The sequence below is a fragment of the Ornithorhynchus anatinus genome, chromosome 17 (genome assembly GCF_004115215.2).
Source record: "Ornithorhynchus anatinus isolate Pmale09 chromosome 17, mOrnAna1.pri.v4, whole genome shotgun sequence".
Taxonomy (NCBI): domain Eukaryota; kingdom Metazoa; phylum Chordata; class Mammalia; order Monotremata; family Ornithorhynchidae; genus Ornithorhynchus; species Ornithorhynchus anatinus.
This window is the reverse complement of record NC_041744.1, coordinates 32,583,599-32,706,782: the sequence shown is the minus strand read 5'-3', so window position 1 is coordinate 32,706,782 and position 123,184 is coordinate 32,583,599. Positions and strand designations below refer to the sequence as shown.

At 43.4% G+C, this 123,184-nt stretch overlaps 1 protein-coding gene across 1 annotated transcript; it reads right to left on the bottom strand.

Annotated features, from left to right (window-relative positions):
* Positions 1-12,229: 12,229 nt before the first annotated feature.
* Positions 12,230-109,062, bottom strand: COL8A1 (collagen type VIII alpha 1 chain). Its single transcript, XM_039914523.1, is given in 8 exon segments — positions 12,230-12,475; positions 12,477-12,523; positions 12,526-13,891; positions 13,893-14,329; positions 16,208-16,511; positions 47,495-47,623; positions 108,371-108,578; positions 108,974-109,062. Coding segments are annotated over 5 exon segments (2,274 nt in total). The 5' UTR covers positions 16,509-16,511; positions 47,495-47,623; positions 108,371-108,578; positions 108,974-109,062; the 3' UTR covers positions 12,230-12,352.
* Between the last annotated feature and the right edge of the window lie 14,122 nt (positions 109,063-123,184).

Sequence of the window (123,184 nt, the reverse complement as noted above, 5' to 3'; positions counted from 1 at the left end):
AAGTGAGGTGGGCCAGGCAACGCAGACGTCAGAGTTTTAACAGATAGTGCAGCTTGAACTCAAATCATGTGTCCAGCATGACAGGTTGGCCCGGGATAATCCTAATTGTTCTCTTGGAGTCAGGATGGCAGAGTCAGAAACCCTGCTCAGTTCTGCACAAAGAAATGCCAACACAATTGGGGGTGGTCCTAGTGGGAGAGGCTGTCTGGGCAACATCGGGGCTCAGCCAATGCTGGCTAAACTTACCGGGAGAACCAGAGTTCTTCACTTAGATGCCCTCTGCTCTGGGGCGGACCCTGCCTTTGGAGAAGCCGTTTTGTATTACGCTCTCTCAAGTGCTTAGTACAGTTCTCTGCACACAGGAAGCGCTCAATAAATACCACTATTTGATTGATGCTTTAGCTCAATTCCCTTCTGCCACCGTGTTTGTTAAATGCAACCCCAATCTTTCTGTTGATACTGATCAGTAGATTAGGGCACTAGAGAGAGCGCCAGCATAAACTTCAAATGCGAAGAGTGCGTACATATATATGATATACAAAACCATTCTTATTTAAAAGTGGGGAGGAGGACGAGGATGGGTGATATTCCCCCTTGACCGCATCAGCTTGTGGACTTACTAAAGAATATTGCTCCCACCATGCCAACAGTGCTTTACAAGCAATCAAAGCCAGGGCCACAAGAGCTAGAAAAGAGAGCCAAGCCAGGCCTCTCCTCTTGCCCCCTCTTGGGAAATCCTCCAGGACAACCTTTCGCTCCATCCTCCCCATCTACTCACCTAGCTAATTCCTCCCTCTTGCCTTGATATTTTCCTTGCCTATGATACATACTCATTCAAACTAAGAAAGATAGAAAACAACTTTTTCAGAGAATTAATTGCCTTTTTTGCATCTGACAAGAATCCATCCTGCTTCTGCGAGTGTTTTACTGCTCAATTTTTTCTTGTGCATCTGTTCTGAGTGTGGTGGCCTGGATGGTGGCAGAATGTACACTTGATGAGGACAAGGTGAAGTGCCTTTTCGGTACTCTCCAGGCTGTATCTAGGCACCCAACAGGAGTGCCATGCGACCAGTGGATGCTCAATAAATTTTCAGTGTTGAAGCCATTTGCTTTCATTTTATGTTCTTCCATTTGCCATAAAAGATGACAGTATACTGCCTCCAGTAATACAACACTTTTCAAATACACTCAGTTTTCATGTACATGCTTTAGTACATGTTTTGGGTAGATTGTGATTAGGGACCTAGGGAACATTATTCCGACACGTTTGGACTAGGCATACCACATATCAAAAAAACCACTCGTATGCATGTGCACAGAGTCAAACGGAAGAACACCAGAGCATGGGTTTACCTAAAGGCAAGGTTTTGCAAAAATGCTACCTGTGTCTTACTGCTCCACGAGAAATCTTCATGGTGCTCATCAGTGATGTTTTCACTGAACTCAGGACAGCCCCCTCCAAGCAAAGGAATCTGAGAAAGTAAACCCTCTAGAATGGCCTCAATTCTTGGAGGAAAACAGTGTGAATGTTTAAAAAGCCTATCTGAAAAGTACCACGCTAGTAAGGATGTCATATCAATACTAAGTGAAATCTATTGATCAATCAGTGGTATCTACTGAGCACTTACTGGGTGCCAAGCCCTGTACCAGGTGCCTGGGAGAGAACACTACAGTAGCATTAGCTGACACTTTCCCTGCCCACAAGTTGCTCACCTTAACACTAAAGTTTTAACTTCGACATGAAGAACTTGCCAGAATCAAGTCAATAAAAATAGGCTAAATCGTAATTCCTATGAAACACTGAAACAATGCACCGAGTTCAAACGTAGTACATGTAACGCTTCTGGACATAGATTGTTTTGGAACAGAGCCCTCTGATGAATTAGTACCAACAGAGAGGTAACAGCTCCCTAATCACCTGAGCTATTATCTGTCGAAACCATGGAATTTTCACAGCCAAGAGTTGCTAATCTTTTGAAAAATAAATGTAAAAGCTGGAGAGAAAATGTTGGTGAAAATCAGAGATTTACAAATCTCTTGCGATAAGAAAAACCAGAAGAGAATGGAAAACATGATCAGAGTGCGGTTCTTCTCCTTGCTTTACATAATCTTTTGGAAACGGCTCTACTGAAAAACATCAGAGGCTGGTGAGGATGAACAACCATTACTGAGGAGTTATGAGCAAACATTCCGGGAACAAAATACCAGGGGCAGGAGAATAAAGTTTCAATTTCTCATTTGCAAGATCGGGGCTGAAGACCAACTTCTGGGGCAAAGAGCTTTGACGATGATCAGTTTCCCAAATGGTTCCCTGGCTTCTCTCTCTCGACCCACTGATCATACCAAACGTAACATCCAAGGCGGTTAAGACAATCACTCATTCAGAAGGTGCCAGATCTAGGCTCAAGCTATTTCTGTTTTCCTATATGTGTGAGGAGTGAACACTGAGGGTATCCTAGGGGGGCTCAGAACTTCTTGGCTATGTGAACTAGAAAGTCTTAGACTTAGGACTTGTGTTCCTGAGGTCACATTTTTGTCCACACTTTCCTCGTAAAAACTCAACGCAAACCAGGGAAAAGCGATGAGTGAGCAAACTGGAGTGTCCATGGCCCCTCCAAGACAAATTTCAGCAGGGCAGAGTACTAGGCCACTGGATACAACAGAAAATGCTCATCATGGAATAGCTACCTGGAAGCCAAGACGTGTACAGTAAACCGTAAGCGCTTAACACGTGCCATCCTTATTTAGTATTGCCCCAGCGTTTAGAACAGTGCCTGGCACATCGTAGACGCTTAACAAGGACCATTATTATTATTATCCTCTCCAGTGCTTAGAACAGCGCCTGGCACATCGTAAGCGCTTAACACGTGCCATCATTATTATTGCCCCAGCGTTTAGAACAGTGCCTGGCACATCGTAGGCGCTTAACAAGTACCATTATTATTATCCCCCCTAGTGCTTAGAACAGTGTCTGGCACATCGTAGGCACTTAACGAGTACCATTATTATTATTATCCTCCCCAGCGCTTAGAACAGCACATGGCACGTCGTAAGCGCTGAACAAATGCCATCATTATTATTGCCCCAGCGTTTAGAACAGTGCCTGGCACATCGTAGGCGCTTAACAAGTACCATTATTATTATCCTCCCCAGCGCTTAGAACAGTGTCTGGCAAATCGTAGGCACTTAACGAGTACCATTATTGTTATTATTATCCTCCCCAGCGCTTAGAACAGCACATGGCACATCGTAAGCGCTGAACAAATGCCATCATTATTATTGCCCCAGCGTTTAGAACAGTGCCTGGCACATCGTAGGCGCTTAGCAAGGACCATTATTATTATCCTCCCCAGCGCTTAGAACAGTGTCTGGCACATCGTAGGTGCTTAACAAGTACCATTATTATTATCCTCCCCAGCGCTTAGAACAGTGTCTGGCACATCGTAGGCGCTTAACGAGTACCATTATTGTTATTATTATCCTCCCCAGCGCTTAGAACAGCACCTGGCACATCGTAAGCGCCGAACAAATGCCATCATTATTATGGCCCCAGCGTTTAGAACAGTGCCTGGCACATCGTAGGCGCTTAACAAGTACCATTATTATTCTCCTCCCCAGCGCTTAGAACAGTGTCTGGCACATCGTAGGCGCTTAACAAGTACCATTATTATTATCCTCCCCAGTGCTTAGAACAGCACCTGGCACACCGTAAGCACCGAACAAATGCCATCATTATTATTGCCCCAGCGTTTAGAACAGTGCCTGGCACATCGTAGGCGCTTAGCAAGGACCATTATTATTATCCTCCCCAGCGCTTAGAACAGTATCTGGCACATCATAGGCACTTAACAAGTATCATTATTATTATTATTATCCTCCCCAGCGCTTAGAACAGTGTCTGGCACATCGTAGGCGCTTAGCAAGGACCATTATTATCCTCCCCAGCGCTTAAAACAGTGTCTGGCACAATCATAGGAGCTTAACAAGTATCATTATTATTATTATCCTCCCCAGCGCTTAGAACAGTGTCTGGCACATCGTAGGCGCTTAGCAAGGACCATTATTATTATTATCCTCTCCGGCGCTTAGAACAGCACCTGGCACATCGTAAGCGCTTAACACGTGTCATCCTTATTGAGTATTGCCCCCGCGTTTAGAACAGTGCCTGGCACATGGTAGGCGCTTAGCAAATAGCATTATCATTATTATTATAAAGAAGAAGAATTAGAGAAGCAGCGTGGCTCAGTGGAAAGAGCATGGGCTGTGGAGTCAGAGGTCAGGAGTTCGAATCCCAGCTCTGCCACTTGTCAGCTGACTGTGGGCAAGTCACTTCACTTCTCTGAGCCTCAGTTCCCTCATCTGTCAAATGGGGATGAAGACCGTGAGCCCCACGTGGGACAACCTGATTCCCCTGTGTCTACTCCAGCGCTTAGAACAGTGCTCTGCACCTAGCAAGAGCTTAACAAATACCAACATTATTATTATAAAGCATTTAGCTTTGGGGTGAAGATCAGTTACCTGGGCTGCTGCTGCTGCTACTGCAGCTGCTGCTGCTGCTGCCGCCGTCCGGTCCTGCAGGCTGGGCCTCCCACCATCGATCCCCGAGCTGGTCTGCCATGTCCGGCCCGGTCTCCTCTTCCTTTTCCTTTTCCTCTTCCTTTTCCTCTTCCGCTTCCTCTTCCTCCCCGCTTCCTCCTCGCGCGCCCCCGAGACCGCACACGCGCCCCCGCGCGCTCCACGAGGACTCCCGGGCAACGAGCGACCCAATCAGCGCTGTCCTTTCCTCCCCCCTCCCCTCCCTCTCGCAGCGTTCCCGCCGGCCGCACTTTCGCCCCGAGAGGCTACCCCGTCGGCGACGGAGATCGAAGCCGCTCGCCCAGGATACCCCCGGGAAGAGGGATCTCCTCCTCCATATCGTCTTCCGATGAGGGGGAGAATTTAGGGGAAGGTCCGGGGGGTGTCTACGGGGGGGGGGGTTAGAAGGGTGTGTCGAAAGTGCCGAAGGGGAGGGAAAGCGAGGTTATGCTTAGTTTGGCCACGCCCCTTTCTCGGGGGGGCGGGGGGAGGGGCGGGTTGTTAGGGCAACAGCCGGGCGGGCCCCTGCGCATGCGCAAATGTGTGCTGAAGCCACGTGGGGAACAGAATGGCCTGGTAATAATAATAATAATAATAATGTTGGCATTTGTTAAGCGCTTACTATGTGCAGAGCGCTGTTCTAAGCACTGGGGTAGATACAGGGTAATCAGGTTGTCCCACGTGAGGCTCACAGTTAATCCCCATTTTACAGATGAGGGAACTGAGGCACAGAGAAGTGAAGTGACTTGCCCACAGTCACACAGCTGACAAGTGGCAGAGGTAGGATTCGAACCCACGACCCCTGACTCCCAAGCCCGGGCTCTTGCCAATGACCACGCTGCTTCTCCCGGGTCTGGGGGGGGGGCGGGGGCGTCGCAGGATCTGGGTTCAAGTGTTGCCTCCGCCACTCGTTTGCTGGGTGATTGTAGGCAAGTCACTGTAAGCCTGTCAAAGGGCAGGAACTGTCTCTATGTTACCGATTTGTCCATTCAAGCGCAGTGCTCTGAAATACTACTGAATGAAAGTCACTTGCAGCGTGGCTCTGGAAAGAGGCCGGGCTTGGGAGTCAAAGGTCATGGGTTCTAATCCCGGCTCTATCACTTGTCAGCTGAGTGACTTTGGGCAAGTCACTTCACTTCTCCAAGAGGCGTTCCCAGACTGAGCTCCTCTTCCCCCTCTACTCCCTCTGCCATCCCCCCTTTACCTTTCCGCAGCTAAAGCCTCATTTTCCCCTTTTCCCTCTGCTCCTCCACCTCTCCCTTCCCATCCCCACAGCACTGTACTCGTCCGCTCAACTGTATATATTTTCGTTACCCTATTTATTTTGTTAATGAATTGTACATCGCCTTGATTCTATTTAGTTGCCATCGGTTTTTACGAGATGTTCTTCCCCTTGACGCTGTTTAGTGCCATTGTTCTTGTCTGTCCGTCTCCCCCGATTAGACTGTAAGCCCGTCAAACGGCAGGGACTGTCTCTATCTGTTGCCGACTTGTTCATCCCAAGCGCTTAGTACAGTGCTCTGCACATAGTAAGCGCTCAATAAATACTATTGAATGAATGAATGAATTCTCTGAGCCTCACTTCCCTCATCTGTAAAATGGGAATGAAGACTGTGAGCCTCACGTGGGGCAACCTGATCACCTTGTATCCCTTCAGCGCTTAGAACATAGTAAGTGCGTAACAAATGCCATCATTATTATTATTAATTTCTCTGCGCCTCAGTTCCCTAATCCATAAAATGGGGATTAGGACTGTCAGCCCCATGGGGGACAGGGATTGGGTCCAACCTGTATCTGGATTTTTCCTGTTTGGGGAGATGCCCTTGATTGATTGATTGATAAAAGCTTACAGAAGATGTATTTTCAAATATCCATTAAACAACTGTCCCATAATTCATTTTCTGCCTCTAAAATCCACACAGATGTGAAGCAAAGGCATCTGGAAATAGTATACTGCATGTTTTATGCTGACCACTCTTCTATTGTGTGTGACTTGCCTCAAGAATTTAAAAAATATGAATAATGATAATATTTACTAAGCACTTACATGTTTCCAACCCTGAGGTAAATATAAAACAATCAAAATGGACAAATTCCCTGGCCTATACAGGACTCACAGTCAAAGGGAAAAGGAGAACAGGTATTTCATCTTGATTTTACAGATGAGGAAACTGAGGCACCAAGACGTTTATTTGTTTTATGCTGCTTGTTAAGTGTTTACTATGTGTCAAACACTATTCTAAACTCTGGGTTACGTACAAGTCAGTTATGTCAGACATAGTCCCTGTCCCAGACAGGGCTCACAGTCTTAAATGACATGCCCAAGGTCAGGCAGCATGCAAGTAGTGGAGTGGGAGTGTAAAATGGAAATTAAATTCTCCTCCCCTCCAACTAAAAGACTGTGAGCCTTAAATGGGACAGGACTATCTCAATCCCCTGATTATCATGTATCTCACCCAGTGCTTAGAACAGTGCTTGACACATAATAAGCGCCTAACAAATACCTGAAACGAAACAAACTGCACAATAGCCACAGCTCCCTTTGAAGGATCATTTGGGGAACATAGGTAGGTGAGGACCCAATCAAGTGAAAGTTTTCCATTAAAGCAGCCACCACTTGACCAAGGTAATGCAAGGGAACATCGGGTATAGGTATTTGTTCATTCATTCAGTCGTATTTATTGAACACTTACTGTGTGCAGAGCACTCTACTGAGTTCTTGCTAAGTACAATTCAGCAATAAAGAGAGATGATCCCTGCCCACACCGGGCTTAAGAGCTTACTGTATGCTAAGTGTTGAGAAGCAGTGTGGCTCAGTGGAAAGAGCACGGGCTTTGGAGTCAGAGGTCATGGGTTCGAATCCCGGCTCGGCCACTTGTCAGCTGTGTGACTTTGGGCAAGTCACTTAACTTCTCGGTGCCTCAGTTACCTCATCTGTAAAATGGGGATTAAGACTGTGAGCCCCACGTGGGACAACCCGATTCCCCTGTGTCTACCCCAGCGCTTAGAACAGTGCTCGGCACATAGTAAGCGCTTAACAAATACCAACAAATGCCAACATTATTGTTACAGGATAATCAGATGGGATCAGATTCCTGCAGGTGGCATTGAAGGGAAGATGGGGGACGGGGAGAGTCACTTTTAATTTGGACGAACAATTACTATGAGTGTGCTACTGGAGAAACAGCATGGCTGCCAACTGCTTTTGTCCATTCCCCTGCCTCCTCATCACTTTAAAAAGAATGAAAAGCAGATGTGCACCTCCCCACCAACTATTCCCTTGTTTGTCATGGGGGAGAGTTCATCTGGTCCAGGCCGTCCTGAAGTTAATTTTCAGTTTGGGTCGTTTAAACAAGCCTCGTATGCAGGTCTCAAAGAATTTGCAAATTTCATTTGAATTTAGAAGAACATTTCATGAGAATAAAAAACATTTTTACCTCACCATTAGACAGCAAGAACATTTTCTGGAAAGACTTAAGATCCTGGACTCCTTAAAGGAAATTGTGAATTGTGAGTTTGGGTCGTTTAAACAAGCCTCGTATGCAGGTCTCAAAGAATTTGCAAATTTCATTTGAATTTAGAAGAACATTTCATGAGAATAAAAAACATTTTTACCTCACCATTAGACAGCAAGAACATTTTCTGGAAAGACTTAAGATCCTGGACTCCTTAAAGGAATTGTGAATTGTGAGTCCTGGGTTTCGGCAGGACATTTTAGAAGCTCCTGGAATAAGTTGTAAAATGGGTCATTGTGCCTATTTAGGAGGGATTTTAATCCCACTTAATTCAATTTTCTCTAGGAAGTCTCCAATCAAATTTCCTGGTAACTGACGAGGATAATTTAATACGAGGCAGACTGGTTTTCAAGCTATTCTCCCTTGCCCCATAGGAATAGGGCACTAGATAAGTTTATGACCCGTATTTTTATTTTAAACACCCAGCAACTTCATAGGGTCTATGAATTTCCCCAAAGAAACTATTGTGTGTGTTTCTATGTCCTTACAACACCTTTATATGACATAACATCAACTGTTGGTGCCAAGTCATGAGAATGGTTATCTTCTCAATTTCCTTGGGGTTTTTTTCTTTCTTCTAAATGGTATTTGTTAAGTGCTTACTACGTTCCGGGCACTGTAAGTGCTGGCTAGATAGAAGCTAATCAGGTTGGACAGAGTCCCTGTCCCACAATAATAATAATTATGGTATTTGTTAAGCGCTTACTACATGCGAGTCACTGTACTAACCGCTGGGGTGGATACAAGCCAATCGTGTTGGACACAGTCCCTGTTCTGCATGGGACTCATGGAAGCAGTGTGGCTCAGTGGAAAGAGCCCGGGCTTTGGAGTCAGAGGTCATGGGTTCGAAGCTCCGCTCTGCCACTTGTCAGCTGTGTGACTGTGGGCAAGTCACATCACTTCTCTATGCCTCAGTTACCTCATCTGTAAAATGGGGATTAAGACTGTGAGCCCCACGTGGGACAACCTGATTCCCCTGTGTCTACCCCAGCGCTTTGAACAGTGCTCGGCACATAGTAAGCACTTAATAAATACCAACATTATTATTATTATTATGGTCTCCATCCCATTTTACAGATGAGGTAACTGAGGCACAGAGAAGTGAAGTGACTTGCCCAGGGTCCACCAGCAGGCAAGTGGCAAAAGCCGGGATTAGAATCCATGTCCTTCTGACTTTTTTGGCCCGTGCTCTATCCACTAGGCCACACTCAAAAACTTATGAATGACATCAGCAATGGACCAAAAGTACAAACACGTAGTTATTCCCATAAAGGAAATATGGTTTTTTGTTTTAATATTTAATAGGTATTAACATAGTTAAATAAAAATAATAATGAAATATGGTTTTTTGTTTTAATATTTTAATAGGTAATAACATAGTTAAATAAAAATATAAGGGGTGGTAAAAAGGTGCCCAAGATTGTAGTCTCTCAAGCACCTAATACAGTGCTCTGCACATAGTACTCAATAAATACATTGGTTGATTGATTAATGTCAGTCTCTAACTGAAGTATCAGTTTCTGCATAGTTTCAGTGCAGCAAAGATTACTGAAAAGAACAAATCAGGAAGCAGAAGACAGTAGTGTCCATTCCTAGGTTAGTTTCTTCACTTCCTCATAAGCTCTTGAAATTCCTAGTCCCAAGTGGGACATTCATTCTTCCTTTCTCTTCCTTGGTTTCTGTGGTAGAGCACCGGGTGTCAGGTTAAGTTAGTGAAGAGTCATTTAGCAGAATTTTGGGACAATGGGTAGATGAAGTCTTGCTGTTGTTTTTTTCCCTAATACAAGACTTCCCTGCCTCCTTTCTCTCCCCACTTAAGTCCATACTTCACTGCTGCCCAGATCATATTTCTACACAAGCTGTTCAGCCGTTTTCCAACACTTCCCAACAGTTTACTCTCCTCACCTTCAAGGACTTATTGAAGGCAATCTCCTTCAACGAGGCCTTCCCTGACCAATCCCTCAAATCCTCTTCTCCCACTCCCTTGTCACCCTTGCCCTTGGATTTGCACCCTTTATTCACCCCTCAGCCCAGCAGCACTTATGTACATATCTGTAATTTATTTATTTATATTAATATCTGTCTCTCCTCTAGACTGTAATCGCGCTGTGGGCAGGGAACGTGTCTACCAACCTTGTTATACTGTACTCTCCCAAGAGCTTAGTATACACAGTAAGCACTCAGTCGAAAGATTAAACACAAGAATTGTTGAAAGATGTTTTCAAAGTGTTGCAATTCACACTCTTTATCTGAAAATCACCAGAACAACTTTCCTATCATGTGGAATGAGTTCAAATATTCCAATAGTATAAATACCTTTTCTTAAGACAAGGAACACTTTTAAGGGACTATGCTGCTTCAGTTTTTTGCACCAGTATTTCAGAAGTAAGTCTTTTGAATATAGAAAATTGTTCCTTATTTCAAGAATGGGTGTGAACCCCAAAAGAACTCAACTTTCTCGGGTTGGGCCACCAGATACCACCTGGACAAGAGAATAGAGAGTTGAGACTGAGCAGGAATTTGGGGGGAGGGGTCTTCCGAAAAGCAGCATTGAGTGGAGGTGATCATCTGGGAAGAGAATTGTCAAATGCTTGCCTTGGTTGGGCGTCCTTCAGTCAGGAGATTTTATGACACGGAATTCTCGGAAGTGTTGCTTGCTGAGATGAAAAAAAGAGAAAAGCAATACTTTTAAAGATATTTAATAAGGTATTTTTCTCCAATCAGTACAAAGATTTAAATACAAAAATGATTGCTATTGATGAGTCTCAAATCCATCATGGAAACTCAATGGAGTTACCAGTCTGTTCACGCCACCACTCTGTGTAAATGATTTGAGATTAGATGCCACTATAAATTGATGCATCCCACTAGGGGACACAGAACTGCATTAAAATCTGTACTTAAATAATGGTAATGCCAGTTTAGTCCACTTTCATAAGAACAATTCTAGTTTGGAATTAAATAAGGATTTTCACAAGACTTAAACATGAGAACAGATGAGCTTTTGTTTTTACATTCTTGGGATACTGTGACAGTCAAAAGAGGAATAGACATAAAGATAACTGACTTAAAACTCCTGTTAAAATGAAGTGGAGTAATTCATTTAGCTCTGAGATTAGCACCATAGTTGAACACACAGTATCTTGCATAGACTTTGCTTCCCCCGACCGACCCTCTGCCAGTTATGTCTGCTGTTACATACATTGAGACAAATTGGTAATCTGAACAACGTTTGGAGTTGGATCCTTGGCCAATTGGAATTTTTTTTGGCAGCCAGAGATGAAATTTCTGCTCCCTCAGTGGTGGTAAAAGAGATATGGTGCTCATTTCATAAATGAGCAGACACCTGACACCCAGCTCTCTCCCTTGGTTCCAAGGCTCATTGACACGCCCCTGTTTAAAAATATGGACTATCATTCTCCATTCCATCGGTATCCATCAGATGACCAGGCAACATCCCCACCAGATTCATTATTTGGGAGGCTAGACACATGGATATTAGGCCAGAGCTCTGTCCGACCTGCATATCAATGTTTGGGCTTTGACATTTGGCTGGGAGCGGGTGAGTTAGCCTGGGGTAATTGATTCATGTCTGTTCAGTCCTTTTAAAATGAGAACCTGAAAAAATGGAACTGCTATAGCGAACAGGCCTGGACCCTTTCAGCCAGAGTGATGCTCTTTTGTTCCCGGTACAGAGTGGTCAAATGTGCTCAAAAAAGCACCCCACGTGGGAACAAAGACCATTACTCTAGATTGTAAGATCCCTGTGGACAGGAATGTGTCTGTGAATTCTGTATCATCATCTCCCAAGCGCTTAGTAAGTGCCCTGCACACAGTAAGGAGCTTAAGAAATACCACTGATTGATTGATTGACTGATTACACTCTGAATTCCCAACTAGTTTTCTTTCCCACTTTTGATGTTCATTTTTGGGCCATTTTGTTAAGAAAACAGTAGCGAGTGACATGCGTTTGAGCTGAGCTCTTAGGCTGAAATATTTGGACCAGCTCATAGCAGGAATGGTATCATGGAAACGCATGCCCAACACCTGTTAATATGATACCCTGGGAAAAACAACCGTTGGGAACTTGATCCGAATTTGGTCCGTGTCATCATTTTCAATGATTAGTGGGGCAGAACGTCAAAACCTTGCCTTTTTTTATTATTTTTGTACACCACGGTCCAAACTGTCATCCGATACAACTTTTCAACGGCATAAACTCTCTGAAGCAGCTACTCGTTTGGCTCCTTCCATAGTGATGTTTAACTTGTTCTTTTGCCTACTCGTAAGGGCCGGGGGAGGGAGCGGGGCCGGAGGGCATATTCATCTCTACATGGGATACAATAAATACCTGAAAAAGAGGAGTGGACATATTGGCCCGCGTAAGAGTCCGGCGGCCTGTTCTGAAGGCATCTGGATATAAACCTGGTCTCCGGCCTGAGCTGCAGCACGGCACTCCCTGACGCCTGATCCAGGAAGCCCTTCTTGTATTCGTCGTAGGTGTACATCATGGGCTCGTTGTTCTTGAATAAGGCGACCCACACGCTGCCCCCTTTGCAGTGGACATGGTAGGCAAAGTAGTAGACCCCCGGGACCTCGCAGGTGAAGATGCCCGTCTGGGGGTTGTAGTTCTGCCTGCCGTTGTAGAGCAGTTTGTCAAACTTGACGGGGGCGCCGACGGGCGGGAAGGGAGTGGTCAGCTCGGCCGTGAAGGCGGGCACTTGGTAGGCCCCGCCTCCGTTCTTCCCCTTCTTGCCCCCATAGGCGTAAGGGGTCTTCATCCCTTCAAGGCCCGGCTCCACCTCGGGCAAATACTGGCCGACGGCCGGCGGGGTGGGAGGCCCCTCCAAGGCTGGGGGGCCTGGGGGCCCAGGTGGGCCTGGAGGGCCCGGGAGGCCGGGTTGACCTTGGGGGCCGAGGGCGCCCGGCTTGCCCGGAGGGCCGTGCAGTCCTGCCAGGCCGGGCTTCCCCACCCCGGGAAACCCAGGGGGCCCGGGCATGCCCGGTTCGCCCTTAGGGCCCGGGAGGCCGGGGGGTCCGATGGGGCCGCTGGCTCCCCCGATCCCGGGGATGCCGGTGGGCCCCTGCAATCCCTGGTTCCCAGGGGGTCCCGGCTGCCCCTTGGGGCCCATCACACCGGGGACCCCCGGCAGGCCCGGCAGCCCCTTGTGTCCAGCTTCCCCTTTGGGCCCGATGGGGCCTGGCAGGCCTCTCATGCCCGGGGGTCCTACCTCCCCCAAGAAGCCCGGTTTCCCCGGAAAGCCCTGCAGGCCCGGCTCCCCCTTGGGGCCCAAAGGCCCCGGCAGCCCAACGGCTCCACCCTCTCCCTTAGGGCCCGGGAAGCCGGTGACCCCTGGAGGCCCCATGGGGCCGGGAAGCCCCGGTGGGCCCGGCTCTCCCGGAGGCCCGCTCATGCCCGGGGCCCCCATGTGCCCTTTCTCTCCCCTGGGCCCCTGGGCTCCGGGAACTCCCCCCATGCCCCGGTCGCCTTTTGGCCCGGGGAAACCCGGCTTGCCCACCCCCGGCATGCCGGGGGGCCCGGGCGGGCCGGGCAGGCCCTGCTCCCCCTTTCCACCGGGGAATCCCGGTTGGCCGGGGATTCCATCTTGGCCCGGCTTCCCCAACCCAGGCAAACCGGGCGGACCCTGGATCCCAGGGACCCCAATGGGGCCCTGTGGGCCGGGTTCGCCCTGAATCCCTGGTTTCCCCAGAGGCCCCTGGGGCCCCGGGAAGCCGGTCAGTCCCGGTTTGCCCATCCCCGGGAGGCCCACTGGCCCGGGCTGTCCCGGTATTCCCGGGGGGGCCCTTGAGTCCCGGCAAGCCCGGCATGCTGATCCCTTTTTCCCCTTTCGGGCCCTGGAGGCCCGGGAGGCCTGGCTGCCCTTTCAGGCCCGGTTCTCCCTTGGGCCCCGGTTGCCCTGGCAACCCCTGAACACCTGGCTTTCCTATGCCAGGGAGGCCGTGTGGCCCCGGGGGGCCCTGAGGGCCCGGCATCCCCATGGGCCCTACCTCGCCCTTCGGCCCGAGGTCACCCTTGATCCCCGGCAGTCCCATGCCGCCGGGCTTCCCGGGCATCCCGGGCATACCTGGTTTGCCAATCCCGGGGTAGCCTTGCGGTCCAGGCTTTCCTTTGATTCCAGGCATCCCATGGCCCGGTAACCCCGGGGGCCCTGGGGGCCCTCTGGGCCCAGGCTCACCCCGGGGGCCTTGCTCTCCTCTCAGGCTGGCCATCGGGATTTCTATTTGAAAGAAAAAGATGAACACAAGGACAGCCATTAACTGAAATGTCACCAGGCCAAATCACTTTCTTCATCTCCCTTCCCGTTTACATAGTGGGGATGGATAGGTCGGCTGGCCACCAAAGGCCCCCATGGATCCCCGAGCCAGGAGATGTCACTCAAGGTGGTGTCAGATCCGCAGCTGGGGGCGTTCCCACAACATAATGTCAATCGTGCCATTTTGTGCCCCTAGGGTATTATTTCTCCCGGAGAACCCTTCTTCCTTCCTGAACTTCCTTCAGAGCTATAGCATTTCTATCCGGGCCCTATTTGATTTGGTCTCCCACTCTGAGTCTCCAATTTTTTTTTTTTACCATATTTGATAAGCGCTTATGCATCAGGTACTGTACTGAGTCCTGGAGAAGATACAAGCTAATCAGATTGGATGCAGTCCCTGTCCCGCATGGGGGTCACAGTCTAACTTGGAGAGAGAGCAGGTGTTGAATCCCCATTTTACTTGTGACGAAACTGAGCACAGGGAAGTTAAGTGATTTGCCTAAGGTCACCAAACAGACCAGAATTAGAATCCAGATCCTCTGACTCCCAGCCCTGCACTTTTTCCACTAAGCCATACTGCCAACTCAGTGGCAGCAGCCGAGGGCAAAGCAAAGCTGGATGTTGAATAAAAATTTTTTTTTAAATCGGTCATAAAAGCACCCAGTGCCACAAGTGACCTGGTCGGGGGTAGACCAGCTACAAATTGGATTGTCTAGTATAAAAGCTGATAAATGGCCACCCTGTGCTGCCTTGTCTTGTCTTGTCTTGTCTTATGCCGTCAAGTCGTTTCCGACCCATAGCGACATGCTGCTAGCAAGGCTATATTACACAATGATCTAATGCCGGGGCTCTTAACTTATCAGGGTGATACTTTTCCAGCCTATCTGATGCAGTCTCTTATATTCCCTTTTCAATCTCGACTACGGTAAAGGCCCTAAAATAGTGATAAACACGGGGGCCAATTTTTCATTTTGAGTGCAGGACAGTTAGGAAGATAGGGGTTAGAAGGGGCAGAGAGGCTTCATCAAAGAGTCGGCACAACTTTAGGACCTTACAGCCCAATTCAGAGGCTCTCTGAGCTAGTCAGAGGCCTGGGATGTGCAAGGCTGTGAGTCCAGTCAAATAAGCAATCGATACTATTTACTGAGCACCTACTGTGTGCAGCGCACTGTCCTTAGTACTTGGAGAGCACAATAGAATTACTGTACATGATCCGTGCCCTCAAGGAGTTTACAATCTTAGCCCAACTACCCACATATGGGTGAAAACAATGGCTTCGCCCCCATAGCTGGAACCCCACAGGGGACAATGGCCTCCAGGGCCTGGGGTTACTGCCTTCTGAGGCATTTTTTTTAGATGGCTGGGTGGGGGCTAATTCTGGGGTGGAGCTAGAGTGGTAGAAGTTTGATGGCCACCTTCACCACATGGATCAAGAGCAGAAGATGACCCCATCCCTGTGCTTGCAGCATTAGAGGTTTTCCTCTGTTCCCGTTCCTAGAGATGAACATATACGCATCGCCATAATCTCTCTTGTGAGCCCAATGGGTCATGGGTAATGTCAACAGGCTAAGAAGAGCTTCCTTCTGCTCCATTGGAACGTCTACTTCCTCAGTTGGGTGTGATAAGAATCAGTCCCAACCAGGAAGAGTAGAAGGGAGCCGGGGCAGGGGGATGGTCCAGACATGAGGGCTACAAGGGTGCAGTCCGGAATACACCTTCTTTTTCCTCTCTGCTCCCCAATCCCAATTCCGGTCGATGCCCAAGCGTGGCAGCCCCACCCAGTGGAGGGCCAGAGGTGGAGGAGGGGACGGGGACAGGAAGGCGTGGTCACGTAGAATTTACCTTTGTTTTTCTTGGCAGCAGACTCCTTGCCCATCCTTGGCACGGGCGGCATCTCCTTCATATACTGGGGGATGTGCGGGTACTCTTTGACATATTGCATAGGGGGCAGCTCTTTGCTCATGGGAAGACCATCTTTGCCCAAAGGTATGTGAGGTACTTGTCCCAAGGGCTGGTACGGTGGGATCTGCGGGGGCAGTTGCTTGATCCCATAGTAGGCCCCACCCTGGACGCCTCCGATGGAGCCCAGATAAATGGCGACCGCCACTCCCAGCAGCCAAAGAGGGGCAAGTGGTCCGGCCATCACCTGGAAGGGAAAAAGGAAAATGCAAATGTCATAAACACCCTGAGGGTCAATGGTTTGAGTTTCCAACCCTGAGAGCCTGTGGGAGAGAAGCCAGAGTTGATCCATCAACTTTGTGCTAAGTGCTTGGGAGATCTCGATACAACAGGGTTCATAGATATGTTTCCTGCCCTCAAGGAAATAGAATCTAGAGGACTGTAGATTATGGACTGTTCAGTCTAGAGTTGAGGGGGAATTTACAAATGGAGGCTGATGCCAAGGGGGAAATTTAGGTTGCTCAGCTGTTAAGGGCTCCGGGGCAAAGGGAGAGCATACAGAAAGGAGAGAGAATGTATTAGGGCAAGGATTGGTAGAAGAAGAGTCCATCAGGATCCCGTGCTAAACTATATTCTCATTGTTATTTTATATTATCATTAATAACAAGAAGTATTGGCCTTAAATTATTATTATAGTTCTTAAGCACTTACTATGTTCCAAGTAATAATGTTGGTATTTGTTAAGCGCTTACTATGTGCCGAGCACTGTTCTAAGCGCTGGGGTAGACACAGGGGAATCAGGTTGTCCCATGTGGGGCTCACAGTCTTAATCCCCATTTTACAGATGAGGGAACTGAGGTACAGAGAAGTTAAGTGACTTGCCCACAGTCACACAGCTGACAAGTGGCAGAGCTGGGATTCGAACTCATGAGCCCTGACTCCAAAGCCCGTGCTCTTTCCACTGAGCCACGCAAGTACTGTTCTAAGTACTGGGGTAGAGATGAGGTTATTGGTTTGGACAAAGTTCCTGTTCTGCATGGGGCTCACAGTCTAGGTAGGAAAGAGTAGGATTCAATCCCCATGTTACAGATGAGGAAACTGAGGCACAGAGAAGTTAACAACTTGCTCAAGGTCACAGAGCAGACAAGTGGCAACTTGCCCAAGGTCACAGAGCAGACAAGTGGCGGAGCTGGGATTAATAATAATAAAATAATAATACTGGGATTTCTTAAATGCTTACTGTGTGCCAAGCACTGTTGTAAGAGCTGGGGTAGATACAAGGTAAGCAGGTTGTCCCATGTGGGGCTCACAGTCTAAATGCCCACTTTAAAGATGAGATAACTGAGGCATAGAGAAGTTAAGTGGCTTGCCCAAGGCCACACAGCAGACAAGTGGTGGAAGCGGGATTAGAACCCACATCCTCTAGAACTCTGGTCCTGTGACTCCCAGGCTCGGGCTCATTCAATAAAGCCACATTCCTTCCTAAAAAAAAATAATTGTGGTATTTGTGAAACATCTACTACATGCCAGGCACTGTACCAACTGCTGGGGTGTATACAAGATTATCACTTTGGACACAGTCCCTTCCCATATGGAGCTCACAGTCTTAGCCCCCTTTTTACAGATGAGGTAACTGAGGCTCAGAGAAGTGAAGTGACTTGCCCAAGTACACTCAACAGACAAGTGGCAGAGCTGAGATTAGAACCCAGGTCCTTCTGACTCCCAGACCTGTGCTCTATCCAATAGACCATGCTGCTTCTCTTAAATGTGACCCAAATGTTAGAATCCGATCACAGACTGGCTGGGGAATTGTCCTCGGGCTACATCATTTCCTTCACAGAAAGCAGGAAAGATTAATGGGCTAAGGACCTACAGAGCACTAGGCATTAATTGGAGAAGAGGCGTCCAATTAAAACCTCTTTATAATAAACCAGGAGGGACAATTTGGGTCGGGGGGAGAGGGCGTCCTTGGCTCCTGGAGTCGGTCATCTGTTATTTGTATTAAGGTCGTCTATCCAAATTTAATTGTGACTAACAAATCAAGGTCAGTCCTACAGTACTTTTGTTGTAAAAGAGTTCGAGAGGAAGGGATTTACTCTTTCCATCTGCAAAGTGCTATGGCAATTATCATAATTATGGTGACAGTTTGACAGTTTTAGCTGTGACTGATGTAGTGTGAAAGCTAGAGCGAAATATTCATTGCAGTGCAATTCCTATGAGAGCTCACTAGATGGCAAATAAGGTACACATTTGTTCAATCCTTTTAGCAGTGAAAATAGTAAGTATGCAGGGAGACAAATGGTTTATTTTTGATAACTCTGTTTATCCCAAATCAAAGTTAATGAAAGAAAAAACAAAATGCATGGGAGAGGGATTTATCTGGAATTCATCTTAAAAAAAGAATTGCAAATAAAATCAGACCTTAAATGCTAATGCCGCTGAAACAAAACATATTGTGCTTCCACTCAAAACAGTGCTTAATTCCAAGCGGAGGAAATTATTTTTTCTGAAATAAAAGCATGAAGTTTCACTTTTAAATTAACTTAATCAAATTTAATTATTCTCAGACAAAATAAAACACTGGAGAAACAAAAGAAAGTGTTTTTTTACATTGGTGGTATTGTAAACACCTTTCATCAAGACGTTGGGAAATGTAAAAATAAAACAAACAGGAAACAACAGAGTTGAGGAAGGAGCAAAAGTCTATAGCAGTGATCCACAATACTCATAAAAATAACCTATGAAAAAGATCTCCCAGCACAACATCCTTGTTTTCACATGGTCCATTAGCCACTTGTCAGGTGTGTGACCTTGGGCAAGCCACTTAACTTCTCTGTGCTTCAGTTACCTCATCGGTAAAAATGGGGACTAAAATTGTGAGCTCCATGTGGGACAATCTGATTCTCCTGTATCTATGCCAGTCCTTAATACGGTGCCTGGCACATAGTAAGTGCTTAATAAATGCCATTAATATAATAATAATAATTTCCCAAAGGAGCCTCCATCTCTTCCAAGAAAACAGAAGATTCCAACAAAAGGAGAGCAGCTCTCATGAACACTTTTTAGCTGGTTGAGTTTATGGAGGAGATTTTTTGCAGAATTTACTATCACCATTGGAGACCATGGGCCAAACAGAAACAGCTAGAGTCCTTAAACGAGTCCTAGTCAGAGATGCCATTTTAAGAGGGGGGAAAAAGCTTTCCTGTTCCAGCTTAACTTATTGATCCAGGAAGTGTAGGCTGTCCTGTTGACAGGTTAGATTTAGCCAGCTGGTGTTGCACCACCTAGTTCTCTCAGAGACAAGATACCTTAGGGCACATATAAGTGTTTTTAAACAAACACCACTACATCTGGAAGTCTCCTTTCATTTGAACGACCTTTATAGCTCAATTAACTTTCCATGTGTCACTCTTGTAACCTTTGAATTTTGCCCATGTGGTCTGCCTTCACTTTCAAAAGCCAGACTAAAGGAAAGTGATCCATGTGTTCTGTCTGTGGGACATTTAAGTACATTCGGTCCTTGAAAAATAGCCATCTTTCAAATGCTCCTGGTCAGGTAAGAGTTGATTAATATTAACAATACTTGTTAAGCGCTTACTGTGTGCCAAGCACTGTTCTAAGCACTAGGTTAGATACAAGTTAATCAAGATGGACAAAGTCCTTTCCCACATGGGGCTCCCACTCTTAATCCCCATTTTACAGATGAGGTAACCAGGCCCAGAGAAATTAAGTGACTTGCCCAAGCCACTCGGCAGACTGTGGCAGAGCCGGGATTAGAACCCAGGTCCTTCTGTCTCCCAGGCCCGTGCTCTATCCACAAAGCCACCACAAAGCCATGCTGCTTCTAATTATTATTATTAATAATAACAATAATGATAATTATGGTATTTGTTAAGCATTTACTATGTGCCAAGCTGTGGTCTAAGCGCTGGGGTAGATACAAGGTAATCAAGTTGGACACACAGTCCCTGTGCCACATGGGGTTCACAGTCTTAATCCACATTGTACAGAGGAGGTAACTGAGTCACAGAGAAGTTAAGTGACTTCAATGATGTCAGCAGGGGAAAGTCATCAAAAAAACTCAGTTTCCAAACAACCATAGCAAGGCTAGAGGTAGAGTAAGAGAGGGTCAGAGTTAGGATCTGGGATTAGGTTCCGGGCTGAGGCATAAATGCAAAGGCAGATTGTTTGGTCAACGTGGCGTATCAGTCAATCGATGGTATTTATTCAGCACCTATTGTTTGCAGAGCACTGTACTGTGCACTTCGGAGAGTACAATATAACAGAGTCAGTAGACGCGTTCTCTGCCCACAATGAGCTTACAGTCTAGAGGGGGAGATGGACATTAATACGATTAAACAAATAATGGATATATACATAAGTGATGTGGGGCTGAGGGAGAGGTGAATAAAGCGTGCAAATCTGAGTGCAAGGGTGATGCAGAAAGGAGTAAGAGAAGAGGGAAAAAGGATCTAGTTGGGGAAGGCCTTTTGGAGGAGATGTGCCTTTAATAAGGCATTTGAAGTGGAGAGAGTGATTGTCTATCAGATATGAAGGGGGAGGGCGTTCCAGGCCAGAGGCAGGACATGAGCAAGAGGTCGGTGGCGAGACAAATGAGATTGAGGTACAGTGAGTAGGTTGGCATTAGAGAAATGAGTTGTGCAGGCTGGGTTGCAGTAGCATCGGAGACAGCGTCTGAGGATCAGGTGTGTCCAGGTTCAGTTACCTGACTGTCGGTGAACCAGTGACACCGGGGAAGAATTCTCCCTTTGGGACCGACTGGACTACGACACGGTTCCATGGGGACGGGACAGCCTCAACATGACCAGAAATGGGGACAGGTTAAAATTAAGAATGTTAGGCCGTTGAGTCGGAGAAACCAGGACAGAGCAGTTACAAAGAGGACGGAGTGACTTCAATCTCCAAGAGTGAGGGGAGATGGATTGATGGCTTAAGTAGGTTCAGAGGATCAGAGCGGGATCCGGTGGGTTGGGGTGGAGGGGTAGGGTCAGGGAAACGGGTGGAAGTGGTGGTTCTGCAGTGGGAGGGTGAGGGCAGCCTCCACGATCCACTCATTCATTCAATCATAGTTATTGAGCACTTACTGTGTGCAGAGCACTGTACCAAGTGCTTAAGAGTACAATACAACAATAAACTGACACATTCCCTGCTTACAACGAGCTCTATGCCTACGGTTTCTCCATTCTGAGCTTTTCCCAGTAGCCAAGGCTTCAATGCTCTCCATCCTAACATTGGCTGTTGTGTGTGTTTGATTCATCAGTGGCTGCTTACACCAGCCGGCTGTCTGCTTTCCTGCCAGATGTGGAGGAGATGGCAGGACAACCAAGGACCAGGGTACTCAGCAGGCCTGAGGTAATATTGTGGAGAGCAAAGAACTAGAGGAAAACATGCCCATTACGGTGCTTAATTAGAGCTGCCTGTATCTGCTTTACCCACTGGCGTATCCCCAGGGCCCTGGCAGCCCCCACTGGAAACAGTTAGGATTAGGCCAGACATCTGATTGCAATCTGTGCGCTCCATGAGGGAAAGAGGCTGAAGATGGTAGAGAGCCCATAACCCAGTAATGACACACACAGATCCTCTGACAGTTCCGATTCAAACAACTCCAAGTGAATTACTTCTTTAGCCTTTCTGTGAACACTTCAGATGTGAAGGACAACAGTGCACTTAATAGTCCCTGGTCATGCAGTCTCTGAAATCAATCAATTTTCCTCTTTTGCCACCTTCCTTATTAACTGTGGCCACGCACTGGGCACAAGGTCACTGTTAACTCATATTAGTGACACATAGGGGGGAAATTAAGGACTCTATGTATCCATTTCTCCTAGAAAATAAATCCTCTCCCAGTGTTGTTGTGGAAGGTGAATTGAACATAGCCATCTATCTTCATCTTAGAAACTCAGAGGCATGGAACCAATTTATCAGCTGGAGACAGACTCCTGGAATGGGAAGGGACCTCAGATGACATTTGCTCCAGTCCCCTGCCTTGAGGCAATTCTGCCCTAAACCTTCCAAGGAAGGTGCAATTGATCCTAGTTTTGAAGCTCTCTAGGGATGGAGTTCTGTCAATCTCCCTTGTTAACCTGTGTCAGCGTTCAGTTTTCTCTCACAGGTAGGGAGCAAAGTCAGTGACAAAAGAGGATCTTCATGTATTTCACCAGAAAACATTTATAGAGAGTTGACTTTCTGTTCCAAGACAACACTGCTGACATGGAGAATGTAGCCATGCATGTGAATCATGTTAAGACAGAATTTCTTGCACACTAGGCCTATAAAAAATTTAACCGGGTACCTTTTCTGGCCCCTTGTCATTCAGGGTGAGCGGTCCTCAAACGCCCAAAATTCTGTCAAGTAGCATTGCTGTACTCTCTCAGCAGGGAAGTCAGACTGGGGCTGCCTTTGTTTCACGGGGCTTTATTGGGGCTGGGAGAAGATGGGGAAATGGTATATCCTGCCAGAAAATCAGATGGGCAGGAAAGTAGATTTCATTCATGAGTTTAATGACTGGTGCTGTTACTTGTTACGAAGAGAACCCAAGCGCCAAACCTTTTAGCTTTCCAGCCTGCATTACCCCAACCTGCCACAGCAGGAATAGAGGAGCCCCTGGGTTTGGATGGAAAAAGGAAAAAAAAGGAATAGAGGCTGAAGGGATTTCGGGGCATTTTGACCTTAGTTGAAAAGTGTGCAAATTTCACGGGGAAAAGCGTGCGAATTTTCTGAGTCACCCACTCAGGCACTTTTCAGATTAAGAGAACGGTGCTATAGATGATCCTAGTTATCAATCTGCTTCCATTCTATTGATGTTTATTATCAATGTTTGTTTTTGCTTGTAGTTTGGACCATTTGCTCCTTCCTTTTGGGGAGGATCCTGGAATGAGCACTGTTTACCCTTCATCCGGTTAACCAAACGGTTGGACTTTGACAACTTCCATTACCCAGGACAGTGGATTCTCATGTTCAGGGCCAGATGATCTCATTTAAGGCTTTTCCAATTTGGGTGATTTCCCCTTTGATTATTTCCATCTCAATGCTAAAAAGGCCCTATGTCCTTAAAAGCAATACCTGTGATGACAAACAGATGCAAAATAGACTAGATGAGAAGATGGAAAGAAAGCTGGGAAAGGTCGGAGGGTCTGAGACACCGACATCCTGGGTCCTGTCACAAGGTTTTTTAACTCTTTTTTTGAATTGCCTGTTTCGGGTAGAATGGTTGTACCCTTTGAAAAATAGAGTTGGAAGGAATCCAAATTTTATGAAAAACAACCACTGGCCCATATTAGAAATTTGTGGGTGAGTGGGGCTAGCTTTATCATACATCAGCTGAAAGCTCGAAAGGCCATCCACAGTCATGCTTCCATTTGGATGTCTTTGGCTTAGGTCGCTCCAGGTTGTCAGACCTCTGCCCTACCCCTTGCAACACAAAAAGGGAGGGGTATCATAGCACTGCTTGGTAACTTGTTCTAGTTTCATACAATCTTCACCACCTTTTCCATTTGTTTAAAGTATTGGTTAAGCTCTTACTACATCCTAGGCACTGTACTAAATACTGGGGAAGATACAAGCAAATCAGGTTGGACACAGTCCACGTCCTACATTCATTCATTCAATAGTATTTATTAAGTGCTTAGTATGTGCAGAGCACGGTACTAAGTGCTTGGAATGTACAATTCGATGGGACACAGTCTTCATCCCAATTTTGCAGATGAAGCAATTGAAGCACAGAGAGGTTAAGTGACTTGCCCAAGGTTGCACAGGAGAGAAATGGCAGAGCTGGGATTAGAACCTAAGTCATTCTGACCTCCAGACTCCTGCTCTAACTGCTAGGCCATGCTGCTTCTTTAACAGAAATCCTTCCCATTTAATTCAAGTCCAGTGCTTTTTATTCCTCCCTTGATAGAGAGAGAACAGCTGGAGAACATTCTCTGGCAAATAACTACTCCAATACAGGAAAATCCCATCTGAAGAACCTGCACACATATGCATGTGTATATAAAACCACTACATTGAATCACTCAAGAGAATAAGATTGTTTTCCAAGGTCCTGGCTGAATTCCATTCACTTCAATATACTTATGATCCCATTACAACACAGCGCAAGACTCTAGTAAACAAATTTTCAAACACAAGTCAGGCAATCCACAATTAAGTGTGATTCTTTTTCTTATCTTGGGCCACCACTAGTCTCTCCTGCAGTAGCCTAGAGATGTCTCCAGCACAGGGAGAAAGCTCCAAGATGGACACAGAGCTTCCCCTCTCCAAAAGGTCAATCAATCAATTGATCGTATGTATTGAATGCTTACCGTGGGCAGAACACTGTACTAAGCACTTGGGAGAGTACAATGAAACAGAGTTGGTAGACACATTCCCTGCCCACAGTAAGCTTACAGTCTAGAAGGGGATACAGGCTTGAATATAAATGAAGTACATATACATAAGTGAATTACAGGCATATATAGAAATAGAGAAGCAGTATGGCCTTGTGGATAAAGCACAGGCCTAGAAGTCATAAGGACCTGGGTTCCAATCCTGACTCTGTCACTTGTCTGCTCTGTGACCTTAGGTAAATCACTTCACTTCTCTGGGCTTCAGTTCAACCTATCCCTAGTAACACTAATAATAATAACAATAAATTATGGCTATATACACCTAGGTTATTCAGGGCTCTGTTCCTTTGGGCCATGACAGTGTCTTTTGCCTGACCCAGATCTTCTCCATAGGCGCATGAGCCACAAGAGACTGGAGCCCCCTTTAAGCAGGGATGGTCTCTCTTTGTTGCTGAATTGTACTTTCCAAGTGCTTAGTACAGTGCACTGCACACAGTAAGCGCTCAATAAATACCATTGAATGATTGAATTATTGAGCCCAGCATCACGTCTGATCTTACTCAGTGAAGCCTTGCAAGAGCCAAAATTACTTTGACTGACCTGATCTACCCAACGTTAATTGGTTCCTTTGCCACGAAATCCATCCTGGACTTGTGTTTAACTAGTAATGGCTGGATCCAGTCCGTTTGTGGGAGCGCTGTCACGAGTGCAAAGAAAATGACTGTATGAAAGGACCAAGTCACTGGACAGGAATAAGGGCTCCGCCCATGGAGAGAAAGGCCCAACCCTCTGTGCAGATTCTCGGGCTTGAAGTCTCAGGAGGAGGCTCTTCTGTTGTCCTTGACGGAGCCTCCACGAACAGCAGGAGAGTTCAGGGAGACTGCTAGTCTGTCTTAGAGTTCAGGGAGACTGCTAGTCTGTCTTCTGGGGATATTTGGAAAGCCAGGTCTTCCCTTCTAATCATTTTTCGGTCATTGGCTCTTGCTTTCTATGGACAGGATGGAAAGGGAAGGACCAGAAGACCATAAGGAACCTTGCCTGGTGGCAGTTCTGGCCCCAGTAAAATATGCAATCCTAACAAGGAGACAAACTTTCCTGCGCAGGAGTCATTTTCACCCTCATCAAAAACCAATCCAGAATGGGAGATTTACTACTACCCTGTGAATAAAATAATATTCAATCTAAGACTACATTCCTGAAACCCGAAGAGTCCATCACTCCAGCCAAAGCCATCCGGCGAACACTGATGTTACGATTCCTATAGTAACAATCATTTGGCCAAATCACACATGATGAGCATTTCATAAACAGGGAAATTTTCAAAGGTTACCCTTCCCAAGAAAAGTAAGAAATCCTGTGTGATATGGCCAGGTTTCAATTGCTTTAAGAGTTCTCCCCTTCGAGAAAAAAGGCAAAGGCTCCAGCCCTGACCTCATTATTGTATTAGCCAAGTTTATATAATCGGCCATCAGATCTGGCAAGCCGGATGTGCAGTGTGTGGCTAGTCCAGCCTCTTGCACCTCCTTTCCCAGTGTCGGCTGGAGCCTGTCCGGGGTCCGTCAGTGGTCGCAGGCCTGAGTCTGTGAGGCCTGGTGAGGCGTGCACAAGGCTGAATCCACCGGGGCGGGATAAGGTGAAGTGGTCCACCTGAAGACTTCCGCTGGCTCAAATCTGGAGTTAGGGTGGTTGTGGCAGGACTATAGAGGCATTCTGGGGACAAAATTCCAAGTGTACCAGGCCTCACTTTGGGGGTGACACTGCACTGGGGGAGGGTTTTTAACCCATGTAGTTCAAATCCAGCTCTGCCACTTGTCAGCTGTGTGACCATGGGCAAGTCACTTAACTTCTCTGTGCCTCAGTTACCTCATCTGTAAAATGGGGATTAAGACTGTGAGCCCCACGTGGGACATCCTGATTCCCCTGTGTCTACCCCAGCGCTTAGAACAGTGCCGGCACATAGTAAGCGCTTAACAAATACCAACATTATTATTATTATTATTAATAATAATACTAATGATAATAATAATTCTGGTGTTTGTTAAGCACTATGTGCCAGGCTCTGTACTAAGTGCCGGGGTGTATACAAGCAAATCGGAGCCCCCCACGGGATGCTCACAGTCTCAATCCCCATTTTACAGGTGAAGTAACTGAGACACGGAGAAGTGAAGTGACTTGCCTAAGGTCACACAGCAGACAAATGACTGAGCCAGAATTAGAACCCATGACTTTCTGACTCCCAGGCCCGTACTCTATCCACTATGCCATGTTGTCTGCCCCCAGCCCTCTATGATGTGCCCCTCTCAGGCCCGGCAGCCTTCCAGGCTGAGGGATCCCCGTCATTTTCACTGGCCGCCCAGGCTTATGCTGGTCCAGCTTGGGCCTGGAGATGCCAAGAAAGTTTTGGCTGGATACTTCACTCAGGCCAGGGCTGGGTTGGATGAGGCTGGGTCAGGGTATCCGGGACCAGGAAGGACCTTTCTCCTGCTCCAATAATAGTAATAATTACTGTGGTATTTGTTAAATGCTTACTAGGTGCCACATACTGGGCTAAGCACCGGGATTTAGATTAAATACTATCAGAGCAGACACAGTTCCTGTCCCATGTGTAACTTACAGTCACAGGGGGAGGGAGAACAAAAATTTTAACTCCACTACACAGATGAGGAACCCGAGGCACAGAGAAGTGAAGGGACTTGCCCAAGATCACGTAGCACGAAAGTAAAAGCGACAGAACTCAAACCCAGGTCTACTGACTCCCAGACCTTTGCTCTTTCCCCTAGGCCATGCTGACCATCCTGTTTCGTTTAGCTCCTGCCTGCCCATCTTGGTCTGTCCTGTCCTTAATTTGAGTCTTTGCCCTAGTTGGTCCCACTCCTTGCTCCTGGACTCCACCAATACCTCACCACCTTACCCTTAACTGTAACCAAGAGTTGGAAGGCCCCTCATTTTGATACTTGTTTTAATAAACAGAAAAGCATGTAAAGAAGAAAGGTTCTTCAGTTGAGGACCGAGTAATGCAATTATTTCAACTGGTTTTTTTGAGTCTGGTAACCTTAAATGACTCCACGCTGCAAATCAAGTAGTGAAGTGCCTACTTCACATGAACAAAACTTGTTAATTCAAGCCATCATAGCTTGGGAAAATGATTAACTGACTGTAGTTCAAGTTGGCCCCCTTTCACTTCTCCCTCACTTAGGGCCAGTGACCTGCCAACTCCAGGTTATTTAACTTAAGCTATTTTGGAGTTCCACAAAAGCAGAAAAACATCTTGACCATATTTTTGATCAATGAAAACAGGTAGTTTTTTTTTTTTCTCACTGGCACCACACATGGCTTCAGCTCAGCGGAATCTATTTGGATGAACCTTTCCACAAATACAATAATAGGAAATAAAAAAAGCTTTTTAGTTAGACCCAGGCATGGAAATTTTCATTCCTGAAATGATTTTTGGTGTGTTATTAGCAAGAGGATGGAGGCAACTACAAAGCATGCCTCTCTTCAAATCTCAGCTGCGGCAAGATTATTACCTTGCACTGTAATTGCATTGCATTGCATTCTGCCCATACAACACAAATAAACCTGAAAAAGGAGTGAAACCACAGATGGAGGTCCTGTCAGTGAAAAAATGCTAAGGTTTTCACAGTTGATCCATTGAACCTTTTTTCAAACAAGTGGGGGAGGGTTGTGATGGGAGCAAGGAGTATAAAGGTCAAAGAATTAGGCCTGAAGCATCAGTTCATGGGGATTTAGCCAACCAAGGAAGCTGGGAATGTGTGAGATTTTATTTTTCGAATGGGTGTGACGTCCTACAAAGCCCATGCATTAAGAAAAATTCCTCTAATGCCACTGACAAAATCCATTAAAAAATGAAAGACCTTTTAAGATTCTGCAACAATTATTAACCCTCTTTTCTGGAGTGCTCTCCAACTCATGGTAGCACTTCCAGCATTTAGCACAGTGCTTGGTGCATAGCACTGAACAAATACCAACATTTTAAATTAATTAGCCCTGGTCTTTGGAGTAACCACCAAGGGAGTAACGGATCTGATAATGAAAAGACTTGGTTCAAAGAATCTGGAGGGGATCTTCTTCCACAAAACTTGTTTTTTGGGGAAGAAATCAAGAACTTGAGAGAGGATAGCGATTTCTTCCCCTGCTGCCCCAACTCTATTTGGACGAGTCTGACCCTTAAGCCTCTGCCTTCCCTGTGAATCCGGAGCCCAGGGGAAACAGCACAAGTTCCGGGTGTTGGTTCTTATTCTCCAGTTCTGCTCTGAAGATGTTCTCCTCCTTCCTCTTCCCACCATTTAAGGGATCCAACACTGACCTACATGGTGTTAGACACCTCTGGAGACTGCACACTAGTGGGACCTTAAGGCAGAGTAACCATGTGTGATTTGCAGTTTCCTGTTTGATATGGCCAAGTTTCTATTGCTTTAGGTGTTCTCCCCTTTGAGAAAAAAGGCAGCGATCTTGTGGAACTTCATAATGGGCTTTGAAATTTCCTTTTTTTCCTCTATGTTAGGGTCTCAAATGGACTGATGATTTACTTGACTCTGTTACTCTATGACTAACTCAAAGCTGTTTGGCTAGCCCTTATTCTGGTACTGTTGGAGGTCCACTCACCCCCTGCCCCCAACTCCTTTATTCAGAAAACCAAGTGCCATTAATCCAGAAGAAATGGATGGCTCCAAAAGCTGGCCCAAATGCTGTCTCTCCTCACATAAAATGGGATGAGTTCAGGCCACAGGGGTGGGAGCAAGATTCCAAAGCTCAGGAATATGAAGTTGGAAAGTCAGATGTACCACATTCCTATTTCATGGGACGCAGCCTCATTTTGACATTCTCTCCAGCAACTTTGCTGGAAAATGACCAATGATATGCTAGCAACAGACTACTCTCCTCCTGATGTGAAATGGGCCCTGAAACCTTTTTCCTTAGACCTCTCTCCCCCTCCAACCTCTTCCTGGTGTTTCACAACCTCCTTTGATCTTGGAGTGATTTTTATTTGATTTTTATCTTGCCTATCATTACCGCTATTCAGAAACTCAGATATCCATCCCAAAAGAGCTTTGCTAATGATAAAAAATGTCTGGGAAATATTGTTAGAAGACAAACTTGCAGTCTTTCAGACAAGTTTCTATTGGAAGGGTATTTCTATTATAAATAGGAACAAGGGAGCCTGTGGGTGCTTCAAATTCCAGAAAGGGATCTGACTTCCAAGAGACAGATTCAGATCTGATTCCACGCCCTAATAGCAAACAGATTAGGAATTGGTTATTATGATAGCATTCCTGCTCGGTGTGGATCACAATTGGTTTTTGGCTTCTTCCTTCTGTTTTATTTTATTCCCATTTTAACTCACTATGTCATGTCTCTATTCCCCGCCCACCCACCTCATGGAGCCTAATGTTTCTTTCAAGGCTGAATCACTTCATGTGAGAGGCAAAGAGTTGAAAACTGTGAGATCCAGGCTCAAGATTCTTTCTGTACTGCTTGTGGGATTCTGGGAGGGGGGCTTACCCCCTTGGGACAGTTAGAAATTGAGATTAGGTACTGGCATATTGCTCTGATCACTTGCAGTAGGCACCATGATGGTTATCATGGAAACGTGACAAGATGTGATTTTTGGGGGTGGTTATTATTTTTTTTTCGGTGGGATTCATCAAGCGCTCTACTAACCATTGTGATAAATACAAGATAATCTGATCGGACATATCCCTGACCTGCGTGGGGTTCACAGTCTCAGTAGGAAGGAGAACAGGTACTTAAACTTCTAGGTTGTAAGTTTGTTATGTGCAGAGAACGTAACTGCCAATCTGGGGTATTGTACTCTCCCAAGTGCTTAGTACAGTGCCCTGCACATAGTCAGTGTTTAATAAATACCACTGATTTATTGATTAAATCCCATTTTACAGATGAGGAACCTGAGGCACAGAGAAATAAAGTGATTTGCCCAAGGTCACACAGCAGACAAGTGAAGGATCCGGAAATCGAATCCAGGTCTCCTGACTCTCAGGCTCGTGGTCTTTCTAAGCTGCCTCTCAATTAGCTGAGATTATTTGCTTTCCATTGGCACGGGCATGGGGACCACTGCCCAGTCTCTGCTCGGCCCCAGGCCTTGCCCCCTTTTACCAGAGCTAGCCAAGGGGATGTGTGGCTGCAGAGCCTATGTGGAGACTTGTGTGTGCTTGCGTGCTCAGGGAGGAATGTTTCTCCCTCACTGGTTGTAGCTGACCTTTGTGCAGATGGGGAGAGCTGGACCGAGTAAAAATGAGAACTCAAACCCTGTCAGTTTTCTCGAAAATCTCAAGGTCCATCCATGAGTCAACAGGTGATCCTGTTCCTGAGAAACTTAGGAATTACTGCCACTGGGTACTCCAGTGAAATGTTTCACCAGATAGAGTACCCAGTGGCAGAAATTCCTAATGAGGGACAGTGTGGCACACGAGAAGAGGCGAGGTCTGGTGGACAGAACACAGGCCTGGAAAATGGAGGACCTGGGGTCTACTCCTGGCCCCGTCACTTGTCTGCTGTGTGATCTGGGGAAAGTCACTTAACTTCTCTGTGCCTCAATTACCTCATCTGTAAAATGGAGATTAAGACTGTGAGCTCCTTGCAGGACATGTACTATGTCCAATCTGATTAGTCCATACCTATCCCAGTGCTTAGAACAGCGGTCTGGCACAAAGTGCCTAACAAATACCAATAAAAAAAATAATCAAGAAGTGTGAGGAAACCGGGCTCCCACTTCCTGCAGAGATTCAGCACTTTCTATTCTTTCTTTCCGAGAACTTTGTAATCTTCAGAAATAATTACCTCCTGAACTCGAGAATGAATCCAAGAAACAAAAGAAACACATGACACCCAGAATGTAGTTTAATTTCGTAAAAAGAAAACATCAAAAAGCTCATTGAGAATTTGTTATTCTCATTATGAAAGCTGCTCCAGAGCCTCTAAAAGACAAGGAAATAATCATTCCTTTCCCTTCTAAATATTCATCTACTGGAGTAAACAAAATAAAAATCTGCCAGAACAAAAAGGGTTCCTGTAGGCTGGGCCATGTAGCTAACCATCTCAGCCTTTTCCTCAGTGGGATCGGGAATTAACCTGGTGTTAACATATCAGGAACTATCAGGGCTTTGTTTTTAAACGAGGGTCCTGGGACACTCCACTTCTGGATCCTGGATCCAAGCTTAACTGAGAAACTGCAATGGGCTTGGGTGGAAAGTGAAAGAAATAATAATAATAATGATAGTAATAATGGTTATTGTGATATTTGTTTGTGATATTTGATATTGTGATATTTGTGATACTTGTTAAGCGCTTACTAAGTGCCAAACACTGTACTAAGCTCTGGGGTCAGGGGGATGCAACCTAATCAGGTTGGACTGAGTCCCTAGCCCACAGCAGACTCACAGTCTTAATTCCCAGTGCCAAGCTCTGTCCTAAGCACTGGGGTAGATGCAAGGCAACCAGGTCCCATGTGGGCCTCACAGACTAAGTAGGGGGGAGAACAGGTATTAAATCTCCATTTTACAGTTCAGGGAACTGAGGCACAGAAAAGTTAAGTGACTTGCCCATGATCACACAGCAGACATGGCAGAGGCAGGATTAGAATCCAGGACTTCTGACTCCTAGGCCTGTGTTCTTTCCACTAGGCTATGTTACTTCACAGTGGATCAATCATAGATATTGAGTGCTTACTCTGTGCAAAGTCCTGTACTACGCACTTGGGAGAGTATAATAAAACAAAGTTTGTTGACACATTCCCTGCCTACAATGAGCTGTCGTGTTGGGTGGGACCAGGATTGCCAATTGCTGAGAAAACTTTACAAACAACATGAATAAAATTTACTGGTGTTTAAACTTTTTTTTAACAGAAGAATCAAAAGCAGTGGAGCAGAGGCGTTCCCTGGGTTTAGAAGAGGGTAGCAGCTGTTCATGAAGGAGCAGCCAGCCAGAGTCACGAAAAACTCCACATCCAAGGTACTCGCCAATGATCTTTTAGGGTTTTATGGATGTGACCAATTTTAGTGCGATTTGATGGGCAGTTGGCCACTCTGGGTGGCGTGAGTGGTCTGTCCACCTCAAGATTCTGTGCCTGACAATGATGCCAATCAATATTTGGAGATACAGATGGTCCTCATTGATATCCAACATCCCAAATACATTATAGGTCACTCATCTCTGAATTCATCCCCAAGCCTCCTCAGACCTACTAATTTTTCCTGCCTGAACAACTTCCTCTGTAGCGACTCTATAAAAACATTGCAGCTCTTTTAGAGTCCCCTTGTTTGCTATGATTTAAATTGGTTGAATCTCATAAAACCTCACTTCCAGTCCCTTTTTTAAGACGAGTAGAGGAGAAGCAAGTGTCCTTGGCTTGTAAAGTGGAGAACACTCAGATGGAAATATTTTATTTCACCCTTCCAGTCATCATATAAACTTCTATCTATGACATCAGTTAAGTGGTTCTGTATTTTAATTATGACCAGTGGACTTTTTTTTGGCCTCAGTGAAGTTTCACTTGAGAGCACATGCATTTCCAGTGAAGAGTATGTCAGCCGGCGGCAATCTCCTTGTACTATAATAAAAAAGGGGGAAAGGTCATTCCTTTCATTATTTACCAGACTGCCCAAGTGCCACTTGGTGAGTGGTTTTGCATGCTAATATAATCTCTGCTTTCCTTCTATGGCTTCATATCCTCGTTTGAAAGATCTGTCTAATTTTCTCTTTTTCAACTCTCTTTCCTTAAATATCTGCCTTAGCTCATTTAAAACCTTCCCTCCTTTGTCTTTTTCCTGTAAGGGGATACAGAGACTCTAAGGAGGTATTTATTCTATTCTGACTTACTTTTTGAATTGAATTGAAGCAGTGATGATGTGTTGCAATGTATTTAGGTTGGAACAAAACTTCACCATAATGAAATGAGACTACATGAAAGAATTTCTCTTAATCCTTGCAAGACCTGAGCCAGGTCAGCAAGGGCAAATTGGAGGTATATAAAGGTTGGTGTTTTTTTCCCCAGAAAAACACATGGGGTCCACCAGCTGTTACCATGAGTATTAAAAAATATTGTCAGGTTAGAGTTATTGCTGTTCCTGAAGAAAAGACAAATGCGTATAGGTTTTAATCTGGACACTTGAGGGTTTACACAAATATTGCTGTAGAGTTTTCCTGGCTACTTTTCCTCTGTACTTTCCAAGTTTTGGACTGAAGCAACGTGGAAATGTCTCTGTGCCAAAGTGAAGTATTAAATGAAATCCCTATGTCCACTGCGCTCACAACATTCTAGGACTGGGTGTGGAGAAGCAGGTAAGTTCCTAAATTAGATAGAAAGAGGGGTACAAGGGAAATGAGCCTCTACTGTAAATTCTGTGGTTTTCTGATATATGCACCAAATGTGGAGATTGAACAAGAGATTTTCCATTTCGTTAATAAGACCCTAAGCAAGGCCACATTGGATCCAACCACTGGTCCATCTAGCCCAGTCATTCATCTTTGACAATGACAGTAAAGAGGGAGAATGTGATGGTTGTCCTTCCTGGCATTCATCCTCAAGGTTGGGAATGGACCACCTAACATCACTAATGTTTCCCTCTAACAGTCATTTGTAGACTTATTTATCTGCTCTGGGGTCTTCAGACATCCCTGACTTTTCCCTCTAATACCTATGGCTCTCCAGTTCCTCAGTGATTCCCAATTAATTTATCACATCTGCTGTTTGCACAACTTCCAGTAGTATTGAATTCCATGTGTTCACCATCCCCTGGATGATACAGATTTTCCTTTTGTTTGTTCTGAACTTGCCATTTTCAAGCTTCAGTGGTGGTATGGAATTTAATGAAGAACTAATACTGTGCTGACCCCCATTCACATTCTCCAAGATTTTGTAAGCTGTAATCACATCTTCTCTCAGTCTCTCAGTCTTTTCCTTTCCAGTCCAAGGTGTCTTAATCTTTTCAGTCCACACTTCACATGAAACTTATTCCACCCACTTCTCTGTATCTTATCCAACTCCGTTAGGGCCTTCTTTATCATCTTCTGTCTCAAAAAGACTGACAGCAAGACCATCCCAGGAGACAACATGCTGTTGAAGGATTAGTACCATTAATTTAGAAGCTAGAGATTTGATTTTTCTTTCCCCTTCCCTAAGCAGGGTGCTCCATATCATTAAACTGGTTGACTGGTTGACATGAGACCCATGTTAAATGCAAGATATCAGAGAAGCAGCATGGCCGAGTGGAAAGGGTGAGGACCTGAGAGTCAGGAGAACTGGACTCTAATTCTGGCTCTGCCTCTTGCCTTCTGTGTGACCTTGGACAAATCACTTAACTTCTCTGTGCCTCAGTTTTCTCATTTGTAAAAATGGGGTTGTTACCTGTTTTCCCTTCCTTTCAGGTGGTGAGCTCCATGTGGGACAGGGACTGTGGCTGATCTGCCCATATTGTTTCTGTCCTGGCACTTAGCACACTGCTTGGTATACAGTGAGAGGCTGGTGGGACATCCACAAGTCTTTGCCACCATTACCCTTCCACTTCTTTCCTCCACTCCTGGCTATAGTATCTTACTCTTCTATTTTATACCCCCATAAGACACCTGAGAGAGGGACATCCTGGGGGAGGGAAATGAGTAATTATAAAGTGACAAAATAAAAAAGAAAGGCAAATGAAGTGAAGAAGTGATTTTGAGCCACAAAATAACCTGTGGAGCTTCCTTTGCCTTGTGGGATTTATAATGGGCTTTGAAGTGTTCTTTTTTCCTCTACGTTAGGGAATCTACTGGACCATGGTCTGATGATTTACCAATTGCTCTGGTAGATGGGAAAGGGAGAATATATGTTTCTTTTCTTCAGTGGCAAATACTGACATGTCAGAAAACATGAGCAGAGTTAACTGGGGTTGTCAGGTAAAGTAGGAACAAAATACATTTTTTAAAAAGTTAAATCTTCTTGGCCAAGGTGGTCAGATGATGGGGAGATGGGATGCCTACATCTTTGCTCCTCTTAATATGTCTGTTCTATAGAAAAATCTGCAGCTCTGTCATTGACTTGTTGTGAGGTCTCTCTGGGTCTTAGGCAATCATCTTCAGATAAAGAGGACTTTACCTATATCTGAGTGCTTCCAGGAATTATGAGGGGATCAAACTGTGAAGCACTTTCAGTATTGTGGAAAAAAACTCACTGTTACTCAGCTGACTCAATCTTCCATGCTGTTAACCCTGTATCCTTTAAAAATGAGGTTTCAATTAAATTCAAAGTCCATTTCCCATCATACTGCTTATCCCACCAGTCTCTCCTGTTTTGTACATGAATCCAAAAATTCTACCAGCTTTTCTTACCAGATTTATCTGAACCCTGTCTACGTCTCTGTATAGGGGTATCGAACACTATGCCTACTTTGAACAATGAGTCTTGGACGTAAAGTCTATCAGGAAGGCCAAACTCTGGAAAGGATGGTGTCTGACTGTTTTTCAGCTCCTTTCTAAGGAACTCCTGAGAAAACATGCATCTGGGTCCCATTTCCTGCAGAAGTTTGCTTATGTGAAACGTTCAAAGAAATCAACTGATCAGACTTCAAAAGACTTGAGTATTGCTGGAAGAGGAAATGCAAAATTCTCGGTTCAAATCACTCACTTGCTTGGATATCACCTTCAGGCAACCCGGTTCATACCTGAGGGGAAGGCTTCCTTGCTGCCCGCACTCCCCGTCTGTCAGCCAAGTGTCAGGCCATGACTTGAGGCAATAAATCTTTGGGATTTTAAATATTTGGAATTTCTCTTGTTGCTTTGTAGAAGCAAACGATAGAGCTGCTGAGCTCTCCATGATTGCATTGATTTGATCCTCTAAATCAAGATTAGTAAGGCAGATGGAGAGAAGAAAGTCTTTCTGTAAGCTAGGTCAGATGGCTTTGACAGTCTGGTTAGTTGGATGATTATGGAATTACTTTGGCCCAACAGCCTGACATCCTTTTTGTACTTTCCAAAGTTACTAGGCCCATTCTCTGGCTGTTTTAGCAGTGAATTTTTCCCAATGATACATCCAAATCAGCCCTCTATGTAAAATCTTCTGAACTAGATAGTAATATAATAATAATAATGATAATAAAATACTGACAATAATCATGGCATTTTTAAGCTTTTACTTTGTGTCAAGCACAGTACTAAGCACTGGAGTAGAAACAAGATAATCACTTTGGACACAGTCCCTGACCCATATGGGGCTCACAGCCTAAAGTATTGAATGCCCATTTTGCAAATGAGGAATCAGAGGCCCAGAGAAGTGAAGTGACTTGTCTAAGGTCACAAAGCAGGCACATGGCAGAGCCGGGATTGCACCCAGGTCCCCTGAATTCCAGGTCCCTGCTTTTTGCATTAACCCAAACTAATTCCCATCTAAACCTTGATGAGGATAGATTTAAATCTTTGCTCGGGAGGATGTCTTCAGCCCACTGGTAAACTGCACGCAGGATCTAGTCTTCACTGACAAAACAATCAATCAATACTATTGGGCCCAAACAATCAATAATGCTTACTGAACACCTACTGTGTGCCAAGCCTTGTACTTAGGAGAGGTCAGTAGAGTTAGTAAATACACTCTGTGCCATCAAGGACCTTAAAGTCTGGCTGGGTTTACAATCTAGATTCAAGAAAAATTGCTTTCTATCTGGGGATCTGAATCTGATTCTGACGAACCGCCTAATCTCAATTTCTCCAGTGACATGTATTTCTTAGAGGGAGGTGACTCCAGATTGGTCCATACTGGCATCCCTGGGTGGTGATTAGGCCAGGCCCCAACCTCCCCTGTCCCATTCATGCCCCTGTCTTCAACTACCCTGTCTTCTCATCCATTCTTTAAACTTTCCTACCAGCCCACCTCCTTGCCCTCCACCCACCACAAACTCCCATTGTGTTTTTCCTCCATTCCCAAATCTTCCCCCCAACAACTGAAGACCCACACACTTCACTCCACCCCCATGCCGGCCTTTTTGGAGGTCCCTTATTCCACAGCTGCCAGTCCATTCCCAGGCTTGCATCTTCCACTTCCGGGACCAACCAAGCTGGGGGGAATTCAGCCAGATTGAGGTTAGCTAAGAGGGGACAGCCATCGCTCTCTGCCTCATCCTACCTTGGTCCAGATCAATCCCTGTGGCTTTGATGTTCCCGAAAGAGGGATCTGCGAGCTGGGGGTGGGAATGGCGATGGCCAAATGGAAAAAAATTGAATATAAAGAAGGCATACTGGATGAGGTCAGTTTGCCAGCTGGGAGAAGGGATGTGGGGGATTGTATCATTCGGTAAGAAGCTTTGCTAGGAAATGAGGAATAATTTTTTAAATCCTTGCCTTAGTCCTTCTGGGGACTTTTGCCAATTGCAGCAATTAAGCCATTTCAGTGAGCCACTATGAATATGGAGATCTTCAGAAAAACACAAATCACTCAGCGAATACTTGGCTAGAGAACAGAAACCCCAAAGGATGCTGGGAAGATGAAGATAAGGAATGGTGGTTAGGGGAATAAAAAAGACGTGAAAAATTCAGCACCCCCACCTGAGCCCCTCCTACTCCTTTCCCCAAGCCCACTGGGAAGGAAATCAAAGGGATCACGGACTGTAATGACAAGATTTTAGGGGCTCATCATCCCAGATTTGTTTCTGAAAATGATGGCTGGTAAAAGTCTATTGTTTTCTTGGTGATCATTCTAGTGCCTCTTACAGCAATTCTTTGCTCTAAAGCTGTTCAGGGCCCTTGGCAACTGTCCCCATTTATTGGGACATCAGCCAATGGCACATTAAAACAATGGGATGGTGTTTTAAGTTGCCCCGCTGGATTGCTCCATCCTTACTCTGGGTGTTCAGGTTCTCTATGCTGCTGACTCAGGTTTGGAAGATGTGCTCTGTTCCTTTAAATCTGCCAGATTGCCTTTCAAAAGGTCTTTGTCAGAGGCTCTTGTGCTCTTTCGGGGGGGGGGGGGCGCGGGGGGACACCACCCCGACAGGACGGAACCGGATTCTAGTCTCAGCCTGTTTGTGTGATTGTGAGCAAGTCTCTTAACTTCTCTATGCCCAGTGTCTTCATTTGCAAAATGGAGATACTAATAGCTGCCTTGCCTTAGCTCATATATATCCCGTGAAGATAAACATGAGCTAAGGAATGTGAAAGCACTTTGGGAATAAAAGAGCTTTATAAAGTCAGAGCATTATTATTAGTCCTGTTGAAATTCTACCCCCTGAACCTTTCCCACTAAATCATAATATCATAAATATGAGAGATGGAAAAGGTTATCTCTCTAGGAAGTGATGAAGTGCCCTTCTGAAATGCCCTCTAGCCGAGCATGTCAAAGTGCATAGGAAACCTAATAATTCATAAAACATTCCTGGCTCTTACCAGAATTACGCTCTTGAGTAATGTGCTTTGAGGCTCAGAGAGGTTAAGCATCTTGCCCAGTGTCACACAGTGTCACAAAGACAACCCCCAAAGTAAGCTGCTACCACCTCACATCAAATGTAAATAGCTGCTGGATTCTGCGCCTACCCAAAACTTCTCTGCAGAAGTGGTGATACCAGAGGGAGTAGGTGAGGCAGAAAGGGGCTCTTGTTTAAATTGCTGCTGAAGATGAACTTTCTAATGTTTGGGTTTAGCTCCAAATCACCCTACAAGGCAACATCGAGGTCAGTGGTGGGATCATCAATCAATCAATTATATTTACTAAGTGCTCACTGTGTGCAGAGCACTGTACTAAGCACTTGAGAGACAGAGTACAATATAACAGAGCTGGTAAACAGCATCCCTACCCATGTCTAGAGGGGAAGACGGACATTAATGTGATTAAATAAATTACTGATATAGACATAAGTGGTGTGGGGCTGAGGGAGGGATGAATAAAAGGAGCAGCATGGCGTATTGGATAGGGCACAGGACTGGGAGTAAGAAGGTTCTAATCCCGGCTTCACCATTTGCTGTGTGACCTTGGGCTGGTCACTTCACTTCTCTGTGCCTCAGCTCATCTGTAAAATGGGGATTGAGACTGTGAGCTCCATGTGGGACAGGGACTGTATTCAATCTGATTTTCTTGTAACTACCCCAGTGCTTAGTACAGTGCTCAGCACATAGTAAGAGCTTAACAAATATCACAGCAACTGCAAGCGTAGGAGCCCTGGACTGTGAGTCAGAGGGCCTGTGAGCTAATCTCTTCTCTGCCTCCGTTTTGCTGGGTGACTTTGGATAAGTCATTGGCCTCTCAGTGACTCACTCTGAATATCGTTCCATTACCTTCGTCTCAGAGATGCTCTGACCATTCCTCCCCCTAATCTTCAGGGAAACTGACTGCCCAACAGCAGCCTGACTCATGTAAAATAATCTTTGGCTCATCTGGACTCATTTTTTTTTCCTTTTCCATAGAAACGTGCTTTTACTTGGGAGCAGAAATCTCAAGCTGCTACTTAACATTCCTTTGGAATTGAACCATGGATTTTCACCTTGTAATTCTTTAAAGGGTAGAGAGAATAAACTTCTAGGTTCCTTATTGGAATCTCATTTTAGAGAGGGAAATGGCTTCATTGATCTCCAACCTCAGGATGCTGAAATTCCTCTCACCCTCATGGATACATCCTGAAACAAGATCATCTTGCTCTCCCACTGTTCATCGGTTCCAAGAGCCAGGCTCTGTTCTCGGTTTCGGAAAACTGCTCTCATGATTCTGAAAGTCCAATCCAACTGGAATACACGATCTAAATAAGTACTCTCCTTCAAGAGTCTGGGGATTAAATGCGCAGCCAGCATGCTGAGTCGCACCTCCTCAAGGACAGATGCCAAAGCCACAGAGAGGGAGCGTTCAGGGCCATCTGAGGGTAGGGTGACCATTGATGGAGCTCATGTGATATCATTATGCTGGGCACCTAGTGCAATGTGATGACATCACAGGCACCATTTTGCAGAAGTGAGCCTGAGTTTGGCCGATTCTAGAGTGTTTCTCCTTGGATCCCTGAACCTCCTACTTCCTCTAGAACCACTGCATTCCCTTGCCAGGTCTCTATGTACTCTAGTGCTGTGTCAGAGCCACAGAACTGGAAGGTGGGAGCTGCTGAGGAGAGAGGCTCAGCTCTCAAAATTTAAAAAAAGGACGCTACAGCATCTCGTTCTGTAGCGGTCCCGGGCAGAGGACGGGCCAGCTGAAAACCAGGGAACCCTGTAAAAAACCAGATGAAGAGTCACTCTGTCTGAGGCTGGTGAGGAGACTGTCTGCAGTGGGCTAATGATCCTAGTCTTAGTTCCTTCAGAAAGGGGAGAAGTTGGACAGCTGGAAAACTACCACAGGGACTGTCTGAGCTGTACCTGTTCTGTGCCTCTCAAACCCATCCCTGGCCCGAAAGAACGGGTCACTATCGGAAAGTGAATGGGCATTAGTGCCTTTAGGAAGAATGAGTAATACCGTAAAATGAATGCTTGCATCTTAAATCGTACTTAGCAAATATGAAGCTTAACTATTTACATATTTAATAGTTATTTTATGTATCTCTTCTGAAAGATGACTTTTATAAACGTTATATGTTTGTGGAGAAAAAGAATCATCCTTGCAGAACTAGAAGCTCCTTGGAGAAGCAGCGTGGGTCAGTGGAAAGAGCACAGGCTTGGGAGTCCAAGAGACCTAGGTTCTAATCTCTGCTCTGCCTCTTGACAGCTGTGTAACCTTGGGCAAGCTGCTTAACTTCTCTGTGCCTCAGTTACCTCAACTGTAAAATGGGGATTAAGACTGAGAGTCCCATGAGGGACAACCTGATTACCATGTATCTACCTCAGCGCTTAAAAGAATGCTTGGCACATAGCAAGCGCTTAACAAATACCATAAGTATAATAATTAACTAGTTGTAACAATGATTGCATATTCCAAATATGATAGATTTTTCTGAAACACCATTTTTAGGTGTGGAAGTGTTATCACCGGCAGATGAGGATAGGGCGTATCATGGATCCTTACCTCTGAGATTACTCTACTTGAACTCCTTTTTGTTTAGAGTCGAATATGACCCCTCCGGAGCCAGGATTCCCATCTATTCTGGGATTCAGAAATACACAGTAGTGAGGTTTCTGTCCACCACTAGATGGCAACTGTGGTTCATTCAACTGCAGGAGGCAATCAGTTCCTTTCTGGAGTTGGGTCTGCAAAGGGTAAGTACAATTTTTGCAGACAAATTTCTGAGAGGAAGAAAAATTTGGGCTTTGATTCGGCAAAATCCCTTTTCACACCAGCTTTAACGCCAGAAAGGTTTGCACTCTGCAGATAAGAACTGTACTCTAAAGCAATGAACCACTAGTCCAGTCTCTCCATCTGTCCCAGGAATCTTTGTGAGGGACTGAGTCAATGGGTGAATAAACTGCATTTCAGGGTTCTGAACCCCTTTTTTGACCCTCGACTCTCGACCCTGATGTCACCTTTGATGGATGCAGGTCAATCCCTAGGGACTGGCAGACCGGCAGAACAGAGGGAGGGAAAGTTTAACACTGTGCTGTTAATCTGAGGAAGAATTAAAGAAAGGGAATTGTAACCCCTACCTAGAGAGACGATCCTCATTGTACATTCTCCCCAACAAGCAATTTCTTTTTCCTGCTGTATTTCTGTAATTCTTGTTAAATGCCTAGACAGGTATGTATTAAAGGTAGATGAAGATTTCATCTTTAATGGAGGTAGACAGATTAAAGGTAGAGGGAGAACTCAGCAGGAGAGCTTTTTAACCAACATACCTTAGGTGGTTTTATGTTTCTTTAGTTAAGTTTCACAAAAAGAAACCACATTAAGCCACAATGTCCGGAGAGACTGTAAAATTCTCTCAGAGATTTTCCGGCATGGGTATTCTCTTGGGAAGAGCCTCAATCCCTGGGGGAAGAAGTGCTACTGAGAAGAAAAGGATGCAAATTTCAATTCTTTTCTTACCGGTAGACCTCTCCAAGGCAAGGTAGCTGAATTTTATGTAAAAGAGCTATTTTTCACAATGATAAAAGTTCCTGAAATAATCAACTTCCAAGTTTGAGCCTGGCTGCAAGAAGGGGAAGGACTTGTTTAACTGCTGTCTCCACTGATAGCCACTTTATAATAATAATAATGTTGGTATTTGTTAAGCGCTTACTATGTGCAGATCACTGTTCTAAGCGCTGGGGTAGACACAGGCTAATCAGGTTGCCCCACGTGATGTTAACAGTTAATGCCCATTTTACAGATGAGGTAACAGGCACAGAGAAGTTAAGTGACTTGTCCACAGTCACAGAGCTGACCAGAGGCAAATCCTGGATTCGAACCCATGACCTCTGACTCCCAAGCCTAGGCTCTTTCCACTGAGCCACGCTGCTTTATCTGAAGAGGTGTTTGGTGGCTGGCAGGGAGCCTTTTAAAAATCCTCCTTCCTCTACTTCGTTTTTTCAGGCCTGGGTGTTTTGCTCTCCCATCTGTCTCCTCCCTTTGTTGCGGCTGATTTACTGATTCTAGCAGCTACTAAACAATTTGGTTGCCTTGTGGGCTTCACCAAATCCCTCAGGTTACTCCACAACAGTAGAGTCAGTTAAGTCACAAGTGCTCTGGTCTGACCCATTCCCTAGGACTCTGACAGTAAAGCAGGTGTAGTTCTAATCTATTCTGCCTTGCTTGAAGGACCTGGAAGATTGTATCAGAAGATACTTTTTTTATGGTATTTGTTAGGCACTTACTATGTGCCAGGTACTGTTCTAAGCGCTGGGGAAGGTACAAGCTAATCAGGTTGTACACAGTCCATCTTCCACAGGGGCTCACAGTTTTGTTCCCCATTTTACAGATGAGGTAACTGAGGCACAGAAAAGTTAAGTGACTAGCCCAAGGTCACACAGCAGGCAAAGGGAGGAACCGGGTTAGAACCCAGATCCTTCTGACTCTTAGGTCTGTGCTCTATTCACTAGTCCATGCTGCTTCCAACCCGCTGAGGAACTCTTCTAGCTCACGAGACTGTTAGTTTCAGCAAAAGACAGCCAGTCATCCAGGAGCTACTGACTGGTAAAATGACTGGGCTTTGGAGGCAAATATGCAAATATGGCGATATCAAGACTTGTTTTACAGCACCTCTGCAGCACAGTGGGTGGACAGTAAACCTGAAGGTGATTAAGGTTATGAACCAGCCTGCACAAGGGAAACCACACGCCCAATCAAAGATTTTCTTTGGTAACTCAGATCTTAATGCTGCCACTTAATTTTGCTACCTATGGGGTATACTATGTAATGAAGCACAGATAAACAGAGAAAACCACTATGTTTCTTGGGAGACTGACAAAGTGTGGTGAAAATGAGACATGAAATTAAAGGTTTATAAGGCTGAGTGAGCCCTCTGAGGGAAAGAGACTGTGTCTATTTCCTTCCTGTGTATTCTTTACCAGAGCTTTATAGAGTGCTCTATGAACCGCATTTAATAAATACTCTTGCAACTACCAACAATATTCTTGTCATCTCCAAACCACTTTTAAAATAAAATATCAAGGCAGACTCACCAATAATAAACAGTCAGTTAGGCAGCACTGACCTCACTGCAACATAACCTTTCTGGGTAAATTGACCAGATTGTCACTGTTTATTGTTGCATTGTTCTTCCCCAAGTGCTTAGTACAGTGCTCTGCACTCACTCTAAACTAACACTCGTCTCTTTTTAATGATGGATACAGCAAGGCAGAAGGAGATTAAATGGTTTGCCCAGAAAATTGCTAGCATCATTAGTCAAACTTCAGGTCCAAGATGGTGCTAGAGTGCCCACCTTGGGCTGGCTATTATTATGTAATAAATCCTTCGATTCAGCCTTATATAGTGGATTTGAGGGGGGCACTGTAATAAGAAGTAAAGCATCTACATTAGCCAGTTTGATGAAGGAGAATAAAGGGGATGGGTTCTACTCTGACCTAAAGCTGCCAATAGTGCATGTCTATAAACTCAGAATCACAGCCATCAAGTATTCTTCTCTATTACCACAATTTAATATTAGAAAAATCCACATTCTTCAATGTTTCAAACAGCTCCCACACTGAACTGTGGTTTCCCTCGTCTGTTTATCTCCAACATACAGCACAACCACAAAAAAGTCCATTTCGGTATGTGCCTGATTAATAGAACAGATACACTTCAGTTCGGCATATTTTCTGTGGATATTGTGGGCTACAGATGTAGCTCATTAATCCTGATGTGTGAGGTGCCATCCCGTCAGCATATTTCAAGAGACACATTCTCCCCCACAAAGGGAAGATTACTATTATTAGTAGTAATAATAATACCGACAATAATAAAGGTATTTGTTAAACGCTTACCTGGTGTCAAGCACTGTTCTAAGCGCTGGGGTAGATAAAAGCTCCACATGGGGCTCACAATCTTAATCCCCATTTTACAGATGTGGTAACTGAGGCACAGAGAAGTGAAGTGACTTGCCCAAGGTCACCCAGCAGACAAGTGGAAGAGTTGAGATTAGAACTCAGGTCCTTATGACTCCCAGGCCCATGCTCTATCCATTAGGCTATGATGCTTTCCTGAATGAGGACTGAGAAAAGAGGATCTCTGATTCTATCTAGCTAGCATTCAGGAATTTATGTACACTTCCTTGGCATTCCTATCTATTTGTCTCTCTAGCTCATCAATTTATTTTGACCACTCTAGCTGTAAATATTTTTATATTTGACTCCCCAGTTAAAGAATAAGTTCTTTGTGAGCAGGGAATATGTCTGTTTTTTTCTTTATTTCCCAAGCCACTAGCACAATGCACTCTACTAAATGGGCTCTCAATAAATACTAAGAATCCTACTATTACTGGAGCTTTGGTAAATACCAATAATTTTAAAAGGCCAAAGTATATTTTTGACCATGAAAATTATTGGTTACTTTTCTGATGTCTTCCCCAGTCTACGACTAAGAAAACCATTTGCCACTATGGAAGAAGGAAGTAGGAATGGCAATTCTAAAGTAATAAATGGGAAAATATGCTCTATATAGTTTCATTTTAGCATTACTGTGCATTTATAGCTGCCAGTTCTGTGTATTATGAGGCTTTCATATTACAATACTGTGGGGTCTTTCTGCCAGATCATTTTTCCCCCCACTTTTTAGATGGTATTACAGTGTTCACTTAAGGCCTTAGTTTATAAGTCAAGTGAAGTTAAAACCATATGGAAATGCCTATAACAAGTCAAGCCCAAAGCAACTGAGCAACATATACAAGTATGTTAAAATATTTATTTCTTCCTTTTTAATCACTCTAAATTCTTATGTCTAAAATGATTGTCAGTGCTCATTTTAATTTCAAGAACTGTCAAGACTAAAGCTTACCCTAAACTGATTGTATTTTGAACACCAAGAGTTCAAGGCTGTTTGGGTTTTTATTTTTTTACAAGTTTTCCTTGTTAATACCCACTAGTAGTATTTTAGGACATCCTTCAGGATCTAATTGTCTTTATGCCCTGAGGCTTTACTTAAGAGTGCAGGGTTGTTATTTTTTTAAAATTTAAGAAAGGATAGATTTGCTTTCCTTTCAGTGACTTTACAAGCAGTCTCCCGCTCCTCAGTACAAAGGGATTCAAGGTTGGTGGATTTTGTTTGATGTAATATTATTGTAATTTTTATTACATGTTCTCCTCCCAAGCCTTTGGTGCTGAGATTTTGTTCCAGGAAAACAAAGACAGTGAGACTGTCTCTATTTGCAGCAATTAGGATGTATCTTTGGATTCAATTCCAAACTTTGCATTGCTTTTATAAGCACAAGTCCCTCCAATGTCTGTTCACAACTGGCTCTCAGACTTGTCCTCAGTTCAAAGCCTGCAGTCTTATATATTTTCAGTTGCCAGCGTGCTGGGGGATGGTGGGTTGGGGGAGAGGAGCTTGGAATACAGTTCTAAACTCTTTCTTCTGCCCCGTTAGTAAAATCCAAACGGAAATAACTAATGTTGACTCCACTGGTCTCGTGTAAACTGAGATGCCCTTAAGGAAGCTATTAGATGTATTTGTGGGGAGGTTCCACTTTAGATGACTCTTCTAAAAACCAGATGCTCTGCTTTTCAGGTTACAAAGGAATGTCCCTCTCCAAGGGCTCAAAAATCTCAAGAATTTTAATTATTCATTCTACATAAGTGCTGTATGCTTTCAAATCACAAATCAAATTAAACTGCTGTAAGAAAACCATTGTATTGCAGCATATGAAGCAACAGTGTAATGAATTATTCTTCCAAAGCTCACACTTTAGATCAGACAATAGCTAAAAGTGTAAGATGACTATAAATGCTATGAGAGAATGTCTACTTGTCAGAAATGGACCTGTACAATCTGTATTTTCATCAAGGTTCCACATTTATGGATGAATTTGATATGTTTTATTACTTCCTCTGAGAGGTATCATGGATTGGAAAAGATTCTGCTATGAGATTTTTTTAAAAATAAAAGGTATATTGGATTTAATTTACAATAATATGAATTTCATTAATCACTGCTGTATGTCAAAATCTCTAGCTCTGTCCCCATGCTAATTCACTCAGTCAAAAGGAATTCTTCCCTCAATGAAGTCCCATAATATTTATTTAGAAAATGTTAACTTGAGAAAAAATTGCCCCAGCAATAATATATCAAAGGGAGGAGAAAAGTCTAGAAATGACTGAGAGCTACAAGATTCCATTAGCTTTTTCTTTGCACTGGAATAGTTCATTTTCTAACTCTGTACTTTTAATAGTCAAATGCCCAGTGCCAAAAATGAAGTGTGGCCTCTGGAACTCTATCTCCCATTGGTATCTTAACCAGCCCTGCAGGACTGATTCTTCATAAAACTCTGTTGGTACGAATGGGTTTATGAGTCCATGTGGCTCAGATTTAGTCTGTATGTCAGCGCTCGGATTTGAGGAAGACACTTACATTTAGACTGCGGGAAAGGGCAGCACGATGGATTGACACTCTGACTTTGTGCCTTTGGGAAGTGGGTCCCAAGCCGGTGTCTGACTTGTTTCAACAGCAGGAACAGTTTCGCTGGTTCTCAGTTGGCCTCTATAGAAGGAGACAAGTTATAAATTCAGTGTCACATTGGGCTATTGAACCAAATAGCTTGCAGGGCATAATGTGCTTCCTTCTATATTTTGAAGATATGTATATTCAAGCATACAGAGTTTGGGAGGTCAACACGGTGGTGATTTGAGTGTTTTAATTGGCCCTTTCTTCTGTATCACCCCACACATCAGGGCTGATACACCCATGAAAAATGAACTCAATTTAACATTAGGCCATGGATGAAATCAACAACAAAAGTAGGGATGCTTGGAAACTCCTCAATTTGAAAACAATCTTCTTGCCATTTAGAAACTCCTGCTTATATTCAGGAGAATGATGCCAGTACCCCCTGGACTCCTTCAATCAGACTGAACAGTTTAGGGCTTTAATCAATTGAGTGCTTAACTGTGTGCAAGGCACTGTACTAAGCACTTGGGAGAGTACAGTCCAATAAAGTTGGTAGACATGATCCCTGCCCACAAGTTACTTACAGGGGGAGACAGACATAAAAATAAGTTACATATAGGGCAAAGATAGAGTGTAAGGATATATACGTAAGTGCTGTGGGGCTGGGGTGAGTATTAAAGGAGTACGCAGGTGATGAAGATGGGATGGTGAGTAGAGTGGGGAAATGTGGGCTTTGATCTAGTGAGGCAGTCTCCAACACTGGACTGGCTCCGCTGCCTCCCACGAACTTTTATCAGTGAGACGGCTATCTTCAGGAACATTCTTATGTAATGCAAAGGAAATTGACTGTGAAGAGAAGTCTAGAATGTAAGCTTGTTGTGGGAAGGGACCATGTCTATCAACTCAGTTTATAGTTGTACTGTACTCTCCCAAGCGCTTAGTACAGTGTTCTGCACGAGTCTTGCACGTGTCGTCACAAGTCGCCTACCTGCCCCACGAGTACCGTTCAATAAATCCACTGATTGATCCAAACAAAAACTGAAACACTGGCTGAGTGGTGATCACTTATACATTAAGCTTGGCGCACTAACTACACTGAGGATACACCAAATACTGAATTCCCACAGACCATAACTTTCATTCAAGTTGTGGTCCAGGCCGATTCAGAACGCTTGGGTTGGGACTCAGCCTGAGAGCTAGGAATGGGAATAGAGTTGCAAGGATAAATCAGAAAGCCCTTGTTGGTAGGTGCAGCTAGAAAGTGAGGGTGAGACAGGAACTCTGAGCAAGCAAGAGGGAAGGGAACTCAGGACTTGGGAGGGGGGTTTAGTTTGCTTGCTCAGACTTAAAACCTTGGGGATCGGGGGACTGTGATTGAGATCTATTTTATAAGGAAACAGCGGCAGTGAACCTCAGAGCCAGTGTCACAAAGAGCTCTGATAGTGAATACACATTATATATGAAGGTTTAGTCTTTTGAGAAGCGAGAAAATGCATATGTGCACTTTTTGGAATGCACCCTCCGTTGCTTTTTAAATCACACTTCCCACCCTGATATAGACGTCCTCCGGACATGGTCCAGAATCAGTCGAGCACTGTGTAATTCACTTGCCTTTAGGAATGAAATTATCCCTTAGGAATCACATTATCCTATTATGCTTTTTACACCTCAGGTAGAGTTGGGAATCAGGGTATACAAATCCATAGGGCTCTGAAGGCCCCTTATCCCACCCCCACCCCGCCCATCCCACCGAAAGATCTAAGGGCGTTTGGAGGTGCAATTTTCCCCAATGTTACTATGTTTTGACAGCACTTTGAAGGGCTGGCAAAGTATCAAGGAGCAATTTGGGTTTAGATTTTGCATTCTTGTATTTGAACCAGTACGAGGAACTAGCCAGCCAGAGGGAGTAGCATTTTGTATGTTTTTCTTCTATAAAAGAAAATGTTGATTATGTTGGCCACCAAGGCCTTCATAATAGTCATAATGGTTCTGATGCATCTCAGAGGTTTCCTTTGCTTTTCAAGTACCCTTCAAAAATGAAAAAGTAACCACAACCAAGCAATGGCAATTCTATCCATTAAGTTCGATAGCTTTCAAAAGACAGCCCTTCAACAAGGCTCTCTGCTCTGAGTCAGAGGATGCTCGCGTTTCCCCACTACAGAACTAATGTTTTACACATTGCTTACAGGTAAAGGATGAGGCAAAGGCATTAGTAAAAGACACATCATCACGAAACAGTGTTGACAAGAAGGTGCTATGTTCTGGGGCTGTGCTAATGTTCACTGCTGGAACAAGAGATTTGTTAATGGTGCCATGTGGAATGGTTAATGAAACAAAACTGTCAGAAAGCTGCCCCCCCCCCCCCCATTATATGAATTCTGTGTTCTGTTGCCAGGTTTTCTACTCTGACCTTTGTAGCTGTGTAAACGTCAAACAGGATAAAATTCTGATTTTTGAGCATCTTTTTAAAGCATATGGTGCACACTTGACTCTTGACATAGCAATCTGGCTTCACATCCCCTCCCCATCATGACATATCCTCAGTGAAGCAGCAGAATACGGCAAAAGATGGCTCTCAGTTGTAAAAAGTCAAAATATTTTCTAACCAGGATGCAATAGCAGGGGGAAGGAGAAGTGCAAGGAGTTTGGGAGGCAGGTGCGAATGGTCCAGAGAGAGGCAATTGGGGGGCATCTAGAGGAACTGCACTGGATACACAAACTCTTTTGTTTCCTGGAAAGGAAAAGAAGCTTTGAAAGGTCAGATGGGACATGGCCAGAACTGGTGGTAGAGAAAAAAGAGGGTTGGCCCTCTTAGGAAGGGGGGACATCTAGAATTCCTTGTCTGCCCCTGGGCTCCCCATTCATTTCAATCCTTCAATCATATTTATTGAACGCTTACTGTGTGCAGAGCACTGTACTAGGCACTTGGGAGGGTACAATCGAACAATAAACAGACACATTCCCTGCCCAAGTGGGACCGGCCCCAGGGAACTGATATAGCCAGGGGTCCAAATTGCTCCTCTGGGGCCCTGCACAGGGAGGGGGAGCCTCAGGGTCATCCCCCCCCCCCCAGGGCAGTGGCCCAGATTGCCTCTACCACAAATACTTCCCCCACTGACCTGGGACCACGTGGCCTCAGGTGTCGTTTTCATGCTGGAATGACCTTTTGGGGACTTTTTCTTTTACCATAACTATATTGCAACCTGTTTCCCTTTATGTCCAACCCTGAGGACACTTTCCATTTGATATTTGTGACCCTGTATTTATTCCCATCATATCATTACAGCATTTAAAGATTATCCTGTCTCTCCTCATTTCATCCATACTTCACTCTGATTCCCAAATCGTTTTTCTTCAAAACCATTCAGTCCATGTTTCCCCAGTCTTCAAGAATCTCCAGTGGTCATCTACTCCACATCAAGAAGAAACTCCTTCCATTGGCTTCAAAACACTCAATCACAATGCTCCCTCCTTTCTTATCTCTCAGATATGCAAAGAAAGAGAGCTCCAGGCCAGAGGTAGGACATGGGCTAGAGATCAACGATGAGATAGATGAGGTCAAAGTACAAGGAAAAGGCTGGCATTAGAGGAATGAAGTGTGCAGGCTGGGTTGCCACCTTGCCAATAGTAACTGAAAACTCCCAAATCTTACCAGCTAATAGTCACAGAATAACACTCAGCGACAGGAACATACAATGGTACCATTGCTCCTTAGCAGGGAAAGCAGTTGAGGGCAGGAAGTAGGAAAAAAAAGGGTTGTGGGAGTGTTGAATTTGTCAGAAGTCCCTGGAGACTGTAGAGGAAGCCTTGCTGAGGGAACAAGGGTCAGAAACAGGATCCTCACTCTGCTAGTGCAACCGGAAAGCATTCCTTCTCAATTTCTGCTGGAAGGAAACTGGCCTCCAACTGGGTCTGTAGCCCTATCAACCCCAAATGACAAGCATCTGTGGTTGCAATCCCTGAGAAGCTCAGAATATTGTCCCCAAGGCACATGAGGGAGCTTTTGTTGACATTATTCCTTTACCCTGGCAATCGCTTGATCAATGCTAAATGTGCTGGCAAAGCAGAAAAGAAGCCGGGATTCAGTTTGCTGATCCCATCAGCACAAGTGTCACTATCAGGGGCTGGACAGCTACAGTGATGAGTGAGAAGACCAGTTCTGATGAGGGGGAAAATAAATCCAGAGGGAATGAAATGGACCTCAGCGCACAGGCAAACACAAGTCCATCAGCCCTTGAAATCCAAAGCCTGGGATTATTTCTCCAAACACTGGATGGACATAGAATTTGAAAATGAATTTTAGGTGAAAAATGTTTTTATTCTTCATTTACTCCTGCGAACCTTGACTCTCATAAAACCAAGAGGAAGCCTCTGGAAAAATTAAACCACAATCGAGAATGTGGGTGGCTACTTTTTAGGGGATTCATTTTATTGAAATCCTTTTATATTTTTTGTTGTTGTTGTTTTGGACAAGACTTAAAATGCCATGAACTCTACAGCCATCGGTATTTAGGTCTGGTGCTTCAGACCTCTGGGAGGCCCAAATTGCTTCTGACTGCTGACAGGCCGTTTTTGCTGAGATTCCAAACAACTATAGTCTTCTTATTAGCCATAGAAAAGAGGTGAATAAGGCAAACCCCTGAACGAATATGGCCTTGTTCCCTCTGGATTTGAGGCTCCTGGTTGATTGGATTATACAGACTTGTTGACGGGATTTTACGAAGATTTTTCTCATTCCACCAATTAAAAGGAAAAAATCCTGCCTCCAGATGGTTTTCTCAGTCCATGCTGCTGCCAGAGAATCGAGGGATAAATCGGCTGTGTTTGCTGCTTCCTGGTAAACCAATAAGATTCTTTGGGCCAAAAAGATGCCAGATCTCAGCATCACCATGCTCATTATCATGAAAAGCATTTCCTAAGTGTCAACTTGGACAAGCTAGACAGACACAGCAAATCAAGCTGGCACAGTCTCTGGCCCATATGAGCTTGTGATCTAAAACAGACAATGATGATGTGGACAAGAGTATTAAAGCACCTTAATTCTGTGCCTGTTCAGAAAAGTCACTGAGCACAAATCTCTCAGTGACCAAGCTTAACCCCTGTTGGTAAATTAGACCCCCTCTAGAGTGTGAGCTTGCTGTTGGCAGGGAATGTATCTGTTTATTGTTGTATTGTACTCTCCCACGCGTTTAATACCATGCTTTTCTCCCAGTGAGCACTCAATAAATATGATTGAATGAATGTATCCCTGGTTTTGGTGGGGCAGGGAAGGGAGGTATTCACTCTTTCCAACTACTAGGAGATTTTAGTTGCTGCTGGGACACCCTAATGGCCTGAAAAGGTTCCTGCCTCTCTCAGAGGGCCCAAATTACTGTCATCCAGTAACTTTAGGAACTGGGATATTGGACTCTTTTTGCATAAATTACTGGATAGGATGAAATCCAGAAGGGAATGCTGGGAGTTGGAGGTGAGGTTGGGGGTTAAATAGGAGGTGGTAACCTTATTTGTGGTTAGAAGGTGAAAGAGCTTTGTGAGGGAGGAGAGATTTGCAGTCCACCTGTCCCTACTGGTTAGAATGGGTGGGCCTTGGCCGGCCTCTGGGATATTGTTTGAAACTAATTGGCAGAAGCAACTGAGATTATATAGGGTCCAGGCTGTGTTCACAAGCCTTCATTCCCCTAGTCAACCAGAAGTCAAGAGAGAGTAGCACTAAGCACAGTGTGGCCAAGTGGAAAAAGCACAGACCTGGGAGTGTCTGCCAATTGCTTGCTGTTCAACTATGGGTAAGCCACTTTTCCTTCCACACTGGCCTACAGGCCGCCACCGAAATTGTTCACCCTTTTCACTAACCACATCACCCTACAGTGTTTTGAGCACTTCCATCCTCTTCCTGCAGGAATGCCAAGCCCTTCCTCTTTGTTTAAGTACTTCCACCTCCTCCTATTCCCTTGCCTTCTCTTTCTGTTCCATCCATGTTTAGACACATCATCTCCTCTTGTAAATATCTCCCATTCAACTCACATCCATTTCATTATCATGAAAAGTATTTCTTAAATGTTAACTGGGGCAAGCTTCCATTCCAAGCTTCCATTTCACATCAGTCACATTCTCCCCACTCAAATCTCTATACACTCCTTTTCTGCATTCAAAAACAGCTGGAAGACCCACTTCTGGGTCCCATAACCTTCCTTACTCGACTCCTTGTATTCTTTCCAGCACTGCCCTCCAACAGCTAGGACTAATTTCTCAATTTGAATTAATTTCCCAGTTATTATCTGATCTCTGTGGTGTTCTGAACATAGTAATTACCATTTGCTTGAGATTATAGGCTTTAGATCATAAAACTCTGAAGGACAGGTGCTGTGTCTGCTTGGAGAACTGGTTGGCAAACTCCAGCCTCATCCCAAACAACTGGGAACACAATCAGGTCTGGGATGCCCAGGGCCACTGTAGCATTGGCAAGCCCAAGGGATAATAGGGGCAGTACCATCTGATTAAGTTGCTGTGCACAGCAGGCTGCTTAATGTTGAGCACATGTCAACCCTTATTGACACACTGATTTCTTCCTGTACACCGTGCGTGGATGAATGCCCTAAGAGAGCAGAGACTCCCACTGTTTGAAGTGGCCAGCACACAGTGAAGACAAAATGTCCATTAACTACTACTCTAATAATAATTATGGTATTTGTTAAGGGCTTCCTATGTGCCAGGGACTGTAGTTAGAGCTGGGGGGGATACAAGCAAATTGAGTTGTGAGCTTTAAAAAAAAATCCTGAAAGCATTTCATAAGAAGCCAAGAAAAGGAGTTTGAGTAACTTTGGAACAAATAAGCTGTGCCCAGTGACAGGCTGGGAGGTTAGTTAATTTGGTTTCCCCCAAAATTAAATGAACATGGCAATTGCACTGCATCAACTAATTATTTGATGGAAATAAAGTAACTTAGTGAAAGGTATAAGGGAAGAAAAAAAGGGCTTTAAACCTATTTACCTCAAGGAAATGCCAACTCTAACTCATTATACTAATTGGTTTCTGCAGGGGAAAAGAGTCAGGTCTGTCAGCTCTGTATAAATTGCGTTAATTTACAACCACTGCCCTCACACAAAAACCTAGAAATCATTATTAGCATCACTCAAAGCTTCCCCTAAGTACTGTATTAAACACCTCAAGACTCTGGAAATAAGATCAAGTGTTGTTAAAGATCCTTGGTAAAATTGGAATCTAAAAATAAATTTGAAATGCAAAGCCCATAAGCATCTATAAGGGGAAAATCCTCTTTCATTCTGGGGACTAAAAACAGATTGATTGGATTGGATCAGATCCATGGAAGCAGTACGGAACCTGTGCAGCCATATCCAGAGGGATCATACACCTCTTTCGCAATAACTTTTGCAGAAAGAAATTACCGGAGAAATCAGAGTCTTGGCACTCAAGACATTCAACAGCAAAATAAGAGGTCTGAAATTGGCAGCACTTGCAAGAGAGCCATATGCTAGAAATCCCTCTGCCTCTCTTACCAAGTGTAAACTGGCCTAGTCTAGGAATCCATTTCCCCAACACCTTCACAATTAGGGTTGCCACAGACCTCAACAGCCCCTTCCCCCCACCCCCCCATAAAAATGATTATCAGGCTTTCACACTCAGGCAAATGGAAAACCTCAATACTATGGTCATACTGAAGTTGGTCCAATTTCAAATAAATGTCAGGATGGCAGAGGCTAGTGGCTTTGGGGGATCTGGGAAATAACCTTGAAGATGGGGCCGTGCAGCATGTTGGGGCTTATATCATGAGAATGTGGCATTCTGGGAAAATATCATGAGGCTCAGTTGGATTCTCGGTGCCATTTGCTCCTAGAAAACCATAGTCATTCATCCATAGTCATGTGGATTCAATAAACATTTTTTTGTCTTTGGAAAATGTTTAGTTCTGAGGGCAGTTCTTATTGCCAGAAACCAATGCTGCAGAAGTGGAAATCTCATTTAGTAATGAATACAAGTCACGTGTGGAGTGATCGGCTTGTGTGATCTCATTTGAAAGATTCCATTTTAAAGCAGGATAGAGCATTTCCCCCACTCTGAAACTCATTTCCTCTTACATTTCCTCCCCTTTTCTCCCCTTCAGTTGCCCCCAAACTAAATTTTTCCCTTTTTGAAAACTCTCTATTTACATCCCTTGTGGTTGAGTTAAAAATGAGAAGAAGCAGGATGAAGATACCATAAAGAAGGTCACAAGGAAAGGTCTTTTGTCCTGACTCAAAATAAGTAACAGTAACTGTAGGCCAACAATAAAGGCTTAGAAATGTTGGGGTTAATTCTGAGATGCCTGGACTAAAGCTTCTTACCTTGAGGATCTGGCAACCAACAAGCCTCAAGGGTAGTGTATTACTGATCACATCTTTGGGAGTCGTGATGGTTTGCCACAAAGACAGCAAAATTTTCAAAGATTAAATAGGATGATCCTGACTGTTCTCCCTCTTAGAGATGAGATGTCTAGATCGGCCACTACTTTCCATAGTACTCTCAAGAGACAAATCAAAGACCTGTCTAAATTCTTGGTTAACCATTTTGGAAGCTGCAGATGAACCTCTGCCAAAAGGGAACTTCAAGCCTTGAGCAGACATGTGTTTTCCACATGATAAAACATGTTCAGAACAATGGTTCATTCAGGTCAGAAATCTGTCTCTGATGGTGACAACCCAGAATGCTACCTCAGAATTGAAATGCATGTAGTCATTCAAATGTTCTTCTAGGAACTTAAGCTGGGAAACAGATATAGCTTTTCATGGACCCGATTTCGCAGTCACTCACTGAGCAAGAAAGGACAAAGAAGTGGGCATTACCTGAAGTCCAATTTCAGTACTCTACTTGCATTAGAGTCAAAAGGTATGGCCAGAATTTAAAAGCAACTGGACAATTTAATGACTCATAATAACATCTGCAGTTATGAAGGCAAAGATAGAAGGGGAGCAAATGTCAAGCTGAAGAGGCAAATGTTAATTGCTACATTAGGGGCAGGAAGGTATTTTTCTCTCTGGCTCCACCTCCTACAAGGACATTATGAGGCTTGGCTGCCTTTCACCCCCACTTCCTGGCTGAAACTGTTATAGGACTTAAAAAATTTAGACTGCCATGACCAGTTAGGCAAAAAAACAACAACAACAACAACAACAACAACAAAAAAACCTTTGAAGCCCTCCTCCCTTTTTTCCCCCTTTTCATTTTACTCTTTCTCTATTAACACTATTATCATTTGTTGAGAAGGAGGGTCATCTAAAAAGCCTTTTGGTAATACAAATTTAGAATGCAAATATGTATTCCACTCTTAGGGCTGCTATTAGATCTAGATGTATTATCTTTAGGGAGTTGGTGAATTTGCCTTCTGGTGTGGAGCAGAAATGTTTGTCTCTAAAGTATTTTTTCCCAACTCCATGCCAGGATGGGTTGTTCAAAGCTGGCCCCATGGATGAATTTACATGGGAATTTTGATCAGCTCTGTGCTCCCCATTTACAAACGCTATCAATAATGAGGCTTTTATGAAACACCTGGGGCAATGCTGGCCCACAGATTGAGGCCCAGGGAATAGTAATTTCATCTGTTGACAGAATTACTGCTTCACAGCCCTTGATGGGCAGAGAAGCCCTAAGAAATGTTGCATCAGATTATAATTGTGGCCTTGTATGTGTAAACTCGCATAAGGTGGTTCCCAAGAGTTTAATTTCACACTCAACTGAGCAAACTAGATCATTCTCCTCCCAGATGAAAGGTGCCCATTCTGTACATGCAAACTGAAATTAATAAAAGCAACCCAAAAGGACCTCCCCACACACAGTGCACTCAATGTAAAAAAGGCCACTAACTCTTACACACACAAGTTTAATAAAAATATCTAAAAACAATGGGTTCTCTAGTGACCGACTTTTCCTGAATTTCAGTACCTAAAAGAACACAACCTGGAAGGCATTTGCTAGCTAAGTTTGCTGCTTTCTAGATAAGGACAATAAACTTTTCCATTGTCTAGTTCATTTGCTGAATTGATAGATTAAATAATGGTTAATAAACTCACTCCTCTATGACCTGTCATTTTTGGCATCACAGGCTGTGGATTTCAGCAAATAGTTCTTTCCTTCAAGGAAATTATCTAAATAAGATTATATATATGAGAAATATATACGGTTGGAGTTTTCACAACACATGGAGTTAAGGAAAGAGTATTAATGGTATTCGCTAAATGCTTACTATGTGCCAGGCACTTTACTAAGCACTGGGGTAATGCAAACTAATGAAATTGGACACAGTCTCTTTCCCACATGTGGCTTATAGTCTTAATCCTTACAAATGAGAAAACTGAGGCACAGAGAAGTTAAGTGACTTGTCCAGTGTCACACAGCACAAAAGTATGGGAAGGACACAAGTAAATGCCTTATTTTATTTCTCACTATCAGTCCAATGGAATTAAAAATGACGTGGAATTTGCATACACACTTGGCAAACGTGAAGGTATTTTTCCAGAGAGTTTTTGCCAACTGCAATGAACGTTTGACTATGTTGAGCCAGACTCCGTAAACCAGCACTGTATAAGGCTGGCTAACCAGTCACGAACCTCCTTCTCCATGACGTTGCCATTCTTAAAATGTTGCACACATAATTCAACCTTTAGTTTGCCAAAGAGGTGCTTTGGAGGGTGCAAAATCTGGGCTAGGAATAGGATGCTCTGCTCCAAGACTCCATCCCAAAGCAGAACAGAGACTGTGTCCAACTTGATGGTCTTGTATCTGTCCAAGCGCTTAGTATAGCACTTGGTACCTAGTAAGCACTTCATATATACCACAATCATTACTATTATTATTATTACTATTTTTAATATTTCAGTTATGGGTGTGACCCAGAAATGTCATGGAGGAGTTCTTCCTATTTTAGTTAGGATGCAAGTCAGAGAAGCAGTGTGGTCTAGTGGATAGATCACAGGCCTTGGAGTCAGAAGAAACTGTGCTCTAATCTTGATTCTGCCGCTTGTCTGCTGTGTGACACTGGGCAAGTCACTTAACTGCTCTGTGCCTCAGTTACCTCATTTGTAAAATGGGGATTAAGACTGTAAATCACATGTGGGACAGGGACCGTGTCCAATTTCATTAGCTTGCATCTACCCCAGTGCTTAGTACAGTGCCTGGCAAATAGTAAGTGTTTAACAAATACCAATAATAATAATAATAAAAAAGAGATCAGCATAGGCAGGCTACAAGTTTCCTGAATGTTTCCATGTAATCTGGGCACTTTTTTGTGAAGAGCCCACAAGCAGGACTTCTTTTCTGCCCCAAACACAGAAACTGTGTCTTTACCATTAGAGAACCATCTTCTGAATGTCTTCTCTGGCGATGTCTAATGGCGACCCTCCGCTGTTTCCCGAAAAGGTGAACTTGTGTACTGTCACCTGTGATGATGCCCGATAGAAATGTCACCTTTGCTTTCTAGTGTTCTAAAAATTCCATTCAGCTGGGACACTGATTTTCTTTGTGCTCATTCATCAACATTCTTGGGTACCACTACCCATGGCTAAAGATATTGGAGTTACTGCTTGCTGCTTACAATTTCTGGTTTTCCAGTAACTATGGCCTCTCACAATTCCAGCTTTCTTAACGAGCATCACTCTGACTCTGCTTTCACATACAAATGTCACATGCCTGAAATATTTAAATCATCCTCCAAAGAAAAAGGAATTTTCAGGTCATAATTCTTACTGCATTACTCTTTCTTTGTAGAGTGGCAGTAGCAGCTACCACAATCCCCAAAGTTGAAGTCATTGACCTCACCTTTGTTTTCATTCTGGTAAACTTTTTCCCCACTGTCAGTGGAATAAAGCAGGCACTCTGACTCAGAGGAGATTAAGCATTCCTTCTAGAAAAGAAATCATTTTTTTCTGTGAAGAATGATGAATTTCATAGAATTCTAGCCCTGCATGGGACCTTGACAAATCAAATGGTCTAGCCCTTGCCTCCAAGCAGGTAGACAATTAACTCTCTTGGGATAGATGGGCTGCTGCTCTTTTCTTAGATATTTACAGAATTGGAGAAGGGCTGGTGTAATGATCCCTGCTGCACTATCCAGACCCATTTGGGGAGGAGCGGAAGCCCCTCTTCCTCTAAGGGCCTGCAGTGAAGGTCTTCAGGGACAGGCGATCCTGCTTGGCCCAGCCTGAACAGGACACTGCTTCTCCTCACTCCATGGACAAGGACAGGTTTAGCTGTGTGTAGTATTATTTTTATTACTGTATTTCTTAAGCACCTATTATGCATATAAGCTCATTGTAGGTGGGGAATATGTCTGTTTATTGTTATACTGTATTCTCCTAAGCACTTAGTACAGGGCTTTGTACACAGTAAGCATTCAATAAATGATTGCATGAATGAATGAATGAAACACTGTTCTTAGTGCTGGGGTAGATACAACTTAAATCCATTCAATCATTTATTCAATCGTATTTACTGAGCACTTTCTGTGTGCAGAGCACTGTACTAAGCACTTGGAAAGTACAGTTTGGTAGAGCCAATCCCTACCCAAGAATGGGCTCACAGTCTAGAAGGGGGAGACAGACAACAAAATAAAACAAGTAGACAAGCTAAGTAAGTGTGACTGGGTCTATGGCCTGCTGGGGGTCATGGTTCACCTATTTCTTCACTGGCAGAGGATCTCGGGCTGGTTGTCTGTTTTTGACTCCTAAATGCAGCAGATGTGCTGTGACCAGTAGTAGCATCATGTGCTGTGGGGTGTTCGGTGGGGGCGCCTCCCATAGCTGTTTCAAAATGCCTATCCCACCCTTTCCAAACACTTGCCCACTCCCAGCCTGACAGTCATATTTGGTTCCAAGAAGAGTCAGATATGGTTTCCAAACCACAGGTTGCCAATCCCCTGGAGAGAAGGAAAAATTACTTCCGTTTCTTGTCTGTTATCAGTACCATAATGCTTTTTCTCTGCTATGTGACAAGGCTAAAGCCAAAAATAGATTACAATTATATGGGGCCTCACAGGCAGCTCTGACAAGCCTGTATCTTTTTTTTTTTTTTTTATTTGTTAAGCGCTTACTATGTGCCGAGCACTGTTCTAAGCGCTGGGGTAGACACAGGGGAATCAGGATGTCCCACGTGGGGCTCACAGTCTTCATCCCCATTTTACAGATGAGGGAACTGAGGCCCAGAGAAGTGAAGTGACTTGCCCACAGTCACACAGCTGACAAGTGGCAGAGCTGGGATTCGAACTCATGAGCCCTGACTCCAAAGCCCGTGCTCTTTCCACTGAGCCACGCTGCTTCTCCTAAAGTGGGACTTCTATCTAAAGTGGGACTGACAGAGAAGCAGTGTGGTATAATGGATAGGGCAAAGGCCTGGGATTCAAAGACCTGGGTTCTAATCCTAGCTTTGCCACTTGTCTGCTGTGTGACCCTGGGCAAGTCACTTCATTTTTCTGTGCCTCAGTTATCTCAGCTGTAAAATGGGGATTAAGACAAGAGCCCCACTGTGGGTCATGGACTGTGTCCAAGTTGATTAGCTTACATTTACCCTAGTGCTTAGTACATTGTCTGGCACAGACTAAGCTCTAAATGAATACAATAAAAACAAACAAAAACTCTCAATTCCAGAACCAGGCTCCTATTTCCAATTGACACTCAGGACCTCCCTTAACCAGTTTTTTTTCTCTAGTCCCTGACTATCAGAAGCTTCAGAAGCTATGGAAGCAAGAGCGAGGTCCTTTACCAGCCACCTGGTTCTAATACTTATGGCTTGCTTGGGCTGAAGGACTCCCATGGGGGAAATGAAACTTAATATCCTGGCACTTAGTTGGGGTTTGGTCAATGCTTTGAAGGGGCTGCTTGGGTCTAATGCCAAACCAGATGGTGTGGACACAAGAGAGAGAAGCTACTTTCTTTTAGGCTGCAGGTATGTAAGGATGGTCCCTAATAATCATAAGCTATTCTAAGGATCCCATCAAAAGATGGGAAGATGGAGACTGTGGAAGAGAGAGCCATGGTGGCACTGGGGGGAGTCGCTCTGCTGGTCTCCCAACTGACTTCCTACATCCAGCTCTCTTCCTCGCCTTGCTAAATGCTCCCCAATCTGGCTCTCAGCTGGGCCCTTTGATGGAGCAGTTATGCTGACACATCCTCAGGAGTTTCTGCTAACACCTCAGATCCATGCTGCAATATGTACTCCTTCAGACATTTTAAGGACAGCTTTAAAATGGAAATCACTTGCAAATTTGAAATTCTGGAGGATTTCCCCCAGCATCCTGGTGTATCTATGGGTCTTCTCACAATTGGATGCCTTTAGTGTACATCTTAATTTAAGGAACAAGCCAAAGTCACCAAAGTCACATACATTCTTCCTTTTATTCCACCATTCCCTCTCTCCCCCCGCCCCCCAGCTCTTTGTCATTCCATTTTGGTGGAAGAAACCTAACGAAATTTGCTCCATTCCCAGCCCTGATGAATAGAATTCTACCACTACGCACTGGAAGCAGTGGTGCCCTGCCATCAAGTGTAACCATGTCTTCTGAGTTTCAATAGCACACTGTTCCACTTTTATATTCTGGATTTCCTTCCCAGATCTACTCTTAGAGCCTATAATACTCTTGAAATGCATGCCAAAACATTACAGTGGTGACCTTATTTACACACCACCATCACCACTCCTTTAGTAAGGGATTAAACCCGGCTCTCCGGCTGCTGTCTGGTAGGGTACTTAAATCAGGAAAGATTGTGCCACGCCCAGGATAAACTACTGAAAGAATGCTTTAGAAAGCAGAACTGAAGGGCTGAGCTGCTGCAGGGTTTCCTTGTGTTAGGAGTTCTGGCCAGCCTGCTTTTGTTTCTTTAGAAACAAGAGGATGCTTTTTTAGGAGGTGCAAAACCGATTGTCACTTAACAACCGCTGACTGATTTTATTGGTTTCTGTCTTTCTTGAGGGTGCATCTGGCTTCTAGCAAGCAACTAGCTTGTTGAAAGGAAGAAATGCGTACTGTTTTGATTCTGACCGTGACACTCAACAGAGTCAATGCAGAGGCATGATGAGGCTTGGGATTTATGAAAGAACTGCCCTCGCATCACTCCACCAAAACTCTCTTGTTGATCTTCACATAGTCCAGGTGAGGTGCCTTCATTTCCAGGATTATTATTTCCAGTTTACCAAAGAGGAACCCAACAAGGAATAAAGAAAGCAGGTGAGATCAGGTGGTCACTTAGCCATGACCACTCTTGTGCCTCACTGGGACTGCAGTTTAGATAGGTGTCCTTGGGGGAGCAGACTTGATCCTCTCACCCTCAAGAAAATCTACTTGCCTCTAGAGAGCCAAGACAGAATGCAGGCACAGTTCCTAAAAGCCAAAGAGGCACCAGCCTTCCCTAAGCCACACAACGCTGTTGTTTGAAATTCAGGGATTATAAACCAATGAGTTTGGGAAGTGGAGTGTGGAAAGAGAACGGCATAAACTGAAATGACTTCTGCCATCAGCAGTTTGCTCCCCAAAATGCTGTTTTCTATCCACCTTAGCTTGTTTGGAAAAAGGAAGTCCAACCTTCCTAGTCCCAAGAAACCCTAGCCTGGCAAGACCTCAGGTTGGAGTGGTGAGTTTCAGATCTGGAGTGGGCGGAACAGGGGCATGAAAGGAAGGAAAGCAGGATTGAGCTGACTCCCTCCACACTCTTCGAAATCCCCTATTCCAAGGCACCATCAAATGACATATCCTCTTGAAGGCTATATTTACTGTATTCTGAATATATTTGCCCAGGCACCAACAAGGAATGGACTTCAAAATATGCTGAAAGCCTTAGCTACTTCAGTCAAAAATGAAGCTCTTCACTACATTTAGATCCAGCTCTACCTCTTGCCTGCTGTGACCTTGGAGAAGTCACAACTTCCTGGCCTCAGTTTCCTCAACTCTAAAATTGGGGTGGGACTCAATGTCTGTTCTCCCTCCTAGTTAGACTGTGAGTCCCACGTGGGACAGGGACTGTGTCTGAACTGATTAATTTATATCTATACCAGTGCTTAATATTGCTCGTGGCACATAGTAAGGTCTTAAAAAACACCATAATTATATTATTGTTACTGCAGGGAAACTGCCCCACAAGAAGAGACTTGCAATTCCTATGGGTCATTGAGTGGTAGCCAAAGTACCAGACAATATTTCTTGTTGGTCTTAAGATATTTCTCTGAGGTAGTCAGGTGGGAAATTTTCTCTCCATTTTCCAGATTCTTGTAAGAAAATACCCCAGAACACATGCTCCTTCCTCTCCCACACCTCCCATCTCCCTTGCCTCATTCCCTCAACTACAATTGTAAAATTAACCTCTTTTCCCTGTCATGATCAGTTTGTGCTCAACCCCAGGTGCTGCCTTATTAACTAAGATCTAATGGAACAGGCAGAGTCTCTGCAAATTTCTTTTAGCATTTATCAGCTGATGAAACCCCTCAGGTATTAGATCACCTCCATTTGTTTGTCTGGACAGAACTGGCCTCAGTTTGGGAGGGTCAGGCCAGATTGGTTCACCACCAGAAAGTGAACCTGGAACTGATGCTGCTTTTGCAGATGTGCAAAAGAATCCCCGGAGTTTTGTGTGTTTGTGTGAGTTTGTATTTTAAGAAACAGGAAACAAAGTGCTTTGAGAAGAAAATATGACAGAAAATAAAAGAATTAAAGAAGGTCTAAGTCACCTGCACTATTACATTCACTACAAGACTCTGTTTTCTTTTTGCCTTCACTAACTCAGAACATTTCTAAAACTTTTTTTTTTAATTCTAGCCTAGGATTGGGAGTGGAGTATTGGGTGTCTGTGTGATAAGGTAGACCCTGAATGGCAACCACTAAATTATTTGCAAAATCCAAAACCTTTAAAGAAATATGATCCATAAGCAGCTGATAGGTGGTGGCAGCTATCAGTAGCTACCAGTTCTTTTACTGAAATGCAGCAAAGAAACAAAAGCACTAAGTTGAAGTCATGTTGAGGGAGCTCTTCCTTGGCCACCATGGCCCAATGGAAAGAGCACAGGTCTAAGAGCACAGACCTGGGAATTAAGCAAATCAAGTTGGATACGGTCCCTTTCCCATGTGGGGCTCACAGTCTCAACCCCCATTTTACAGATGAGATAACTGAGGCACAGAGAAGTGAAATGATTTGCCCAAGATTACACAGCAAACAAGTGGCTGAGCCAGGATTTGAACCCACGACCTTCTGACTCCCAGGCCTGTACTCTATCCACTATGCCATGCTGAAATGAAGGGAGACTAGGAGTATCAAATGAAAATACTAGAAATAAAGGCATTTGGTGCCATATCTGGATAGTACAAGGGCAGACCAGCTGAAAAGCAGTGTAAAACTGGAAGACTTCATGGGGAAAGGACTTGAGTCTGGATTTGGCAGGGAGGGAAGTGGTCACTACCCAGGTCCACCTGGTCTTAAAATGGTCCTAGGGAAATAGAGGGCCAACAGTCAAGTTGTCTCACCCACCCCTAAAGCAACTAGAACCACATCCCCGGCTTCTCTTTTGCCAGGGCCCTCCCTGTGGCTGCAGGAATGGGTGAGCTCTGGAATTCGCAGGTCTGGTTTTTATTCAGAGGCTCTAAATATTATAAAATATTGGGCATGGGAAGACCAGAGAGGGAAATATGCATCGTGGGTTGAATTCCATCCTCAGACGCTCACCCACAAATCAAACCGGAGTCAGTGAAAAATGCACTCAAGAGCACACTTCAGTGGCACAAATCACAAAATTATCTCTTCCTAGAACATTTTGTTAAATGTTGCTTGGAGATGGCAGAGGGTCTTTACATTTTAGGGCTATCATCAACAGCAATCAAACGACATTCAAAACACAGTGTGGGTCCAAAGAGCCTCTTGGAAATTTCAAATATGTGAAAGGAGTTTTGTGTGCTTGCCAGGTCGGGTCTTTTAAACTATGAAATTGCCTGGAGTTCAAAGCAAGGGGAGGAAGTGGGCTCAAACTGGAGTGGAAGATGTTTTATAATCCTAATGATTCAAATTGGTGGTGTTTTTAGTGGGGAGCTGATTCGTTCCATAGGGAGTGTTACGCGGCACACAGTTCAAGAGAAATCAGGAAGAAGGCACAATAGGGAAGCCCCCCACACTCACCAACACTACTCGACACTATATTGTGCATAGGTCCATCTTTTCCTGGGCATACCTAGGCAGAACAATGCTGCCTACTGAAACCGCATTGCCTAGTAGAAAGAGCACAGGCGGGGTTGGAGGATGTGGGTTCTAATCCAGACTCCACCACTTGACTACTGTGTGACTTTGGAAAAGTCCCACCTTCTCTGTGCCTCACTTTCCTCATTTGTAAAATGGGGATTTAATACCTGTTCTCCCTCCTACTTAGACTATGAGCCTCATATAGGACAGGGACAATCTGCACTGCATCTATTTCAGCTCTTAGTATAGTGTTCGGCATATAGTAAACACTTAAATTCCAAAATTATTTATTATTATATTTTATCTCTGCAGCAATCCCCATCCTTTTCTGAATCGGTGTTGCCCAATCGTTATGTATCCCAAACCAGGGAGATGAAGGACTTGGGCTGCCCAACTCTAATCATCTAGGCAAGTCAGGGTATCAGAAAGTGGCAAACACCATCCATATCAACAACTTCTCCTGTCCCCGCCCCAGCCAGTTGCATGAAAAATAGAAAATGATCACAGTTGAGAAGTGTCATGACTATGGACTCAAAGTGATGATGAGCAAACAGAAAACCTCATTTGAGCCTTACTGGACAATTGGTTTTCCTACTGATGTAAAGCAGTAAGTTCTGCCCCCACTAGGGTATCGTCCAGAACAACATTCAGACGTCCATGTGATTCTCTACTGTGTGTCTCTAAATGAAGATGGGAATACCCACCTTAAAATCATTTTTATACTCAGAATATTGCCTCTAGGACCATAAAATTAGCTGGGAGCCTTCCTTGATTGACTGAGAATCCTCCCTTATGAAAAAAAAAATCCTTGTTTTTTGGGATTCTGTGGAAACTCTAACCTAGTGGAAAGAGCATAGGTCTGGGAATCAGATGTCATGGGTTCTAATCCCAGCTTCACCATTTGTCTGTTGTGAGATCGTGGGCAAGTTACTTCACTTCTCTGGGCCTCACTCTCCTCATTTGTAATATGGGGATTAAGACTAGGAGGCCCATGTGGGACACTGATTATGTCCAAACTGATTATCTTGTAACTATTCTAACACTTAGTACAGTCCCTGGCACATAATAAGCATTTAAATACCATTAAAAATGAATAAAAACAAAAAAACTCAATATTACTCCTAAAAACCCAAAATGGACATAAAGTTACTACATTGCTAATTCTGCCAAGAGGGGGAGTTTCAGAAGGTCATGTTTTATGTGGTCAAGCACTGATTAACTGTCTTAAAAGAGAGTTTGAAGAAAGCAGTCTAGACCTCCTGAATTAATATTTGGATCATTTTGTCAGGTGGAGGAGGAGGAGGCTGGAGAGACTGTGGCTTAGCATTTCAAAGTTTTCATCCTGGGAAAACATAAAATATATTCAGTAGGAGTGTGAGATCCTTGGGCTGCAGACATACTTAATATTTGTGGTTTCTTTGCAAAGTTCAGGCCTTTTAAAAACATTTCTTCTCTTGAGTTACATATTGAGTGGGTGAGGTGATCAGAGTTAGAACCTTTCATTTCAGAAAACCGCTACTCATACCCCTGCATGGGCTGTTTTGAGAACAATTCCAAAAGGCTTCTGGAAACAAGACTGACCAGTAGCCATTGTGACAAATGTCTCAAATTACTCCAAAATTAGAATTGGAGAAAAAAATCCATTTCATTCTGTATATTTAGATTGTGCTCTCTCTCCCTTCAGTGCTAAAATTTTTCCCCAAAGTCTTTCCCTCAGGGTATTCCCTCTTCTTTCCCATAAATATTGATGTTTGAGGATTTCCACTCCCTTGTTCACTCATTTATTCATTCAATCGTATTTCTTGAGCACTTACTGTATGCAGAGCACTGTACTAAGCACTTGGAAAGTACAATTTGGCAACAGATAGAGACAATTTGCTACCCTTCATGCCTTATGAAGGGTTCAGGAGGCTGTAACAATTAGGTCATGGAAAAAGAAATTTGTTAAGCATTTAGGATATCAACAGAAAGAGAACATCATACATCTGGTCTAGACTGAATTAGACCAAGGCATATAGTGCCAAATTATTTGGCTCAAAACATGTTTCATCATTTTTTAATATCTGTCTGCAGGGATGCAAGGTGTGTTAAAATGAGAGAATTGAAGACAAACAGGGGTGGGTGGAGTTAACCAGCCCAAGTGTGGTGGATTTTCCCCTTTATATCCTATTCCCAGTTCAGATGGCAGCACAAAAGAAGCTCAGACAGCATCTAGAAACAAGGTTTGATTGAACCATTCTTGCTGGTTGCTGTGGCAGGACATACCTACTTAACATGAATTTTTTGATGAAATGTCATGGTGAAAAATCTACAGGGTAGTTAGTCTCTTGTTCCTTGGCAAAGGGCTTGCCACCATGAAGACCCAGTTGAAAGATTATCAGTGTTTAGTGGGAATGAAAATACACTTTGTCCTTCACCTAAGCAGTATGGGAATAATTTCAAAATACCTTCTAATTTACTTATTCCTGCTTCCCACTAAATTATCAGACAATATTACAGAGGAACAGGGGTAATTTTATACTGGCTTTTCTGCAGAATTTCAAGGCAGAGACTGCAGTTTATTCACAGCTTTATTTCCTTCCATCAGCCTCAATGTGTATAACCTGACACTCTGCCATTTCCCTTATCTGTAAACTGATTTTACTGTCAGTCTTCCCCTCTAGACTATAAGCTTCTTGTGGGCAGGGACTGTGTTTCCCAACTTTATCGGATTGTACTTTCCCAAGAGCTAAGTACAGTGCTCTGCACATACTAAGTGTTCAATAAATACCACTGATTGATAGATTGATTCATCAGTGATTAACCTTCTTTCCTGGTGGGTTCCAGCATTCAGTCCTTTAGTTGAGACTCTTTGCCTGTAGTCTTGGGAAATAGCCCCTACCTATAACATACTTCACCAAGTAATGAGAGAGCACAGAAAAAGGAGCTATAGAAATTCAATGAAGAAAGAAATACCTGTGATATACTGGCATTCAAGTACAGACCAAGCAGGATTTACTGACTGAAGAGATAAGGTTCCAGGTTGGAAAGAAAGGGGATCAGGAAACTGGTCAGTGGTTAAGCTGAGACTTTACTCAACTTGGCAACCAGCCCTAGTATTGTAAACTTCTTGGAGCCTCTACCAGTTCTCCCTCTCCTTTAGCTGAGCCTTGGCTCAAGTTGCAGCCTCCCTCCACCTGTCTGCTCTACCACTTCCTTCCCAAGCGGGGCACCTCCTCCAGAATTTATTAATCCACTAGTACTTGTTGTATATGCTATTCCAAGGACCCCATCAAATGAAGAGGGTGAGCTATGGAAAGGTAGGGGGAGCGGGGAGTGAGAGAAGGAGCTGTGATGGATATGGCCTCACTGTGGCAGGCACAGTGGGCGGTGGTAGCTGGAAGCTTGGAAACTCTAAGCAGTAGAGATGGTGAAAGATCCAGCCATTGGGAAGTTTAGCTCTGTTGACCTCTTCCCATGGCTAGCAGTCTCGTCCAGTCTCTCTGAACTTAAGGAGGAACAGACGGACAGATGTGGAGAGGATACAAACACTTGACACATTTGCAAGAGCTCCTGAGAAACAACCAAGATGCTTGCTAATCCCAGGGAAAACGTGAACAATTATGCTGAGTTAAATGATTTGACCAATGACACTAACCGGAAAGAAGGTCATTTCCTCTCAAGTTCCACTTTTAAAAATTGCACTTTTGGCTCTTTTTTCTCTGTTGAGTCCTACCCTGAGCACTTCAAGAAGGAAGTGGGATGTGGTGATTTTGGTGAAGAGGCAAAGATACACATCTTTAATAAAAGCATCCTTCCAGTAAAAGGAAAACAGGCATGCACAATCACATACCTTACAATGGTCAATGACACAACCCAGCTAGAGCGGTTGTACTTTAGGGCTTTGCCAGCTTCTGTGTGGCTACATGGGTCAGTGAGAACTTGTATGTCTTGACTTATTATTATTAATTATTATTATTATCAACTGTTCGACCACAAACTGCAGTACAACCTAGGTGCAGAGAGATTTCCAATGTCCTCCTGCCCTGCCAAAGCTTGTATTGACTTGGAAGCTTTTCTGCATTAACTCCATGAAACAAGCTTTTATCTTTCACTGGTCAGGGGGCTGCCAGCACCTTCAAACAATTTGCTCCTTTCCTCCCTGTTTCCTAATCAGGTTAGATTTGGCCTGGTTCCTAAACTGTTTGATTAACAGATGTATTCACATTAAAGGCTTCTTTATGGCACCTCCTCCTTTGATGTCTTTTATAGTCAACAACAACATTTCCTACCTAAGCCAAGGCACCCACTTTGGAATGGCCTATTTAGATGCACTTTTAGCACACTGGCTGAACTGCTGAATGTTTTCCCTTTAAACTTGCTTTTTAAAACCCAAGAACTGCTAGTAAGTGTAAATTTCAGCAAATTAGAACAAGGACAACAGTATCTAAGTACTTACTATATGCCAAGCATGGTACTAAGCACTGGGGAAGATACAAATTAATCAGGTCCTAAATGGGGCTCACAGTCTAAGTGGGAGAGAAGACAGGTATTGAATCCCCATTTTGCAGAAGAGGGAACTGAGGCATAGAGAAGTTAAATGACTTGCCCAAGGTCACACAACAGTAAGTGGCAGAGTCAGGATTAGAACCCAGGTCCTCTGACTCCAAAGCCCATGCTTTTCCTACTTGGGCAAGCAGCACTTCAAACTTTAAAGCTGAGCTAACATGGCAATTCATTCATTTTAGTATTTATTGAGCGCTTACTATGTGCAGAGCACTGTATTAAGCGCTTGGAATGTACAAATCGGTAATAGATACAGTCCCTGCCCTTTGACGGGCTTACAGTCTAATCGGGGGAGACGGACAGACAAGAACAATAGCAATAAATAGAATGGAGGGGATGAACATCTCATTAAAACAATAGCAAATAAATAGAATCAAGGTGATGTACATCTCATTAACAAAATAAATAGGGTAATGAAAATATATACAGTTGAGCAGACAAGTACAGGGCTGAGGGGAGGGGAAGGGAGAGGGGGAGGAGCATAGGGAAAGGGGGGAAGAGAGGACTTAGCTGAGGAGAGGTGAAGGGGGGGGTAGAGGAGGAGCAGAGGAAAAATGGGGAGCTCAGTCTGGGAAAGCGGCTCTTGGAGGAGGTGAGCTCTAAGTAGGTTTTTGAAGAGGGAAAGAGAATTAGTTGGTGGAGGTGAGGAGGGAGGGGCATCCAGGACCGCTGGGAGACATGGCCCAGGGGTCAACGGCGGGATAGGCAGAAATGGGGGACGGTGAGGAGGTGGGCGGCAGAGGAGCGGAGCGTGCGGGGTGGGCGGTAGAAAGAGAGAAGGGATGGAGAGCCTTGAAGCCCAGAGTGAGAATAATAAGAATAATAATGTTGGTATTTGTTAAGCACTTACAAAATGCAGAGCACTGTTCCTAAGCGCTGGGGAAGATACAGGGGAATGAGGTTGTCCCACGTGAGCTCACAGTCCCCATCCCCATTTTACACAGATGAGGTAACTGAGGCACAGAGAAGTGAAGCGACTTGCCCACAGTAACACAACTGACAAGGGGCAGAGTCAGGATTCGAACCCATGACCTCTGACTCCCAAGCCCGGCTATTTCCACTGAGCCACGCTGCTTCTCTGAAAATTGTGATGGCCCTAAATTCCCACACAAATCATGGCTTCAGGGTCAAAAGGAAGATGCAAATTCAGGGAACTAGCTAGAATATCATCTATCCCCCGGAGCAACTCTTTTGCTCTAATGTTCAAGAAGGCCCGGAGAAGAAGGTTCCATTATAAAGCGCTGCATAAACCCAGCCCAGCCCAACTTGATCTGATCCTGACCAGGTCCAAAGAAGTTTCACTCTTTCTCTTCCCAATGGGATGTGACTGACCTTTTTGGCTTCAGTGTTTTCCATTATAAAAATTATTAACAAATTCTCCCTTGTGTTTTGAGTGCTTCTTTTGGGGAAAGTGCTATATTGGGTTCCAAACATGTTCTACTAAGTGGTAAAAACAAGTTTACTGATTACAGCCATGCTACACAAATTCAAATCTTCCTCATTTTCTCCCTGAACCCTGTGCAAAAATGATGTGTATGATGAATACTTTACATTTCTACCTGCCTTCCAAGAAATAACTTAAGTCTCATCTCATTGAGGCTCACAAAATCAGGAACTTTCTATCTTGCCCTGACATGGGAAAGCTGCCTTATTTGCATTAAATTATAGCAATGGATTAAAAAATTTCAGGAAGGTCACTTGTGAGGCCATGCAGTGTGAAGTAAGTCACTTGTATCAGAGGAGCTAGATACCGACACGGGGCTTTCTCCTCACAGGGAGGAAGCAAAGGAGCTTTCCTTCCTTCCCCCTTCTCACTCCACAAGGACACCACCTCTTGAAAACCTGGGTAGGAAATCATTTTATCGCCAAATGGCAACAAAATGGGTGGCAGCTCTTTTCCTTTGCTCTTCTATCATTTGCTGAATTAACAATCAGCACCAGAAGGTCAGTTCTGAAATGGCATGAGATGATTCAAGAGGTCCACAATAAGAGGGTCCAGGAGAAACAACCTGTAGCAGCCTAAAGTGGCAAGGATCTCTCTCTCTCTCTCTCCTCTCTTTTGTTCTTTCTTTCTTGATCTCTTTTGCTCTCTTTCATTCTCTTTGCAGAGATAGTCAGGAGTGAGAGAGGAAACATTTTCTCCAACCCAAGCCTTTCCATCCATAATAATAATAATTATTATGGTATTTGTTAAGCACTTACTATGTTCCAAGCACTGTACTAAGCACTGGGATGGATTCAAGCAAATTGGGTTGGATACAGTCTCTGTCCCATGTGGGGCTCACAGTCTCAAAACCCATTTTACAGATGAGGTAACTGAGGCCCAGAGAAGTAAAGTGACTTGCCCAAGGCCACCCAGCCGACAAGTGGTGGAGCTGGGATGAGAAGCCATGACCTTCTGACTCCCAGGCCCACGGTCTATCCACTTGGCCACAATGCTTCTTTGTCCTTGTCCAGTTTCTGCAATTCCAACCCTCCTGTCTCTCCTCACCTCCTAGTCTGGGGGTAAAGGTCCCTGAAAAGAGCTTTTGGAGCAGTTCTTTTGGATTCTCAAATGTGGAAATATCCTAATTCAAAGTGGGGTGGATTGCTTCTTCCAGATTTCAATTTCTGACTGGGCCCGCTGTTTAACCTTTGGCAATCACCTAACCTCTTCCTGCTTCCCATACTGTCCCAGACACCCCCCTTGGAAGGGTATTTCATAGATGGAAGGAAGAAACAACAAGATCATCTCTACCAAGGGAAGAAATCCCAGTGAAAAGAGAAAAAACATTTTAAAAAGTGCAGAGTATAGGAAAGCATGAATTCCTTCAGAGAAATAAATTGTTCCTGAAATTAATCTAAATGTCTTTGACAAGGTCTTCAGAAGGCAACAGCCTTCTCCTGTGAGGGAGGAGGGCAAAAAAAGAAAATCACTGGGCTTTCCAAGTGCTTCCCATAACATCATGTTGTCATCTTCCAGTTGTTTCATCTGCCTGGGAGTTTCATTCATCACCCAAACTAAAATAGCTTAGGAGATACAACTGAAAAATGCATCAAGGTTCATGGAGTTCCTTTTGAATCTGAAAACCTGCTGATACCACACACAGTGTGACTTGAAGCGCCCAGCAGGTTTGAAACTGGGCTGTCTCATTCCGTGCCTGTGGTAAGTTATATAATGCATTAATAGAAGTATTATTCACTTTTCTTGTAACTCCCTCCTGTTCTTGTGGGCAAATCTGACAGAACACTACTGCTGGAGGAATAAATGATGCAAAATCCAAGACTCAGTCCCATACAGCTGAAACAGAAATCAGACATACACACATAAGAATTATGGACTGTTTTCTGACCTAGCTGACTTACTCTTAGCTTGAAAAGTTATATGGGCTTTTAATTAGCTTGAAAATTTATAGAGCTTTGCAATTCTGCCGGTAGCATAAGGTATACCCGTCCTGAAGGAGTTGTGATTTTTCTAGTACGGGTTTGTGGACAACCTGGAATATATCATGTGGTTTCTGGGGTTATTCCTAATTAAATTAGAAGTGATGGTAGTGGTGAGGGTGGGAGGAAGTTGGTGGAGGAGGGAACTGGGGGTGGGGGGTGGGGAGGAGTGAGTATACTGGCAAGGGAGCAGAGGGTGTAGCTCCCTGGAGGAGGAATGAGGTGCCAAAGAAGCTGCATTCTTCTCTTAAAACCTCCAGGAACAACATCATTTAATTTAGAACAGTCGTTCTCACCGACCAAAGGAATACACTTTTCCACACAAATACAGAAAAGATTACCATTTGTTCATTTGTACCTTAACATGATACCTCTCCCTTTCAGCTGGGTGAAGTTGCCTTGGCACAGTCTAATGAAGTGGATGGGAGAAATGATTGTTACAACCTTGCACTTGGGTGGTGCTTTTCCTTCTTGGAGGCCCACAGAGAAACTTCTTGCAAGAAGGGTGATAAATATTGGGCCAAACTGGGGGTATAGGAGGATGAGGAATGTGGAATATTAATCTTGGGAGATGTATACGAAATGGGTATGTCGCCTTATAATAATAATAATAATAATAATAATAATGGTATTTGTTAAGCACTTAATATGTGCCAAGCACTGTTCTAAGTTCTGGGGGTAGATACAAGGTAATCAGGTTGTCCCACTTGGGCTCACAGTCTTCATCCCCATTTTACAGATGACGGTAACAGCCCTGAGAAATTAAGTGGCTTGCCCAAGTTCACAGCAGCAGACTAAATGGCAGAGCTGGGATTAAAACCCACATCCTCTGACTCCCAAACCCATGCTCCTTTCCACTAAGGCATGCTGCCAAATGACCTGAGCAGTTTAATGATTTGTTTGCCTGGAACCAGGGTCCAGTTCAGAGGGTGGGATGAGTTCCCTCTTGGCTCTTAGAATCCAAAAAGCACAAAGAGGTACAGAGAAGTTAAGTGATTTGCCCAAGGTCACACAGCAGACAAGTGCTGGAGCAGGGTTTAGAACCCAGGTCCTCTGTCTCCATGTTCTTTCCACTGGGGCCCCACTGCTTCTCAGTAGGGCCAGACTACTTTTTCTCAAGGAAGGTAGAGAGCAGCATGGTTTATTGGAGAGACCACCGGCTTGGGAATCAGAAAGTCCTGCTTCCACCACATTTTTTGTTTCTTTGTTAACAGTTTTGTTTAAGCACTTACTATGTAACAGGCAGTGTCCAAAAGTGCTGAGGTAGATACAAGATAATCAGGTTAGACACAATTCCTGTCCCACATAGTGAGACATTTTATTAGTGAGGAAACTGAGGCACAGAGAAGTCAAGTGACTTGCCCAAGGTCATGTATCTGCTATGTGACTTTGAGCAAGTCACTTAACCTTCTCTGTGCCTCAGTTATGTCATCTCTTTTAATGTGAAATAACTTGTAGTATTTCTAACTGATTTTCCAATTGTAGAAGTACATGCAGAAATTTTTTTTGATGTTTTAGAAGAGGCTTTTAAAAATTTCTTCCCTCAACTTTCAAGATGCAAACATAACATTACTTATTCAAAAGTCATTTCCTTTTTAAATCTCAATTCTAAAAATCTAGATTGGACAGAATGGTCTTGGCCTCTCAGGAAAACTATTATCACCATCAAACAGTGGTATTTATTGAGTGCTTCCTAGGTGTAGAGCACTGGACTAAGCAGTAAGGAGAGTACATGATAACAGAGTTGGAGGACAACATTTCCCTTCCCACAACAAGCTTACAGTCTAGAGGGGAAAACAAGACATTAGACGAAACAGACAATGATATAAATATTATTATTATTGCAGAGTAAAAGAGAATTCTAAGGAAAAAAGGGAAAATAGGGAAATTGCAGAAGACACTCTTCAAGTACAGTTCGAATCAAGGAAAGGTTACAGGTTTATGCTTGCTGGAGTAAGAGTGTAATCTGGGCAGAGGATGATGTTGTCAGGAGGACTGAACTTCTTTTCTCCATTTTCACCTTGGTGGGTCTACTAGCCAAATTGTTTAATTGTATGGAGAAGCTCTAGAGGAAAAGAGAATGAGGATGTTAAGTGGTACTGAATCAGCCACCCAGGACCATCTGACTTAATTGGTCTTTTCTCTCAATTTATGTGGACCACTCCAATTCCCAGAGCTCTGTAGAAGTCGCCTTTGGATTATTTCTGGATCTGCATCACCATGGAAATATCACAGTCTAATAGAATTTGAAGTTCATGCGTTGAATGAAGCTGAATTCATGCGTTGAATGAAGCTGATAGCACAGGGCCTTCCAGCCCCTCCCCTCTGCTTCCATTGTGAATATAATCCATAGCGCACTTAACCAATCACTGATTTCCTCCAGTTTCAATGTGAAATGATCTGCACCATTTCTAACTGATTTGCAATTATGTACACAGATGTTGAAATTATTTCACATCTTTGAACTTTAAAACCATTCAGAATTTGATCCCCTAGAATTGACTACTTCTCGGAAGGAGGCCCTGAAAAGTAAGCAGTGTGACCTAATAGAAAGAGCACAGCTCTGGGAGTCAGAGGACCTGGGTTCTAATCTCAGCCCTCCCATTTGCCCACTGTGTGACCCTGGGCATGTCACTTAACTTCTCTCAGCCTCAGTCCCCTCATCTGTAAAATGGGGATTCTCTCCCCTACCTAAAATGTGAGCCCCATGTGGGACCTGATGATCTTATATCTAATCCAGCGATTAGTACAGTACTTGGCAAAAGCAAATGCTTACCAAATCCCACAATTATTAATATTATTATTGCTGAGCTCACTGAAATTTTCCAGAACAGACTGGAAGTTTTGGAAGTGCTGTGGTCAGCCTGTGGAGCACTGCTTCAAGAGAAAGCACAACAGTGGCAACACTTTAGTTCTAGCCTTCCAGTTACAATCGCACCAGCAAACAGAATGCTAAATCCACGTCCAAGACATTTCCATCTCTTTAAAGAGAGACACTAAGGACCACATAAATTCTTGCACTTTTTCCCTTTTTTTTTTTTTGGTATCTTGGCAATTCTGTGCTATTAGGTAATGGAAGCATAACCTCTAGTGAAATGTGATTCGGCAAAGCTCCCAAATCATAAAGTGAACACATGCTTATGTGCATACACACACACACAGAAACACACACTCCTTAGAATATTAACCTCCTGTATTTGGACAAGGATTCCATAATAAAAATTAATGCAAATATATTTTTCAAATGGCAATGGGAAATGATCATTCATCAATCTTTCATTTCACCACAGAGATGGTGGTTGGATTGATACTTTCTAAAAGTGAAAAATACTCTAAGCATCACAGTTCTGACCAAATTATGAGCCAAAGATGGTAAAGTGTTAGAAAAACTGTTCTAAAACTTACCTAAGGAAAATTGGAAAGAGCACACAGGGCTGCAAATAGCAAACAGACAACCCCCAAAAGGATAATCTCTGTGGCTGGTGTAGAAAGGAGTACTGAGGGAGCATCTATCTGTTCAGTTATAAATGTCCAAATAGATAAAGCTCAAAAATAGTCACATGTACTCTGAACAAGAAGGACAAGTATATACACTCAATTATCCTGTAGCGTGGGATTTACATTCCCAATTCAGCTGCATTAAGGAAGTGTGATTTATAGTAATCAAGCCTGTCTAAATTGGCACCTTGCACAGCCACACAACCATTTCCTCCCGCAGGGCATGCTACACTTTAAAACCCATATTTTATGGTGCTGCTTTGAGTGTAGGAATGACCTAATCAAACATCCAATCTAACTTTTACTTCCAAATAATCTACTTTTTCTCCTGTCAGTTATAGATTGAAGGTGATGGGTTCAAAACCAGCCAAAAAAAAAAAAACCCCACTAACTACTAACCATATGAAATTCCTACATAGGAAATTGTTTAGGTAGAAAATATCAGTGCCCTTTGTAGTTCAGAGGGAAAGTTAGGGATACAGAGAGAAATATTGGGGGTGTTTTGGGGGATTTTTTATGTTATTTAAATGCTTACTATGTGTCAGGCACCATTCTAAGTGCTGGGGTAGAAACAAGGTATTCAGATTAGACATAGTCCATGTCCCACATGAGGCTCAGAATCTTAATCCCCATTTTACAGACGAAGTAACTGAGGCCCAGAAAACTCAAGTGATTTACCCAAGATCACATAGTAGACAACTGGAGAATCCAGGATTAGAACTCAGGTTCTTCTGATTTCCAGGCCCGTGTTCTAAACACTGGGTGTCACCCAGCAATGGCCTGATCATGATTCTACAATCTTTTGTTCTCTGCCTGCCTGCTGTTGCTTGAATAATATACACTGCAGTGTGGCTGGCCACAGTTGTTCAATATTTCATTGTCCTTTAAACATGGGCTCTAATGACAGACTGAGGGTAATTAGTAAGAACCAAGTGTTTCTAGGAAAACATAATGTCCTCTAAAAATCAAAGAATCAAAATAACCTGTTGCCCTAAAAACCCTCTGAAGAAGGAATTCTCTCCACCTGAATGTATATACCCTACTACTGTATTTCAAACTTTCCACTTGTAAATTCTTGTTCATCTCATCTAATTCTTGCTCAGTGGTTGGTGAAGATAGCCACCCTCTACTGTAATCAAACTTCATATGATTGAAGTCTGTTTCTCTCTAGACTGTAAGCTTGTTGCTGGCAGGGAATGTGTCTTTTTATTGTTATATTGTATTCTTCCAAGCACCTAGCACAGTAAGCACTCAATAAATATAACTGAATGAATAAATTAATGTTTCTATGTTACTGTCCTAGAACAAACCAAGCACATACAGATCTATTCTAGTTTTTTTTCCTCAGAGGCTCATTTCAAAGTCCCACAGCTCCTATCAATCAATCATTGGTATTTATTGAACACTTACTGTGTTCAGAGCACTGTACTAAGCTCTTGGAAGAATACAATACCACAGAGGTGGTAGACCTTTTCCCTGCCCATAATGAATTTACAATCTAGAGGGTGTGGCGGTCATTAATATACACACAGATTTGTACAGACGTATGGTGGGGTTGAGGTGGGGTGAATTCAAATTGTCCAAAGGTTCAGATCCAAATGCATAGACAATGCAGAAAACTCATTCTCTCCTTTATCTCAAACCCAAACTTATTCTGTCATAATTAATTCAAGCCTTTCCCCTTTGGTTGTGATTGAAAAGGAAAAGCAGTTGATAAAGAGCTCCCATGCACATCCAGAAAATTTATATGAGTTACTGTTATGACTCTTCTCCATAATCACCCACCTTTTTTCCCATCTCCTTAATTATTTCTGTTCTACCTTTCAGCACACTCAGGGAACAAGCTTGATGGCCTGAGACATATTTGTAGACTTATTATGCTCAAGAGAAAAACATAAGAATATTTCCTATGAAATAACTTGCCGCAGGGGTTGCTGACCGAAGCTTTGAAGCTGTCAAACAGGAAAGAAGAAATTAGGCCGGTAGATGAAGAGCCCTGTGATCTAGATTGCTTTGGGCATGAAGTAAACCCGACCCCTTGATGTACAGTTTGAGCCTTCATTTGTGTTCATCCCCAGGGACTTGATTTTGGAGAGCTGCCAGGACTGCATTCCCAGTGACCATGAACAGCATTTCCAACTTTGGGTAGTGCCAAGCTAGGAATGGGGAGGGAGGGAGGCCTGGGCCCAACTGACATGGAGAGCTCTTTCAACATAGGACTAGAAGGCAGCCTCAAACAGGAACTGGTCTTCCAAGTCACTGCTATTTTCCATATGATTGGTAATGGGCAAAAAGGAATTCTATACTTTCCCCCCATCTTGAAGAAAGTAGAAGGAGCAGGCCTCTCAGAACACTAGACAGGGACTGAGGGCTCAAGGAAAACAGCAGAAGCAAGGTGTTGGACAGGGAAAGGGCGAATGGTTTTTCCAGTATTCGTGGATGGATAATATTTACCTTCTTGAGTTAATTATAGGGGCAAACAACTTTTGTTTGTTTGGTATTGGTTAAGTGCTTATTATGTGCCAAGCACTGTTCTAAGTGCTGGGGTTGATACAAGATAATCAGGGTATTCCATGTGGGGCTCACACTTTAAATCCCCATTTTACAGATGAGGTAACTAAGGCATAGAGAAGTTAAGTGACTTGCCCAAGGTCACACAGCAGACAAGTGGAGGAGACAGGATTAGAACACACGTCCTCTGACTCCCAAGCCCGTGCTCTTTCCACTAAGCCATGCTGCTTGCATTATGCAAGTGGGGGGACAGAGAGACCTATGCCTTTTGGTATTTGTTAAGTGCTAACTATATTCCAGGCACCGTACTTAGCACTGGGGTAGATACAAGATATTTGGTTGGACACAGTCCATGTCCCACATGGGCTCACAGTCTAAGAAGGTGTGAAGACAGGTATTGATTGAATCCCCATTTGACAGATGAGGTAACTAAAGCACAAAGAAGTTAAGTGACTTGCCCAAGGTCACACAACAGACAAGTGGAAGAGCCAGGGTTAGAACTCAAGTCCTTTGACTTCCAGGCCTGTGCTCTTTCCACTAGGACACGATTCTTCCCCAATTTTTTCCTCAATTTACAGTGATGTCCCAATATTAGCAGTCATTACCTCTAATCCTCTCGTTCTGTTTGGACAATGGAAAGTGGAAGCAGGAGGTAGTGCTATTCTTCCTTGAGCTGATCTCCTCTGGCTTGTAAAATGACCTAATGACAATATGCAAGCATCTTCGGATTTAGTGGATTGTAACCTTGGCTAAGAAAGGAAGAATTTTCCTCCTCGGGCAATGGTCTCCAACTGGGAAAGCCTCATAGAAATTATGTATTATTATGCCACATGTGGTGTTCATATCAGATAACTGCTAGAAGCTGTACATCTTGATATCCATAAAACATTTTTATGTTTAGGGAATATGTGCAAGGTGCTAATCAGTGTAGTTGATCCAAAATGTCTAAGGTGCTTGGCCATTTTAGTGTCCATGTAGGAGAAGATGCCCTCATTTACAGGCTATTATGTGTGAACTTTGGATGAATGTTAAAGATTCTCACTGAATGGGGAAAAATTAATCTGCCAGCCTCCTCCCTGCATCCTCAGAGAAACTGATGGAGGTCTAGATAGGAAAAAAAAAATCTGCCATAATACCTCCCACCATTTCAGAGGCAATACAGTCTGAAACAGGGGGTTCCCTGCAGAATGCCAGGAGAAGTGCATTCTGGCACTTGATAGAGTGACCCTGAGCCAGAGCATGTTCTGAGTTTCAAATCACCACTGTGAATCATGGGTGTGGAGAGGGGTAAAACCACCTCCAACATTGTCCTCAACTTCTCCAGTCAGGGACTGCAGGTCCAGCCACTAGCTGGAATTAAGTGTTGGAGTAAGAAAGTTCCAACTGGACATCGCACCAACAGATGCTTCATGAGTGGATGATACGTTCCAATTGCAGCTGCTGGCTCTGCTCCTAACCCACTTTGAGGCTGGGTGCATTTACATACACGTGAGTGACTCTGTGTATGTGGTGGAGGTGGAAAATTGGTGGTTGGCTTTTCACGAGCAAACCCAATTCACACCATTGTAGGGGAAGATGAGAAAACCAGGTTTTCTGTAAAATGGGCATAATAGCTCTACCTTTCCCTCCCTCCTCCATAACGATGATGGGAAGACCAGTGAGATAATGTCTGTGAAGTGCTTCGATGGACTGTGCCAGGCTCCTATGAGGTATTGTTATTCAAATTCCAGAATGAATGATGCTAGCAAGAAAATGATTTTTTTTCAAATTTCCCTTTCTTTTCCACAATTTTCACAAAGCCATTGGCAACCTTGTGATATAGCTACACACATTTTCCCATGTCTGTAAGTTTAGCTCAGCCCAGCCAGCGCACTGTGGGCCATTCATCTGTGGTCTGGGAGTAGACGGCCAATTCCCTGCCCCACCCCCAATCCCAGGGAGCTCTATCGTACACAGCTGGAGTCGCTCAGAGTGAGGCGTGGGGTGATCACTGGGGAAGAGTCCTGAGGGTGGGAGTAGGAAGATATGGATCTGGCCTGAGGGTTGTCCCAAGGAAGGAAAGAGAGAGCAACTGCAATGAATGGGAGCTTGGTTGCTCAGGTTGAGGATGAAACAGAAGCTAAAAATGGCTTCCCTACGGGATTCAGTTACCTGTTCCTTTGAGCTGGTTTGCTAGAGGGGGACGACAAGCCTCTCTCATTATTAAAAACTTGTGAGAGGATGGCCACTTGAGCTCCAGCTGCTTCCTGGGTTCCTGTAAAGAGTGTAATGCTTTGTACTGAAGATCTTCCCCCTAGATTTCCACCAGTCAAATCCAACTGTGAAAAGCTTATCAGATCCATCAATATAACTGCATATTTTGGCTAAAACCTAGAGCTGGAGGGAGCTAGAGAAGTCCTCAATTCTATCTCTCTGTTCCCAGAAGTCACGGGTGTGTCTAGTTTTTCTTACAGGCTACTAGGAGTAGAGACTCCACAAGTTCATTTGGTAGTACATCCCAGGATTTTATGAAACCTGAGAGTCAAGCAGTTCGATTTTTGGCATCATCTTTAGGGGAAATGGAGAACCATTCTCCTCATGTTAAGGGTGAATGTATATTATCCATTCACACAGTTATTCTATTAAATGCTTACTCAGTACTAAGCCCTAAACTAAGTACTGACGTAGAATCAAGTTAATAATATTGGATGCCTGGACACAGTCCTTGACCTGAAAAGGTAGGGAGAGGAGGTATCTTATTCCCATTCTACAGATGCAGAAATGGAGGTACAGAATGGTCATGTGATTTACCCACAGCAGAGTTGGGATGAGAACCCAGGTCTCTTGTTTCCCAGTCTCATGCAGTCTCGTCCAGGACTCACAACCTTACTTCAGGACGGCAAAGTAACCTGCTACCCCTCTGGTCTGTAGGCTAAATATATTGAACTATTCCTTATCATGGAGACTAATTTTCCAACCCTTTAATTGTTCTTCATCATTCTTCTCTGGACTCACTCCAATTTCTATGTATTCCTTTTAAAGGGAGCCATCCAAAATTAGACAGAGTATTTTAATATGGGCCTGACCCTAGAGAGTGTGGGGGAAAGACCACTTCCTTAACTCTAGCATGTCATACTCTTTGCTGCTACCTCCCAATAACATGTTAGCTTTCAGAATAATTGGAAATTATTCAACTTCTGGTCAACTATGACTCCAAGGTTTTTTCCTCCTGAGTAGGTTTTGACCCTTTCTGTGTGTCATTTGTGTGTTCTGGGCTCTCTTCATGTTTATCTCCTTGTACACTACCGGAGCCCAGAGAAAGCCTCTTCTACTTCTACTGTACTCTTCCAAACACTTCGTATAGTTCCCTGCCCAAAGTAGGCTCTTAAAAGGTAAGAATGACTGATTGGTAAGTGCATTACCTTGCCTGGATTGAAGCCAGTTTTGATTCCAAAAGTCTCACAAGGGTCCTGTTCCACACTCTTCTTGCCTCAGTTCCAAGTTAGGCCTCTCAGCTATTTGGGGAACCATAATTTGGGCTGTATTTGTGTTTGGAGGCTTGTGGTTTTCAAGTGCTGAGGCAGTCTGCCAGTATCTCATCTATGGCTGAAATATCACCTTCCAACTGCCTCTGTTTCTCGGGGTTACTCCAAGTGTGAGCACATGGATCTATGTGTCTGTATCTGACAGCCTTGTAGGACAGAGGAGAATCAATGGCAGCTAATGGAGGCCCGGTTCTGATGTTAGCTCCCAGTTGCACAAACAGCAAGCCTCTAACCGTGGAGAATAGCGGAAGTCTCAGCACTATGACTAAGTCCCCGGCTGTGGACAAGTATCTACCTTTCGGAGTTCCACTTCCTGCTATGTAAAACGAAGGTATCAATTCATTCCAATCCCTTTGAATCCCTGGCAGGGCTGACAAGGAATAGTGAAAATCATGTCTGTAAGGGATTTATGCACCAGGGAAGGTAGAGTTTTGTGGGAAGATTTACTTTTTTCCTCTCAGTGGATGGTTTATTGCTCATTTCTCACAGAGGAGAACAGAGAGAGTGCCTAGGGAACATATCACTTGGCTCATTGAGCACTTTTTCCCAGTCTTGATTTCTCATGGCCACCGGCACTTCCACCTCCTTCTGAAAGGGGAGAGTCACTGCATATGGAGAACTGGAGAGTACACTCTGAGAAATCTCACCTGGGCCCTGAATGGAGGTGAGAGAAGAGCTGGTGGTTAAATCCCTGGTCCTTCAGGGTCAAGGAAAACACTATGGAAAGAGCATGGGACTGGGAGTCAGAAAAGTCAAGAGTCTAGTCCCAGGTCTGGCACTTGCCTGTTGTGCAACCTTGGGCAATTCACTAAACTCCTCTCTGCTTCAGTTTTCTCATTTCTAAAATGGGGAGAAAATTCCTTCCCTCAAACCATGAACTTCATGTGATACAGGGGCTATGTCTAGTCTATCTTACATCCAACCCAGTGTTTAGCAGATGGTAAGCCATTAATATCATTATTATCATCATCAAGGCCAGGATTGTTAAATCACCCAAATAAAGGAAATAGTCCTCCTTTTGAGGTCCCTTATGTCTGTCATAAAAAGAACATTCCTTTTCTTCACTGCCAAAAGACAAGTTTAGCTGTCCCATGGGGCTCATTTTTCTGGCTCTATTGGATTTTGCCAGCATGCCTGTGTCCATGAACAGTTGGAGGCTGGTTAACATGGTCTACAGTGAAGGAACTATGGAGCCAGACTTTTTCGTTGCGGCTCAGGTAAGGGAAATGGAAGCTTGGGATATGGGGTCTCTGAAACAAGGTAGTCATAATATATTATTTTTTCCATTTTGTAACATTACCATAATAATGGCAGTTAACTAATGTGCAAGCATTGTACTAAGCACTGGGCTAGACATAAGAAATTTAATCAACTATAATGCACTTTACAAAAAAAAATTTTAAACATATAACAGAGTCTGGAGGAAACAGGGTTACCATGAAAACTCTCAGTGATCCAGGGAAAGGGAGAAAGCGAGTCCCACTTCACTGGCCTGGATTGGCTCTTATGACAGTGAGACATTGGATCCCTCAACAGACTCCTGCATTCTAGAGATCTTTTTGGTCCAGTTTAAGAAAGGCCATGTTTCTCTCCAGATTGGACTCCTGAATCCAATCCAATGCCATTGATTGATAGACAAAATTCCTTAGACCAAAGGAAAACCTCTTGGCATGCATGGACTTTGCAAAGAGGCAGAAAAAGTTGAAAAGTGAGAAGAAAAGAAAGCCACCTAAGGAAAATAATAGCACCGATTCTTTTTGTAATAACCTTGGGACTTTGCACCTTGAATAATGGGCTTCAACTGGAGAGACTTCTCCCAAAAATCTGTAATTAATTTGTTTTTCAGAAAACTTGCCTGTAGTCCCAGAAAACCTCTTACTGTCTCTTCACAAAGATGGAGGGAAAATAAGGGCAAAATTTAAAATAAATCCCTGAAAATTACAGGCTGTCTCGGAGCTGCTTTGGATAGTAGCAAAGGGAACAGAGAAGGGACTTGGGGGGTGGGTGTGGGCGGGCAAGGAGGGCAGTTCAGGATCATAGAGAAGCAGTGTGGCCAAACTGGGAGACCTGGGCTCTAATCCCAGCTCTAGTATTTGCCTGCTGTGTGACCTTGGGCAAGTTACTCAATGTCTCTGAGCTTCAATTTCCTCATCTTTAAAATGGGGACTCAGTGCCTGTTTTCTCTCCCCTTTTTAGACTGTGAGCCCTGTGTGGGACAGGCATGATTATTTGCAACTACCCCAGTGCTTGGAATATAGTAAGCATTTAATCAATCAAAGGTAGTTATGGAGTGCTTACTCTATGCAAAGCAATGTACTAAGCACTTGGAAGAGTAAAAAACAACAGAATTAGCAGGCACGCTCTCTGACCAAAGTGAGCTTATACCACAGTTATTGTTAGGAGAAGCAGGAAGAAAAGTTAAAATCACTAGTGTTAAAAAGTAATTGACCAACTACTACCAAAATGAAATGACAGATCTGAGATTTGGAAATATTTCTGTTGGACAGTACAGTTTTAGTGAATTATTGCCTTTTAGTAGCTTATTAATTGTGTCATTTGGGAGTTAGGAAAAACAAGGTATATTCACATCTCAGAAACGATAATTCTGCTTGAAGGAAATAATCTTCATGGTTTTCATAGACAGAGCATGAAAAACTGAAATCAATTTTTAAAGAGGCGTTGATGACATGTAGCAGGACATTTAACAGCTTCCTTAATTAAGTGGGCAAAGAACCAAAGAGCACAACTCCAATAGACTGTGAAGTTTTTTTCCATTCTGACAGAAGACATTTGTTTTTCTTTAGCCCATCAGTTGGTTGGGTTTTTTTTTTTTTTAAAAAAAAAAAAACACCCCTATTTGTTCTGTTTTGCCAAACTTAAAAAGACCCAAAAAATTTTCATTCATTTTAGGGTGCTTTTTTTTAAAATTTGTTATCTCATCTTTGAAAAATATTTCTTTCCTTTCACTGCTGTTTGGCTATTGTAATCTGGGTGATTCAATCTTTCCATATGCAAGACACTATTCATCTACTGGACAGCACATGTGGGGGAGAGAGAGGTCTCATTGGAACCCATTAGGTAATGCTACTCAAAATATGTTAGGCCCATCAGCTGACCCACCAGTCTTTTTCTTCTCACCTCTTTCCCATGCGTAATTCTTAAGGGGAAATAAGTCCAGACACAGATATTTCAAATTATTCTTGCTTAAAAAAAAAGTAGATGATAAAGGATAACTTTTATGAAAGCTCTCGATCTCTCATCTGTCCATCTGTGGACATTCTGATCTTTTTGCATTTTGTATGTGCAAACATCATCACTACCTCATCACTTAGAACAGTGTTTGACATATAGTAAGTGCTTAACAAATACTGCCCACCCACACCCCCCCACAAAAAAAGGGAAGAATGGGGAAATTGAGCCACAGAGAGGTTCCCAAAGTTACACAGCAGGTAAGTAGCGGAATTAGGATTAGAACCCAGTTCCCAGGCCCACGCTGTTTCTCATGCTAAAAGAGAGGAGAAGGGATTTAAGGGTAAGGTAGCCACTGACAGCCTGATTGGCCCTCCATTACACTGGTCACAGAGGTACATGTGACCTTACAGGCTCATACCAGGTACCCAGTGTGACGTGATGACATCACAGCTGAACTTCTGTGGGAGGATGTGAATTTGTTTGGGACAATCCTAGACCATTTTTCCAGGGGGACCTCATAACCCTCTAGAGCTTGTGCCTTCTGCTTCCAGGCCAGTGGGAAGTCTACCTTGGCAACCTAATTGCAAAAACTGGTAGCAGAAGCCACAGGGGAGGGAGGCTTAATACAAAACAAACCAAAAAAACCCGACACGGTACAATATACTGGCTCTGGACAAAGGACATGCCAACTGAAAATCAGACGGCTCAGTGTATATTATTGGATGACTAGCCACTCTATTTAAGGGTGGTTCTTCATTGTGCCTCAAAGATCCTGAGAAATATTTTAAAAATCTATAATGAAGTGTTATAAATGCCTTGCCATAAAGGCCCGGTATTCTCCATTGAATGTTATTGGCAAGGCACAGTGTTGGGTGCTGAACAGGATTAAAGAAGGAAAATATGTGGTGCTAGTCTTCGTGGAACATAATTAAATCAGAGAGAACATGGATGCAAACCCAGGAAAAAAGCGGTGTTGGGTTTTTTTGCCAGGCATGAAAGACCAACACATATTTATAGGTTTTCCAAAGTCCTTGAAGGGCAGTGGCCTGCAGGACAGGAATTGCATCCAACCTAATTAACTTGTATCTACCCCAGCACTTAGAACAGTGTTTGACACAGAGTAAGTGTTCAAATACCATAAAGAAAAGCATCCAGGATTATCCCCCATAAGGAAACTACAGAGAAATGTCCCACCTGCTTCTACATATTCACTGGATGACTTCCCTCCGATGTGGCATTTTTATGAGTGCATAAATGAAATTAAGTAAAAAAATGTACGTGGGTATTTGAAGAAACCAGGATCCTGGTTTGAATTATTGTCCTGAATCAGGATGCTCAATCACCACCCCACCAGACTGCTAGTTTGTTCATTTAAAGAGTTAGCTATGCGGAGGGAGAAGTAGGGAGAAACTTCCAAAAAACACATACACACAGAGAAAAGCTATTGTCGGGATTCACTTTCTACCATTTCTTTGGTTGCGGTTCATGACCCTGCATTTAAAACATTAAAATTGGGGCTGGAATTTCTAAAAAGCACAGCAGTGGGAAGTCAGCCGTGTCAGCGGGACTGGAGCTGGGCTTTAAAGACAATAGTTGCACATACCAGGAAATATTACGGGAAACAGCTAACCCTTGCTGCGTTCCTCAAGCTCCATGCGCTTTAGGGCCAAGTAAATGCAAGCTGTGATTTTCCTTCCCTTTGCAGGGGGGCAAACATTCCTGAGGCTTTTAAAGGCTTTCAGTCAGTCTTATTTGGGGAGACCAAAAAAAAAAATCTAAGTTGGTCTCCCCCCCGCCCACTACTGCCCTGTAAGGTTCTGTGCACAGGAGAGCCTCCCGGGTTCCAAAGGCCCTGGTGTGGCTATTAAGGCCAATAAAGTGCTGATCTCCATGCCTGATTTCTGAGCTTCAGAGCAAAAGGAAAAACAAACAAAAAGCACACACACACACACACACACACACACACAAAATAAAACCAAAACCCCAAGCCTCCTTTTCAGTAGCAGGGGCATAGAAGTCACAAGTTGTCCAAAACAGCGCACCTGTAATCCACTTATAGTATCTTTTATGGTATTTGTTAAGCAGTGTGCCAGGCACTATACTAAGTGCTGGGGTAAATACAAGTTAATCAGTTTGGACTTATCTAAAGAGAAGTATCCAAATGATAACTCTTATAGTTTATCATTGATTCATTTTTTGTGGATTGGAGTCCAGAGTCCACAGGACTGAACTGCCTCTCAAACCACAGATTAAATTTACCTGATTCCCATTGTAGGAACAAGTGGGTATGAGAGGGTTCACAAGAACGCCCTCTCCATGAGCCAAAGTATGGATAGAGCATTTCTATTATAATTATTTAATCAAAGATAAAAATGGTAATAAACATTTTATCCATTTGACATGTGCTGCTAACATTTTACTGACAGGACCTGATTCTCTCCACTACCCTTAAAAGGTAGGTAGCACTGACCTCCAGCGTCAACGATGCTCTTACAGAGCTGATGCTCTAATATATGCTAGAAATTGTTACTGTTCTGTATAGTTTCATTACATCCCAAGGCAATTTTATCAAGAATGGCACAGTTTTATGTCAGTAAAAAACTGACTTCCCCTTCGTAACTAGAGAAGTCAGAGGAGCAGAAACTCAACTCCTCATCAAGTGTGGGGCCCACCCAAGGTGGGACCATGGCCCGTGGATTCCCTGCCCCTGGGGCCAGGATTTGGGTTCTGGGAAGATCCAGAACTCTAAGGCACAGGGCAGCTGGTATGCAATGCTCAACAAAGTCAGTGAGAGTTGTGTGTGTGCATCGCAGAGAAGAATTTGGCCTGATTACCCGTTTGGTTTGTGGATGTATTTAAAAAGGAGCAATTATGGAAAAGGTCATCAAGTTTTTAAAAAACTTGGACTCAGAGAAAAAGAAAAAAACGTAGTAAGCCTCTATCTTTTAAGCCATTCCACCTGCAGGGAGGCGACCGAGGTCGCGCTGCTGCCACAAGGAAGGATAGAAAATGTTATGGCATACTGGCCCAAGTCCTCGCTGTCTTCTGCAGAGGCCATGGGTCTGGAGGACTCCCGGCGCCTTTCCCGCTATAACTGCACCAGGCAGTCAGTGTTGAATGCTGACCCAATGTTTTAGTGCTTCAATATGGCACTTCGTGGAAAAAAAAATAAAGTTGCTCTTGGGTGCGTTCATACAGCTTCTCTCGTTTATTGGCTCCGCTTGCTTGTAAAAATATGTCTTCAATTACACTTAAAATATTTGATTCAACCGACTTCGGGAAAGTCAAGATATATTGTTTTTACTGCCCGCAGAACATACGTTCTAGTTTATCTGAGACCCAAGGAATGGCTGCCTTACGTCAAAGGGGCCACTCAGACACGGGGGCAAGGTGAGGAGTAATTTGGCAGATATTAATAGCTGGGAGATAACAAAAAACAAGTGTTGGTTTTGGACTGGTTACGATCCTCACTATAAGCGATCAAACTATATATATATACACACACACACAACTGAATGGAAAAAATGGGATCATTAAGAAAGAACAGAAAAAGCCAGCAATGTTGGCTTGGAATGATCATTTCAGGCTCAGATGCAGATTTTTGGATGGATTTGTCTGTTACCCATATCTAACTATTTTCCCTTGACAATAAGGCAGAACCGAAAACCACAGTTTTGGTGAGGCTTAAACAGGCCTTTTTTGTATTTTTCAAAAAGAATATGGCAATATCAGCTAACAGTTTCATAGAATTATCCAGGAAACTACATATTACAGGGTGAGCGGGAAATCTTTTAAGCAGTATGTGGTCTCTGCGAAGGAATGCCAAGGCACTGTGCTAGGCTCTATACAAGGCAATAAACAGGCATGGTCCCTGCTCTCAAGGAGTCTGCAGTTGAAGCAGCAGACTTCAAGGGAAGGAATACTCGTTAGTACATTTAAGGAAATTTACTCAGCAGAGACAAACTGATGAATATATATTGGTATCAGGTTAAAGTGGGATTCATTCACACCTTCTAAAGAAATAACTAGGATGTTGGTCTTTGCATTGTACCAAGGGCAGCTAGAAAATAGTTGAGATCATTCCCGTGATATATCAGGATGGAATTTATCCTTGTGATGTTTCAATATAAAGTCTTATTTTGACTGAGAGGGAAGAAAATTCCAGAGCAACTTTTGAGCATTGTTGCCCACCAGGTTTCAGTATTTAAAATAACTACATAGGCCCTGACGTTCAAATCATAACACTTCATAATGAAACAATCCTACTCATGAGTTGTTCATTTAGAAATACATGTAAGCAGTCTTTTCAATGTTGCCCAGGCTTAAGAAATTCTGGAGAAAAAAAAGAGGTATCCTTCTGGTTGAGCCTCTATTGTCCTGACTGTGCACTGCTGAGGAAAATGGTCAATAGATCGTAACAAGAACACCGCACTAAACGCTTGTGAGTACAATACAACAGAGCTGGTAGTCACGTCCCCTGATTCTCGGGACTGTACCCTCCCAGGACAGTGTGGACATTGAGCATTTTTACAACTTAGAAGCTCTTTCTATCTCTTTTGCCAAAGATGTCAGCTCCCTTTATCAAGCGGCTGTCCTTCGTAAAAAGCTGCACCAAGCTCTCTCTCTGACCTGAAAGCAAGTTCATGCAGAGAATCCTTCCAAATACTTGAATGAGTGAAGACTGAAAAAAGAAAAAAAATCAGGCTGAAGCATAAACACTTTGCTGGAATGCACCTTAAGTCAGTTCTATTTATCACAAAGGTCAGATGACACCATACTGCATCAGCAGGGACTGAATGCCTGAGTAGATTTTTCTCACAAAAGAATAATAGCAAACAGCTCTGAAATATGCAGCTCCCTCTGTTGAAGAATTTTTTTTTTCCACTCTTACTTTTCCAAAACTCGGAGTTCAAAGCTTCACTACTACTTTCTATGCAAGAGCAAATTGACCACAGCTCTATGTAAAACAAAATGATAAAAAAAAGATGTGAGTCAATGCACTTGGCTTACAGTTCTTTGGTTGTATTCCTTGGAAAGTCAAGATATCAAGCTGAGGAAAGTGTAGAAAAATTTACTTTTTGTATACTCTTCTCTAGGGGTGACTCCTGCATTAATTTTGGAGCCGCAGAGGAAAATAATAATGAAATTAAAGAGAAGAGGATGGGAATTTTAACATTGTTTCGTTTCTTTTAAAATATGAATTCAGCACATAAAATGTCTAAGAGGGAGGTTTTTGAGTTCCCCAATGTACAAATGAATAGGTAATTCAAATCACTAGGGAGTGAGGAGATTTTCCTCCTTTCAATTACCCAGCAAGCAATTACACGAAAAACAGTGTGGCCTAGTGGAAAGAGTATTGGCCTGGGAGTCAGAGGTCCTGGGTTCTAACCTGGATCCGTCACTCGTCTTCTGTGTGACCTTGGGCAAGTATTTAACTTCTCTGTGCCTCAATTACTTCATCTGTAAAATGGGGATTAAAACCGTGAACCCCATGGAGGACATGGACAGTGACAACCTGATTAACATATCTACACAGTACAGTGGCTGACACATAGTAAACACTTAAATGCCATTATGAAAAAAAGGATTCTAAAATTGAATTTGAAATTTTCCCCAGCACTCAGTATCTGAAAGGCAAGACGCTCAGAATACTTTAAGTGGACTGTGTCTTTGGCCCTTAGAACAGGGAGAAAGTCCGAAGAACTATTTTGATAATCAATCCCTGCCCCGACAGTACTTACATATAGAGACTTATAAGCTTTCTCTTATTTTAATATAGTCTCTCCCATACATTGTAAGTGCCTTCAAGTCAGAGATTGGTTTACCACATCTATTGTACTCTCCCACCAAGTGCTAAGTGTAGTGCTCTGTACACAGTTAGAGCTCAATAAATGACGCTGATTGATCTGTTTGATTGAGAAACCACGTGGATACAGAATAGTGAAGAGATCTAATGGCTGATGCAAGATTTGAACACAGATCTCCTGACTCAAGATTTGGTTTTCCTAAGCTCCAGGTGCCCAGGCAAGTGGCAGCATTTCCAGTGGGGCAGGGGAAATGTGGATGACAAGCAATCTTCACTTTTGGGATTTTCAGCCTGGGATTCTGCACCCCACTGTCTCCCACTGTCCAGAATTGAAGATAGGACAGTTGGAACAAGAGACACATGATGGAGGTCTGCCAATCAGTGATATTTATTGAGCACTTATTTTGTGCAGGCCACTGTAGAAAATCTCCTATCAAGGGACAGAGAGAGACAACCTCAGAACACCTCTCCTTTCCACCTTAAGAAAGGGTGAGTGGCTTTGCTGCAAAGCGGATAGAGCACAGGCCTGGAAGTCAGAAGGTCATGGGTTCTAATACCGGATCTGCCACTTATGGGCTGTGTGACCTTGGGCAGGTCACTTTACTTCTCTATGCCTCAATTACCTCATCTGTAAAATGGGGATTGAGACTGTGAGCCCCACGTGGGACAGGGACTGTATCCAACTCATTTTGCTTCTATCTACCCCAGTGGTTAGTACAGTGCCTGGCACATATTAAGTGCTTAACAAATACCATCATTATCATCAAGCTCATTATGGACAGGGAACGTGCCTGCTACTTTTGTGTATTGTATTCTCCCCAGCGCTCAGTACAGAATTCTAGTAAGTGCTCAGCCTAATTCTCAAAGAGCTACCAGTTAAAGAATAGAACACAATAGTTTCCTAAAAGCAGAACCAGGGAGCTGGTAAAATATGTCCTATAATGATACTCCAAATCAGTGGCCTTGGTTGATGATAACAAGAACCTGGGCTTTGGTTGTCCTGGAAATAAACGAGGCATTTTCTTTAAATGATTTGGAAAAATGAAAGCTATTGGCAATGCAGATGCATTCAGATTCCTGGATATTCTTTCAGAGGCAGAGTCTGATGGCTCACCTACAGGAACAGGGGCCAGAAATTCTTGTTGTTTGGCCTTGCATCTGCCTGTGACTGTGGCAAGTCATTTGGCTTCTCTCTGCCTCAGTTTCCTCAAAGGTAAAATTAGAGTCACACTGAGCTTCTCAAGAAGATGACATTGTTGGATCACTATCTGGAGAAACTTTCCCTGATGGAAAGTCACCAAATTAAGTTAAAAATCATCTCCCCCTCCCTGCCCTTTCTTATTTGTTTAGTCCTTTGAGAAGAAGTTGAATAGGTTCTTACTTCAGCCAAGCAGTGACAAGGTTGAAAATCTTATTCATATGTATTTCAGTGATCTAAACTCAAGGCAATTTTTATGGCTTAAAATAAAAATTCACAAGTTAAAAGTTGTCATCTTTATAATTTACTTTAGAGTTTGCTTATGTTCCAATTTGTAAATGTTTTACAAGGCCGGGAGAAAAAGCACACAGCCATAATTATTTCTTGATGCAGGCTGGCTCAAGATGGCAAAAAAAATGAAAATAAAAAATAAGCTTTCATTGAAGGTTTTTCCAGTTCCTTCAAATAAACTGAGCTGTCCAGAGCTGAGAATGGAAAAGACCCAGTGATCATGTTGGCTTTTACCACTGAATCTCCAACTCCCATCTACTGTGCTCAACTCCTAACTGAATCAGAAGAAAGGTATGCAGGCTAACTGCTTTCTGAAATTATAAAACATCTCGTGTAAATGATTGCTTTTAAATGCCCTCCCTAGTTCGCGTTCCAAACACTTACTATACAGCTGAAATCAACTTAGCCTCCTGTCAAATGGTGTTTGCTCATATTGCTTTTGGGCTAGCTAGATCCTGCTGATAAAAGGGCTGCCCTGCTCAGGATTAGGGATCTCAGGCAACACTAGCGAGGAGAGGATGTTTAAGAGTTACAACATTGCCAAACACCAAAGCCATAGCACCTGCTTTGACCCATTCAAGGGGATTACAGACTCCATTTGAGACAGTGCTTGCCTTCACTCCAGGTCAGTTGGGTAAGCAGGATATCATTTGCTCTGCTGGAATAATACACTGGTAAAAGCCAAGGCTTTGCTTTTGAAAGGTGCTGATAGAGAGCTGTCTACTCAGGAGAATTTGGGTAATTTTTGCTCAAAAATTCCAGCAATCTCTGCTGTTGACAAGAAAGAGGTTTTCCATGTCTCATACATCCAGATTAGCTGTCTCTAACCCCAAATGCACAGGACTATTAACTTCTCAACCCCGGACAATATCTCCAATTTGTTAAACACCACTCTCCAAGAGTGCAAACTTCACCTCCTTTATTTTCCTTTGTGCTAGCTGGAGTTATTGCCATAGTTATAGACATTGATGCAGACAAATTAGAATATCCAAAAGGGACCCGACAAATCTCTAAGATTAGAAACCAGGGATGTTTATTAGTCCACCAATATTTGGGTGACCAGCAAGGGGCCTGGAGTTACACCAATTGCAATTCTTGAAAAATGGTCAAACCAAAGGCAGTGAAAAGGCATACAAGGATGGGGAAGAGGCATGAGGTCAGTCAGTCAGTCAAATGTATTTATTGAGTGCTTACTGTGTGCAGAGCACTGAACTAAGAGTTCGGGAGAATACAGTGTAATGAGACACTTTTGCTGCCCACACTGAGCTCTCATAAGAACTGAACAGTTTTTTTTTGAGGTTTAATGACCTGAAGAAATTTATATTTGTCTGTTGGGAAGGGGGAGAGGGAGGGAGGCAAGGTGGTTATGTTATGGAGGTGATTGTCTTGGGGAGGAAAGGCCATTCTGAGTGACCCCAGAGATTTATTTGTGCTGGGATTCATCAGAGACTAAAGAAGAATGTTAAAGGGCAACCTTAGTATAATCTCTATGACGAGTAAGAGCTCAGTAAATACCACTGATTAAGAGAATGGTCACTTGCCCTAAGGTATAGTGGGTGGCTCCAAGTAATTGGCCCATTTTGCACAGGTAAAATTCTCTAAAGATTGTCATATAAATAAGCTGTTTACATTGGCTCCTGATCGATTTTCTTCACATTTGATGTTACAAAGTTACTCAATCCTATCACCAGGGAGTGACCCGAGGGAAGAGGGATGTGGAACTTTAGCCAACACGGCAGAAATGACCAGGGGCAGGGGGGACAGAGAGGCCACGCAGGCAGAGACAGAGTCCTTGGCTCGGCTGGAGAGCAGACTTTCCTCCAGGGATGGAGATGGGTGGTGGGTGCCAGATTACATCACATGTCTGGCAGATGTCACTCATAGGAGACACAGCACCATCTTGAGTCAGAGTTCAACCCCTTCTACTAGGGATTGGTAGACTTGATAGGCCACTCATACGCATTTGGAATCCAATCAAATGTTTCTTATGCAAGTCACATCCCCATCATGACCCCTAGTGGACTGATCCCCTGCTGCCTTTGCTCTGAATGGACTCCTCTACATTAGGAATCTGGGGAGTGGAGCTGGATACTCTTGCCAACCCTTTTCAGTCAGCACACACTGAAGCTGGCTGGGCTGGCAAGAAGCTGAACCTCACCAGGTTAGGCCATGTTTGGAGACCCCCACCCCGGTGCCTCTGTAACCCCCTTTTGAGGGGTATTTTAGACTGATGGAGTGGGGAGAATTCGAGATTTTGGTGACTGGAGGGCACCAAATTTGAAGCAAGCCTGGGCTGAGGTACCTCAACCTGGAAGTGATTAACAGCCATTTGGGTTTAGTCTGTCTATGCTTCCTATCTGGTGATACATCCTTGAACTATGTGGTCTAGGGGTTTTTTGTTTTTTTTTTACTGGGCTGGAGTTCCCTTTTCAACTTGTAGTGCAACTGCACTGAAGTCACCTACGTGGAATAGTTAACATCAAGTGGCAAGTCAGGATCAAGAAAAACAAGGTCCTGAATCACAGTGACCATGAATATTTAAGTAATGTTTATGATCAATCAGTGATATTCCTTGAGTGCCTAAACAGCCTAGAGTAGTGGGTAGAGCCCAGGCCTGAGAGTCCGAAGGTCATGGGTTCTAATCCTGGTTCCGCCACTTGTCTGCTGTGAGGCAGTGTACGTCTGCTGTGTGGCTTGGGGAAGTCACTTCATTTCTCTGGGCCTCAATTACATAATCCGAAATGGTGATCCCCACATGGGACAGAAACTGTGTCTAACCCAATTTGCTGTATTCATCCCAGCTCTTAGTAAAGTAAATCATCTGTAAAATGGGGATTAACTGTGACCCTCACATGGGACAACCTGATTACCCTGTATCTAGCCCAGTGCTTAGAACAGTGCTCTGCACATAGTAAGCGCTTAACAAATACCAACATCATTATTATTATTATTAAAGTGCTTGGCATAAGCACTTAAGTACTACAATTTTTATTATTGAAGAATACTGAACTAAGCACTTGAGAGAGAACAATAGAGTGAGTAGATATAATCCCTGCCTTCAAGGAGTTTAAAGTCTAGCAGGGGAGACAGTCAATAAATACAATATAACTAGGGGAAGCAACCACATACATACACTTGCTGTACGGGTGGAGAGAGTGACATGTTTCCTGCCCAAAACAAACTTACATTCTAGAAACTGTCAAGGACAGTTCTAAGCACTGGAATACATGCAAGATAAATCAGGTTGGATACACTCCCTGTCCCACAGGAGGCTCATGATCTAAGTAGGAGGGAGGACAGTTATTGAATCCCCATTTTATAATTGAGGAACCAAGGCACAGATAAACTTTTTGCCCAAGTCACAAAGCAGTCAAGAGGCAGAGCTGAAATTAGAACTCATGTCCCCCGAGTCCCAGGCCCATGATTTTTCCACCAGGCCATGCTGCTACGCAAGCACTAGATGTCCACTGATTGTTTCAGACAAAATTATTATTGGCAGTTTAGTTCCAAAACAAGGAGCTCCTTAAGCCCATAACTATGTACTGTAACTGACTCCATTTACAGGCGAGGAAAAAGCACATAGAAGTAATTGGAGAAATGCACCCGACCTCACAGAAAATCAAAGATAGAACCTCTTAGATCTGTGGACTCCCAATCCCCTGCGCTAACCACCACACCATTCTGCTTCCTTACACCAGAATAACCTTGACCATCAATAGCAGCAAGAGAACTGATCCATCACAGCTATCTATGGCAATGGGCTCCTCCCATCTGGGCCAGCCAAGCCACTGAGTTCACCTGATTGACCTCTGTTCCTTTTGGAACAGAGAAAATAATTGTTCTTTTTCCTCTAGACCATAAGCTCACTGTGGGCAGGGAACATGTCTACCAATTATGTTGTGTTGTACTCTCCCAAGTGATCAGTACAGTGCTCTCACACAATAAACGCTCAATAAATATGATTGATAGTTCTGATTGATGCCAACGTGTCAAGTTCTAACCAGTCAAGCTCCACAAGACTGCACACAGGAAACACTCATCCCAAGGGCTGCAAGCTCCAGTCCGGGGCTAGGCAACTGCTAACTCCCCAGAGTGAGCAACGATGCAGGAGAACACATTTAGCAGCCCACTACTTGAAGGATTCTTTTTTGGGTGGGGCTCAATTCCCACCTCCTGTCCTGGCCACGGGGGAGTTGGTTAGTCTCCTCACTCATCAGGAGAGGGCATGGAGCCTTTCATTTTGGGAGCTGGAGCCCTGGCCTCCTTTATCACTCTCCCCTAGCTGACCTGGCTGCCAGACCTTGTTTATTACTGAACTGAACCTTTAGACTCTGTCTTGGCGGGCCCTGGCCTTGGAAAGAACATTCTCTAAGATTGCTTTGGTTTTCTTTCAAAAATACATCGACAAGCCTTGACATTTTTGGAACCATTAATGCTCAGGAGATTTATTCCTAGAGGCCTAAATTAGGAATTTTTTTTTTTACTTGAAAAACACAACAATGTGAAGTGCTACTATGGTGCATTTCTGCCACTGGTTAAGAGGAAGCTTTGGCTGCAAGTTTTAACCTTTTCCAGGAATATTCTAGTCTAGTGATTTTACTCTTTGCCTCCTTATTAGGAACTCCCCTGTTGGGTGAGCACACAGGGTCCCCCGCCCTGCCAGAACAAGAGTGGTTGGGGTGTTGAGGGGTGTAGGGAGAACTGGAGAGAGTCAAAATCTGCAGGATTTTTCCATCAGCAAGGCAGTAATATGCACTGCACTAGCAATCCAAGGCCTTAAATGAGCACTTACTGTGTGAAGAACACTGTATTAAGCACTTGGGAAAGGACACTACAACTTCTGAAGTTTGTTTTTTGCAGTTTGATTACACTCTATCCAGGAAAACAGACATTATAAAGAGGGCTGGCCCTTGCATGCTTTGACTTCCACACTTTACAGTAGGGTCATGGTGTCAACTCCCTGCTCAGGTCAAGAGGAATTGACATCCAGCTGCTATCTAACGCTTCTGAAATTGAAAACGGTGGTTGGCAGAGAATGGGCCACATGACAGAGGGATGAGCAAATGTCCCCTGAACATCCCGAAGGCAAGCTACTGGGGTGGGTGTTTCTCCACTCTGTCAGAGACACAGTGTCCTCCTGTTGAACTCCGTATGGTTGGAGGTCAGTTCCCACGAAGCTCGGTGGCAACACAGACTACACACAAGTCTGCAGGCACTTTCCGGCAGCACAAGGAGTACGTGCGTCTCTGGCGATGGGGCTCGTCGACCTCGGCTTCCAAGAGCACAGCTGCTGGGACGAGCCGGCGGGGGGACCTGACAGACGCCTGCCTGGCCAGATGTTCGTTTCTCTGGGGGCTGCCGGGAACCTGCCCCCTCTCTGGGGCTTGAACACTCCCATCCCCACCCTCCGGCCTGACAGACAGGGACGCTAGGGGCTCCGTTGGTTCCTGGCTTCATTTTGATTAATAACAAATCTGTGTCTCATCTCAGCCCCCTGGCTAATATGGATATTTAAAACCTAAATCCAAGCACATAGCCAACCGACTGTACACAAGAGGCTGTTTCAAAAGGAATGCTTCTGTAGACTAGCTCATTTCAAAAGAAAGTGATGCTCCTTCTTAGCAAACATGATAGGAGTGACATAAAAAAGTGAATGGATACCAGAATGATTTCAGATACCCAAATGTTCCATTTCAGACAAAAGGAAACAATGACTGGGCTTCCTTTGATGGGAGGTTAAAAAGTACCTTTTTCTTTATTTACTCAGTGAGCTTTTAAGAAAGCTGAAGAGAGCCAGGGCAATTTTTCCTGTAGGGACAGCAGGAACCCGTATATTTGTGACTGGGTAGGGAAAAGACTACAGTCAGAGCTCAACCATCAGTAAACCACGGTAAGGGGGTGCGGGTGAGAGAGGATAGGCAGAAGCTGTTAAAAGCCAAAGAGAGAGGGAGGAAGTTTTTGATGGAGACACCAAACAGCAGTACAGTCTCCTCAACTCAATCTCTGAAAGGAGGAGGGGCTTTCATCACGTTGGATTGCTTTTTTTTTTTGATCAGGCAGTCCAGTTTCCAGCTGGTCTGATCCCTGAATGATCCCAGACATCTCTAGGTCCAGTATTTTCATCTTTGAACACCTAGCCTCAAAGAATCCCTACTTAACATCATTGTATGTCCTCAATTCACAGAACTCGTCTGTGGAGGGGAGAATGTGTGTGTATGACTGGGGGCTAGAGGGGAGGAGTACACACAAAATGGCTTCAGGAGGCTGGAGCTCTCAGATTCTCCTTCCCAAATGGTGCACAGGAGTCAGGGATCAGGGAATTTCAAGCAAAATTAGTTCAGTTACCGACTCCTCTCCAGAGCCCAGGGTAAGATCATGCACCAGACAAGGAAACTTAGATCATGAGGCTGGTACAGTTTCACCACTCAGGGCACTGGGTACAGAGCACTGTATTAAGCACTTAATATATGTCATTACTTATTAAACTTTAAAACTAGACATTTGCAAGAATTAAACATTTAAATAAAAATATGACAGAGGTTGGGGGAGGAATCGGTTAAGGAGTGCCTTGAATTCTGAAGGCTCATCAGAGGCAACTCAATTCACAGACCAATGTTTCTGGGGAATCAAACTATCTCTCTTAGCCTGCTGATCTCCCACTGTGGCTCACATCCAGAAGAGGGCAGTTGCAGCAAGCAGTAACCCTTTCTACAGTCATGCCTGAATCTACACAAGTAGTTAACAGTGTTATACTGGAAATGAGATCATTGCCTCGAGTGAACATGTTTTCACAACCCAACAGGCTTCAAGCCTGAACAAAACTAGGCCAAGCCCCAAAAAAATGGCTGTGGACAGGAAAGAATTTTAATAAAAATTGAAAATATCTCCCTCAGCGATGGTTTTACATTATTTATAATAAAAGCTACACATAAAATGCACATAATATGAACTTATACATATAAAATTCTGTACTTATTTATACACCACACACAGCAGCACTGCCCAGAAGCCATTCTGAAGCTTTCTAGGGAAAACTGGGCAAGACATCTGTCCCAAGTGGCACAATCTGAAAGTAAGGAGCTTCGTTAGCTTCCTGACCATGAACATCTAATCAGCAGTGAAGTTTTGAGTTACAATAAAAGGTATTTACAGTGTTTTAAAATTTACAGCCTGTTCCAGTTTTACAACACATCAGTTTTGACTTTACAATGCCAGCCTCCTTTATGACATTTGGTTCTAGGGGTGGGGGTGAAATGGGCAAACAATTTCAAAGCCATGATGGAGGGAGAATAGGAGGAGCCTACGGAGAGTGTGGAGTGGGAAAGGTTTTGGGAAGGAAAGTAGGTTAGCTGATCAACAGGCAAAGTAACCAGGTAGGATTGACATACTTATCTTACCCCTGAAGAAGTAAAAGTCTCCTATCCTATTGTGGAACTGCTCTGACTCAATATGTTTGTTAGCATAGCCACTTTATTCAACTATATTTTAATACACACTACTGGGTAATTTGGGATAATTTTGGGTTGTAAGCTTGCTGTGGGCAGGGAATGTGTCTATCAACTCTGTTGCATTGTACTCTCCCAAATGCTTAGTACAGTGCTCTGCACACAGTAAGCATTCAATAAATCAATTATATTTTTTGAGCACTTACTATGTGCAGATCACTGTACTAAGGGCTGGGGAGAGTACAATACCATTGATTGATAATTTATAAGATTTTTATTATGAGGAAAACTGGTCCTGTTCTAAGGACCCAGTGACCCACTGAGCCACAATCTGTGCACTTCCTAAATGAGCAAAGTCCTACCTTCACTGCAGTAAGCACTTGGGAGAGGATGATACAACAGAATAAGCAGACATGTTCCCTGCTCACAAAGAGTTTACAGTCTAGAGGGAGCCAGACATTAATATGAATAATTTGTAATATATAAAGATATGTATAAGTGCTGTGGGGTTGGAGTGAATATCAAATGTCTAAAGATTACAGATCCAAGGGCATCCAAATTTCAAATTTAGTAGGTCTTTTGTGTAGAAGGGTCAAGGACACACATGACATAGTGGATAGTGCACAAGCCTAGGAATCAGAAAGTCATGGGTTCTAATCCCAGCTCTGCCACTTGTCTGCTGTGTGGCCTTTACTTCTCTGTGCCTCAGTTACCTCATCTGCAAAATGGGGATTAAGACAGTGAGCCCCCTGTGGAACAGGGACTATGTCAAACCCAAATTGCTTGTATCCACCCCAGCGCTTTGTACAGTGACTGGTATGAAGCAGTGTGGCTTAGTGGAAAGAGCATGGGCTTGGGAGTCAGAAGTCATGAATTCTTACCCTGGCTCCTCCACTTATCAGCTGGGTGACTTTGGGCAAGTCATTTAACTTCTCCATGCGTCAGTTACCTCATCTGTAAAATGGGGATTAAGACTGTGAGCCCCACGTGGGACACCCTGATTACCTTGTATCTACCCCAGTGCTTAGAACAGTGCTTGGCACATAGTAAGAGCTTAACAAATACCACCATTATTATTATTATAGTAAGTGCTTAACAAATACCATTATTATTACACACCACCACCAGGGTAGGGCGTGAGCAGTGACAGTGACTCTTAGCACTCATGTTTCATTCCCATCATGGGCCATCTGTTTTCCGAAGATTTAGTTTAAGGGCTCGTCCTAGAGGTTTCAGAGCCGAGTGCCCTCACCTGCCTTGTATTCCTGTTACTGAAGAGGTCAATTCCAGACTCTCGGAAATCTCTTTTATCATCACTTATTGACACTCAAAGGGTGTGTGATCAGGATGGGAATGGTCTTCAACCGGCTTTCTAAATCCCTGAATTAGCAAAGGAATTGACTGAATCCAGGAGCTTGGAAAGCTTATACGGAAAAAAAAACCTTATCAAAACAGGAATAAAAGGACACCTGGACATTTTAAATTCTGCTTTCCTTTAAACCACCCAAAAACAATGTTTATAAAAATGCAAAGCAAAATAGAGTCAATTTTGATTTAATAGAGGGAGAATCTGCAGTCCACAGAGAAAAGCAAGGCTTACTACTTATACTACTGTAATATTCTCAATCAATGGTATTTGAGTTCTTACTATGTGCAGAACACCATACTAAGCTCTGCTAAACAACTTAAGCACTCAAAAATCATTGATTGATCTTCAAAATATGCTGTGAGAAGAATTGAAAGAGTTGGGCTCTACCAGGTTAATGGAGAGAAAACTTGGAGGAGAAGCAGTGAAAGCTCTCAGCTCTGAGGAGTTTGTGGTGAAAGGGTGGTTTGGATGGCCATGCTATTTCAGGGAAGACAAAGAGTGATAGTCTCAAATGTTGAAGCAGGTATAATAAGTTAAACAGACAAATCCCTGGGAATGGCTAGTCTTTTCCTCCCTGAAGGTCTCAAAGTCCAAGTTAGAAAACCCCGGCTGCTTTAGAGAATTTTCTTCAATCTGGCACTGATGCAGGTGGCTGGATTAGATGACCCTGAGGTCCTTTCCAGACCTATTCATCTCTGATTCCCTTTCTTGTTTCCTTCACTTAAGACTCTGCATTTTCAAGCTACTTTACATCTTTGTGGCTCAGGGGGCCCCAAGATTAGACATTCCAACCTTGGTCTGCTCCATTTTCTCCAGCACTCTTCGCCTGCAGGCAGGGCATATACTATCTGATATAAAGACCTCCCTGGAATTGCTCAGCCAGCTCTCGGAGTCCTGGAGAGCAGCAATGGCCCCTGAGAGTGAACCCTACTTCATTCCTTCCCACTTTTCACCTTAGATCTCTCCAGAAAAGTGACACTGGTCCTGGAAGTGGTGTTGGTAACTGCAGGCTTCTCCTAGCTGGCTCTTCTTGTTTGCCTGGCATTTTGGAACGAGCAAGCCAGTGGCTATTTATTTCCCCTGGGAAGCTTGCAATGAAAAGGGCTCCAGTTCACACACCAGAGAAGAGGCTCAAAATTCCAGAGGGAATTGATTTTTTCACTACGTTTTTCTTCTTTTCCTTCCTCCACGCTCTCTTCCCTAGTTGTGAGGGAAGATCAGAAGGATGAAGACAGGTATAGTGGAGAGAGCATGGGCCTGGGAGTCAGAAGGTCTTGGGTTTTAATCCTGCCTCTGCCACTTGTCTGCTGTGAGACTTTGGGCAAGTCACTTCACTTCTCTGTGCCTCAGTTACCTCATCTGTAAAATGGGGATTGAGACAGTGAACCCCATGTGGGACAGGGACTGTTTTCAACACGATTTGTTTGTATCCAACCCAGCATTTAGTATAGAGCCTGGCACATAGTAAGTGCTTAACAAATACCATAATTATTCATTATTACTTTATTGGTTATTATTATTGGTGTGACCTGGTACTGCAGGCAGGAGGGAAATATTTGGTCAAATCCTAAAGATCTGGAAAGTTATTCAGCAGGTGGCCCCAGGGGTATAAAGTTAGTGCAAACTTTTTGCTACAAAAGAGTCTGACACTTGCTAGATCTAATAATAATGGAAAGAATAAAAATAATGACATTTGTTAAGCACGTACGATATGCCACTTCAGTAGAAACTAGTTAATTAGGTTGGATATAGTCCCTCTCCTAAAGCGGGCTCAGTCTAAGTAGGAGGGAGAACAGGTATTTCAACCTCATTTTATTCATTCATTCATTCAATAGTATTTATTGAGCACTTACTATGTGCAGAGCACTATACTAAGCGCTTGGGATGAACAAGTCGGCAACAGATAGAGACAGTCCCTGCCGTTTGACGGGCTTACAGTCTAATCGGGGGAGATGGACAGACAAGAACAATGGCAATAAATAGAGTCGAGGGGAAGAACATCTCGTAAAAACAATGGCAACTAAATAGAATCAAGGCGATGTACAATTCATTAACAAAATAAATAGGGTAATGAAAATATATACAGTTGAGCGGACGAGTACAGTGCTGTGGGGATGGGGAGGGAGAGATGGAGGAGCAGAGGGAAAAGGGGAAAAAGGGGGTTAAGCTGCGGAGAGGTAAAGGGAGGGTGGCAGAGGGAGTAGACGGAGAAGAGGAGCTCAGTCTGGGAAGGCCTCTTGGAGGAGGTGAGTTTTAAGTAGGGTTTTGAAGAGGGAAAGAGAATCAGTTTGGTGGAGGTGAGGAGGGAGGGCGTTCCAGGACCGCGGGAGGACGTGACCCAGGGGTCGACGGCGGGATAGGTGAGACCGAGGGACGGTGAGGAGGTGGGCGGCAGAGGAGCAGAGCATGCGGGGTGGGTGGTAGAAAGAGAGAAGGGAGGAGAGGTAGGAAGGGGCCAGATGAGGAAACTGAGGCACAGAGAAGTTAAGTGACAAGCCCAAGGTCACCCAGCACACAAGTGACAGAGCCAGGATTAGAACCCATGTCCTCTGACTTCTAGGCTTGGGCTCTTTCCACTAGGCCATTCTGCTCAAATGCTGCATTCAGCATCTGAAATGGGCCAAAGCAGAAGAGGAAGAGGTGACTCTGAATCATGGTTGTTCAAGGACCATTAACAAAGACAGAAATGAACGCTGGTCCTAATGATTCTAATCCAGTGGCAGGGCTAACAGCTGGGAAGGGTTGGGGGGAAGGGGAGGTTAGGATGGCCATAGGGAGCTGTGTTGTGGAAGATTCAACAGCCCTTCATTTTGTCCAATTGGCAAAGCTGCCAAATTGCCACCTACCATTCTATCCTTTCTTTCCATCTCAACCCAGAGCTCTTCTCTCTGTCCTCTAAATGTCACATGCCAATACAAGCAAATGATTCCCAAGAACCAATCAGATCCCTCACCTCTCTTCCCCACATTGCACCTCTAGAGAAGTAGCATGGCCTAGTGGATAGAGCTTGGGCCTGGAAAGCATAAGGATCTGGGTTCTAACCCTGACTCCACCACTTGTCTGTGTGACCTTGGACAAGTCACTTAACCTCTCTGTGCCTCAGTTACCTCAGGTGTCCAATCTGAGTAGAACGGTGCTTGACACATAGTAAATGCTTAACAAATATCATCATTATTATTATTAGCATAAGAGGCTTAGTGCTCATTCATGATTTTTATTTTTCAGCAAAGGTTTCAGCTCACTGCAGGGTGAATGATTCACACCATGATGAAAAACAATTTATGGGATACACATGTTGGCAGGAAGGCTCAACTGTGTGGTATTCAGATGAAATGGAAGACAATCTGCAAGGTGACTGGGCTTATTACTAAGGACGAAAAGATAAAAAAAAAGCCAAGTTTGCTTGAAAGGGATAGTTTAGCCAGGGTGTTCCAGCACAACATAAATTCATTCAGTAGTATTTATTGAGTGCTTACTATGTGCAGAGCACTGTATTAAGCGCTTATCATTTTGAAGATATTCAAATCATCATCTCATTCTATATCTTAATTTTGAATATATAGATCTTTTTATGTGCTGTAAAAAAACTGCTGTGCTACTTTAAATTTATCAGAAGTGGAGACGAGCTATTTTACCTGTCTGGCCCAGAAAAAAAGCCTTGTTTAAATTACTAACCTGATAAAATAGTGGCCAAAAAGTACATATGAACCCCATAAACATGTTCTTTATCTGAGAATATTTATTGAATTCTGGATCAAAATTGGGGTTGCATTTTTTTTTTCCAGAAAAGAAATTTCTGGAAAAAAAAAAATTTTCCAGAAAAGAAACTCAGAAGTCCAGAGCAATATATCATTGCATCAATGATGCAAACCTGACTTAACAACTAGCATTGTGAAATATTTACCTGAGACATACTGTTACTTTCATCCTATTTACTGGCTCTATTCCCTTTGTATGTACTTACAAATGTAAAGAAAGTAGCCTTCCTTGTACAGTTTGATGTAGAAGATACATATTTTTTTGGCAGATTTGAATTTTACATCGTGTTCTTCCTGGAAACGCCTCCCTCTGCAACAATTTCCCCAGGAAAACAATTTTTTTCAAAAAATAAGATCTTTGCATGTGTGATAGTGGATTTTCTGAAACTAAATTTCTTAAAGGACTCTTCCTCATGCCTCTATTTACATTTTATTTTAGTGGGCAGTGACATCTCTAAATAGTTTACATTTGAGTTCCTGATATAATGATTGACACCTGTCCTTTTAAGGTCATTCACCATCATACTGGAAGAAGGAAGAATTTTACACAGTATATTTCTTTTAAAAATGGATTGTACCCTTTCCTTTTTTTATGGATTTTGCCTGAACTAATGCTTTAGTTTTCTTAACGGCAACAATATTTTATCTCCTCAATGGGCCTTTGTACAATCAACCAGAGCATGCATTTAAAGAGGTTTCTTTCCCCACATGAGATGTTATTCATTCAATCTGTGTGCAGAGCACTGTACTAAGCATTTGGAAAAGTACAATGCTATCAAAAGCACATGGCACAGACTGGGGTGCAGGATACAAAAGCCAGCAAGAAACCACACAGAGTGTACATAAGTGGAAGGTTCAGTAAAGTCTTGAAAAGAATATATGGCTTTGGATAAAAAGAACACCATTTCCCAGTATATTTCTTTGACTGGATCTGGTGAGTAATGTAGATACTGACTTTTTCCTGATGAACTAATTTTAGATTATGTTTTTACCAGAATGGGAGCAGAGGTAAACTTCATTTCTGCTTTTCAGACATCAGTTTTTTCAGATTTCAGGATGGTATGACAAAATCTCTCTAAATATGCATCCTTGTGCTAGAACACCTGACTCATTGGCATAAGAATCTGAAGCCAGAAAGAGGGATCTCAGTAAAGATGGTCCACACAACAAGGTAAAGTGAGGATGGATAGGTGGGAGTGTGGGGAAAGGGGAGAACAGGGACAGAACTCTCAAATCCCTAACATTTGATCTCTTCCAATTTCATCTTGCAAATTCAGGCTATGTTGTGTCTCATACAGCAAGAAAAAAATCCCTAAAGACTACATAAGGTTGCCTTAAGAGGTATTAAAAAGTACATAATGTACATATATAAACACAGACTCACAAATATATATTAAAGTACTTCTTTTTATGGGAACTTTAATTCAGTGGAATTTTCATTTTGGAATGAAATTCTCCAGATATTCCTTAGAAAACACTCCTGTCCCAGCTTGGGAAATTAGATTTGTTTTTCCTATCAGCCACCTGATTATTGTCACTTTGTAAAGGGCAGCAGTTCACATCATTTTTTCCAAGCTCTAAAAACTGGAAAGATGATTTTTTTTTCAGAGAGGGCTAACGGAAGTTGTCTTGGGAGGTTGGAAAACATCACAAAATTGTTACCAGGCCTTTTGGAGTGTGCTATTTTAGGAAAGCATGTGGGTTCTTTTCAAATACGTATTCGAGAATGCAACAGGGGTTCTACCCACTTCCATTGACATAACCAACTTTTACAAAGACAAGTAAAATACCTTAAATATGCACATTTTCATATGAGAAACACTATTAAGAAGGAAGAAGTAGTTTGAGAGGGGACTGACTAAAATGCTTATCTCACTGCTCCATGGCTCCTGTTGTGCCACTGTCAGATTAGTTTTAGTAGTTTTATTTCACTGTTCCTACAAAAGTTTGTTTTTAAATACAAGACCAGGCTTCTGTAACTTCCCAGCCAAAAGCAGCAGCAAAGCAGCAAAAAAGTGGCATAGAGCTTCTGTATTTCCCCCAGCAAAAGCCTGGATAGTCAAATGACTGAAGAAGTTTTTCTTACCTTGAGCATGTGTGATTCTAGGAGAGAAGATCAGTGGCTCCCAACAGTAGAGAGAGGGCTGAGAAAGGGCTCTGATCAGCTGCTGGTAACATGCACTTGGCTTTTATGGGCAGGTGGGAGGAGCTGCTCTTCATAGTAGGTGGGCAGGAAAGGAGACAGGCAATCCGTTCTCAAGGAACTGTACACTTTATTCTCCGGGGATGGAAAACTAGAGGAGGGGAGAGAGAGAAAGAAAGAAAGAGGGAGAAAGAGAGAGAAAGAGAGAGAGTCCCATAAATATGAGAGGAAAAGGGATTGAATTGATTTAATCTTAGTCTTAAATCCATTTTTTGCTATGGAAGTACACTTCTACTAGAACTACTAAGACCCGTTGGAGGACTTTCAAGCCTCTTGTAAACAACATGCAGGGAAACAAAGAAATCCGGTAGAAAAAGGAAGGGACAGAGAGCAGCTGCATTACAGAAGTGCACACACATCACACCCGATTAAGCCTCGGTTTAGGAATCCCGAACTTTTCTGATACCCTCCAACCAGCCTCCAATTTCCCCCACCAAAAGTTTCCGCTCATTAAAGTATCCAAGTCTCTTAATGTTTAAGACATACTTCTTAACCTTGTCTTTACTGTACGTGTTCTTCCACGTATCCCTGTGGCTGGCCTTTGGGTCTCTGAAACATGAGGGTAATCCAGGGAAGTTTGTGGGAGGATCGGAACAGATTTGCTCACAAAGAAGGGACCTCAAAAGCAGCTGAGATCCTTTAACATCTGTTCTTACCGCACTGGGTTTCTTTTACTGCCGGCCTTTCGGTTACTTTCAGAATTTAACCCCTTTGGGAACCTTAGTTCTCTATATCTGTCTAGCCAGTGGGACAGTTGAAAAATGTTTAAACACAAAATAAACTGAGAAATTTAGGGGTCCAATCCAGGTTTCTTCACCATTGTCTCAAGGATCTAATAATAACTGTAAAAACAGCTTCAGCCCCTCCCCACCCTGCTTCCCCTAAACTCCTCACTGGCTAAGGTCTTGCTCCCATAAGCAAGGGGTGGTTTTGGTTTTAAAGGAATTTCCACATTAGAGATCCCACAAGATCCTGATTTCAAACCTCAGGACCCCTATTTAAAAATAACATTTTAGTGTCTCATTCAGAGATGGTCTGACAGCTGAATGGGGAAAAAAGGTGAGACTAAATAGGAGAATGATTCTCTCCACTAACAACCCCCATGGAAGACACATGCATATCCTAATGCACTAATTTAGATCCTCTAACATACTGTTTCTAACAGCTCAAGATTCACACATGGAACCAGCCCTGACTGAGGGTTGAAAAAATTTAGCTAATCCATCACATTTTGGGGTAGGTTTGCCTGGGGTTTTAAGAGTCAAGACAAGGTATTTGAAGGTACTGGTACCACACTGATTAAGTTATATATGGTGCAATTCTTTTCCTTGTTTATCACTAAATACTCACTTGTGACATCTACCCCAGCTCACTACATTTGTGCTAACTCTCAGGTTTACTTCACTTTTGGGCTCTCCTGCAGTATGTTAGGTATTTCAGAGGCATAGAGTAGTTAAGTGACCCAAGGTCACCCAGCAGAAAAGTGACAGAGTTGGGATTAGAACCCATGACCTTCTGACTCTCAGGCCTGTGCTCTATCCCCTAGGCCATACTGCTTCTCCAATAAGTTTTTAAATGCTAGAGTTGGCTGACAGGAAATTAATCTGTGAAAGCAACAGGGAAGAAATGAGATCTTAAGTCTTAAAAGGTGGGTAGAGCTGTGGTCTGTTGAATTTGGAAAAGAAGAGCAGACTCCTTCAAAGCCCTACTAAAATGTGATAAAATATCCCTTCCGAGAAGCCTTTCCTGACTCATCTCCCTTCTCCCTATCTTTTCTCCCTCCCTACTATATCACTTATGCACTTGAGTCCTTACCCCTTAGTATTTAAGTGCTCACCCTATCCTTTATCTTCACAGAGCTTATGTACATATCTTTACACTCAGTTGCTTCCCCTACCTGTGGTATATTTTCATATGTCTTCCCTGCTAAATTTTGTAAACTCCTAGAGGGCAGGGATTGTGTCCAACAATTCCTTCCACTCCTGACACCAAGTCTTATTAAAAGCACATCTCTCCTCTTAGAGGTCTTCCCCAACTAAGCCCTCAATTCCCCCTCTCCCACTCCCTTTTATGTCTCCTTTGCACCTGGATTTGCACCCTTTATTCACTCCTTCCTCAGCCCCATAGTACTTATGTACATATACATAATTTAATTTATTTATATTAATATCTGTGTCTTCCTCTGTAAATTCACTGTGGGAAAGGAACAAGTGTACCAACGTTGTCATATTGTACTCTCCCAAGTGCTCAGTACAGTGTTCTGCACTTAGTAAGTGCTTAATAGATATGATTGATTGATTACAAACTCTGTTGTGTTGGTAATAAGATTTTTTAGACTATGATGGCCTCTGAAGAAAATCTTTGCTTCTGTGAATATCTATTTGTAATTTTTGTCATTTGTTTCCCTTTAATTTCACCAGCTCTCCATCTTTAAAAATTCTCACACGTTTAAAAATGGTTCTGTTAGGTACTCAGTGTTAGCGATTAATGCTGCTGAAGAGCTTAATTATGGTCAAGCTCAAGGTAAAAAAGAACTCTGGCTAAAATCTTGCTGGAGAGCCTCTCTTCTGGCAGAGAAAGATGCCTGGCACACTTGGTGCTCCTTGTGCATTATGAGAGAAGGGAGGGCAGATTAAGTCTTCCTTGATCCTCTTCATGTAATTTGCTATTTACACATCCACTCACATCCTGTGCTGTTAGTGGCAATGACCCAGTTTTAAAATCTTCTCTAAATTGCATTTTCCACAGATTGGACAGTTTTCCCAATCCATTCAGGTGGATGGAACACATCTTGGATGGTCAGAAAAAATGAATCAGTTTTTCTGAGTTAAGAATGAACAGACCACAGGTTAGTATGGGGCTAGTTGCCCAGACTGACCCCGCTCTGCTGACTGAGCTATTGGCTTTGGGAAGGCGATTTCCAGAACGTCTGCAGTTTTCCCTTGATTCTGAGCTCAGGCACGTGTCCCGGAAATGGGAAGCACATGGTGGGTTACGCTGCCTTCGTGCTGCCGCTTGTTCTTGGCACTATAAATAAATTGCTGAAATGGCCTTAAACAAGAAGTTCTTGGGGTGGGGGGTGGGGGGCAGGGGGAGAGGGGAATGGGATTTAAGTGCCATGTGCCTTCATGCGAGTTTTTGTTTATATCTTGGCTGACTGCCACTGGTACTACTTTGCTGGAGCCAGAAACAAATTTAATCTAGCAGGATGCATATGAACTGAAGTTCATGGACGTCATCAATTTTTATTGCAGCCTGCCCTATCAGTGGGCCCAGATTCTTTACGCTCACAACGTGAAGATCTTGTCCTACAATAAAGCCTCCCTAGAGAAATCCTTTTGAGAAGATTATCTATCATGTCAGCAGCAACCCGAATGTCATTTTTATCTTCTTTGAAAGCCTGAAAATACCAGACCAGAACTATGCCCTAAAGGGGCCGTTAGAGATATATTGCTAACAAAATTAATGAAATTGTCCCTGATTCTTCTTTCTTTATCACTACATGCATCCTATTTTTGTAAGTGACATGACACACTGATTTATTAGAGAGATAGAAAAGCAACGATTGCTTGCCCTCATTGGCACTAGAGAAGATTTTGTGGAGAACTGTGGGAGAACCAAAGTGCCAAGAAAATTTTAAAATTAATATAATTCAGTGGACACACAGACCAGACTGAAACAAAATACTACAGTATAAGAATATATCTAAGTTAGTGCTTAAAGTTAGAGCCTGGACTTATCTCTCTCAGTCTGCCACAAAATTCTGTCAATTCCTCCTTCACTATATCTCTAGATTCTGCCTCTTCCTCTCTATCCAAACTGCTACCATGCCGATCCACACTCTTATCATATCCCACCTTGATATGATCCTGCATCGGCCTCCTTGTTGATCTCCACGGCTCCTACCTCTCCTCTTTCAAATCCGTATTTCACTTTGTTGCCCAGATTATATTTTCTTAAAAAAACCCTCAGGACACATCTCCCCACTCCTCAAAAGTCTACAATGGTTGCCCATCCATTTCCACCCCAAAGAAACACCATATTATTGGCATTAAGGCTCTCATTCAGCTCTCCCTCTTTTACCATACCTCAGTGATCTTCTATTTAAACCCACACTTTTACTCTACTAATGCCAATATACTTCTTGTGCCTTGATCTCATCTATCCAGCTACTACCAGTGCTACTGACCCCTTACCCATGGCCTAGAACTCCCTTCTCATATCTGGCAGACCACCACTCTCTCCATCTTCAAAACCCTCCTAAAATCATATCTTTTCCAAGAGGGCTTCCCTGACCAGAGTCCTCACTTTCCATATTCATCTTCCCTTCTGTGTCACCCATGCATTTGGGTCAATACCCCTTAAGCACTTTGATTTTCCAAGAAGCATGTCCATGAACTCTATATTACTCTCTCAAGCACTTAATATAGTGTTCTGCACAGATTAAGTGGTTAAAAAATACACTGAGTTTAGTTTGCTAATCCTCTAGTAGAGACTATCAGAGCTTCTCTCCATTTACTAAATAAGGATAATTTAGCTGCAGGGGAGTAAGGAATGGGAAACATCCCTCTCTAACTGTGGCAAATTTTCTCCTCTGGGGACTCAAATGAAGCAGTTTTTACTCTCTTGTAAGATTCACTTCATATCTGAGCCTTTTATAGGGGCTGGTAAGGAAGGGCTTCCTCTTTATATAAGGAAAACAGTGGCAAAAGGTATTGAGATGTAAGGTATATCCCAGTTTTGAATTATTCAGGGGGATTGGTTTTGTAAAAGTGAACAGGACAGTCAGAAATTCCTCCAAATAGCTTGGTGGCAATATTACTCACAACTTGATATTTTAAACAAATGAGATCTTGGATATTTACTCAATAAAGTAAATATTGTGAGAAGCAGCGTGGCTTAGTGGAAAAAGCAGGGGCTTGGGAGTCAGAGATCATAGGTTTTAATCCCGGCTCCACCACTTGTCAGGTGCGTGACCTTGGGCAAGTCACTTCACTTCTCTGTGCCTCAGTGACCTCATCTGTAAAATGGGATTGAAGACTGTGAGCCCTACGTGGGACAACCTGATTACCTTGTATCTACCCCAGTGCTTAGAACAGTGTCTGGCACATAGTAAGTACTTAACAAATACCAACATTATTATTTTATTGGAGTAAAATTTTTCATATTTTGGTCATCCAATTATTTTCTAGTCTCCCTGGGATAATACATTTTCTATTTTAAAATGTCTTCTGGTCCATTTAAAATTCCAGTTGAAATACCAGCAGGAAGGAAAGACCGGATTTCACCCTGCTAAAACCTTAATTATTTCCACAGTGGTATTACTATTAGCCAGCTTCATAAGTGTGTTTTCTTTTCATATTTCAATCAGTGAAGGAATATTTCATTTACTCAAAGTCTTTGTGCATAGACTTAGATTGCACTGAGTAGAGTTACTCAGCACTATACTAAGTGCTGGAGTAGATTCTAACTAATCAGATTGGACACAGTCCATGTCCCATGTCCCATAGGGGTCTCACAGTTTCAGTTGCCATTTTACGGATGATATACCTAAGGTGCAGAGAAGTTAAGTGACTTGCTCAAGGTCACACAGCAGTCAAATGATGGAGCTGGGATTAGAACCCGACCATCCTTCTGGGGGTACTTCTGACTCCCAGGCCTCTGCTCTTTCCACTAGGCCACTCTGGTTGTCTTCTCTCTGCTCCTCTTGCAAATGAGATTAATAAAATAACTTGGAAATCAGAAATGGCCTCAGGGGAACAACCCCTGACCAATAATTATCCATTAGATTGTAAACTGTGAGCCTCACATGAACAAGGACTGTTTATCTTGTATCTACCCCAGCGCTTAGTACAAGGCTTCCCACATAATAAGCATTTAGCAAATACCACAACTCTTCTTCTTATTATTACTGTTTATAATAATAATGATAATAATAAAAACCTTATGAGGGCAGACACTTTTATTCTGTTGTATATTCCCAAGCACATAGTTCAGTGCTCTGCAGCCCTGTTCTCAGGTCACTGCTTTGGGAATCAGAAAACCTGGTTCTAGTTATGTCTGCCCGTAGCTGGCAAATATGGTCGAAGACCCCCACATCCACCTTGCGTTGTTCTGTACCCATGCTTGCCTATCTTCTTGTTGCAATCCTTGGCCCAGAGGGAACCATGACTGACAGGGATGAGAGACTATGGGTGGCACTTGGTAAAGCCTCTCTGACTACAATCCCTCTAGACAGGTTGTAGGTTGAAGGTTGAAGTTTAGGACTGATGGGAGACTCCGTCACAGTGTTCTGCCCACAGCTGACTGTCAGCAAATTCTATTGGTGATGATGAGTGGTGGGAAACTCAGAGAGTTGTGGACAAAGATGTGGAGCCTGCTCCAGAAACACACGTGTGTGAGTCAAGAGCCTAATTGGCTGTCCCCTTTATATGACCTGATGACATATTGCAAATTCTGCATCAGTGCAGAAAAAGCATCATTTTCTCATGGTATGAAAGTGCACCACTGTCTCAGCTAGCCAGATATGTCAACCTAAAACATATAGATAATTGAGGTCATTATATTTTCAGCTGAATCGTCCGGCTAATTTTCTAAGACAGACCCAGTTTCAGTGGCTTCCTGTAAGTCCAGCAAACAGAGTGTAATATTCCTCTCTGAGGGATGACACTGATTTGAGGAAGGAGCTAGTTAGAGGAGAACAATTTGAGAGCTGGAAATGGAGGGAATGTGATGAAAGAAATGGAACAGAAGAGACAGAAGGAGACTAAGATCTTGGGTTTCCTTTTCCTCCCTTTCCCCGCCTCAGTCTCTCAGACTCCTTTGAAATCCTCATGGTTTATGAGATGCGACCTTGATGCATCCATGAAATCATCTGTCTGAATATTAAAGTTGAGAGATCGTCATTTCTCAGAAGCCCCTGAGAACTTCTAAAAACAGAATGGCTTCTAGGGACTTGGGGAGTGACCGGGTTTCTTTGATTTTCCAAGGAGAGCCACCGCAACAAAATGCTAAAGGTCAAAGCTCAGTTTCACACTAAAAGAAAATGTGCATATTTTATTTTTCCTTGAGTTCATGGAGAGGTCACCAGTACTGGTTCCTACCCCTATTGCCAGTAACAATAGTCTTTCAGGAGACAAAAAAAAATCCCGGGATATTTTGCAAAACCTTCTATGGATGAATGTGAAACTTGATGAAATGATTGATAATCTGGCTGCAGAAATCGATTAAATGGATGGAAGAGGTCCTTGGCATGATGACGAGCTAGCACAGTTTGATGGACTAAGGCAAGATCTCACATTCCAATGATTTTAGAAATATTACCACTGTTTTTTCAAGTCAAAACAGAGAACATTTACATAGCCCTTGGCTAGTTTGTGCTTTTTGCTTCTTCTTTGCCTGCCCTTGCTTGAATTGCCTCCGTGTATGATCATCATTCTAGACCACAGGGAAAGTTGGAATTCAGGGCTGGAAGACTGAATACAGATTCGTTTGAAAGTGTAAGCATTTTACCAAAACACTGGAGGAAAAGGCAGGTTAGAGTTGGGAAATGAAATATACTTGTGATGTGATGGAGCACAACTGCCCTCTCAATGTGATTCCTCTTATTTGGAAAAACTCGAGGAAGTCTGAAAAGGAGCATTGTTCATTTTAAGCACTTCGGCCAAAGCATTCTACTTGAGAAGAAGGTGTCAGAGGTCACTTCATCTTTTCCAACTCCAACAACTCTTGAGGAAGAAGGAAGGAGAGAGGTAAGTAAAAAAGCTAAGGTTTCACCAGAAAATAAGTAGTTCTCCTAAAACTGCCCATATAGTACACAACAGACCCCACTTTCACGGTTATATAATTGTCCCAGTGAAAAACATGATTGGCTTGTCCAGGGGTTGGGAATGGCAAGTGAGCAAACATTTTTCTTGGATTTCACTGGCTGAAACTAATGCAAAACCAAATACTCCCTTCCGTTTAGACTGACAGCACCCCAGTTAACAGAAAGCAGATCATGTGCCCCGCTCCCCCCAATGATGCTAATGGGGCTCTGGCGGTGGGAAGGAAAGAACCAATTTCCTTCCAGTTGGCTAGCAACTGGGTGGGGGTGTAGGTTTCGCTTATTGCTTTTGGGTTGTGGTGTGAATATGTTTTGTATCAGTGTTTTCAATGCAAAGATTTCAGCATCATTGAAACCTCACTGACGTCTCTAGAGTTGAAAATTCATTTCACATTCATTAAGGGCCACAAAAAATGATTCCTCAGCTTTGTTGTCTTTCCCCCTCCTCCACTCCCCATAAGAACAGCTGTAATGAACCATTTGCCCCAGCTTTTGGCTTTGGGAAGAAGCCACCTGAGCTCAGCAGCTGTTAGTCCCCAGCTTCACATTACGACCGTTGGCTATTGCTAACGTGGAGTACTGTGGCCTCCTCTGAACTCGAGCTCTTTGATGAGAGAGCTTGCTAAAGTGGTCCTGAGGGCCCGTTTGGAGGAAGACTCGGGAGAGAGTTTGCGGGTTCTCCTCAAATGGAAACTTCAGAAGTTTTTGCACTATTCACAAGAGTGCTAATAGGAAAATGTTTAGTCAAGAATTATGCAATTTCTCCACTGAACTATATATCTCCCTTCAACAGCTCATTATACTCATCATAATTAAAGAGCATTTATGGAGGGCCCACACATGCACACCTACGAACACACACAAAGTGCTCACAGTGCTCCCCTGAGTCCTGAATAAAGCCAATTTAGAAGACATAGGCCCCGCCATCACAAGATTTTCATTTAAAAATCTCTAAGTAATCTTATGCACTTACAAAATCAATGGTGATTTTGTGTGTGTGTGTGTGTGTGTGTGTCTGTGTATGTGTGTGTGACTTTTCATACTCCTCTATTAAATAGTAAACTCTTTCAAAACCAGCCTGATTCATTCTTAACAGAACCCTAGCTTCCTGTTGGAATGGAGAAAATAATGATGCTGGAACAGTATAAATCTAAGACTATAACATTTCCAATCATTCAGTCAATTCAGTGGTATTTATTGAGTGCTAACTGTGTGCAGAACGTTATACTAAGAGCTTGGAAGAGTACAACAGAGTTGGTAAACACTTCCTTGCCCACATAGGCTTACCGTCTAGCAGGAGAAGAGGAAGTGGAGCATCTGTAAGTTGTACTTGTCTAGACAGCTAATTTGGACAGAAAATGTTGCCTGATATTCAGACTTCCTAACTAGCCTCCCATGAATTCACAGGATGTTAATCAATCAATCCATCAAGCAGAATAATAATAATAATACTAATGGTATTTGTTAAGCGCTTACTACCTGTCAAGCACTGTTCTAAGCATTGTGGCAGAGTAGCCTAATGGAAAGAGAATGGGCCTAAGAGTCAGAGGGCCTGAGTCCTAATTCTGGTTCTGCCACTCATCTGCTGTGTGAACTTGGGCAAGTCACTTAACTTCTCTGTGCTTCGGTACCCTCCTCTGACAAATGGGGATTAATGGGGACGGTGTCCATCTGATTATCTTGTATCTTACTCCAATGCTTAATACAGTGCCTGGCACATAGTAAGGCTTAGCAAATACCACAAAAATGTCTATAGTAGTTTTTGACCACCTACTCTGTGAAAGCACTGTACTGACCACTTGGGAGAGTATGATAGAGTTAAGAACATGATCTCTGCTTTCAAGAAACTTACAATTTAGCAAGGAGAGACAGACATTAATATTATAGATAGGGGAAACAACCAACTTTAAAGATATGATACATAAGTGCCATTTTGGGAGTGAACCTACATATTTAAGGGGGTGAGAGTGCCACTTTCATTCATTTGCATTTATTGAGCACTTACTGTATGTAGATTACTGTACTAGGCACTTATCACTTCCTGAGTATGGAGTAGATCTGTACTGGAGTGCTGAAGATGGAATTGGAAAGAGAAAAAAACCAGCTTCTTATGAAAGTCCAAATTCAGAGTACTGGCACTATTTTTATGGTATTTGTTTAGTGCTTAATATGTGTTAAGCACTGGGCACTGGGGTACATACAAGTTAATCAGGCCAGATACAGTCCCTGTCCCTTTTGGGGCACTCAGTTTAAATAGAAGGGAGAACAGGTATGGAACCCCCATTTTACAGTTGAGGAAACTGAGGCACAGAGAAGTCAAGTGACTTGCCCAAGGTCACAAAATAGGCAAGTGGCAGAACTGGGATTAGAATTCAGGTCCTTTGGCTCCCAGGCCCCTGCTTTATCCACTAGGCCACGCTGCTTCCCAACTGTTCACTTGTGAAGAGAAGCAGCGTGGCTCATGGAAAGAGCACGGGCTTTGGAGTCAGGACTCATGAGTTCGAATCCCAGCTCTGCCACTTGTTGGCTGTGTGACTGTGGGCAAGTCACTTAACTTCTCTGTGCCTCAGTTCCCTCATCTGTAAAATGGGGATTAAGACTGTGAGCCCCACGTGGGACAACCTGATTCCCCAATGTCTACCCCAGCGCTTAGAACAGTGCTCGGCACATAGTAAGCGCTTAACAAATACCAACATTATTATAGAGTCATGGGCTGAAAGTGCTAGCACTTTGAAGTGATCTGGTCCTTTTCTTGCCTTCAATACAAGTTCCACTGGAACTAGCCCAGCACATTTCTCTTGGGTAGGAAGGCTCCAGATGCAGTTCATTCAATTGTATTTACTGAGAGCTTACTATGTGCAGAGCACTGTACTAAGCGCTTAGAATGTATAATTCAGCAACAGATAGAGACAATCCCTGCCCATCGACAGGTCTCATCACAGTAGGTGTATCTGTCCTACACTTATTCATCTCAAAGATCTACTGACTCAACACGGATGCTCATTAGATAATTGTGGCATTTGTAAAGTGCTTGTTATATGCCCAGCACTAAACTAAGCCCTAGGGCAGAGACAAGATAATCAGTTCCCACAAGGGGCTCAGAGTCTAAGGGGGAGAATCCCCATTTTGCAGATAAGGGAACTAAGGCAGAGAGAAGTTAAGTGACTTGCCCACGGTCATATGGCAGGTAAGTGGCAATGCTGGGACTAGAACCCAGGGCCTCTGATTCCCAGGCTTGTGATAACGAAAGACAGACATGAACCCAACTGACATCCTAATAGGTTGGCCTCATCCCTTGAATTCTTCACATTTTCTTTCTAGGGTGAGGCATTACCAATTTTCTGGTGTTTTGGAAACAGTTATAACCAGGGCTTTTGAGGTCTTATTTTGTTGAATTTCATGCACATTCTTTTTGGAAACTTCAGCAATAAAAATTCTCCTGCCTTTCCCATTGAATTCATCAAATGCTGTGGAAACTAAATTTATTCAATCAGAAGTGCTGTTACACTGTGTCATTAAAAGTCACAAAAGCAGCACCTTCTAAGATTTCCTCCGTGTTCACACAATGTGCTTAACTTAGGGAAATAGCTAACTTAACGAGAAATTTTTCACAAGAAAGTTTTCACTGGGAAACTTTTAATAGATCAGACAGAGAAATACATGAAGACACTTTCTGTATGAGTACGTGCATTTATTAATTGCTATCATTTATTAACCATCTACAATGCATGTAGTGCTGTACTGGACACCTGGGTATATACAAAAAGCTATGTTGAAGGCAATTCCTGCCCTCTTATCCTCATTTTCCGATGAGGAAACTCAGGCCCAGAGAGGTTAACTGACCTGCCCAAGGTCACACAGTAGATCAGCTGCAGACTGGGATTAGAACTTCCACTAAGCCACACTGCTGCTAGCATTTTTGTTTCTAAAGTATTACAACGTTTTTGACAATGAAAGCTAATAACAAATCACTCACTCCATGATCCCTCCTGTGATAAAAAGGGGGAAAGTATCTTTTTTAGAACCAGTTTACTTTTCTCAAATATGCCATGATTATCCCATGGGGACCATCATTATTGTAGTATTTAATAAGTGCTTATTATGTGTCAAGCACTGTTCTTCCACTCCCTCTGCATTATCATCAGTGGAGCCTCAAGAAGTACCAGATTCTTAGTGCATTCGTATTGCTGTTTATTTTGATTAATTTAACAATTTCTGCTGCAACCTAATTCACTTCCCTCATTTTATAATCACTAACAACAGTATTTATTGAGTGCCTACTATTGGTGCAGAGCACTAAATTAAGGACTTGGGGGACATGAACTAAAGTAGAAGTTATAATCTCTGCCCTCAAGGAATTTATAACTTAATGGGGAAGATAAGCAAACAAATGGACAAATTAAAAGAATGTGAGACTAGATGTAAATACATGCAAGTGGAGAAATCAATCGATACCAAATGAATATTCAAAAGAGTGCATAGTGGCAGAGGAAATGGCATGACTGAGAAGGGGGAAGTTTAGATAGATAACATTAAAGGATAATTTAGAGACTGGAGCATTCTTTCCTTCTCAGGAAAAAGCAAAATTAATTCCCACCAAGAGACTGGACTGATGCTTGAGGACATTGCTTGGTATTGTCAACAGAAATGGTAAAATGTCACTTGAATCAGAAACACAAGGATGTTTAGAAGTTTGGCATGGAGATTCAACATATTGGATGAAGTGTTCCTGCTGCACCCTCTCACTCAGAGGATACGCTTGAAACCCTGGGCAAAACAAGATATTGTTTTCTGGAGATCTTGTTAGCTGGGTTTAATTCCCCAAAATGCAGAAACTCTTGATCAAAAACGTGTTTTTGGTTTCCCACTTGAGTTGAGTGGAGACAGTCAGCCACGGCATCTCATCTGACTGACACGTGTTATACAGTAGAAGCTGGGATCTGCTCAGGCAGGATTGACTCCAATATGCTATTCTCCCAGGGGGAACTCAGCACATGAAGGGAAATATTAAGGTTGGGATTCTCTGGGCAAGACAGAGAGCCAGACTTCTCCTCAGTTACTGGATCTTGTGTCTGAGTGATGCGCTCCACCCAGCCTAGGGTGGAAACATCTTATGCCTCTTTTATCGTTCATTTTGATTTATGTTGGATTGAAAGAAGCATTCAAACTTTTGTTTTTCTGAGCAGTTGAATGTTTGTATTTCAGAATTTTACTCTCAAAATTGTCATGGAGGCAAAGCCAAGACCATTTGGTCCCAGTGGCTCTAGACTATAGTCATGCCAATTAGAGGAAGTTCCAGCAGTCGTTTTCTTTTGTTTTCAAAAACAGTGAGCTATTACTCTGAGTTTTGATCCCTGTTGGAGCAAGCTCCTCCCAGGCAGTTTAGGAAAAACACTGGAGTAAGGAGAGGAAGGACCGGTGTTGGCTTGGAAGAAGGAATTGTCATCTTTATTTTTGACTCAGTGGCCGAGAGGCATGGATCCAATCAGTTTCCTCTCTGCCTTGGCCTCCCCAAATGGAAAGCCAGCCTAATCCTGGCCTTTTGTCTCTGTTGAGTTCTGGTCAATTGAACATCTAGGGAGTGAGCAGGGAACAATCACAGTCCTTTGCAATCCTTACTTCACAGAGAATAGAAACTAAGGAAACAAGGATTGAATGGATCTTTGTAAATAACCAGAGACCCCTTATCCATTTCTCAATTAAAGACCGCTGGAAGTCTTACCTCACTTTGAATGGAAACTTCAGAGCCTGGTCTCTGTAAGGAAAATCATTTCTAGACCTCATAGGAAACATTCACAAGTAGCACTCCCAGAAAATTCTCATTAAAACTGTCAAATAAAATGACAGCAGTAGTCCTGCAAAATTTAGGGATTGGTATGGTATGAGAATTTCCAGTCTTGGCATTTCAGAGTTTTCCTGGGTTCAAAGGAGCTCTCTTCAAGGATTTGGTTTCCACAGATACAAATTCAAGGCCATGCTAGACTGGGTAGTCCTACACCTCCAGGGACAGAAATGGAACCACAGGTGTGATTGAGTCAGCTAGCCTGGGTCTGGAGTAGCAGAGATGGTATTTGAAAATCTGGGAGCCATGTTGATGCCCTTGACACTTCTTTAGAACATGCTTCAGTTTCATAAACTGTGCTGCATCCTGATCTGACCTTTTCAGAACCATATTAAACTGTCAGTCTCTAGTTCATTTTGGAAACCATCCAGGCTATGCATATGGATTTTATACTAGACTAGTAGACCAATATTTTGGCTCCTTCCTGACATTTTTTTCATCATAATATTATCAGTAGGGCATCAGAGAACTCATTCTTTGCCACCACAAGATGATATTGGGGAGAGCAAAGAGTATGTTGCTTTTAAGCAATTTATGCAAAATCCTAAACTTGAACAAATGTCTTTGTAAGCACAAAGATTATTTTCCATCTTATGGGGCATATGGCAATTTGAAGAAATTTAGTAGGTAGAATAAAGGATGAAGTTCAAATTGCAATGAGAAGGCAGGGTAAGCTTTCTTCCCTGTAACTGGAGACCTAGAAGGTTTCCACTATTGTGGATAATGAGTGATCCGGCCTCTCTAGGGGACCTCAGAAATTCTTTTAATCATTCACTATGGAATCCGTAAGAAGTTACCCATTTTACTTGGCTTGTTTGAAAATTATAGAGAGTCTCATTCTACACAACCTAGAGTCTTTGACTAAAAAGACTCCTTCCCAAGTCTTGCCTCTCTGCTGAGTTCTGGTCAAGCCATCATCTAGGGAGTGAGTGGACAATCACCCATGGAGTTCAGAGGCTTTCCCTTCCCAAATTATTCACAAGATCTAGGAAAGGGAAATTCCCCTTTTGGTGGGTTTGGACAATGGCAG